This window comes from Chlamydotis macqueenii, chromosome 1, assembly GCF_036417535.1.
Source record: "Chlamydotis macqueenii isolate bChlMac1 chromosome 1, bChlMac1.mat, whole genome shotgun sequence".
NCBI classification, from domain to species: domain Eukaryota; kingdom Metazoa; phylum Chordata; class Aves; order Otidiformes; family Otididae; genus Chlamydotis; species Chlamydotis macqueenii.
Genome location: NC_141556.1, coordinates 108,896,544 through 109,040,722, shown reverse-complemented (window position 1 = coordinate 109,040,722; position 144,179 = coordinate 108,896,544). Strand labels below are relative to the sequence as shown.

At 39.1% G+C, this 144,179-nt stretch overlaps 1 protein-coding gene across 3 annotated transcripts; it reads right to left on the bottom strand.

Moving 5' to 3' along the window:
• Positions 1-45,591: 45,591 nt before the first annotated feature.
• On the bottom strand, positions 45,592-142,573 carry USP25 (ubiquitin specific peptidase 25). 3 transcript variants are annotated; one of them, XM_086763998.1, is made up of 26 exons: positions 142,415-142,573; positions 120,860-120,937; positions 119,756-119,900; positions 110,037-110,160; positions 103,660-103,822; positions 91,234-91,320; positions 86,364-86,501; positions 84,266-84,342; positions 83,468-83,541; positions 81,852-82,000; positions 77,930-78,057; positions 77,065-77,160; positions 76,599-76,760; positions 71,799-72,007; positions 71,020-71,090; positions 67,110-67,338; positions 65,573-65,770; positions 63,575-63,714; positions 60,731-60,844; positions 58,722-58,817; positions 55,039-55,217; positions 54,154-54,232; positions 52,210-52,289; positions 47,534-47,657; positions 46,648-46,843; positions 45,592-46,188 (listed from the first exon to the last, which is right to left on the bottom strand). In XM_086763998.1, the coding sequence occupies exons 1-26, from the start codon at positions 142,457-142,459 to the stop codon at positions 46,016-46,018; spliced, it is 3,354 nt and encodes a 1,117-aa protein (XP_086620124.1). In that variant the 5' UTR covers positions 142,460-142,573; the 3' UTR covers positions 45,592-46,015. The 3 variants fall into 3 exon arrangements, with proteins under 3 accessions (XP_086620124.1, XP_086620131.1, XP_086620138.1); XM_086764005.1 differs by lacking the exons at positions 58,722-58,817; positions 60,731-60,844; XM_086764012.1 differs by lacking the exons at positions 110,037-110,160; positions 120,860-120,937; positions 142,415-142,573 and having other exon boundaries at positions 119,756-119,881.
• Positions 142,574-144,179: the final 1,606 nt, after the last annotated feature.

Below are 144,179 nucleotides of genomic sequence, written 5' to 3'. Positions count from 1 at the left end.
GAACTCAGAGCAGCTGTAAGACTAAGATCTACTAGGAAGATCTAGAACTTTATCCATCTGCTCTTCACATAGCATACTGTTTATTTCTGAAAAACAACGTTCCTGTCAAATTGGAAAATATTTCATAGAATTTCTGTCTTTGAGCAATCACTGCTCTGATATTTAAATACACATATCTTCAGCAAGCCAAGAGAATGAAACTGACTTGTCTAACCAGACAAAAATCTGGGAGTTTGGTTTAAAAAAAAAAAAAAAAGAGTTAAGTTTAATCTCATTTAAAATAAACATTAAAAAAACAAAAAGGATTTTTTTTCCCAAAAATTTCTTAATCTAGTTAGAAACTAGCAGAGCTGAAAACTGACTCTATGAGTGAAAATTTTTAAAAACCACTCCATTTAACTCACTAATCATTTTAACTTACTAAAGGTGAGAAGCGTGACAATCTTTTTCTCTCAAATTATTTTTGGTAAATATTAAATATTTTCCTTTTCCTCACAAATTAGTACAGATTCATTCAAGGTACTGAAATGAACATGGAAAATTAAATTATTGTATACACAGGAAAAGACAACTTATTCCACTGTGTGACTAAAACCACTACATATTATGCCCTTAGTTCTCGAACTCACTTCATGAGAAAAGACAGAGAATAAAGCAAATGTCTGCGGAACTGATTGTATTGCCAGAGCCTATAGATACATTCCAAAAATAAAAACAGAATCAGTTTATTCTTTCAGGCTAGAAAGAGAACTGAAATTCTGCGCCACTTCCCTCAGAAACTGAAGGGAAGAAATTTCCAGAGAAACTGGAGCAGTTTTTCATCTCATGCCCATTTCAATGCCCAAGCACCAAGTTAGCATGGATGTTCTGACTGAGGTAAGGGATTTGGGGTCAAACTCCAATTTCACTGCAGAAGGATGAAGGTTGCCACATAAAGCAGAACAAGAAGAATCAGGGTCGTCATTTGAAATAAGTTGGAACCAGCTCAGGAAAAATATGAGTGCTGGTTGGTTGATTTGTTTGAGACCCTGTTTGAGTGTGTATGTGGATACTGTAAATTGATTTCTATGTTGATTAAAAGGAGTAAAACTGGAAACAATTTTGAAGTTTCTCTCAGCTCTGCTACATACAAAAAACTATTAAGACATTTAATTGTAAAAAAATAAGTAAAAATGCTATCAATACAAAGCCCATGTTTTGAAAGAGCCCGCACTTTCCCCCTGGAGTAGCATGCAATTCCTATAAGGAATCAAGTGTAATGCTTTTCTCAAGGGCCTTTTGAGTGGATTATTTATTGCTGTTTCCTGTTCAAGTTTTTATGGGCAGGTCAAGTGCCAGAGTGTTGTTCTGCTCTGTCTGCCAAGAATTATAAAAGCTAGACTAGAGTTTGACAACAGGACCATATCTAATTATTAAAGCAAGCAGTGCGTGGATTGCAGAGGGGTCTCCCCACCAACCCACTCACCCTTGATTTTACTAATTTAACAGACACAATCTTCATGCAACAGTATACAGCAAGACCAACAGTAATGTCAATTTCTAAGAGATTCTTTTCAAATTTCATTTTCAAAGTTTTCTTTTTCTTTTATTTTTCAAAAAGCAAATAAAATTTTAAAAGAATGTTTTCTTGTACATAGCTGCAATGGGGACTAAGGATCTCTTTCACAGCCATGAGCTAGTTGCAGTCATGCTGCTATATTTGAATCCCCCATGCTGTGCTGTCAGTGACCTCAGTGGTAACCTGAAGTAATGGTTATATTTCTTCTTTTTTTTTTTTTTCCTTAGGAGTAAGCTTTCCATCAGCTTCTGTATTCTAGGCATTAGTTCTGTGCTTCTAGTACTGAACAGAGACCAATCATTATACCAGTGGGCATTTATTATATCTTCTTACACAGTCAGATTTTCAACGCAAGTTCATTTGAAGATGTAGCCAACATACGTACAGCACATGATTTACCTAAGGTGTTACTGGCAGCAGGGATAAATTTATTTTCCTTGAGCGCTGCAGTGAAGCGGATCACTTCCTTCCCATTGTAATCAGTCCCACAGTTTGGAGACTTTTGAAGATGTTCTCTTACTAAATAAGAGCTTACTGGGAAGGACATCAACTATTCCAGACAACAGTTAGTTAGTCCCAAATTGTATCATGAAAATCGTCATACACCTCTGCATTTGCAGTGAAAACAAAGAAATGAGACATTAATACAAATAAAACAAAGCTAGAGCAAAATTAACAAGACTTCTGCATCTCAAAGTTTTGTTAACATCAGGGTTTTTTTCATTTCTGGGTTTTTCATCTCTCTGTGCTTCTTTTGGAAGCTCAGAAGAAAAATAAGCTAGAAATGTAGATGGTGTAAAACATCTAATGCTTCAAGTGGGATGAAAGCAAGAAGAGCTTCTGCAGATGTGTATGTTAATGAAGATTTAATTGGGAGGCAGGTGCACATAAATAAGGAACATATGGAATAGGGCAACAGTAAACACAATAGGACAGAACTCAACACAGATTTAAACACAACAGAATTTAATCTTTTTTATACTCATAAGATTTCCCACAAAAAAAAAGTACTCAACAAACATTCAAAGTTTAGGAGAAACAACTTCTATTTGTTGTCCAAACCACCATCTGAGAAGAGTAATAATCACTACATTCTTGTTATAAAAATATTGACACTTAACTTTTAAGTTTTTGGTTGTAAAATATTTGATGTATTAAATGAATTAAATTTGAAAGCAAACTGCACATAAGAAGAGACTACTGTTTCATGTATTCACTGCAGTATTTCACAAACAGAGAAAAAAAACTGTCTTTAGAAACACTTCAGTGGACGCTATTTGGATATCAGAGGTCAAAAAGGTGAGCGCTTTGAGGATCTGAAAAGGTCATGTTCCGAATTACAGATAACAGATCTGGGCAAAAAGCAGAACAGGATAGGAGCTGAGCCTGTCCTCCTGATGCTCTGTGCCATTTTCAATTTAAATTTCAAACAACAAACCACTACTAGTAAGAATGTAAAGTTTCTTACCTCTTTGCAAAGGAATCAGAAAAAGTGAAGCTTGTGGTAAAAAGTTACATATGCAATAAAGACCAGGTCTAAATCAGATCTTTGCACTTAAATTGGAAGCCAAACAGTGCTGAGTTACTACTCGACAATAACTATAATTATGGTAGGCCTTTTCCTCAGGATAGCACATTTCTAAAACACTACCTTGGAAAACAGGTACTGTTTTGTATTGCGGAAATAAGTGGGTATTTTTTTCCAGAATGAAGCAGCTGACTTTTACAAATATTTTTGTGGTTTATTTATTTAATATCTTCTCTGCTAATAGTGTTAACTTTGTGCTTTGACCAGGAAGGAAGATATATACTTTGACTTTATCCTTTTTATACATTCCAAACAATGAGCTAGAACTAGCTGTTTTCTACCTACTAGAATGAAAGAACCAAAAACCCAACCAACAACAAAAAAAGCCACCAACAACTTTTCTCATTTTTTTTTGACAAAGCAGATATAATAGACATAATAAGACTCAAGAAGAGATGAGAATTTGGTCAGCAAGATTAGAAGTTGGCAAAGTGGAAATGGATATCCTTCCTCCTCACTTGTCTGCTAGGTACTGCAGAGATGTGTATGACATCAGTGAAAATTGAAAATCTTTTAGCAGGAGTATTATAAGAGATCAAGATCTTCCACTGGTGAAGCTTGCGTGACAGCTTTATAGTTAGACAAAGGACAATGAACTCGAGCATAGCAGAAGGCAGCTAGTCAGGAAAATAAATGTGAGGAGGACTCAAGTATTGGTACCCAATTTGACACAGTACTGGTAGCCATCAGTGTTGCCTTGCTCCGATCCAGCTGGGTCTTGGGTAAGACAGGATGAGTGCCATTGTGCAAGACCATCTGGAAGTGTGTCATTTATGGGAAAGATGAATTAAAGTTGGGCCAGTGACAGAAAATTATAAGAATCACTATGAGGAAAGAGACCTCCTTTTTTGTAAGAAAATCTAACCTCCTAAAATACAAGGTGACCTTGTCATTTGTAAACTATCCTTGCCTACTATGATAAATTATGGAGCATACAATGCAAGAGAGCATTGCTTTATTTCATTTGCAGTCATCTCGGTCCAGAACTGCTTGATTTCATAGTATCCCTGTTTCCAACAAAAAGACAAAATATCTACATGGGCATAAAATAATTCCTAAAACAGGAGAGATAAAGCATGATATTTATTTTGTCACAATAAATAAAACAAGAAAGGCAAACTGAGCTACCTCATATGTCTCACTGAACTTTCTGATTCATTCCCTATAAGCATTCAAAGGGGTTTTTCCAGTCTAGCTATTAATGGCACTGGCAATATGAACTTTCACCACTTCCCCTTGGAAAGTACGCCATAGTCTGATAAAGCCCTTATTGTAAAGATAATTCAGAACAGACATCAGGAAAAGCAGATTTTATTTCATTTTCAACTTACTGCACCTCACTCTCAGTTGTTTATCTTCCTCCACAACATTTTATGTACTCAGAGAGGGTGAACATCATCACTCCATTTAGGTAACCAAGTTGCATCTTGGGGCCTGAATTTTACATGCATTTTGTAGTTGGTTCCTACCAAAAGCAGAGTAAGCCATTTTGTAGCTAGTCTAAGGGGCAGTAAACCACAGCCTGTTACAGCTCTTTTTGAACACAGATGCTGAAATGTCTCTGAATAATAGTGTGATGACATGAGCGTGCCAGGAGATGATGCTCACTGAAAGTTTGTTTGCAAGAGTTGAGTCATATACACACCCAGAGAAGAATAACACATATTGCTGCAAAAGAGCTTTGTGTGTGCACACGTGTAAATTGCTGACATACCACTAAATGGTGCGCCGGTAAGAATGTAGAGTCTGAATGTCACAACTTTGTAGTCGCAACAAGACATGTAATATCCCACTTCTTGTGTGTAGTGTGTCTACTTGAGATCTTAACGCAAAATAAGTCTTAAAATAGAAACATATACTCCAATATCAGCCACCATGGGATTGTGCAAAAGAAATGAAGTGAGGCATTCTGTGATCTGCCTGGGTATATGTACCAGCAGATCCACTGTTAGGTGAGAGCACCAGCACACAAAGCTACACATACTTTGTGGTTCTGCATTACAGAATCTGCCACAAATCTATCCATCAGAGAACTATGTGTTCTCTAGCTCCTTTTTATCACCATGACAGCTTAGATAGTCCTTATCACCTGAGCAGACCAAGGCATTGTGTTGATATGTTTATTTGCATGGTTATGCTGCAAAATTGATCAAGTAATTGGTGTGGCTGGAAAAAAAAAAAAAAATTCCGCACTTGCAGAACATTACTTCTTCAGCCAGATTTGTTCTTTTACTTAAGCGAAAACACAGCAGCTACGATGACAAAGCAGAAACGAGTGGCCAAAGCATAGGCTGTTTGAGTATTGCTGCAGCATATGCAGAGCACAGTCTTAGATAAAAATATATGCATGCACATGTATATATATGTATGTCTGTGTGTAGGTACATCTATGTGCTATGCATATATATGTGTACAGACATGTATGTACATGTACACTTACATACACATATTTGATATAAAGAATTAAAACAATTCTAAATTGATTTCCCAGGCCCCCTAGTCCTAACATATGCAGTGTATCAGACCTTTACCTCAACAGCAGCATTAATTCTTCAGGGTCATCTGCTTCTCACTGTTTTTCCTCTATTCCTAACCTTCATGGTTTCTCAAGAAATTCGACACATTTGCCATCAAACTTTACAAAGTTGTTGATGAAATCCAAGGGAAACAAAAATAATTATACAATGCTTTATCTACATATTAAAAAGTAAAACAAACAAAACCCACCTAAACGTTCTGTCTGTGATAATAAGCAAAGTGTTGGAAGGTTCCTATTCAGGCCGACACGATTACAAAATATCTGACAATGTTATCCTGACCTCTTCTGGAAACTCTAAGCACCTGCAGGCTGAAATCGTGAAACATCAGCAAACCCAGAGCAAATAATCATTTAGAGATGTAACAAGTATTTCCCAGCATCTTTTCAATATTAGTTACGAGACTCATCAGGGAATAGTAGTGGAGAGTTGCAATACTACCAGCAACTAAAGAGGATATTAAAAAAACATATTTTTGCAATGTTCCAGTATGTTCACTTCTATGGCTATGTATAGGGTTATAACTTCTACGGCTATATCTAGGGTTTAGCAGATGCACTCACTTTTAAGCTGATCATCTATCTGTACTAATTTTTGCATGTCCATTAAAGTAATGGAAATTTAAGGGACTAGGAGTTAAGAATCACAATAGGTACAAACATTTATATCATGTAATGAGCTCCTAAAGCCCTTAGTATTTAGAAGCTTAATCTGAAATTCAAAGCAACATTCAGAAAAAGGCAAGAAAATTACCTTCTGCTAAAGTCTCAGGTGCTGATAAAGGAATGATTAAGCCTTACAAGTTTGTACTAGAAATCACAAATGCCATACAATTCAGCTATGAGAAATCCTGGAAGAGGTTAGAAAATTTACAGCCTGGAAAACGCAACTGAAATTTGTAGTTCTGCATTTCAACCCAACCATTTCATTTACTAACACATTAGAAGTGACATCGAACCTCCTAGAATGGTTCATCACTTTTCTCAGTACATAAAAGTTACATAATAAGCCTGCAAGAGGCTCATAAAACTGTTCAATGTTTTGAGCAATTTTGGTGATTGCTACTGCAGTTGCTAAAGATGAGAAAAATTTAGAACTGTTATACTCTGCTTATATCAGATAAATGGAAAGCCAGAGCTCGCCATCCCCACTGTGACTTCTCTTGCAAAATCAGTATATGCTAGGGGGACATGTCTCTGGAGACATGTATGAGAAGACATACTCTCCTCTACATCTAGCTCTTATGGTTTTGCATTTAGCAACCACCCTTGTCTCCGCTGAATTCACACAGCTTTTGGGGATAAAAAGACAAAGGAACTTTATTTAGTAAGTGTTGCTTAAGACATCATTCTGCTTGGGACCACTTACAGTGGCCTCCCAGACAATATCCTCCTTTAAATCTCTGCCCTGAACACAAAGGTAGATAAATGTGAGGAACAGCGAAAGAAAGATTCAGTAGGACTGAAACACATACTGAGCAGCTGAAATCAGTGTCCCAGACTACACAGGGAAGTGTGTATTCCACATACTGTTAATAATCAAAGCCATCTCGACTACGCAACAACACAAAGTCTTGATATAGTGAAGCACATAGAGTTGTCAGAAAAACTAGAATTTGGCCCAGTGCATGAAACTGAAGAAACCAAAGCTTCAGCAGAAAGCAAGTCATCTTACTGAATAAGGGCATTTGGCAAGAATAGCATTCAAAACAGCATTATTTTAATAGAACAGAAAGTCTGGATGTAACCTAGCATTTCAATGGCACATGCTTGGAAGAGCTCGTATTGGTGCATACCCAAACACTGCATTTTCCTCTAAAGGCAAACATAAAACTATGAAGGCTTAACTAGGGGGCTGGGGGATACCCTTCCTGCTGTTACAAGTTATGGAGCACCTCATATAACCGTAACTTAAGGTGATAAATCTGCTTGACATAAATCAGTTATGGAAGAATACAAGCTTACTAAATGCAGGATTCTCCCTCAGTACTAGATCAAAAGCTCAAGTTGTATGTAAGCTCTAATGAAAAGCAGTCTTATTAATTGGTGGCTGGGGCATAAGGCCAAGAAAGCTTCTGTGTTCCACCTCTGTAGCACGCTGAATACTTCACAGTTTTGGACAAGTCTGTGACTCCATTTCTCCATCACATAAACAGGGACTATAGTATTTGGTTACCTCATAATGGCCTTAGGAGAATACACACAGTTCTTCCAACATGGGTAAATTGTGCCTGACAAATTTGGTGGCCTACTATGATGGGGTTATAGTGTTGGTAGATAAGGGAAGAGGAACTGACGTCATCTACCTGGACTTGTGCAAAGCTTTTGACACTGTCCCACACAACATCCTTGTCTCTAAACTAGAAAGACATGGATTTGATGGATGGACCACTCGGCGGATAAGGAATTGGCTGGATGGTCACACTCAGAGAATCGTGGTCAGTGGCTCAATGTCCGAGTGGAGATTGGTGATGAGTGGCATTCCTCAGGGGTCAGTATTGGGCCCAGCCCTGTTCAACATCTTTGTCTACGATATGGACAGTGGAATAGAGTGCACCCTCAGCAAGTTCGTCGACAACACCAAGCTGTGTGGTGTGGTTAACATGCTGGAGGGAAGGGATACCATCCAGAGGGACCCTGACAGGCTGGAGAGGTAGGCCTGTGCCAACCTCATGAAGTTCAACCAGGCCAAGTGCAAGGTCCTGTACATCGGTCGGGGCAATCCCAGGCACAAATACGGTCTGGGTGGAGAATGGATCGAGAGCAGTCCTGAGGAGAAAGACTTGGGGATGTTGGTGGACAAGAAGCGCAACATGAGCCTCCGATGTGCACTTGCATCCCAGAAAATCAACCACATCCCGGGCTGCATCAAAACAAGTGTGATCAGCAGGTCGAGGGAGGTGATTCTCCCCCTCTATTCTGCTCTCGTGAGACTCCATCTGGAAGACTAACTGCAGTTCAGGAGCCCCCAACATAAGGACATGGACCAGGTGTAGTGAGTCCAGAGGAGGGCGACAAAGATGATTAGAGGCATGGGCACCACTCCTGTGAAGAAAGGCTGAGAGAGTTGGGGCTGTTCAGCTTAGAGAAGAGAAGGCTTTGGGGAGACCTTATAGTGGCCTTCCAGTACCTAAAGGGGGCCTACAAGACAGCTGCGAGGGACTTTTGACAAGGGCATGTAGTGATAGGACAAGGGCTAATGGCTTTAAACTGGAAGAGGGTAGATTTAGGTTAGATACAGGGAAGAAATTCTTTACTGTGAAGGTGGTGAGACACCACAGCAGGTTGCCCAGAGAAGCTGCGGACCCTGGAAGTCTTTAAGGCCAGGTTGGATGGGGCTTTGAGCAACCTGGTCTAGTGGAAGATGTCCCTGCCCAGGGCAGGAAACTAGATGATCTTTAAGGTTTCTTTCCAAGCCAAACCATTCTATTACTCTATTATTCTATGTTATATTTAATAAACTTCTACTCTACAGGATCTATAAGCTAAATATAAAATATTTTAGATCTAATTGAAAAGAAAGCATAGGAAAAGACGTGAAATAGAAAAATTAAGCTATTATTACATTTGAATAATACAATTTCAGCTTTGAAGGGTTATTATAAGAAATCAGAAAGGGAGAGTTAAAAAGACTCTTGTTTCTCTGAAAGGCACATTGTTTAGCAATGGGAGGAAACCAAACAGTATTCCAAATGGCAAGCAACTGTAAAAAAGTCACCCTTGATTCTTTCTATATTTGCTAGTTTCACCCACAGCAGCTATTTCTTACATCAAACTATGCCTCCAGCAACCCACATACAGCCCAGTACCACCGAGGATATAACTTAGTCTGCATGCCTCTCCCTCTTGTGCTCCAGGAGGAGCAATTCCTGTAGGAACCCACTTGGAAACAACAATAAAGCAAATATTTGCCTGTGAGGGAAGTGGCAGGGACACCATGTCTGCAGTTCTCCACAGAGCTAGCAGCCACTCCAGATGCCACAATGAGCATGTATTACAGCTGCAAGGAGGAGGATACTTTGGAAGCATCTCCATGCACTGCACCACAGGCTCTAGTGACAGACACCTAATATTCAGCTCATATGCATCCATGGACCTACATCCAGCATCCCTGTGGTGCGTATGTACACACACTGTCTCCACTCCCAAAAGCAAGAAAGCCTCAAGGCAAAAACACAAGCACTGGCATAGTCTCATTCCTCTCAACCTGCTGTCAACCCAGGCAAGAAGAGAGACTTTTCATCCTATGCTAAATACCAGGTGACTTGGAGCATGGCGTGACTTTCTCAAAGGACTCACCTGGTGATGTGTTAAGGACATACCTGGCAGGTGGAGAGGAGGGACATCTGGGAGGCACATACAGTGTAAGCCAACCACACAAGTGTTACGTGCAGGCACAAGATTTCTGATGGAGTATAAGCACTAAATCCATGTGGTTTTTCAATAACAAACATGCTTACAGTGGTGTCTTTCACACTTTATTAGTTGAAGTCTATCCAAGCACCCACATGACTGACATCCCAGTATCATCATAAAGAGAGGGATGACCTGTTACAGCAAAGTGTTAATGAGCCTTTTCAGGCTTTGTGAGTTGAAGATTCTCAAGAACCTACACACAGTGAAGTCTTACTGGGTGCAGCATGGCAAGAGAAGAAAGAAAAAAAAAGTTTCACTTTCAAGTCTTAGACTGAATTTGTAGTATTTACGTTTTGGAAAATAAAACACCTTTTCCCCCACACTTGATTCATTTTTATGCTCAATGCCACTTCATAGTCACATTTTCTGGAATAGAAAATGAGGGAAGGCTCGGACTTTTTTAAAGAGACCTCAAACTTGCTGCAGCGTGTATGAACTCAGTTCTTTAGCTGTCATCTGGAAAGTAGATGTATTTTCACAAAATCTCAGTGACATAAAATAGAAGTGACCTGGTAGAATAAGGGGAGATTTTGAGTTTCAGCAGATGTAAGCTCTTTTGAACCTACTTCAGAGCAGGTGTACAGAGAAAGCACTGTTGCATATCTAGATTCATAAGTCCTAGCATGAACTACAATATCTGATTTTATTAAGTAAATCATAAAAACTTTGGAATACAGAAAAAGAAAGTTAAAGTCATTCACATCTTAGGTTTTGACTCTTTTTACCTTTAAGATTATAATGTGAGACACTTTAACAAGTTTGACAAACCTGCAGAATCTTGAGTGAATCTTCCACCAAAAAAAAAAAAAACAAACCAAAAAAAACCAAGAACCAAACGCAACTATTTCTTGAATTGCAACAGTTTCTCCACTGCAAAACAGCAAGAGGGTTTCTAAAGAAGATGTAAATACTGGATTCTCTTGCAAGTCATTGTTGCTAACAGGCACAAAGTTTCAAAATATGGACATTTGTGTTGTCTGTCACTTACAAGTGAAAATTAACTGGTAGTTTGAAAGGTGCTTGACCAACAGTGCATTCAATCTGTACTTACTTTAGACTACTGATATTTAAGATCTGAGGAAAAACATGCAATGAAGACAGCATGCACTATAGTTTAGAAAAATCTTGGTTTTAGGACTATTCTAATCTTCAAAATTGCTTACCCTCAAAACTATTTTCAACTTTATCTTAATTCTATTTCTGAAAATTTACAAATCCCATGGGAGTGTTTTGTAAGTAGTAAGTGATAAGAAGGAAAAGAAATGATGGCCAAAGGTCACATTACTAGACAGAAGCTCCAGAGATTCACAGACTGTGTTTCATGAGTCTCTATTTATAAATATGATGCAACCAACTTGTTTGCACAAGGGTATTGTGAAGAAAAGATTCTCGCAGCCTGCAAGATAAAAATTCTGCAGAAATGAAGGGCATAAGAGTGAATATACAAGGAAAAGAAAATATTATTAGGAGATAATGCATTTCTTTTTGTCTATACAGAACACAATAAAATTCCTGGTAGTAATTATGATTTTGGCATGAAAGTTGTTCCTGCTTTAGCACCAAAATTTATATTGAATGGCAAAGATATTAATACAAAGACTTTTGAGGCCTAACAAGTGTTTCATTCAAAGTCATGCCTTTTATTTCCAAGGGTGGAGTTTTTTGCTGGTTGGTTTGTTTTTATGTTTTTCCTTTGTGATAGTAAGATTTGGGCAAGGTACAGATAAACTTCCTAAGCCAGATCAGCTTAATGAAACAGAGCTATTTATACTTTAAGCACAAGTGATAAACAACTTTTGGAGAAAAAAAAAAAGAATAGCATATCATATTTAAATACCAAAAGTTTCTTTCAAGTTAAAACAATGAGATTCAAAGGTGGAAATCAAACCACAGTTCTTTATATATCAGGTGCTAAAGCAAGATTAGAGTTAGAGTGGTCAGTGAACCAGGAGCAGATTTCCCAATATCCAGAACTCAAAATCCTCAGCCTATATCTTCAAAATTGTTGAGTATCCATTTGGTGAGTGAAATACAGTCATCCATAGGCAGCCTTCTGCCATGAGGACACTTAAGGTTTGATTGTTCAGCACCTGAAACTGTAAGTTTTTAAACATCTAAACTGCTTATGTTGAGGTAATGAAAATTTGATCCCTAATTTTTTTTTTGTGCTTCACTTAGCCCTCTCTGCAAAACAAACAATACTACTTTCTTATCAAAGAAAGTCTTGTGTAATTAGATCATAAGAGGCTCAAGTTTTGTCTCTTTTCACACATTTTCTCACAGAAAGTGAGACAGCAGAATCATAATTCCGGCTGGAGTTTTTAAGCATAACTACAATCAAAATAACCCTCCAGTCCTTCCTATGTATTACTATCTCTTAAGAGATAGGTACTAGATATGAAGTAAATTATGTAAGGCATATAATAAAACAGAATGTTTTGACAGTGAAAATTGATAAATTGTTTCAGTCTCAGCACAAAAGATAAACTAGATAGACTAAACTAGTTACAGAATATATGCTATAGACAAAAGTGTTCTCTATACATTTAACTACATTTCAGAGGGGAAGAGGCTTTCTAAATACAGCTATTTACTCGTTTAGAAAGTTATACTATTTGTCAATTGTGACCTGGTGATGAAAAGCTACATGTTAATGACTGTCTATGTTGTTGAGACTAGAAAAAAAAACAGAACCTCTGAGCTTGCAAAGCATTACTTGGCCAAAGGATATACACGAGCAAGTTCAGACCTCCAGCCTGGTAACACATTTCGGGCAAGCCTGAAATGCTGTGAGGCTTTCAAAGCCATTGACTTTGCAAGCTGGTTTAGACCACTTTTGTAGCTCTAATTTACACACTCAAGGTCAATAGGTTCAATCATGAAACCAGTGTGAACTTCGGTATAGATCACAGTACAAAGCCTATAATTAGCTGTAAGGACATTCAAGGTAAGCATAAAATGGTCCTAAGAGCAAAACTGTGGGCAACTTAAAGCTGAAAATGCTTACAGTTTCAAGTGGACAGACTTGCCTATTGTTTCTATACAATGCTATTACACACCACACTAGTCACTCTTTCCTGATCTATTATATTTACACATGCGCTATTTTATTTAGAGCATCTGTTTCCTCCTCAGGAGGATTTAGAACAGGGAGCTTCTACAGAAATGCAGTTCTAATTGTTGAACTAGACTAAAGGAAAGTTATCCAACCTTTCTAAGCTTTGCATAAAACTAAAAAAAAAAAAATAATCATATGTCAAAATCATAGTCATATCTTACTTCAAATTATGCAATTATTTAAAAAAAAAAATCAGGTGTAGCATTACTGATACTTTTTCTTGTTTCATTTTAATCCCTAAGGCTGTATCTCCTTCTCACAGCTTCCCACATGATTCCCATAAAAGCAGTAGATTCATTTTTACTTCATTGTTATTATCCTTCCTACAGTAACTTTACTCAAGGAAAAATCAATCAAGATAGTACCTTTCAAAACACATTTCCATGACTGAATTTACATGTTCTGTAATACTCAGAAGAAGAGATCTCTCAAAAATGAATCCTTAATATGTACACATAATTCCAAGCAGTGAAACTATCATCAAATCTGAAATTACAAGCAAGCTCTAGGAGAAAGCAATCTTTCCCGGGTCGTTTTGACCACTCAGATACATCAGTTTGCAGACCATTCTGATCATCTTCCAGAGGTTCTGCACATGTTGGCTCATGAGCATTATCGAGTTGGACCTTACGGCATTTTCAATGGGGTTGAAAGTACACAGGAAGCAAACACACCAGAGAGCACTGTACAGAGAATGTTAAGAGGGTAAATTGCATTCATGTCACAAAGCATTTTCACTTTTTCAAAGGATCTAAGCTGTAGGCATTTTGCTGTCACTAAAATACAAGATGTTTTCCTGAACTTCAAATCTGAAGGACACAATGTTTAAAAAGTACATTAAAAAATAGCGTCAGCAGCCACTACAATTTTTTTTTAATCTGAGAGAAAGGGGTAAGACTGTCTATTAGAGATCACACAAACCATATGACAAAAAACCCCAACTTATATCACCAGACAGGGAGTTTATTCAATAAAATTCACATGTACATGCCGAGATAAGCCTTATTTAAATTGTGTGGAGTCGCAGAAGCAAGTCTAGGTTTGATAAATTAAAGTTGGATCTCACTGCTGTGCAGCTTGTGCTACTCCCTCCTTTCCCACTTGCCCCTTTGGTCCTTGGACAACAGAATGAACTCATTTTATTTAGAGTATAAATTGTCCTCCTACTGAGAAGGACAACACTGCACCTCTCAGCAGAGCAAGTTCAGTACATTATTTATAGTCCAATTTTAATTATTTAATTTTTCATAACCCACTGAGAAAAAATTAACTAAAAAGACAAGCAACTTAATTGTCCCAATTTTTCCTTCTGCAAACTCAGGAGGGAGATTACCAGGGGTTTACTGCCTCAGGAACAAAAAGCTAATGCTGCCCCCAAAGAAAAGAGCATGTGTGAAGGCTATCTTGAGAGTACGATGATATAATCCCCATAAGACATAGATATTCTCAACACTCTCTGAATTGTTAAGGAAAAAAATAAAACTTCACCCAGGTAGCTCTAAAATATGTGCACATACCTTTTAGACAGAGGATAACTTCTATGTAACTAAATCAAATCCTGAGTCAATCATCCACAAAGAGAAACTAAAATCCCTTCTCCAATCTCTAGAAGTAACATTTTCATTTTTTAATTTTTTTTTAGTTTTTCAATAGGTCACGGTGTCTTTTTCTGTGTAACAGAGGAGTAATACTAAACGTTCTGTTTTATTCATAATACAAAAGCTCCAAAATAAATCTATTGAAGCTTGCACTGAAATGTTTGTCTTAATCTTTGTGAAACAGTAATTTAAAATAACATGAACTAAAAACTGCTGAGCACCACTTTAGGAAGCAAAGAAATGCCAGAGAAACTTCCAGTATGTGATCCAGGAATCAAACAATTAACCAGTTTATCTACATTTAAACCAAAATAACCTTCCCTTCCTTTATGTCTCTGCTTTAGTTACAGCTCTAGTTTTGAAATCAAATGGAGCATTTAAAGCAACACTAAAACACACCTGATTTATGAAACACTGTTTAAACTACATAATCTTGAACAGGTCAGCATTAAAAGATCTAGTGGTGATTGGTTCAGGTCATTTACATTTTCCCCTCTGAGGGGAACAGAGATTTACAGGGTTTCGTTTGAGTACTAACTTTGAATACAGAAACAAAGTGGCTTAAGTAGCTTATTGTGAATGAACAAAAACTGAAACCCTTTCAACACAACAATGCTGGTCACAAAGGCTTGCAGTATATACTACAGTTACGATTAGTAATGACTAATTATGTACTAATTAAACATAAGTGGTATTGCAGCCTAACCAATAGCTGTATTTGGATATCACAACATGTCTTTATTCTAAGTAATTACTGAAAGACATAACATAAGACTAGATCTACAAACAATACACAAAATCCAGAGCTGCTTATAAGGGCACAAGGCTTTCTCACCAGAGTTAAGCACTTCAGCATAAAATTCAAGACAACCACCTTATTGAGGAGATAAAGTTTGAATATTGACACGTAACTACCTACAGCTAGGTAATAGGAAATACTGAGAACGAAGAAAAAAACCCCAACAGCTTTCCAGTCAAGTCTCACTTGGACATTAAACATTTTAATCAGAATTTCAAGAAAGCACCTATATGCACTGGGGACTCAAAGTTGAAAAGAAAAATTATGTCCACACTTTCTCCTGAATCTTTTCTTGTGGCTTGAGACTTTCTGGCTAATTGATCCTTAAGATAAAATATTTTGGTTTATTACTTCTCAAGCATAAATTGAATTCTTCATAGGAACTTAGTATTTCTCTATTCTCAAAAAGCATAGTGAAGGCAGATATTAAAAAAAGGGCTCAGGCACCTTTACAACTTTCCTTCCCACATCATAACATAGCACAGTAGTGATGTGATCATGGAGGTATGGGATGGGAGACACAGTCAACCACGACACAGCCTGGACACAGAAGGCTAAAAAAGCTTAAGGAAGAATGGAAAATAAGGTAAATGACATTCATTGTTGAACTTCATCAAAATAAACCACTTCCCTTTTTGAATCTTGTATAAAAATTGGAGTATTTGATTACAGAAGAGAATGCCAAGTGAAATAATTATTCTAATCATTGAATCAATTATTTCAAATAAAACTTTTTTTTTAATTGCATGGTATGAAATCCTGATCTTTGATCTATTCTTCTAATAATAAGAGAGTTACTCTCAGAAGAGAGTTCTAACTCATGAAGTTCAACAAGGCCAAGTACAAGGTCCTGAACACAGGTCAGGGCAATCCCAGGCACAAATACAGGCGGAGTGGAGAATGGATTGAGAGCAGTCCTGAGGAGAAGGAGTGTTGACTGATGAGAAGCTCAACATGAGGTGGCAATGCGCGCTTGCAGCCCAGAAAGTCAATCACATTCTGTGCTGCATCAAAATAAGTGCGGCCGGCATGTCAAGGGAGGTGATTCTGCCCCTCCATTCTGCTCTCATGAGACCTCACCTGGAGTACCGTGTCCAGCTCTGGAGCCCCCAGCATAAGACGAACATAGACCTGTTGAAGCGAGTTCAGAGGAGGGTCACATAGATGATCAGAGGGCTGGAGCACCTCTCCTATGAAGAAAGGCTGAGCAATTTGGAGTTGTTCAGCTTAGAGAAGAGAAGGCTTTGGGGAGACCTTATAGTGGCCTTCCAGTACCTAAAGGGGGCCTACAAGAAAGCTGGAGAGGGACTTCTGACAAGGGCATGTAGTGATAGGACAAGGGCTAATGGCTTTAAACTGGAAGAGGGTAGATTTAGGTTAGATACAGGGAAGAAATTCTTTACTGTGAAGGTGGTGAGACACCAGAGCAGGTTGCCCAGAGAAGTTGCGGATGCCCCATCCCTGAAAGCATTTATGACCAGGTTGGATGGGGCTTTGAGCAGCCTGGTCTAGTGGAAGGTGTCACTGTCCATGGCAAAGAGTGCTGGAACTAGATGATCTTTAAGGTCTCTTCCAACTCAAACCTTTCTAAGAACAAGTCGGGCAAAAAGGCCAGGAGGCCGGCATGGATGAGCAAGGAGCTCCTGGACCAACTGAAAGTGAAAAAGGAGGCCTATAGAGGGTGGAAGTGGGGACAGGTAGCCTGGGAGGACTACAAAGAGGCTGCGCGAGTGGCCAGGGATAAGGTAAGGAAGGCCAAAGCCCTGGCAGAACTGAATCTGGCCAGGGATATAAAATGTAACAGGAAGAGCTTTTATAGGTACGTAGGAGACAAAAGAAAGTCCAGGGAAAATGTAGGCCCCCTCCGGAAGGGAACTGGTATCCTGGTTACCCAGGACATGGAGAAGGCTGAGGTTCTCAATGACTTTTTTGCCTCAGTCTTCACCGACAAGAGTTCTTGTCCCACCACCCAAGCTATAGAAGGTGCAAGCAGGGACTGCGAGGATGAAGAACCGCCCACTCGAAGAGCAGGTTCGGGATCATCTGAGGAACTTGAAGGTGCACAAGTCCATGGGACCTGACGAGATCCATCCACGGGTCCTGAGGGAACTGGCGGATGAAGTTGCCAAGCCACTGGCTATCATATTTGAGAGGTCGTAGCGGTCGGGTGAGGTCCCCGATGACTGGAAGAGAGGGAACGTAACCCCAATTTTTAAAAAGGGGAATAAGGAAGACCCGGGTTACTACAGGCCGGTCAGCCTCACCTCTGTGCCTGGCAAGGTCATGGAGCAGATTCTCCTGGAAACCATGCTAAGGCACATGGAGAGCAAGGAGGTGGTTGGTGACAGCCAACATGGCTTCACCAAGGGCAGATCGTGCTTGACCAATTTGGTGGCATTCTATGACGGGGTGACAGCATCGGTGGACAAGGGACGAGCACCGGATATCATCTACCTGGACTTGTGCGAAGCCTTTGACACTGTCCTGCATGACATCCTTCTCTCTAAAATAGAGAGACATGGGTTTGATGGACGGACCACTCGGTGGATAAGGAGTTGGCTGGACGGCCGCACTCAGAGAGTGGTGGTCAACGGCTCAACGTCCATGTGGAGACCGGTCATGAGTGGCGTCCCTCAGGGGTCCGTGCTGGGCCCGGCCCTGTTCAACATCTTTGTCGGCGACATGGACAGTGGGATAGAGTGCACCCTCAGCAAGTTCGCCAATGACACCAAGTTGTGTGGTGCCGTCGACACGCTGGAAGGGAGGGATGCCATCCAGAGGGACCTTGACAGGCTGGAGAGGTGGGCCCGTGCCAACCTCATGAAGTTCAACCAGGCCAAGTGCAAGGTCCTGCACCTGGGTCATGGCAATCCCAGGCACAAATACAGGCTGGGCGGGGAATGGATTGAGAGCAGCCCTGAGGAGAAGGACTTGGGAGTGCTGGTGGACAAGAAGCTTCACATGAGCCAGCAATGCGCCCTTGCGGCCCAGAAGGCTAACCGCATCCTGGGCTGCATCAAGAGGAGTGTGGCCAGCAGGTCGAGGGAGGTGATTCTCCCCCTCTACTCTGCCCTGGTGAGACCCCACCTGGAGTACTGTGTCCAGTTCTGGAGCCCCCAGCACAAGAAGGACATGGACCAGTTGGAGAAGGTCCAGAGGAGGGCCATGAAGACGATAAAAGGGCTGGAGCACCTCTCTTATAAGGACAGGCTGAGAGAGTTGGGGCTGTTCAGCCTGGAGAAAAGGAGGCTCCGGGGAGACCTGATAGCGGTCTTCCAGTACCTCAAGGGGGCCTATAAGAAAGATGGGGAGAGGCTGTTTAGTAGGGCCTGTTGCAATAGGACAAGGAGTAATGGTTTTAAAATAGTGGGGGGTAGATTTAGATTGGAAATTAGGAAAAAATTTTTTACAATGCAAGTTATAGAACACTGGAACAGGTTGCCCAGAGAAGTGGTGGAAGCCCCATCCCTGGAAACGTTCAAGGCCAGGCTGGATGAGGCTCTGAGCAACCTGATCTAGTCAGGGATGTCCCTGCTCCTTGCAGGGGGGTTGGACTAGATGACCTTTGAAGGTCCCTTCCAACCCTAACCATTCTATGATTCTATGATTCTCAAATTCTGAGCTGCAGCTATTTAGCTTTTTGAACTCTTCCCTCATCTACTCTCCCTCATATGAACTGTGAAAAGATCTCTTGCCCATATTAGCAACAACTTCATACTTTGATGGAGTTTTGATTCAATTCCTTGTTTCTTCTACATAAGGGCAAATAACTTTAAAAATAAGTATTCCTTCGGCAAAATTACATTAAAGCACAACACACTCAACTGTTTCTCTCTTAAGTGATGGAAAAATTTACAAGAAAAGGGAGGAGAGAATGAGATGAAGAAAAATGAGATAAAAGAAAAGAACAGCTTAAAGAAGGGAAAGCTATAGTTTCCTAGACGTACAAGAAAAGTAAGTGTCTATGTAAATAGCAGAAACTATACATGAAAAAGGGAATGCAAGAGGTAGAAAGGAGTAGGTTTGTTTTGCTTGTAAAATAAACTTTGATTTTTTTTTTTGCCTGGAATGATATTCTAGGCTCACTGGTAATTAATTCTGGTAGGTTTACATGTTGCTTTCTACTGTCTATTTTAACACACAAAACTCAAAACGCCATTGCAGTTCCAACTCCGCCTAATATGCCAAGATCTTGTCACTAGTCAGTTCAAAAAAATTCTCTATAGCATATAAAAATAAATATGTATGTCTTTTTGTACCAAATCTGGTTTATGTCATGCTATAGTTTAGCTATGAACATGACTCCGAGAGGATTAATGCAACAGCAAGTTTCCTAACTTACAAAATATCCTACATTTTACACTGGGGTTACACAAAAAGTCTCTTCTAAAACAGATACTGACAGAGACTAATAGTAGATGCTGTAACTTAATCTCGGAACCCTGATGATGTCAAACCTCTTGAGCATCATATATAGTTTATGGTATGGTATCATCACAATCTTTCAATGGAATTACAGTTTTGCAACTGATCTCTCCCTATCAGTTACACTACACAGAAACTGTGAAGTCCAAATACAAAGAGACCATAGGTGTGAATGATTGCACTTGATTCTTTTCCCCCAACCATATTTCTAAGCCTGAGAGTGATAAATGGCACACCAGTTATAAACGGGCAATAGGGTCAGTGGAACTAAAAGCTGAGAGTTCAAAGAAAAGTCACAATTCCTAAGAGTTCAGGAAAAGGCCAGAGACTGATGTTGCAATGCGTACTGATAAATGGCCAGGGTTGTTATACTCCAGTTAGAGAAGATAGTTGATTGGCAAATAACTGTGGCAATGTGAATGCTACAGACTTAGACCATCCTAATCACTTTACTAGCCTACAAGTGTTATAGTTTTCCCATATCAGTCTAAAATTTTGCCTTGACAGAAACTGAATAGCGACAAACAAAATAGCCACAAGAGGTTGTTGCAATAAGGAAATTAATCATATGAATTAAAAATAAATCAGTCACATCTACTCTAGTCCATATGATGACACTAAAGTCTGAGAGAAGAGGGCCTTTGTAACTGTATCTATAGACAAGATTTATCATGGCAGACTGGAGGCTAAATCTACTGACAATTTCGGTGGTACCTAAACTGGGAAGAACTCAGGAATTACAATTTAGGCATACAAGTTCAAAAGGCTGACCCAGGGAGCAGCTTAACTGAACAAATCCGCACAGACACCTGAAGTTCTGCCTGAGCAACTCAGAAGTGGATGAAGAAGCTGACAGCATCTTTCTTTCGTAGAAAGGGGGCATAATGTTTAGACCATTTTCTCAGGCACTGAAAAAAATTGGGTTCTCACAATCCAGGTGAACACCCTCCACACCAGGAACCCTTTCCATCCTGCCCTAGTATACAATCAGGAGATGAAAATTGATGGATCTGGAAAGAGCACCGGCAGGAGGGAACTTGAGGATCCTGCCTTTTGCCATTCTCATGCAGGAGGGAAAGATAAGATGGTTCCTCATTTCAACTCCAATATTACTTCTACTTTTAAGACAACAGACTAATGTAAAAAATAATCACCGTGGTGAGGCCTGGAACAAATCTCCTTCCTGCTAGAGAAGATCCAGACTCTAGATAAGCTAAACTGGAGAGATATCCAGACATCTGTGGAAAAAATTTGCTGATGAGGCTTTCCTAGGCTGCATTTACAGGGTTTATTCAGAGCCGGAGGCACCAGATCCCCAGAATCTTCTTATGTCATGATCTTAGATGCTTGAATTTGCAGGATCAGGGTCTAAAATTGTATATCAAAAGTGATCATGTACTGTAACATACAGAAAGATTTGCTTTAGGATCTATTACATGTATTTTCTAAATCCTCCTCTCCAAAACAAGCAAACTTAAGCTTTGCTTATTGTTTTTTAAGGCATCTCTGCAATAATAACAACAACAAAAAATAGTTGTCAAATATTTTTACATAAAATTTTAAACAGTAATGAACTAAAAATAAATATATACTTGCCACACAAGTTTCTCAGAGACAGAATATAAGGAAGTTTTACATTCACGCTACCTGAAAATATTCTCCAGAGATGTATATTAGCACCTACAACAAAATTACATAACAGAAAAATATTTGGCCATTCTCACTTTCATATTATAGACTTATACGATGGATTAAATGTCCTACTAATGCTAAAATAATTCACCTATAAAATGAATGACAAGACCAAAACATTTAAAATTATCTTTAAAGGTAATTACCTTTAAAGACTAGAGTTGCAATGGGAATAAGAAACACTGTTCACAACATCCAGAACATTGCTTAATGTTGTTTTAAATATCACTGTTCAAGTTCCCCTATCAAATTACTCCTTACCATGGGACTCTCCCCTTGTTTTCAGAACTTAACTAAGAAATAGTATAAACATTCTTAAGTAAAACATTCATAAGGCAGGAAATGGGGAAATTAATTCCCCATCTCCCTCACTTGTATATACAGACTGAACACAGAGTCTTTATGTGCTCATATAACATTTGCTAAAGCATTCACTCCCTCATTACAAATACTAAATGGGTCACTATTCAGTTTTTCACTGCAAAGTCACTACCTTTGGTTCATAAAGTTCCTGAGCTACAAATTGATGAAGGTTAGGAAAACATTCTTAGGAAGCATCACCATATGCTGATATATTACACATTCTTCCTTAAGCATCCACTACTGGCAGTTGTCAGAGATGTAATGCTAGGCTACGTGGAGTTGTGTTACAACCGCACAGGGTCACACGAATAATACTGGGACTGGTTACGGTCCTGGTGTCACAAACACTACACATACACTTAACACTGCTTCCTTTATTCTCATATGTCAGAGAACTATATTTACTGTATTTGTCTTTTTCCAATAGGCTTTGGAAGACACGCTCAGCTGAGTGTAAGGGACATGCTTTTATCCAGTTGTATATTTTGACATCTAACAGTATTTAGAGGTAACTTTTCTAACCGAGACTAACTTAGCAAGCAAGCCTGACTGGCCTGCAAATTCTCTGCAATTTAAAATGCAATTATGTAATTTAATTTTGTTCCAGTCACTGCCTCCCCTTCTGAAGCATGCCAGTACCTGAGCACTCACCTGAGCACAGCATGGACAAATCTTGTTTAGTCTGATTCCCCCACTGTTTCACAGCCAGCAGCACGGGCAGGACAGACAGGGAGGCAAGGAGCAAGTGGAGCAGTTTGATGAGAGGCCTGAGGTGGACAGTGAGGGAATAAACCAAGGAGGGGGAAATTATGAAAGACAAGAGACCAAGGCTGAAGTTACGGGAATGTCTCCAAACAGATTGATCTAAAACAGGACAGTGGTTCCCATTAAGAGAATGAAAAACACTGAAATAAGAATCAATTTACAGAAATCCACTACTGGGCAGCCATCCCTTCCTTTGCTAACCATTTTGTATCTCATTTAGTGGAGACTACAGTTATTTTGTAGAAGAATGTATTTTTAATACACTGTACCTGCAGTATCATATAACTTGTCTGTAATTCATTGCCTCCTTTTGCACTTCCCTCCTTTTCCAGTTCCCTCCCTCATTATCTACATACCCTCCACAGCGAAGCTGGGATCTCAGACAGCCTGACTTGCTACACAACCCTAATTCACTCCTTGCAGGTGATCTGAGCAACACATGGAATTTGGTAAGTATTCTGCAAGTGGTAGAAGGTAAGGGAGAGGCATATGGTCATATGTCCATTTGACCCTGTCAATAATACACATATGGTATTATTACAGACTGCTGTAGAAAACTAACAAAGAAATCCTGCAGAAGATCAAGATTTAGACAACAACAAAAGTCACAACAGGACAGAAACTGAGAGCTCTCAAAGTTTGCCATTCATTCACCATTATGAACCTAGGTTCATTTCTGAATACCCTTGCTCTCAGGGCACACCCCGCATGTGAGATACGGACTCACACCTGTGATTTGCTTGAAGTGGGATTTTACACAGCAGAGAAACTTCTGTGCTCAAGTTGTTGCAACAAGGAATTCTTCTTGGCAATTCAGGAAGGGAGTTTGAACTTTGGTCTCCAAGATCCCAAAGCTGTAATTTGATTTCCAGCTATTTTGGAGAAAGTACCTCTAGCTTTGCTGGAATTATTCCACTTTGTATAAACAGAGCAAGAAACTCTGCCTGGACAGCTGGTGGCTGAGGGACACCCTCTGGTCGTGCAAGAGAGACAGCAATCTCAGTCTGATCCTCAGCTCCTGGTAGGAGTTTCATAACAGCGTTACTTGCTATTTGACAGCAGAACCTTTCTCTCTCCTCTTCTCTTCCACCCACCCAAAGGCTGGTCAGGAAGATTTCTTAGAAATCAGAATTAGACCAGATTTTTTTAACTAGAATATTCCAAATCAGCTCCATTCATACAAGGCAGGCACAGGGCAAACAAATAGCTGGTCAGGCATCCTGACAATTCCTACCTAGAAGCAGTCTGTCAGAATGAAACCCAGAATTCAACTTTAGGGAGGTCTGGTTTCTCCCCGCCAATTTCAACCTCTGAGACAAAATTAGCAATTTTGAGAGCAAAGATCAACTTTGCTCCTGAGTCCAGATATCAGAAGCTGTCAATTGTTACAAGGCAAACACTGAACTTTGAAGTCCTGCGCTTTCATTTAGTACAGCAAAAGTCCTTATCATTCACACTGAAAGCACAGTGGCTCTTCTCCAAAGTGCAGATTGCACTGAAGCTCTCTTGCAAAAGACTCTGAACTTTATCTTCCGTTTTGAGAATACTGCTTGAAAAAACACAATTTCTCACTTCAAAAGAGACATTTGACTTGTCCTTGTCTCAAATGATTGCCCCTTACAGCTCTTCAGCAACTGCAGCTTTGGGAGCATTTCAAAGAGAACGACTCTAGCACCATGTTCATTTAGTATCACAGAAAGCAGTTAGTCTGAGCTACTGTAATAACCATTATCATCTTCTTTGCAAACGTACTACTGCTTAGCGAGACATACAGTTTAAATTTGCTTTTTCTCAGTCTCCTTTTTCAGCTGCAGTATCTAACACGGCTGATACTTAAGATGCAAAAAAGGTGTTTCAATATATTTCTTTTCATTAATCTGAAGAAAGTAATAGCTGCAGCCATTTGGGGCAGTAATAGCTGAAAAACATCATTAAATTCTTAAAGCTTGTGTTAAAATGTAATCTGTTATTCTTAAGAAAACAATCATGTCCTCTCCCAGCTTCTTGTGAAAATTAACTCTGTCCTAGCTGGAACCAGGACACATCTCAACGAAATATAATGTGTGCACACACATACCTACGTATGTGAAGGTACACAGATACAAAATTTTGTTTTTCAAAATTTAAGTGACAGCATGCAAAAACAAACATGTTTTGGTGTACATATACTTATGCTCTAAAATAATTTGCCATCTTTGGAAAAAAAAAAACAATCAAACACAAAACAACACAAAAAAAACCAACCCCAAAACCAGAATTACCAGTATTTTCTGCATTTCATTTAAAACACTTTGTTATCCATACTGCCTTCTATTAGGTCCTCAAATATGCTTCATCTGATTTACAACCTTGCAGCAAGGTTACCAAGAGGAACAGAATCAGGTCAGCAATTAAACTAGATTTTTTTTCTTTTTTTAATAACATCGGCTCCCAGGCAAATCTTCAGATTTTACATGTTATTTACAAGGACATTAAGAAGGTCTTGTTCTTTCTACCTCTGTGATTTATTCTTCCCACATGCAGATGTGGTAATTCTTTAGATGCTGGTTAATTGTATGTTCTCATAATAACAACAGGATCTTAACAGAATAATTTTGATTTACCAACCTTATAAAAAGCCTGCCTTACCTTTCAGAATCTGATTTTGCTATGGGGTGTGCTAAATTAGGATAAGAATTCTTAAAATAAATTAACTAAACAAGTCTGTGTCCGATACCCCAAGATACAGCTAAAAATACAGCAAATGCTTTTACATAAATATTTGACAATTTGTTGAAAAATATTTACAAAAAGAATTTGTTAATATCAGAAGTATAAAAAGTTAAGCTATTATTAGAAAGGATTTGGTAATAAGAGATGCTTTTAAACAAACATCTGCTAGTTTTGTCAAATATACTTTGGAGTACACTCCCACACAAAGTTTTCTTAAGAGATGGGGGAAAACAAGATTTTCATTCAGTTGGGTTTTTTTTTTTGTTAACTAGTATGTATTTTGCATTCAAAATAGGACTATTTTTTTTTTCTAAACCCTGATAAGCTTAGCCTCAACTATGAGGATTCACTATTAGGGCGCAAATATCAACTTTCGGAGGTTCTTCTATTCAGATATTTTACACACTGGGATGATGTGGACTCTATTCATAACCCTGACTTGATACAAACCACAGAACATCTGGAACCACATGTGTTTTGCTGGCTTGCTTCATGCTATATTTAAATATTTGAGAGGTCACTCATCACCTTGGCTGTTCACCTTCAGAGTCGCAGACTGGTGGCCAGAGCTCTGTCAAGTTCTTTCTCCTGATCAGGAAACAGCTGAACATCTTCTGCCTTATCTTTCTGCTTGCAGAAGCTTGCACCCAGGTATCCACCCATTCTTATTTCGAACAACTGCATGTAGATCACACAACCTGCGGACTAAGACACTGAGCCTGCAAACACATACTTGCTTAAGATCTCACAAGTGAGTAGCCTCAAGGAATTCAGTCTCATTATAAAGGTAAGTAACAGGACCAGTACACAGGACATGATATAACACATTATTACCACCAGAAAAAAAAAAAAATCATCTGAAGGCATCTCCCGTATCCTGCCTGCCCTTTCCAGTATTCTTCCCCACATCCTCTCTGCTGAACAAGACCTTGATTCACTAGGACTACTAAACCTTAGACGCAGTGCTATTGGGTGGGAACTAGATGATTGCCCTCTTGTAGAAAGTTGCAGGTTCTTTCTAAGAATGTTTTCAGTAATTATTCTTCTTTTGTATCAAAAATAACTGATAGATCTGCAGTAGTTACACAAATGTACCCAGTTTATTGTTAGAGGCAATAGTGTTACAGCTTTAAGTAGTTAATTCCACAGGAGAATTTATTGCTTACAAAAGCTTTTAGAAGAGAAGAATTTCCACAGAAAGGATCTCAGTAACATCAGATTTACATGAAGTGAATTTGCAAATGGCAAATACACCAATGCGTGCTGAAAGACAATTAGATAAAAACAGTAGCATCTTTTTTTTGGGACGCTATTTCCTAAGAACGTGCTATTTGTGTATGTAGGTATTCAGTTAGGCCCAGTGAAAAACTCCAAACTATCTAAACTGTAACTGTGTGCAATTAAGGAATATTTTCTATAGCAAAGATGCTAATATTTATTTCCTTAAATGTCAAAAGTTGTAAGGTTTCACATTAGAAATGTCACACCAGTAGTCAGTCATACATATAGTTGTTTTTTTATATATCAGCTTTATCATCAGACTGGCAGTAACCAGAATGCAAGTACCAGGGTCCTGCAAGATAATGACAACAAATAAATCCCGCCACTCCCACTGCTACCTAAAAGTGTTCAGCAGCTTGCACTACTGGACACCAATCATAAGACCAAACCGAAACAGATTCTTCCCTAGGCTGCTTTTCTTTACATTTAGGAAAAAAAAAAATCTGTTCTTTAGTTACTTGAAGTTACATAGCTCAACAAAAAATATTTAATGTTCTTCCTCTAGAACTTGATAGTACATTCATATCAAAGATGCTGTTAGCTTGGCTGGAAAAATCCCTTCGGAAAACTCTTACCTTATGTGGAGGAGACAAATTAAACCTAAGTTTGCAGTCTGAGACTTTTTTTCTTGTAAGGATGAATTTATCTCTTTTCAGTTCAGTACCTCTCTGCTCCCTTCTGACCTAATTTTGTCTGTGATAAATGCCAGAGTTCCAGTGGAGTCACTTCAGCCCCTGTAAGAAAAGAACTGAAGTAAAAAATGAATGCTCTCAACATTCCTGCTCTGACAGATTGCTTGTCAGGACACTAAAAGCCTTGCAAGGCTATAGGTGAGGTAAAGCCCCAGAACTGCCATTCTTTAGACAAAATTGCATTTTGGTTTTCTACTAATTATTCTGTACTAACATAATGAAGTTAAAGCTCATTCAGACTAAACAGGTCTACAATTTGTACAGGCCTGATACAGACTGTTTTACAGGATTCATTCCCAGGGGTATTGCATGGCTAGAAGACATTCAAATTAAATTTCAGCCTTGGTTTAGACAGGACAAAGACAACAAACGCCTTCTACTGAGAGGTACTGCAAAGCACAGCTGGCCAAAGAAGTTTGTCAATTTAACTGCTTTCTATTCTTTCCCTACCCAAGCACCTTACAAGGAATGTTTTTCACTTGCTGATAGAGGGTCAGCTAATAGCATGAAAGACTGCATACAGCTGCATCTGCTCTTGTGGAAATGGGCAGAAAATGACTACAGAAGGTGCAGGGTGGCTCCTCATCCCAATCCTTCTGGATGGATCCCAAGGTGTGGTGGAGGACCTGTCACCAAAGCCCATGTAGCAGAATGAGGCAGGGAGGAAAGCCCAGACTCATCGGGTAATAAAAACATAAAAAGGGCTGCACAGGGCAGGGCCAAAAGCTCTTCCAGCCCCATATCCTCCCCCTGCTGCTATCCAGTAACGAATCCTAGGGGAAATACTGAGGCAAGCACATCAGGATTTTTCCTCCTCTATATGCTCCCCAGCTTCTGACACTCTGCAGCCTTGGGGCTTGCTGAATCAGTAGGTGTTTCTTTCCAAGGCCACCAGCAACATAAGGGCTCACTGCTCACCCATGCTAAAAGTCCTCTTGGATTTATAGGACTCATTTAGCTCTACCTCAACAAGAGAATAGTCCCTCACAGAGCAAAGACCTCCGCTGGACGGGAAAACTGAAAAAAAGTAGATCAGATAATCTCATAGTCACACAATACATCTAAGGAAGAAGAGTCTTTCCCTAAGAACTGTCCCAAAGTACGTGACAGCACCTTACAGGACAGTTGGTGAGGGGCCAACAATTAAACAGTATCTGACTACATGATATACAATCTTAAGTCTTAAGATAATTTAATGAAACCATTATTAAAGGATTGTTTACAGTAGAAACTGCACCAAATTGTGCTATTTTAATACCACAATCAGGTTCACTGATCCACTGCAAACACTCCAAAGTAGTTTTAACTTACCAGAAAACATGCAAGTACATGACTATTCTTCTGAGGTTTCAGTCTGCTGAACAAACATTTTTTTAGTTAGGAGCAAGAAAAGAATGCCCAGTTCCATCTCTATTAGCAAAAAAAAAAAATCCCATATCTTACCTGAAGCACACAAGAACAAAAGTTGGCTGCTTACGCTGTTAACAAACACTCATTTAATACGAGATCAGCAAGAAAATACTTTCATCAGAAGAGCAAGTTATCCTCTGTTAGAACAGCTCTGTTCTTCCTAGTGTGTCCCCTCAATCCTCTGAAAATACAAAAATAAATTCAAATATAACCTTTTATTAAGGAATAGGATTATCAGATTTTTGAACTAGTAGTAAAACGCAGTATTGTAAACATGTTAAGCGTACAGTGCTTCCCAAGCCTATATGATAAAATTCCTCAAGGTCTTAAAAGATTGACTGAGACTTTGAAAAGTCAATATTTAACAATACTTTTCAAGTCTGACTTTCAGATGCCAAAGCGATTCTTTATTTTAAAAAAAATAATAAAATATTATTTAAGACAGTACAGCTACAGCTCCTCTTCATTAGTGCTAGAAAGATGGGCAAATTCACATGACTACTGCAAACCAGTGCATACACATTGCTTAGGTATCATCAAAACTTGCAAACCTACATAAGAGGAACACATTTGTGGAAGTTTTTATAGTTCACATTCTTGTTTTTGAAGGAAGAGCAGATAGCTTTCATGTATCCTATGGCTTAAACATTTCTTCACCTCCTAGAAAGTATTTGGATTTTCAAAGAAGATTTAAGGAAACTAAGTGTTGTCCCCCAGTGTCAATGACACTAAGGTGTTTACTGTAGTACTGTCTCTTTTGAAAGTTCACTGTAAATTAAAAAGAAAATGTAAGAGGCATAGAAGTATTAATTTTTAGTATTTTCGCTTGCACCATGCTTCCCCATTTTTTTAACGGTACCTAACTACCAAAGCCAAACAAAAGCACCCTGATCACATAGAACTTCCTAAGAGGCAATAAGCTTAAAAATAAATAAATAAATAAATAAACAAACAAACAAAAGGCATTACTTGGGCACCCTAGAATCTTTTGCAGCAATGAGATTTAAAGACCTCAGTGCTTCATTCATTTCTGATGTCAGAATAATAGTATTTATTTTCTAATGCTACTTTCTTAAAATAAATGATACTATTACATATACAACATCCAAACAGTATCAGAATACCAGTTACGGAAAACACAGCAGCAATATATTAAAAGCTTCATATTGCTGCTGTTACATGTTTTCCTAGTTTTGGCATTCCTTTTATAAACACTTTTAAACTTGTACTTAACTCTTCCGGCCCTTAAAACTTTTCCTCAAATTGCTGAATAGGACTTCAGAAAAAGCAGTTGGGACTGCAGTGGAGAAAGGAAAAGAAAAACATGTTTTACATATGTCTTGTATTGCTCTTTGCCTTCCATGATTATAGAGATGACAGGTTTTCCGAAACTGGGATTCAAAACTGCACATTTCCTCCACTTCAAAATGAAGAAGGGTCTCAAATTACCTCTGAGAATTGGAGGAGGAAATTACAGGAATATATTCAGCACTAGTTTGTAAAGTAAAATACTAACAGAGAGGTGGTGGTTGTTGTTGTTATTTTTAAAAGAGCACCAGAAGCACTTAGCACTAGAAACTAACAGGGCTGAAGACAGCTAAGCCTCTCCTTCCTTACACGTCAGTACCACAACAGGAGTCCTAGTAAGGCAACAGGCTCGGGAGCTCAGGGTGCAACAGGCTCAGGGTGCTACCTAGCAATTTCGTAGCCCAGTACTGAAGATTTTTGCAAGGAAGCATCAACTGCTTGAAAACAACTGCTGTGAATCTGCCTGGTTTCTGCAGCACCACCAGTAAGGTAGCAGTGACTCTAGATTCAGTTCTCTTTCTCCTAAACATTTCAGGGATCGCTGAGAAGGAGTTGTCTCTGTGCATTTATGCCACTTACTCCCAAGAGGAGTTTGCACAGCGGTCTGATCTGCTACGACTCAGAGGACTGGAAAGCAGCTAATTCTGACACAAGTGACGAGAACGAACTTTTTTTTTTTCCTTCCCCTCCTTCAGAAGGAGAGAAGTACAACTAAATAAGGACTAAAAGCTGAATCCTAGGACCAGCTACCACTAAATGGTCATTTCAGCAAGGTTGTTTTGCATTGGTATCCAAGTTGCTGCTGCTGTTTATGCAAACAGTGACCCATGGTAGCCATGCAAAAGCCATACACAGAACATTTCTGATCTCTGGAATCTTACAGTTTGCTTGGGATACAAAGACTCCAACAGACTAAAAAATGCACAAACTAGAAGCTGAAAATGACAGTTTAAGTCTCACTTTTACCTTTAGTATCTACGCCCTCCAAAAAAAAGCTTGTCTGAAGTTCCATTTAGCACAGAAATAGCTACCAGCTGAAAAATTCCCTATGGTGCACATGCTCCAACAGTTTTAACATCAGCATATTAAAACTGAATTTTAATTGACTTTGACATTATTCTAAAATGAGTGTTATTCTGCTTTCAACTATGTTGCAAATAACATTTTATTTCATATTACCTATAAAGTGACAATATTATTCAAGAGAAGAAACAGAGATTACACTCAGAGTGTGAATATATCAGATACTGAGGGATAACTAACATTCTGAAAAGTGTGTTTGTTCCACATAGCACTCCAAAACCTTCATATTTGTATCTGACCTATTATCTTGATAGATTTGTCAGTTTTCTTTGTACTTCTTATGTGCTTTATTACTTTTGAAAGTGACTTTTTAAATTAATAATATTTCAAATATCAAAACAACCACAACAAAAATCTTTAAATCACTTTTAAGGTTGCATACTTGCAGATGTGTGAATAGCTTTCAACAAAAATATTGATTATCAGCTTTCAAGATGGAATCACCGAGCCCTTGCAAACAAATCTGCTCGCACGGCAACCTACACTCATCCAGAACTCCTTAAAATGTGAATCTGAAGGTTTTTGTCCTTTTCTGAACATACAGTATATTGCATTTTCTCCTTTGTGGAGGAAGAATGAGAATACACACACACACACTTACGCCAATCCCAGACTACAGTCAGCAACCATTCTGTCTAATCTATAGGAGGAACAGACAAAAACTGGCTTGATGGTACACAATCAAGACATGTTTTTAACATATCTGAGGCTTTCTTGAGTAGGAAAGAAGGGGCATTGAACCAGTTTCTCTAGAAGCTCACGGTTCTAGCAGTAAGACTCAACACCTCAATCAGAAAAGTAGTCCTCAAACACATGCCTTCACTTCCCTTCATTTCTGCCCAGCTTCCTTTCCATACACTGGGGAGGACGTATCTTTCTCCACTCTGTCTTTTAAAATTAAAAGTGAGTGATTTTAGTACACTAACAGCAGAACTTTTCTCTCAGCTGGGGTTTCAAGAATATAGGCTAACACAAACCAGAAGGTGATGATGAGACTACACATCTCCAAGTTTTGTGCTCCTCCCTGCCCCAAGTGAGCGTCAGGTCCAATTGCTGAAGGTCTGTATTTGCTCAGGGATACTGGCTCGTAGTCCATGACGGACAATACTTGGTTCCCAAAACCGAAAGCATGTTTCCAAGAAGCATATAATCAATCTTTCAGAGGAGGAATAGGGCAGGAATCTATTTTTCGTACTTTTATAACCCCTCATTAAAACATATCACATTAAGATTTTTTCCAAGCCTGCGTCATTTCAGACCGTACAGGTTACAACTACGTATTCCCACTGAACGTTTCCATTACAGCATAAACTTTGCTGAATGAACCACAGAGAAGACTTACAAGCCTTGATACATGAAAAGGGGATAGTGCTGGACTCTATTAGTTTTAACACACAGGACAGTGAATCAGTTCAGAAATCTCCCATTATAGTCTAGAAAGAGCTCAACAGCAGCAAAAACAAAGACTATAATGACAAAAAACAATTTACTGCACTTTCATTCTGCAACAAGGCACGCATATAGCTGGTAATAATGTAAAGCCAGGTAAAAGTACAGCTTGTTCGAAGATTATGGACAAAAAGAAATGCTGTTTCATTTTAGTTCTCTCACTACTGTAGGTACTCCATTAAGAAAAATCCTGTATTTCAGTCTGGCATTCCACAGCTACAGGTTGCTTGCTCCAGGCCGAGCCCAGCAAACTTGCACAAAAAGAACAAAGATCCATGTTATTACTGCATGCACTAACTTCAGCCTTGACTTTTGGCAAACCTGCTCTCTGAATATTTTGTAATGAGCAACTAAAGAAAGTTACTGCTACTTTTCAGCAAAGTATTTGGAAGTGGAACTATAGAAAAAGCTCAGCACCAGAAGCATGACATATTTCCTTCTATTCAGTGCCAGGATTTTGATAGAGCAGGCTGGCAGCTGAGGACTGCTTTCAGCCCTCGAGCTCTCCATTTGCAAAGTGACAGAAGTCTATTGTCACCAGGCTGACATCCGTAAGACATGCTGCCAGCAATCCGCAGCGTGACACGGTCAGGACAGTAAGGCTGAGATCCGTGTAGCAGGTAGAATATCATCTTCGGTCAAGAAAACAGGAAGGAAAGCAGTAAGCACAGAGCAGCTACTGTCTTAATGAAATCTATCAAATACCAGCTCCAACATCCCACAGGCCTAGTGCTGGCCTCGGTTCTCCAGCTCCCACAGAGTGCTATAATTTACAAGCAGTGGAAAAGTGTTCATTTCAGTGACAAAGAGAAATACAACAGGTCTTAAGAGGTGGGGGTTTTAAACTTCTTGTTGATATATATGAAAACTGAATATAATAGATTTTGTGCTGTAAATTTGGCTTGTATTTAATAGGTCAAGTTTGAATAAATAAATGTGTGTCTTCTTTCTTGCCTGTATGACTTCATATACCATTAGTCTGTTAAGGAGAGAAAGAAAATTTCAGAATTCCTAAAGCACATTGGGCCAGAAGAAATATTTGCAGGAAAGGTCTTGTAGATATGCTACAGAAGACCCAAATTCCACCCATCTTTATGATTTTGATCATTAATATATCTAAATATCTCAGGTTCTCTCTGACATTTTCATAGTGCTATTTTGGCCTTGCATGTGTGGGACTGAGTGGCATAGAGAAGCAAACATTGAGCACCACTTAAATTCATCAAGACTGAAAAAGTTGCCAGCAGTCCTGGTCCAAAAATTGTAAAAGAATAACCACACCTTCCAATATGTCTAGCAAATAATATTACGCTGCTTTGCAGCTTTTGTCCACACAAAGACTTTGGCCAGTCAGTTTTGGTACTCTGTCACGTGCATCTCAGGGTTTTGTGTAGGAGGAACTCCTCCTGGAGAGGAGGAACTCCTCTTCATCCTTGTAGGATGGAGAAGTGTTGTAATACATGCCACAGAAAAGGCAAATGCAAAGGCAAGACAGAGTCAAAGGAGAGAAAAACTCTCTTTGTGAAGAGTTTTCTTTCTTCATTCAGCCTCCTGGTAAAAATCCAGTTAATTCCATTGGTGGTAATTGATGCAGAAGGCAAAAAGCTATTTGGCCACGCACCCAGCCCAGCATTACACACTGAGAACCTGCACTTGTGCGCAAGCTGCCAGAGCACCACCTTCCTCTCCTGCGCCTCTGTAGAGCAGAGCCCCAGACATTTTCCTGCCCTTCCTTCACTGAGGAGCGACCCGAGCCCTGCCTGCCCTCCACCTGCCAGCCCTGCAAGAGGAACCAATAGCTAGCTGAAAATTGGCTCAGCACATGCTGACAGACCACTCTGGAAAGCCTAGTTAAAAGGTTAATAACTTTAAAAATCCAATTAGAGAGTCTAATTAGCTAAAGTAAACTTTGGTCTGCCTACTAAATCTCAAATTAGGTGAATGCAGTAAAGACTAATGTCCTCTTTGTTTTTTCTTAGGCGCCAAATGGAATGCTGGAGACCGCCAATCACCTCTATGTTCAGGTAGGCACTGCAATGTTGCCTTCTGAGCAAGTTCAAATACAGCACAAAAGCTCAGGCCACAGACCTTGCATACCAGCGTCAGGACTGAAGAATCATGGTGCTGATACTTTAATCCTGACAAGCAGGTAAGGGACACCACCATGCATGCTAAAATAGAGACAAAACCGGCATTTTTTGGAGCAGCAAGTGCAGCACATTGAGTCAAAATTACCTGATTTGCTAGGAACAGTAGCAGTTAAAACACAGTGCCCAAAATTATGACAGCAATTTTATTTTTTCACTCAAGTATCTCTGTGGAATTTTTCCCCTGTGGCTGTGACCAAGTCAAGTCATCTTGTTTTCACTATTGCCTCTTCACATGTATGCATTTCCAAACAGGCAAGAAACTTCTTAGTTACTAACCCACTAACTAGTTTGTAAGGAACTGGCTCTAGGCATCCAAACAAAATTCCACTCCATCATTTCATAAACTATTCTTTCTCCTCCCTGCTAGGCATCAAGAGCAGCCACTAAAAAAAAAAAAATACAATAAAAAAACCCACCAAAAAAACCCAAACAAAAAACCACACCACCGAACTCACCAAACTGAAATAACTGATTTCCCAGAAACAAAAACTCCATCCTGGAAAATTCCAGCATACGGCTATCCCGAACCTGTCACCTAACCTCAAGGTATAAAGATTAAATTCACAATACATCAGACAATTTTAAAATGTCTTCTAACAAACTGCTCTTGCTTCTCTTGTCCACAGGCCCTCCAGAGTCTCAGAAAGCCCCACCAACAAACGCTTCCTGGGAGCCGGTACATCCTGCCAAAGGTAGGTGATCGGCACCCATCAAAAAGTGAATTTCAGAGTAACAAGACAAGACCAGGCGCTAAAACCGTCGCTCTATCAATCACCGGCCATTTTAAATTCAGAAGCTGTTCAGTATGAACAGCAACACTAACCGCAGTGATTGGAACAAACCACTGACCGCGGCTGCCTACCCTAACGAAATACCTCCGCTTCAGGCTTTATTTGGCGAGACCTACACCTGCTTGCCAGCCCAAGGAAAGAAGAAATTGTTCCGCTTCACACAAAACCATCAGCCAAAAGTGTCAAATTATATTCCCTTGCTGCAGCCAGATGCAGGTATTAAATACCATGGGCTCAAATAACGCCCAAGGGGCTTCTAACGTGCCTTTCTGCCCAGCAAGCGCAGCCTCAACCGCTGGAAAGGCGAAGGCGTTTCAGAGCAGCCCGAGCTCCCCAGCGCCTCTAACGGCTCCGGTGCTGACTCAGGCACGCTGCAGGGAGGAAGTCCGCACAAAGCCCCCTCCGCGCACCCAGCTAAAAGCGGGAAGGGGCGAGCGGCTCCCACCGCTCCACCCGTCTCAGACGCCGAGAAAAGCGGAAAACGACAGCAGACAAAAAGCCACCGAACCGCCCGTCGCCCGGCCCCTCCCTGACGGCGTGCGGCCGCCAGGGGGCGCTCCCGCCCCGCGGAGGGGCTGCGGCCAGCGGGCGGACCCCGCGCCAGCCCGGTAGCCCGGCCCTCGCCGGTGCCAATCAGGGCGCGGGGCGGCCGCCGGCTCCTTGGGGCTGCGGCCTAGAGGCGGTGTCCGGGCGCGGAGCGGTTCCGCTGGCGGGAAACGGGCCCGGCGGCGTGGGCAGTGAGGCCCTCTGCTTACCTGTGAGGGGCAGAGGGCCTCCCAGGGAGCCCTCGGGGGCAGGCGGAAGCCCGTCCCGAGCGCCAGCAACGCCCTGCAGCTGCTGGTCTGCGGTTTCTCAGCACCCCAAGCCAGAAATCTATATAGACAGAAGAAACTTAAAATATTTCAGAATCCTCTTCCCCTGGGGAATAAACCCCCCCGAGCCTTCCCAGATAAGCAGCAGTCGCAGAGGGTGGCGTTTCAAGGCTTGGGACACGCTTCAGGCTTTGTTCTCTGCGACCAGAGCTCATCCGGGAGTGGGGAGTGATCCCGTGCACCATTAGGCTCCCTAGAAAACACAAGCACAGCGGGCATACAAACAAACCAAACCCAGCCCAGACCAAACCCACAGGCACTGTAAAATCTGCAATGTAAAAACATTGTCAATAATGCATATGTTTTATACACTTGAAGAACGGCTGGCCACATGAAGGCATTCGTTTTAAATGACATCCTGTGTAGGCCAGCTGAAAAGCTCAACAGGAAAGTTTTAAAAAAAAAAGTATAGATTGTCACTGAGCACTCCGGTGAAAACTTCCCGATTCCTAGCTTAGGGAGATAGAAATAAAAACTTTTAAAATACTGTAATACAGTAGGTAACATCTTGGTCAAAACTGAACAAATAGGAACCTTCAAATACGTTATCTGTATCCCCCACCGTTAGGCTGTCGCCATGTAAGATTTTTCAGAAAACAAAAGGTTCACATTTCAACATATCTGTGTTCATTTGCAGTCTGTCTTATGTTGTTTTAACCTGAGTGTCTTTCTCTGGTGTAGGAAACCTCCCATTAATGCTGAAATTTTTAACTTGAGGACTTAACCTGCAGAAGTAGAACGTCCCATATGCAACCTGATAATCTCCTACACGCAACCTGATAATCTCCTACACAACCCGTCTGCATATACTGTTGGGACGTATGCTTACTCTGGAGAACCGCAAAAACTATTTCATGACAGAACACCACGTCAAAGTCTATTGCCAAGTCTAACTGAACCAAGTGGTACAGGTTGGTCCGTCATTAGCTACGCGGAGAGACAACAGACCTCCCAACAGAGGAGCTATCCCATCACAGCCTCATGGCTCTTGACGCTGCCTACGATGGCTGTAAACCCAAAATTTGATGTTTTATTCCAAAGAAGTTTCTGTGGAGTCATGACATACAGGTTTCTCATTACTGGGAACCACATTCCAGGGGAAGTGTTACTAGCGAAGAGAGGGGAAGGAGTCAGGTCCTGCAAAGATCTCTTAATCAGGGAGCTGAAATGTAAGCAGTAACTGATGAAATCTGAAAATGCTGTAAAATTTGCCGTGAGTCAGTCAATTACAGTGTAGCTGAGACTACTCAGTGAACTGGATTCAGTTGAATGCAGGTTTAATTTAGGATCCTCCACTGTTTAGGAAGCAAGAACATCACTTCACTTATCCAACAGGGCTTGTACCCTAGAAAGGAGAGGCTCAGAAAGGACTTAAAGAAAAATGAGGTTGCAGGCTTGACACTAAACAGGAGAGTGGCAAAGCAGGAACTCTGCCAATGAAGCAGGCTGCTGGTGGACAGACTTGTCAGCTCTGTGCCCACTCCGCTGATGCAGGAGCCTGGAGTTGCAGTCCTGACAATGACAAGGGGAAGGAGAAGAACAGCCAGTGTGCGGACAGTGACTCCTATGGACAAGAGGGGCTTCCCCCCCGAACTGTTGTCATCCTTCCTGCTTGTAGTCTGGCTCCCTAGAGCTCCTGTCCAAAATGCACCCATTTCCTCTCCCTCTTCTACAGCAGAAGGGAGCCTTGCTCCTTCGCCTCTCATAGCCAGATTCAGCTTTGCCTACATTGCTGAGAAGCCTTGAGTCTCCTCTGGGCAAAGAGCCTGTGGTTGATCAAAGGCAAAATGAGGAAACGCAGCAGCCTGCACTCTCCCGCTCTGCAGAAATCCTGAAGGAATATCTCTGTTTGTTCATATATCTGAGTGTTCCTGAAGTTGGTAACACCTCTCATTTCTTTTCTGATCTCTCTTGTGATCAAACCTCACAATACTTTCACTCTGGAAAGAGGTGTTCCACTACAGTACTTAAGAGCCCTCAACGTTTACTCACAGTCCCAGCACTTCCCTTTAGACATTCTTTGTACAGCACCCTTTTATAGAGGGCTTGTAAACAGCATTTATAACACTTGACACACCACTTAAAACTAAATTATTCAGTCTTAATAGCAGACTGAGTCCACTGTTTAGTTTCAAAAGTGTTTTGGTTGGTGGGGGGAATTAGCCAGTTTCACAGCTGCACTGAACTTCTCATAGAAAACAGCCATCTGAACTCATCATATTTCCTCACAACCAAAAATTGACATTATGCATTTACAAAACATGTCTCTCTAAAGCAAACATATATAAAGCAAAATACCCATAAAATTATTACAGAGCAGATAAAAACCCATCATAAATACTTTTGAGTCAATACTTTCAGCTGTATATATACTCCAAGAACAAAGACAGGAGAACAAACAAGCTATCCATGCAAGTGCCCTCCCTAAGGGATTATGACCAGCTTTAACACTTGCCAGATTATACCTAGAGGCTTCTGTTTTCTTAGAAAGGATACTCAGCTTTGCAAATCTTGTGGGGTACTGCATCAAGGGAGAAATTATTTAATTTTACTTTTTCACTGATCAGAAACCACCATTACGGCTCTTCTCTGTCAACTACAACCAGCAACTCCATCACTTTCCATTTCAGTTAAACAATTCCAGAGCAGAAAGCACTATAAAATCTCTTAAGAAGCCCAGATAACACAGAGATCTCACTCTCTTCAGTGGAAAAGATTGCAAACAATCAGTACTGTTTTACCTTGCCCACTGCTAGGCATTTGAATAACAGGATTAAACTGGACCAAGAAAAGGGGAAGAGGGGTAAATTCTTAAATCACAGCAGTGTAAATCTTCGTATGCGAAGTATATTGATGACTCCATCCTACAGATGGATTCTGAAGAGAGCAATCTTCTGTTCAAGCACTTTGCAACAACCACAGAATTAAAATCACTGTCAGCTGAGAGTGGAACAAGCATCTGTGCCAAATACCATGACAGGTCTTAATCTCATGTTCGAAGGTACTGGAGACAGCAAACTTTCCTTCAGAATTTCAAAGGGAAACTGTATGTATTCAAAAAACAGAATGTACTTGTTCAAAATTGACTGAGAGCATGGAAGGGAAGAGATAAATCTTTTTAGTATCCGAACTCAGCTTGGACTTTTCAGAACAATATTATCTCCCTCAAGAAATGGGGGGTTTGTTATTTGATTTAGTGGGGAGGAGTAGTTTGCTTGGGTTGTGGGTTTTTAAAAAAAATTTTAAGAATCTGCTTCATGAGATGCAAAACTTAATCTTTCCAAACAAAAGAGCCTCATAAACAGACTACAGGAAGGTATTACCTTGAGATATTAAAAGTTACAAGATTTTCAGTTCCATAGATCACAGTTCGTCTCAAAGGCTTAACTCTCCAATCTCTTCCCTAAGAAAGCACGAGGCATTTATTTTCAAATTGCATTACTTCACATTGAATTTTTTTTGCTTAAAACTTCATGTGAAAAAAATGATTATTTTTTTTCCCAATCCATATAAAACTTAACTGTTTATGTAGTAATTCCCTCCACCTTATAATTCCATATTATCTGTGCTCACAGCCCAAGTGGCCAATTGTATCCTGGGCTGCATCAAAAGTATGGCCAGCAGGTCAAGGGAGGTGATTCTCCTCCCCCTGCTCTGCTCTCATACGACCCCACCTGTTGTACTGCATCCAGCTCTGGAGTCCCCAGCATAAGAAGGACATGGACCAGTTGGAGAGGGTCCAGAGGAGGACCACGAAGATGATAAGAGGGCTGGAGCACCTCTCCTATGAGGACAGGCTGAGAGAGTTGGGGCTGTTCAGCCTGGAGAAAAGGAGGCTCTGGAGAGACCTTATAGTGGCCTTCCAGTACTTAAAGGGGGCCTATAAGAAAGATGGGGACAAACTTTTTAGCAGGGACTCTAGCAACAGGACAAGGGGTCATGGTTTTAAACTAAAAGAGGGTAGATTTAGACTAGACATAAGGAAGAAACTTTTTTTACAATAAGGGTGGTAAAGCACTGGAACAGGTTGCTCAGAAAGGTGGTGGATGCCCCACCCTTGGAGAGATTCAAGGCCAGGTTGGACGGGCTCTGAGGAACCTGATCTGGTTGTAGATGTCCCTGCTCACTGCAGGGGGGTTGGACTAGATGACCTTTAAAGGTCCCTTCCAACCTAAACCATTCTATGATTCTATGATAAAAAAACCAGCCTCCCTCAAGGAGGAGCCCTTAATCCACAGTTCAATTAAAAGTTTCAGTGTCACAGCTTAAGGTCACAGACAAAATATAAGTTTTATATCTTGAAGGAAATCTACAGGAATTATTGTGCTCTCCCTGTTGACTGCATGTCCATGAAGTACAAATATGTTCAGAGAACTTTAACACAAAAACCAAAGAAGATACAGTCCCACAAAGTGATAAGAAATTTCTAAATACAGAACACAGACACAGGCAGGGACTGCACAGATACCAGCTTAAACCAGAACAGCAACACATAGCTACTTTTTGCCAAAGTTTCTATTTGACTGCAGTTTTAAGAATTCAAGACAAAGCATGAGGATCACGGTAAACTGAAACAAAGATTATTCAACATCAGGAACAGCCTCTACAGTCTTCATAAACCTGGAGAGATAGTGCTGAGATACAGTGCACGAGACAGCCCTCACACTTCTGAAGTGCTCAGTTAAGTCAGTCTCCAACAATTTTTTTTTTTTAATGTGCCAAGAGACTATACAGAAAATGTCTAGCAGTTTGAACTAGCTATCCATTCCTATTTCAGGCTCTCCAGTGCTGAGTTACCAGACAGCATGTGTGTGGAGAGTGTTATTTGAGCCACAGATCCTGCACAGGCACACACACCAGAGCAGTTCCAAGAAAAGCACTCAGGAGTCTCTGGATACGAAAACTGAAGCCCACGCTAATCAGATGGAAGCAGAAGAATCCTGGTTCCATATCAGTAGCTATACCTGGTAGTGAAGGCATGGCAGTTAGACCAGCTGATGGTAAAGCAAAAACTAAACAAACTAGAAAGCCTGTAAAGTGGATAGTCGAGTGACTCAAATGGGGAACAACAGGGCAGGGGGAAAATAAAAATAAAAAGAGTGAATGAAAGAACCATGGAGCCCAAACCTTTATCTGACAGGTACTTCAGCTAAGATATGAAGGGAAAGCTGAAAGATGACCATATCCTTAATCATTCATGAGGAATCCATCCAGTTAACACCATTCTGAAAATAAGCCTTTCTTGCTATAGATTTCCCAGCCTGTGAGAAAGGGATTTGGGTTGATCCTAACCACCAGAAAAAAAAGTCAAGCTGTTCTTTCAAAGTACTGCCTCAAGATGCTGTTTTCTGAGAAGTGTGAATCTCTTCCTGCTACTTACAGTGATGATTGGAAATTCATGATGAAGAAAATTTTGTAGCCAAGTCCAAGATTTTAAGGACGCGACAGTAAAGTTGGAGCACACATGTGTATGGTAGCGATTGCTGGAGCTATAAGAAATACAGGTATCTGCAAAAGTTTTGTGGCATCACTCCCATAAGGATCAAAACTGAAACAGAAGAGATGAACCAAGCAGGAATATTCTGCCGATGGAAACTCAAATAGGGGAATACGGATACCATTAGCTTGCCTACAAAGAAAGATGCTCCTTAGGAATTAAGAGTGTTTTCAGTAAATATCTTATCCATCAAGCCCAAGATTTCAAGAGATCTTCAAGGCCTCAGTAAGTAAAGAAAAACTGGGTATCAATCATATGAAAAATAATTGTTTCACTGGAGAGAATCACTCTTCCTTTGAATTCTACCTACTGCATTTTGCTAAAATACCTCTCTGGAGAACAGCTTTTTTTATATCTGCATTAACATGCTCTCCAGAAGCAAGTAATGGAAAGATGCAACCACTTTCCTCTCAATGCCATGACAGATATCCATTTTTCTTGCATCTAGACACAAAACTAGAATATATTTGTAAAAAAATTAATGTACATATTTATGTTGGAAAATGATACATAGATGAGGTGATTTATCACATACTTAAGAGTGGTGCATTTTTTAATCAACACTCTTATCTTATGTTTATATAAAGCCTCCCACAGACATCTGGACTCACTGGATTTTGAGAAAAGGAAACAGCACAAAATAAAGAATGTAAACAACAACCATTGTCTCTCTTCATGGACCTTTACATTTATCGGACAAATCAGACTGTTTCCTATGTGCTACTGTTTATGTCGGGTACCTTTCTGGAGCTGCAGTCTTCACATGCATATTGGAGTAGCCTAAAAATAATCTGAAAGATATTTAATACAGACATTATCAGATTTTTGTTTTTTTAACGCTTGAACATGACGCATATGCTTTTGACTATGCTCATACTTCACATTTTCTAAAGCAAATCTGTTCACTGCATCAGTCATTCACTGCAGTTAAAGTACAGACTGTCCACAAAGCAGGTGACTCAATAATGAAGGTCTAGTCTACCCCCTTGTATCTGGTGGGATTTCAAATATCACACCATCTAAGAAGTACAAATTGACTCCATAAATTCTCTTGGTTTTTTTCAGATTAATTCTGCTGCTGCTGCTCATGGTCTTCCGCTAGGCTGGAACTAACATCTGCTATGGCAGCTTTAACTAGAAACAACAGGATTTTTAATACTACCAAAGTATCAGTTCAAGTGCAGCAATATGATAGGTCAGCTAAAAAGACACATGAGGCAGAGGTGTGGGAAGAGGGCACATACAACTGCAGTGCCTCCAGAGTCCTCCACAGGATGAACCAACATCTGGAAAAAACCCAACCCTTGCATTTACTTGATGGTGCAGGTGATTTAGTAAATTAGTTTGGGTTAAATTCCCTTAATCTTTTTGTGTTCTATAAACTGGAAAAGAAGCCTGATAAAAATCTCTTAATTCCCATACTGAAGAGAAATTTCTACTTACGTAATTCAGTCAGAGATTATTAGGCAGCCAAATGAACTGCATGCTTTACTACCTTACACAGTTACTTGTATAGGTTTTGTGCTAGACATCGTGAATCCAAGCTATAAGCTATCTTATTGCTGTGAAAAAAGCAAGGGTTTTAAGATAAAACAGTACCGTAATGATCTAGCTAAAGGTTTAAATTAACGTAAGACATTTAAAAATATTAGAATAGTAAAATACATATTTATTTACTTCTACTCTACTAGAAAGACCTCCTCAATTCAACTCAAAAATTCAAGTTACTGCAAATAAATACATGTTTATCCTCAGTACTACAAACTACAATGGATTCTTTTATACTTTAGGAAACTGAAAAAAAAAATTGAAACAAAAAGAACAAATGATCTTGTCCTTGTTTTCTTCAAGTATCTTAGATATTCTTTCTTCCCATATGAAATACTTTCTCCCTGTATTTACCTTAGAAAGAGCGTCTTTCCCCTGTGTTTGTCACGGAAGATTACACAGATGATGAGGGTAACTGGCTCCTGCAGGATTAGAGGGGAGCTTTGCTTAAAAGTTTTCACAAACATTCAAATTCAACACCTGTTAGCAATAAAGAAATAAAATTGCTCTTTCACTTTTAATTGTTTTTACCATTATTGAAAAAGGCAAATGAGAAGTCTAAGCTGTTCAAAACCTTGTTTAAAAATACACAGCGCTAAGCAGGCATATTCTTGAGTTTCAAATCAAAGTGCAACAGATGCAAAATGTAAAATCTTTTAAAATGTATCTTGACTCTTTTCATAATATGCATGATCTTTTACCTTAAAAAAGTGATATTTCGCACATCAATAGTTTCAGACCTAAAAAAGGCTCCTTAGTACTGCACTTGTAAGAGTTCAATATTATTAAAAAAAAAAAATTGATAAAAATAAATTAATAGTTTGACAAAGTATGAAGCACTCTAATGTTGAAAACCAAAGAGGAAAACACCCCTAAAAAGATTCTGAATTGAAGGCCAGATTCTATTCATTGTATATTGTGATCCAGTATCTCTCAAGAGTGAAGAACTTTGAAAACTGACAGAACTCTGCCTCTTCTTGCATATGAGATGCCTATATTTATGCCCACTACATTTCTGAATTAATCTGAACTTAATCACTCCTTCCCTCCCTCTGTGTTCTTTTAGCAGTAGATATTTGAATAAACACCACTTGAAAGCCTGAAATGAAAAGTTGAGTGCCGCTCCAATAAAAACATACAAACAAAGAGTCACATATTTTACTGTTCTAACACAAGATGTTTTCTGTGAAGAGTAGGAATCAAAATAGTGTTAGGTAACAGGATTACCTAAAGACGCATTAAATTTCTTTTTCCACAAAATAATTAAGTTTCTTCATTAAAATCAGACAGCATTTCAGTTCTACAAAACAAGCCCTACAGATATTTTCTTTCACTTCCAATAGAAATTTAATTAGGACAGATAAAAGATTTCTGGAGATATTTTGTTGCAACAATAGCAACACATTTCAAGTAAGGAATTAATGTAAGGTTTTATTTCTGATCACTTATGTGACTAAAACACCAGTTTTTAAAAATGAATTAGTTCTTGAGCTTCAGAAATTCTATTTTTTTAAAAAAACCTTCATTTCCTCCACTTAAATCAGTTTCTATAAGCTTTGCTCAAAAGGTGTAATATATTTCTACTGAAAATATTTTTAATTTTTTTTTTCTACGAATAGAAGGAAGGTGCCATTACTGTTTTGCTTCAGAAGCCAGTCCCTCCTATCAGAAAAGACTTGGCATGGCCACACACACAAAAGTGTTCAGGTGCAGTATCATACAGATCAGTAAAGACTATACAAAAAAACATAGTGTATAATACTGTGACAGTTTTTCAATATATTCACATACAGTAATCTCCCACTATCTGTAACTAAACTGGCCATAAATCCTGAAGAACCTTGTCTATAAAATTGAGTCACCCATCAATATACTGTATCTCTTCAAAAATACCCGTATTTTACACTAATATACAAGGTATCTGCTTGCAAACACAGAAGTAGCCATAAATAAAACTTTATTCTTTCATTTCATTTACAAGCTACCAAGTACCATGTATTTACACAGCACTGGACACTTAAAGTAGTTGCAGTCACAAAATGATCCAGACAGCTGTTGATAAAGTAAAGGATCTTAAGATAAAAGCAAAGTAATACTGTAACAGATAAGTGGCAAAAAAAGCAGTTTTGCCATAATGATCAGACTTGCATGTTGCATCAATTCTGGTTGAAACGACTGAGCGCCATGCGATTCTCAGCTTTAATTGTTTGCAGTCTGGCTAAAGTTTGTACAGTCATTTCTCTTTTGCAGTTATTAAAATAAAAAAGTTAAAAACTATAGCAGCAACAAGCAAACCCTGTGACAGGAAGGCAAGGTTTAAGAACTAAAAAAGTTTATACAATGTGCTTAGGAAGGCTGCAGACTTTATCTTCCATCGGCTGGAGTTCGACTGAGTGACAACATGATTCGGGCGTATCTTTCACACAGTTCGTGTGTGGAGTAGGAGGGTAACTTTGGTGGGTCATTGAAACCTTTGATCTCTGTAGAACAATCTAGTAGTTTTGGCAGGAAGTCTGTCAGCTTTTCTTGTAAGTTAGCTGCAAATAAAACAAGAAAAACAAACATAAGCATTTACCTCTGCGTGTGGAGTTCTCCTTTTTCTGCCCAGCAATGACTTTTTTTTTTTTTTAAATTTAATTTATTTTGTGGGAAGAGGAGGAGTTTCACTTGGAATAATCCACCTTCTCCAGGTCTGACAGGAATAACTAGGACATACCAATTCCTAGTAAGAGGTCAACATAAATGCCGCTTCAGATGGTCTAACACCCCAAGTGTTTTCTCATTCAAAAAGCATGTTTCCTTTAAGGCCTAATATCCCAGTGCAATAAATGGAAAAACTGTTTATTTAAATGTGTATGGGATTATTCAAGAGTCAAGGTAGCTCAAAATATATTACCAAGGCACAAAAGACAGAGGCTCAATTCAAGACATTTAAAACATCACATTTATTAAAAAGGTGCACAAGGGCCTTTTACCTTAATGAATAAATGACTTACGTTCCATTTCTTGTCCAAGATAGGAACACCAACGGTTTCTCATATCTTCCACGGCAACAATATCTTTTTCTTCCATTTCATCCACCAGTAGTAATGGCAAACACGGGACAATAAGCTCATTCATAATGATCAAGCCATTATTTACTTCCTGATCATCTCCCGATTCAAACAGTGCCGCAGCATGTTCATTTAGTTTCTTCATAAACCACCACAAAAAAAGGAAAGCCTTTAAGTATACAGCATTTCACATTCTGCCATGCATCAGTTTCTGTTTATTTTAAAGCACAGTCTTCCTACAAGGCTACCTGGTAATTTGTATTAACCACAGTTGCACTTTAACATTTACAGCAATGATGCACATACTCCATTAAACCACTTGATCTCATGCTACTCCTCAAGCCACTTCAATTGATACCTGCCAACTCAATCTTTGCAGCTGTTCTTTTTAAAATTGCAGTCCTATCACCTGCTTTTGTTTTCTTACTATTGCTAAAAATGACATAATCAAGGAAAAAAAACCCCTTGTTTCCTGATGATGCCTTTTCCAATATTTGTCTCCTCATCAAACTGAGGAAACAGGATGAGTGTGCTCAGCAACACTGTCAACTGCTGTTCCTACCTAGTCCTGACATGATGGCAGTGAGCACACTATCTGCAATCATAAAGATGATAATTGATTATTAAGAAGAAAAAAAATGTGAATAATGTTTTTCTTCTTACTTTTGCTTTTTTCCTGACACAAGTCTAAGTATTAGCTTGTTATGAAAGGGGGTTTTGGTTGGTGTTGGTTTTATTTTACATGATGGCAACACTTTTCTACTAATTAATTTTCTTAAAGCTAGGCAGCAAGTTCAACTTTTTGAAACATACTTCACTCTTCACTTACTAGCAAACATTCTCGTCTGTAGTGAGATATGAGCTCTTCATCATGCCCTCTGTATGGGCCTTTGGACAAGAGTTCTTTGTTATTCTGGTAAGCATAGATAAGGTAGAGCAAGGCTTCCATGTAGCTGAAGTAAAGTAAAGAAACAAAAACATTAGATGCAACATCCAGGTACCACCTGTTTCAGGGTAACTACTGTGCTCTTCAAAAGATGGGAAACTCTACTTGCTTGTTTGACTAAGTCCATCCCTCCCCACCAATCTCTTCATAATGTTTTTTGTACCCACACAATTTGGTCTTTAAAGCACATTAAAACAATTTGTTCTATTATCAAGTTAGATCACTTGCACATGAAGTCTGATCCAAAGCTTACTGAAACCAATCAATATAATTTCACTTACTTCAAAAATAGGTTTGGATTAGCCTTGAGTAGACACAAAAATGTAATTTTTCCCATGTGCATTTATGCCATATTAAGTTTATCTTCTGTTGCAATATATATCTTAATAGCATTCTACACCTTAGCAAATAAGATTTAAAATTGTCACTTTTTTTTTTCTAAAAAATAAACAGTGAATTTTTTAGCCTCACTAACTGTAAGTTCTGCCAAACTATTGAAGTCTGAAGTGATAGAAGAAGCCACAATAACATTTGAAAAGCAGAAGTGCTGCTAGAGTATTGATATTTCTGTCTTTAATCTAAATGTAGAAGAGAAATACAAGCCTAACTGGTAAAGAACAAGTAACAGAGGACCTAAGAACCTAACATTTCATAATCAACAGAGATCCCTTCATGCACAGATTAACAATCTCCCCTCACACTGCTGCATACTGTTTCCAGCAAACACCTTAAATTGTTAATTCTTCACCTTACAGAAGCCCAGTTATGACAGACAGACATTAAAAGCACTTCAGGCAGCTACCCTAAAAACAAGCAGTCAGAAATCTCATTTTTCTTCAAATTAAAAAAAAAAAAAAAAAACAACCAACCAACCAAACAAACAAAAAAACTAGGAAGAGAAATTTCCTAACGGAGTGGTTAGAGAAACAGTACATTGTGCACTCACTCACTTCTAGTGAGAACAGGAGGTCATGGTTAAACTACCAAAATCAAACCACCAAACTACTAAAAACAACTAAGAATTATGTGTGAGCACACAGGGCATACCTGAAAAATACATGTTAGAGTTTTCCAAAGTAGGCAAACTCAAGACTTACAGTAATATCTCCCAATAAGACAACATAAAAAGAAGGGAAAAGGCTACTTGAAATAGCAATGGTTCCTTAAAGCTTTACCTTCTAATATCCTTGTTTAGAAGAACAAGATTAATCCCAACACTGAAGTTTCAGAATCTACTGTGAAGTCATTTCTTCCGCCATGCGATCTGCTCATAGTCCCTTGCAACCTTAAATATTTATTGCTTAAGTAATATAAGTACAGTCATTGTTCTTCAACTTTTAGTCTCAAAATACAAAGCTGTGCTTTCATTAAAGTAAGGATTCCTATTACCCTCTCCTCAAGTCCATTTCTCCTACCCATGAAAACTCTTCACACCACTGATCAGCAATACAACTGACCAGACAACAGAAAAATTAACGTAGGAGGAAAGGGGAGAAGATGATTGCAAGGAACTGGAATTGCTGCTTATAAAGCCAAAGGAGCAGGACTTTCTCTCCCTTTCCAATCTTAGTTCAGTTATTTGTGAAACTGAAGGTTGAAATTACAGCATCAACAACTCAGCTGATCCAAATTAAAAACTTGCTGCTGGTAGTGGCCTTATTCCCAGTCCCTCTCTTCCTGCTCCTTCCCTCAGTTTTGTGAGCTTTCCCTGAAAAAAAAACATAGTGCCATCTAACAGCAAGGTAAGCTATTTTAAATCACTGTGACTGTACATCAAAGCTTGGAGTCCTTATAAATCTTGAGAGTCTGAGGAATACAACTACAATGTAAATCAGCAAACAGATTCTGCCTTTTCACCCCTGAAGTGCATACAAGCTCCAGCCTATGAAGCTGTAGCCTAAAATCACTGAAGCTGTTCCAGAACTGTGGAGCTCACTGGGTCTAGGCTTTGGAAAAGATGCAGAAAGTAAAGGAAGGCTAAATTTTAGCACTGCTTTGAAAAGGGCATTTCAGTCAAAACTGAAAAACTGTATTGGCTTTTCAAGAAACTTACAAAGGCAACTACTAAGGTTTACCATTTGTTCACTTTTCAGTTGCTACCAGAAGAGCGAGCTGCAGGTAAAACTCCTGCTGAGGTTCATTAGCTCGCTGCGTTCATCTCACCCATAGCGGGTTCCTACTCTACAGTACAGTCAGAGATGATGTGCCTGAAAGACCCTTTCATTCTCTACCTGCAGTGAAAAGGTGGCATTGTCAACCCCCATAAAGGATCATGAGTGAACTCTGAAAGTAAGCATGAAAAAGATACAACTACTTTTTAATGTTGATTTTGTGTTTGTTCAACGTGGTACAATTATTTAAGGAAATCAGACAGCACCTGGAAAAAGGCCAATTTTTGGCTCTCTCTAGAGCCTGTGTGCTGCTAGGTATCAATTAGTGTTATTAAAACTAAGAAAAGGTAGTTGACTGAAGGAGATAGGTTTCTGACAAAAAGCCTCAAAACAGTCCTGCTAATGAAGGTCATATTTCAAAGTCTATGTTTTTATAAATATTTTTAAAATTACATTTTATTATTTCAGTGTTAATAAGGGAATTGAAAGATTTCACCAATTTAGTCTCGTTTTCAGAATAAGGATGGTAGCACTGCCCTCTAGAGTGTACAAGAGGTGAACCTCAGTAAATATCTCAGTCCTTTGGGAACCTGTCGCGGAAACATGAGTGCGTAATTGCAATATACGTCTTTAGTGCAGGTCAATGGATACCCAGATCCTCACCCATCCTCTAAACATGCTTAACTCTAGTCTTACTGTCTTTGTATTAAATACCTCTTGAAGCATTTATGAAATTGCATTTCTTCCCAAAAGGCACAAATGCTACACTTCTTAGGATGTCAGATGCGCCTAATAATACCGTATTTTTTTTTCTGACCAATATCAGAGTATAAAACTGGTCATTATAGGCTTCTTTTCTAAATTAGGAGATGTTTGGTAACAAATGCCTCACCCTAACTCTGCAAATTAATGTAAATAATGGAAAACTATACCCAAACCACTGTTCAGCACAGAACAGAAACCTGTGCTTCCCTCCTTCCCCCTGGCATAATTGGAATATATCATGGCAGGAAGCAGATTAGTGAAAACACTGGTATTTTACACTTGAAGGTGCCGTCCTGGAGTCCCAGTGCCATCTTGTGTTCCTGCCTGCATGCTTAAAATGTGCATGAAGTCCAGGGGTAGCAAGGAAGTTCCTACATACCACACCGATGACAGTGACATTTTTGCCTCCTTAAGGGATCAAGCAATACCAGAGTGTTTATTTTTCAAGTAAGTCAGGCAATATTCTGACCAACTTATGTATATAAGCTGTTTAAGACTGACAAACAGCATATTGCAATTTAGATCATTAATGAATGTATTATTTATTACATGCTAGCAACCAGAAGACAAAGCAAGACTATGGACTCATTGTGTAAGCTACTATACAAAACCACAGCTCATCACAAAGACAAGGCAGTGTCTTTTCCAATCAATTTCCCTGTTTTGTTTGGGGCCTTTCTTTTTTGGGAGCATACAAGACAAGAAAGAGAAATATGAAGCAATTTCCTACACAACATACAGACAAAAATAAATTTTATTCTTATTTTAATTTCCCTGCCTCCTGTGTTATACATGGAAGATGAGTGATTGACTACAGAATTGTTTTCACAATCAAAAATTTGTATCATGTGATAGCTCAATTTTCACACCACAGATGTCAACCACTGGGCTAATCATTTCATTCCTTTGGCTGAGAATGGGAGGTACTTTTGAACAATCCTGTTTCAAAGACTCTTCTGCAGAATGTTTTGAAGCATTTATACTGTAATCACCATCCCTGTTGCACGTGTAGATCAGAGAATAAATTTTAGCTATAGTGCATTAAGTATATCGATGTCACCAATTTTATATAGCCACAATTCCTGACTTGGTTCAAAAAGAGAAGGGAATGAATCACCGTTGCCTCATGGAGCTAAGAAGAATCAGCTACAACTATGATCGTTACGCATGACAGTTTTCCTCAAATATGTTCTTTTTTTTTCCGACCTTTAAAGCTCATCACAGGTAGAATTTTGGCTGAGACAAATGCAGAAGACAAAACTTTGCTTCTGTGGGAAGACCCAATGAAAAAACAGGTGAGATGGGGACTTGACTAATTGTCATTGCTGATGACAGCAGATAAATATACGTGCACATGTGGTGCCAGAGAGGAAATATTTTTATGGCTGGGGGATACCCAGAGCACATAGAGTAGGAGAGAAGGAGGAATATGAGTTCACGTGGAGGATGCTTTGAAAAGAGTCCATGTCTTGATACGACATTGGAAATGGAGATTAAGAACAGGAAGTTGTGGGAAACATTGAGGTAGATAGAAGACTAAAGGCATTAATGGATCAAATAAATGCTTAACTAAAATGAAGAACACATTAAACAATTCTTAATTTTAAAAATAGCTTTGCTTATCAATATTATATTTTACCTTCAAATTGCTCTACTACATTTGAGTTCTATACTACCACTTACCTCTTTTTTTGGAAAAACTCCAATCCTACCATGAGAAACATGGTTGTTTCCCTGAAATTTCTATAGTCTTGATGCCATCTCTGCATATAAGAAAGGGTATATAGAATTTCATCCACAAACATGAAATACATTTATGTATTTATTTATTTTTACACACACACATACACTTTACTTAGTGCTGAATAATCACAGTAAGTGCTAGGGATCCCTAGTTAGCTTGCACATGTGAAAAGTTCTCCCGAATCTGCCCTCAATAAAAAGAAGATTCTTAAATATCTAAAATATTTCCAGATGAGATTATTTTTACAGAATGTATTACCATTTGAAAGGAACACAGAACATCTTGGAGAACCAGTCAGAACTATGACATCCTCTTTTTCTTCTCCAAAAGAGCTGAGAGGCTAGTAGCCTTTTTTTCCTTCCCTACATTACACTTAGTTATTTACTCAAAGTGTTAGAAAGCTTTTTCATACACTATATGAAGCTTAACTTTCAATATGAGAACGACATAGAAAAAGCCTGAACACTTTACATGGGAAGTGACAAAAAAAAAAAAAAAAAAAAAAAAAAAAACCCGAAACACAACAAATGCAATTCAGACTGTGGAGATGTTTATATTGGTGCAGAACATTTCCCTTACTGCATCACCATTTATACAAAGGGACTAAGGGACTACTGGTACACTTTACAGGTAAATGCTCTAAGTGAGAAAGGCGCTTTTACTGCAGTTGGTTAGTAGCCAACTTTCAATTGCTCATTATAGATAAAATAGGGGATAGCAAACCATAATACATAGCCTCCTACAGATTCAACAGAAAGAGTATGAAAAAGGGTCCATGAAATGCCAGCTCACTCTATAGGATAAATACTGATACAATCTTTGAAGAAACCACCAACTATCTGCCTCAGGAGCTTAAAAAGTGACACATATATGCAGGGAAAAAGAAGACACTCCCACTCCCTCACTCTTAAAGCTAAGGCCAGAAGTGTTTATTCTACCTATGCAATGCCATTCAGAAAATGTAACATATTGAGCCTTGTACAGCCTAAAAAAACCGAACAGAAATCCCACTATGAGAGTCCTTTCCCTCCATAGTCTAGGGAGGGCTCATTGTAATGTAGTAGCATCTACTGTAGGTCCTGAAGCCAGCAGGGAGAAACGACAAGTTAAATATTTTTCATTTGTTTATTGAGGGAAAGATTACTCCCACAGTCCTCCTGAACAAGCTGTCTGGACCTAATAGTACAACAATGAGGTATAAGTGTTGCACTGGAATCTGCCAAGCACATAAATATCCACTGTTACAGTGCCTTAATGAACAGTATTATGCAGAGTTGAAACTGATGCTGTAAAACCAGCAACAGACTTAGCTTTTAATATGAGATTAACTATTTTGCAAATCTTAGTCATGATTATTTAATGTCTGAGATTTGCTCTTTTTTCTTTCCAAGTTTTTCTAAATAGCACAAGAGGAAAAATTAAATGCATAAACTGGTTATGTATGGTCTCGGCAAACAAAAGAATCTGATGAGCATCAGAAAATGGGAATGGCTGCAGAGACAGTTGGGAGGAAAAGCACAAATGTGACTGTGTGTGTGACCCAGTTCTCAAGATGCTCAAGGCTGGGCTTAGATCACTCTCACTCCTTCACTGCTAGCTGGTTCTGACTAGAGAAAGTCACTTGGCTCATATGGTTATAAATTACAAAATACTGTTAGTGACATTGTGACAACTTAAGTAGTAAGGACAGACTCAAACTTGACATTTATTTATGGGTCAGCTTTAGATCAACCGATCAGAGCAGCCTTCCTACAAATAAATGGTCTTTCAGTAACCAGTTTTAAATTCTCCATCTAAAACAAGAAGAAATTTGTGAATATAAAATCCAGCTTACTGATAAGTATTTCACATTACTACTTAATTTAAGCATAAAAAATACTGACCTCATATTCCTCCATGTTTACTTCATCTGGCTTTATCATTTCAAGTTTAGCTTGAGCAATCTTCATTATGTTACGGCACCTTAAAAAGCAACAAGAAATCATGGAATATTACTGGAAATTCATAAAGGATATTAACCACACAAAGACAGCAGCCTCAAACAGTATAAGCTACAGCTTTATGCAAAACAGTATGAAAACACTGTGGAAAATGTGTTTTTTATTACGCATGCTACAATCAGCAAGAAATGGCATACTTTTGAAGTACATGTGATAGAGGCCTGTGCTATTGAAGAATTACTACTTGTTTTATTTTGCTAAATTGCCACATGGCCCAGTCTTTCTTTCTAATTTAAAGTTCAGATGACTTGAAACTCCCCGATACTCACTTTGCAAAAGTAACATTAGTGGATTATTCACTACACAGAAATCAGACTAATGTTGTCTACCTTTCAAATTATTTATTTTTTTAAATAAGTAAATATATGAATTTTGAGTGGAAAAGTGACATTGTCTTGCTTTCAAGTAAATTACTCATCTAGCTTTTAAGGCTTTGCTTCAGGGCAGGGAAGAAATACAAATTACACAGCCTTACACAGTGTTTTGAAAGAAGGTACAGAAATCTACACACAGAATTACGAACAACACTGAGTATTTCTCCTTATTCTATACCAAAAGAAACTTAACTTTGTTTACTCTTTTTAGAGAGATTTTTATAAAGGTGATATTTTTTAAAAATATACTTGCAAGCTATTAACTAGCAGAAAAAGCCAAACAAACACATTAGCCTTCCCTCTATTAAACACAATATCTGAATATGAAAGGGGCGTCTCTACACATCAGAGAACATTCGTGAGCACAGGAAATGAGACATGCAGATCTTATTACCTTTCATCAAAGCTAAGATTGTGATCTCCAAACTGTTCCAGTAATGTTCTCTCAATTATTTTCTTTGGTGCCTGGTTTTGGATGAAGTAAACAATTGCATGACGCAAACGGTAATCACATTCAGGTGGTGGATCTTCCTGGGCTAATTTTAGCAAACGTGTGTATTCCAATTTAATTGCCTAAACAATTTTTAAAAATATGCATTATTCTTTCTGGCTTTTAACTCTTAAACATTACAGACAGTAACAGGATAATTCACATCCCATGGCCTTTTGCTTACAAAATGATTTTTTTAACAATTCCATAGTCTACAATTCTAACAAGCCTGAACACATTAAAAAAAAAAAAAAAAAAAACAAAACGAAAAAAAAAACTGCCACCAGACAAATGGTAAAGTTGTTCCTGTCTCTCCACAACTAAGCCTGCCAAAATCCCAGGTAAAGCTTTACTTCAAAAGCAGTCCCAATCCTGTGCTACATCTCCCTGAGAGAAGGTTTATCCAGTCCCTAGAGAGGCTTCTTTAAGGATTTACAGTCCAAAAGCAGTGTAAGATTTCAGACACTTTAGTTCAGGGAATCTTCTAAAATCTCATCAGGTAAAAAAGGTCTCTCTAATACATGGTCAAAATACAAATACACGAATAAAACAAATTCTACAGAAAGTTCAGTGAACATGTATGATTTTGGAAACACTAAGTGAGAATGGAAAATGTCTTTCAGCAGAAATCAAATCGTAGGATTTCTAAAGAAAATAATACTTCAATACGAATAGTATTAGTATCCTACAGAGCAGGACAGAGTCCTCAGTATTTTAGATCGCCTTTAGAGGTCTTCAGAAGCATTTACTTTTCCACATTTGCCAGCACATTAGATTTTAATGAAAATCATTAGATTTTATTTATTGGAACTATACAGCATGAACAAGAGCAACAAGAAAAAAGTATTAGAAAAATGGTGACAAATGTTAAATATGTTCCATAATTTATCTCTCAAAATAGGGAGGTGATCAGATTGTTTGCTAACAATAAATGTCAACTTGAAACAAATGACTTAACACAGTAGCTTCACAAATTAGCAAAGTTTCAATATAGCATATGCAAAAAATAAAGCTCCAAAACAGGCAGAAAAATACCCTCTGCAATATTTCAAATTCCTTTATGCTGAAATACCTGGCAGTAGCAGGTAACATCTTTAAAGTTTAACTTTCAGAAATTTGGGCTCCCATCCTCTACTAATATGTATTTTGTTTCAGGACTAAACACGCGGGTAGGATTAGTCATAGAAGTTTAAACACACAGCATGTGGAGAACTTGAAAACTTAAGAGAATGTTCTGCATCAATATTTTAAAATACTAATCATATGCAATGTCATTAAAATGGAAGTTTGTGAGAACCGATTATAAATATCAAAAGCCGCAGACAGAGTTTCTATTATCTTACATCAGAAGAAGTTCTACTGTTAGAAAACCAACATGGATAACTATGCAATTAAACCCTGTTTATTGGGGTAGGCCAGAAACAAAAAGCAATTGCTATTAGACATTTAATTTTTCAGAATTACTTAGAAGTAGGAAAAAATGCAACACAAAACCTGTATTTTTATATACTTATTTTAAAAAACTGGTATACTACAGATTCAGAAATCCTATGTACAATGAAAAAATAACACTATTTCTTTACACAGAACACAGGAAAAAGGGACGGTAGAAAAAAGTATTACACGCTTTCATTTTCTCACTGAGAGTGTTCTATAAGGATCTTAAGGCAAACATTCTGCAAGGAACTGTCTATAAAAGTTTAAAGAAGGAGGACTGGAAGAGGTCATTGATCAAGAAATATCTTGATAGGTTTGTATTAGTCACATCTCAAGCCTGAGATCTGAAGGGGAGTGAAACCTTGGCAGTAAGAATGACCCATGTCAAATGGGTTTTACCTGGGTTACACTAAAACAAAAGCATCATAGAAAAAAATGCTGCTTTTTTTTTCTGTAAACACTCATTTTATAGAAAACAAACACATGAAGAAACCCAGGGTATAAAAGCTTTTTAAAATATCATAGAAGCTTTTACAGTAAATTTATTGAGTAACATAAGATTTCATTTGATAGGTTTCAAAATATGAATTTTGTTACTAAGTAGGACCACTTCATCTGCATACGTTCATACTAATGTATTTCTCAAAAATGAAGCATGTTCCACCTCTAAGTTACTGCACGTGTGATTCAGAAGAAAATTAGTAATGAAAGTTTTCTACTCTCCAACAATTTACTGTCAGAACATTTTCTCACTCCAAGACAAAGTCTGTCCCCCTGAAGTGAAAACCTTTAAGCATTCAGAATTAAAGACCGAAAAACATTTCGGCTGAGCATTGTTTTAATAACTCTGAAGCACTAAATATAACTTCATTTTGGACTGCATTTCTGGTTTAAAATTATCAAAGCACCCTTCGTATTCAAAAAATAATTAGGTGTAATTTACTTTCTTGTAGAGAGTTTGATTCGATCAAATGAGGATTTTTTTTTCAACATAAAAAAAAAATTAAAATTTGAGATCTTTTCATTAAGTAATACATTTAAAAAAAAAAACAAAAAAAACCCACCCCACCAGCACTGAATCCCAACCAAAACCTATTTCACTAAACAAAGGCTATGGCAGGTGTTTCGCCATGCCCTGAGGGCAGGCATGGTTAAGAGAGGCAGGCCTGCAAACACGTTATGGGTGTTATGGTCATAACACTTCTCTAAGTATCCATTACAAAAACCCACACAAGCAGACAAACAAACCAACCCAAGAGGTTTCAATTTCCTTTCCAAGGGGTTGGAGAATTTTTTAGGTGTGGGGTGTGTGTTTGTTTGGTTTTTGTTTGGGGGTTTTTGTTTCCTTTTGTTTTTACAATTTATTCTAGTGCAACTACACCATAACAGTTAAGAAGAAAACAGATTGCTACGCAACAACAAGCAAGAAACTTCTTCCCCCTCTTCAAATCACTCTTGAGAAGATTTTACATCATGTCAAAGTAATTCCCTTTCTAATATCCTGAACATTCAAAAGAGCATGAGCTAAAAATGCTCAGAAGTTTGTGTATTTAAGACAACTAACACATTTTTAAATCTGGTATCATTGTGAAGAGTAATAACCACAAAAAGCCTAAAGTCTAATTTCTAGTAATAAAACACTGGATAAATAAATAGTACTGACATCCATGCAGTTACACTAAAGAAAGTAATTTAGATTTACTAAAAATCTTTTAAGGAGTACAAAACAAGAACATCTCTTTGAAATAAACAACTAATGACTAAACATTGATGTCCCTGGGTGAAAAAACTGGTGTCCCAAAAAATCTTATCAAAGGCATGGTTTTTGTTACTAATGGGGGAAAAAAAAAAAAAAAAAACAACAAAACAGTCTTATTGATGACACATCTAAGTTTCATGTTATTTGCTACTATTATTAGAAAGCTAAAATGCAGAAAAGTGTGTAAGCTACTGATATGAAGGCAGCGTACTGCTGAATCAACAGGGAAATAGTTAACAATTTTTCAAGGCAGAAATATCTAAATGGATGACTGATATAGAATAGAACGTATAAACACTGGAACAGTCTTAAAATGCATCGAAGGGTGAAGGCAGAAGGCATATCTAACAAGAAAAGTCAGATGAGGAAAAGTTGAAAATGTTAGTTGTACCTTAAAGAACCCTGCTTCTGGCCCACACCTGTCATAAACATTCCTGGCTTTACCTATAGCCATGATAATACCTTGCATGTTCGGGGTCAGCATGACCTGCCACAAGGGATTTAAGGTAAAAGTTTTGAATGATTAATATTTTTATGACTAAATTCAATACGCTTTTAGTCTCATGCAAGATAGAAAGCAACTTAATGCATGCATACATTGAAATGGCACATTTCAATACAGATCTGGTGTGCATATTCTGCAAATCAGTCATGGCATGTGTATATTTTTTTTACTGTAACAACATATGATTAAAGGAAGCTTACAAAAAAAGAAAAAAACCAAAACACTGAATAACTGTGTCAAATACAATTTAAAGTTACATGGTCAAAACTTCCCAGGAAAGGAACATGCATCATTCAGCATTAGTATCCATCAGAAACTGCACACTGCATAAGTGCTACCTAAAGACACTAAAAGATTTTTTTAAAAAAAAAGTTTCTAGTAGAAAAATCACCCAATTGTACTGTATATACAATATACTAAAAACAGTATCAGTTTACATATGCATTATATATGCATATATTATGCATATTTCAACAACAAAAATAAGGGACCCGTTGCTGCAAATGCAATTGGTCCCTGAAGCATTTGCAGACAAGTTCTTAAAAATCAAACCCAAAACATTTAACAAACACAAAGCCAAACATAAACCACACATCTCTCAGCTATTCACATCAGTGATATACAGTTTGATATATCTAGGTTACTCAGAAAAGCCTTTCTCCTTTGGTATCTGTGAGCAAAGAAAAATATGCCCTCTCTCCCTGCCCAAGGTATAACTAGCACAGCAACTGGCATAGCAAGAAAAGATGAAGAATCCTAAACTCTCCAGAAGAGTTTCCCACACATAAGAACAACATTTTAAAAAAAAGTGAATACACTTACAAAAGGAACATGGAAATAGGGAAGAAAGTTATCATCTTCTATAAAGATAATGGCATGGGGGCAACAGTGAAAAAAAAAAAAAACAGAAAAATAAAACCCACAAAAAAAGCAAGTCATTAGGTGAGGCTAAATCCTCATGTTTTTAAAAGGTGGAGACTACACATCTGTGAGAAGCTAAACTCAGTGTGACATCAATTAAATAATTTCACTCCCCATCCCATACTCCCAGTTACAACTAATAACAATTACAGGACAGAATGGCCTGAAATATCCATTTGCCTACGGAAGCAAAAGCTTCCCATAGCCCACCAAGAACACATGCTCAGATACTGAGAATACGGGCTGCACCAACGTTACCCTCAACCAAAACAAACATGGAGTAAGCCGTGTCAAGGCAGGACAGACTGATAACCTGGCAGTGTTGCTTTCTGCTGCTAAAATAGGGTAGCAGAAATTAATGTCTCTGGGGATAATATGAGCCTCTCATCTCTTCCTCAAGTAGTACCAGGTACATGCACCACCCTAGGTCTGAATTGGGAAAAATTAGGTTTTTTTATTATTTTTTTTTCTTAAGCTTTGGAAGAGTCAGTTCCATCAACCGTATCAGTTTCAGGTTATTTCCATGGATAATTTAATCCTTGAAGTCTGAAAAGCCTAACCTCGGCAAATAAGGGACTGGACTTGAACATTAGCTTTATTGAACTGACAAGAAAGTACAAACATGAAGAACATTACTCACTATTCTGTCACTTTTTAAATAATGTAGTAGTCTGCAGTTCATCACCAGCATTTCAAAGCCTATCTGGCCCAACACATTCGACTTCCACAGCTAAAAAGACAAATATACCTCCCGTGTAAACGGTACCATGCAAAGCGTGCCCAATTAGAGTAGCTAGTGCTTTCCTTTCTTATTTCATTACAGATTAAGACATTGTAAGGTTATAAATCGCTAAGCATTTAGTTTTGCAGGAATCTGTTAGGTGTCACGATGTGCAAACATGCCAAAAATTCTCATCAGGCAGCACAAGAAAGCACCGAGGAGGAGCGGTGCACACAACTGCAATCAAATGTACCTCATCGTCATAACCCCCCTCCTCTGACTCAATCACAAAAGTCCCTACATCAGGAATCGCCACCTCTACAACTCGCTGGTTAGGAGCTGGTTGAGCTGGGGCATTATCAGAGCTCTGCAGAAGAAAACCATTATCAGTATGTATGTGGGGGGGTAAAAAAAAAAAATTCAGATAATAGAGAAAATAACAGATAGATGCAAACTGACAAGGCTGATCAAGTAAAATGATGTGCACTACTGAAGTCCTGAAAAAATTATAAATATTACTTACATTCGCTAATTACTTACAGTTTCTTAAATTTTTAAAGCAGTACATTTTAAAATTAAGCCATAATTACTAAAAAAAAAAATCCATTTGTCCTTTATTCACTAATGACATCTTTACAGGTTACTATACCAGTATTGCAACTCTAACATCCATTACAAATTTAAGGCAGTTGTTAAAGGATGAGCCTAAGAACCACCACTTTTTAAATACATTTCACCAAAAAATTATGAAATATATCTGAAGGATCTGATGAATTCACACTAAAGGATGGCAACAAGCCAAAGGCTAACATCTCCTGATGCTCTGGGGAAAAAAAAGGAAAAAAAAAAAAAACAAAACCAGAAAAGCATCTAGCAATCCAGACACTTGAAAGAATATTTGAAGGTGTGTTACATAAAACAGGTTTATTTTTTTAGAAGACTAATTAGAAAATCAGAGGAAGATTATGCTAGTCACTGAAACTCTTGCTAAGTTTTAAACAACAATGGAGACAAATCTCAGGTCCTATCGTCTGTCATTGTAAAATAGCCAGTTTACAACATTTGCAGACCTTGAACTTGGACTCTAACCTAAGCAATCACAGAGTACCATGCTACTTGTTCTTCAGCTATTACAGTAGTCTCATTTTTTAACAAAGATTCCAGAAAAACACATGGTACCTATTTACACCCAGCACTGTATAAATACAAAGGAAGACTGCTATCAGAGGGAAGAAAAAAGGACAAAAGGCAGAAAATGGATACAAATGATCGTGTGGTGACTAACCTACAATCCTGTTTGTTGCATGATCTCATGTTGGCCTTCCTTCTTTTAAAATGGACAAATAAAAAGTGGAAGAAAAGAATATATGCCTGCATATCAGAATGCATATGAAAGTAGAATAATTAAAAAGCATGCTGATACACTGAGAAGGAAGCACAATTCTGCCTAAGTTAAATTTGGGTATAAAGAGAGCAGCTTTTAAACATTAACAGAGTACCTTCAGATTAGCTAGAAATTGGCTTTAGATTCTAAACGCTGAAATACATTTGCATGGTTGGGGATTTTTTGCTTTTATTTTTAAAGAGCCATCCACCCTGTTGCAGAACAATGCAGTGAAAATATTGGAATAAGACAATCTGCATCTGCCTCACTAAGCCTATCATGATGTTCCCTGTGTGTTTTCTCAACTAGAGTCTTGCAAAGTCCTAAGGCTGGTCACTCTGCAAAGTGTCATTAGCCTAAACTAAACCACTTGATCCATGGAATCAAATCTGTAAGATTCTTCCACATCCAATCACGATGGATGCCCACAGACCCTAGAAAAAGGACAGCACCATGCAAGACATTTTATCATGTGTTCAGTATCTTCATAGCTACTTCTTCAGCTGGAGGTAACTCATATTTAACAGTCTCCCCCTAAGCTCTTCTGAGAACTCAAAAAAGTCAGATATGCAATAGTCTAAAGCATTAGGGGTAGGACATCTTTTCATCCAGGGTTAGATTAGTTTCCCTGTTGGATTTTATTTCAGTTTAGCAGAGAAAGCATGCTTCTCTGCTCTCCTGACACAACAGGAGAGAGAGGAATGGAAAACATGTCAGGTGTAAGAGTCAAACCGTCACATAATTTTCAACGGCTTTAAGATGACTTTCCTGTTGGCCCGAAAGATATCTGGGGCTAGACTGCTTTTGTTTAACAAGGATTCATACCTGAACTTAGGAAGCATGCTTCAAATTTTACACAGATCTAAATTGTTCATATCTCTAGTGGTTACTAGGGGTGCCTATGGAAGCTGTACTGTACATTTTGTATGCTTTACCCTTACGGACACAGTTTCAAGACTGTATCATGCCTATAATGCTTTAAAGGCACTTGCTTTTGTGGCAAATACATTGGTCTTCTATCTATGCACTTCTAGGGAAGCAAAAAAATATTTGCTGAAAGAAAAAACTGCTAACTGTTAGTTTCATTAATAACTCATTAAGTAGTTAATTTCCAATTCCTTTTTGTATTGTTTGTATGAAGTGAAAACAGAATCACCCACCACTAATTCTTATAATCATTTTAATTAATACATGCATCTCATGAATCACAGAATAATTTTCATCAAGTTGTGAATTTGCATTGAAGCTACAGAATAGTTAAAAAAACCCTTATTTTTTTAAAGCTACTTTAACCTCCATAGGTCTTTCAAGGGAAATCAATTATAATACTGTATTTCTCAAATAAAGACCTGAGTTTTTAAAGTAGTATTTTTCAAGTCTTTTATGTGGAATGTCAATGTTTACTCCTCAAAAATCGGTGGAATCATCTAACATTTTGAAAAGATGGTGGGCACAAGCATATGATTGTCATTTGAACAACATCCTGTCCTCTTGACAAGTAGTCACATACAGGACATCTTAGTATTCTTCTTCTACACCACTCATTACTGTAGTACACACTTTCTGGATGCACTTCAGTGTTGGACAGTCCCTGAAGAAATAGGAATTTCCAGTTCAAAGGTCCCACACACATCCCCTTTTATGAGCTATTATATCCTTTCCACTTGCAAAATAAAAGCAAAAGAAGTATTTCAAACTTCAAAATATCCTTACCGTATCCATTATAGCTTCTGGACCTCTATCTTCTTGTTCAGCTAAAGCTTTATTGATTGCTTGTACAGAATCTTCTTTTAAGTGCTTTGAAATATCAGTTCTTGATGGCTGCTCTAAATACTCTGGTTCTCCTGCTTGAACTTAGTGACAGAAATAAGATAATAATTTTGTGTGTTAATATAAGCATGAATTTTGAATTGACTAGTTTTATTTGGATCATTGCCCCATAGATAAGGAAACCCATACAGAAAATGCAGGGTAAGTCACACCATTCACCAATACAACTTTACACTGTCTCTCAGGTCTTTCTGAACACTTTTGTATGAAAGAACCTAAGATTTTACATCAGGAACAACAGATCTGTCCTGTCTATAGGCCCATAAAGGTTCTTGAGTGAAGGGTGTTCATCAGTCACACAGGGGATGACTGAGAACAAAGATAAGAATCTACGTGGACTTTCTGTGGGATGAAGACCCAATATATGGCATGAACTGCAACTACTTGAGTGCCAGATGTATTTTTACTTCACAAAATAATCAACAGATTATATGCTTCTGAATTAAGGGAAATCTCAAAGTCTCTCCCACTCGAGCACAATAAAATTGATTAGCATAGATAGTGTCTTATATTCCTTACACGATAAAAGCAAATTTTGGCAGACAAATGAAGAAGAGGAGGCTCCGGGGAGACCTTATAGCAACCTCCCAGCACCTCAAGGGGGCCTACAGGAAAGATGGGAAGAGACTGTTCAGTAGGGCCTGTTGTGACAGGACTAGGGGTAATGGTTTCAAAATAGAGGGAGGTAGATTAGATATTAGGAAAAATTTTTTTACACTGAGGGTGGTAGAACACTGGCACAGGTTGCCCAGAGAGGTGGTGGATGCCCCATCCCTGGAAACGTTCAAGGCCAGGCTGGATGAGGCTCTGAGCAACCTGATCTAGTTGGGGATGTCCCTGCTCCTTGCAGGGGTGTTGGACTAGATGACCTTTGAAGGTCCCTTCCAACCCTAACCATTCTATGATTCTATGCAATAAAACATTTGTTTAATACTTTCCATTACTAACAAAAGAACTAAAACCAGTCTCAAAGTGTTTGTGAAGTCAAAACATATAGAAGATGAAGTTACTCTCCAGAGAGTTTGCAAAAAGAGAAATGTCATTAAATCACTGCACTTTTTACATTCAGTTTGTAGTCATAGATAGTTATGAGAAATATATGCTCAGTCTTAATGACCCAAATAGAATAGTAAGAACATCTGGACAGCAGTCTCACTGCACAAATCCATCATGTTATCTTTCCCATAATGTACATGCAGCTTTCTGCAATGGAGCAAAAGGTGGATGTAACCTAAAACCTGACCGGTTTTTCTGTCAAAGCAGGCATCTGTTTTATAGTCAGATTGCCAGAGGTCCTTATGAGCTACGTTCCTATCAGCATTGGCCTCACTGTTGCTCTTCAGAGTATTTTCCACCGTTTTAACACCCTTGTTTTTACATAGTAATTTCCTAAGTGGGCCCTGCTATTGCTAACTCTATTCAATATAGCACACCAAATAAATTATTCTTCTCTTCAAATCTAAATTGTGTCCTAATTTAAAATGAGGAGGTAGATCTTGTTTATGCTTCTGTTCAGAGTACATCACTTATGTATGGACTAATAAATTCTCAAAACAGACTAGTGAGATTTGTTAATATTTACCTATCTTAAAAGGCCAAAGCTTCTACAGAAAAAAAAAATAATAATAATTTACTAAAAGCTAAGCATAACTGGGAAGGAAAAGGCAGATGAGCCGATTTTTTTTTCCTTTTTAAATAAAAAATAACATGCAAAAACCCCCAGACTAAACTTCAAGTACAGTGACCTTGGCCAAGTAAAGAATTATAATTTGAGATTAAACAAATTAACGTTTTCTTCCTTTCTTAAGCAGAAAAATAATATATACAAAACCCAGTGATTTTTCGTTCTACTTCTATTACAAACAGGTAGAAGCAGCTAACCTGGAGCAGGTGAGGGTGCTGGTGCCCTGGGTATCTGAGATAACAGCTTCTCCTGCTGTGCTTTCTGAGCAAGTTCTGCATCCCATTCTTCGAGTTCTTTTTCAAAACGTTTATTGTCTTCCTTGACGTAATCTCTTAGATCAGAAGGTAGCGTGTCCATTCCAACAAGGATCTGTCCTGTTTCTTTGTTAAACTCCTCTGCGTTAACATGAAACACAGATTTCAGAAAAAAAAAGACAGGGGAAAAGACAGTATGTTCAACAAATTTCCTCAAGTGAATTACTGGAAACAAAGCAGTACAGCACCAAAAGCCCAAAACCATATTACTTTTATCTGCTTTTATTATCTGTCAGGCACTCCTCTGCTACTGAGACATGTATGGCTACTGCTCTTGCGATCTTTGGATTATATGTTCTTGGGCACCATCAGATTGTCATTTTGAAAGGTGAGCCTTTTGGGCCATGAGCACTGTGTTACTGTGAACATTCAGCAAAAAAAAAAAAAGTCACAAAAAAACCACCATAGCTTGATTGCATTACTTCCTTATGGAACTGGACATAACACAACTTCCTAGCAGAAAAGGGGAAGGAGAGCGGGCCTACAGGAATTTGGAAAGTCAATTGGTAAGAACATCGGCTACACTGAATACCCTTCCTTTCTGCTTCGTGCATGGTCTCTGCAAGAGCATCCCAGATGCTAGGGCATCAATCAGCTGTAACTGTCTCCCAGCAAGCAGGCCTCAGACTTAATTGGAGTGGCACAGCCACCCTACAGAGCTGATAAACCCAATGGCTGCAAGTCCACTACTAATCTGGCAATCTAGAAATGTCAAGGTTAATATCGGTTCTCATTTAAAAACTGAACAAATGTGTACTCTAGCTTTCTGCCCTATGAAAGGACAGGAACACGAAAATTTTCCACCACCTGTTATTGAATCTCTGGCCATTTTCAGTCAGCTCCCTAGCCACCATTCGCAGGCCCCACAAAAATCATACTAGGGGATCTTTGCCCTCTCTCCAAACACTTCTGTACAAGCTTTATAGTTAAATACTACTACATGACCTGAAAAAAAAATTCCCAATCCACATGTTATCTTGGTTTACTGTGTGGTTGGTAGGGCTAAGTTATTCACATTTCCATATACCACATAAAGCTTCAAGTTTCCATGCCCCAGTAAAGTTTAGAGTTCTGAAGCTTACCAAAAAAAAAGCTGCATGAGGATTTTAATGTCAAGAGGCTCTTTTCTGTATTTCCACATTTCTGTTCTAATCTTCAATGAGATAACATCTCCAAAATTCTGAACATGTGATCACTGGGCCAAAATGTTTACAAATTAGCAAACATTTTTGGTCTCTTAATAATGCTGGCATTACCTTTATTAATCTGAAAGTTGAAGAGCAATTGTTCCACCCACAAAAAAAACCTCTAAGTTATGAGCATAAACAGAACTTTCAATAATTACTAAAACAATTTCAAAAAGCTTGATCAATGTATTCAGCTATTCTGTAACATGCAGAAAACATACCCATAACATTACCTTGTATCAAGTACTGTTCCTTATCATTGATATACATTAAACAATATGCACTGGCATTCCTGTAACCACCAAAAGAGTCTCGTTCCAACTCTTCCCAAGTTGACTTTGTCACAGATATATCATTGTATTTCATCCATCTGTTCTGGTGGTGATCATAAATATATGCCCAGTAGTGTCCTGCATTAGCTTGACCTTCATGAACTAGCACAGCATGCAACCTGTAAGGAACCTTAAAAAAAAAAAAACAAACCAAAATATCAAACTCTCCTTGCCAGCATTTAGTTCCTACTACCTGCCAACAATAATAGCTACATTAAATAAAACTAACAAAAATAAACAGGATCAAAACACAACACAGAGCAAAACCAAAAAGGTAAAACTAGTAACCCACTAAGCAAATTATTTTACCTATCACTTCTAGTTACAAAAGATCTTAAAAGATCAGGGAGTCTATAGCATAGATGTCTACTCTGTTGTCTTTATTGCCAGGTATCCTCTTTTCTTAATTCCATAACATTCCAACTTTCCTTGTATCTACAGAAAATACCCCTCAAATATGTCAGCCTTCAGTGTCTACAATTTGCTCCAGTTCTGAGCTGGTAAACTTGTCCTGAAGTCTGGAAAGGCATACACAAATTCAAGGTAATAAACTGTGTTTTCTGTGTGCCAGTAAGAGTTGTTTTAAAGGAATATTTGGGAGTTGAATATTTCCATTACCCAAAGGTAAAATTCTGACAGTTGAACAGGAATACAACTGTTTGCCAGTACTTTAAACGTATTAGTAAAAGCATTGCTAAAAGAAGCATGGAATACAGTAAAAGCCCTCTCCTCCTCCTGAGGCAGAGAAAGAAGAGCAGTTTCTAGGATCAACGTAAAAAGTATCACAGGTTACATGTGTTCATCAACAAGTAGGAAGAATGGGAAACTTAGTTTCTACATAAGGAGTTGGAAACCTGAAGGAGAGAGAAGCAGAATGAATGAGTGCTTCCTTACTTACAAGTCTGTAAAAAGCAGCTTAGTGATCGGCTCATTTTAACCTGCTGAAACAGCACATGCAACATAAAAGGGAAACTGATCTTCCCTGCTATGCACAGTATGCCTGAATGACAACAGCTCAGCTAGGATGAAAAACCTGAAACCATCTTTTAGTGGTGTCACAGTCCGAACTGTAGATAAATGGTCTATTTAACATAACATGTACTAAGTGTTTGTGCAAATATCATTTGAGCACCACAACAATCAGTAACCATAAATATATGTGTAACTATGACTTGAGAAACTCCTTGAAGTTATTTTTAACCTGATCATTCTCTTCCTGGCTATATGCAAGTGCTGAAGATTTTGCAACCTCTTTTGAGCTGTAAAGCTGACTGACTGCACAGCAGCCGGAATCAAAGTCTGTCATCCCTGAGACCAAACTCGCACTGTAAATCTCCCAAACACAAGAAGTATACACAGAATTAATCCTAGCAAGTTCATAAATCTCAATGCTCTGGGGTTTTTAACATCTGTTATCAAACCAGTCAGAAAGGCTTCTTAAAATGATGGCAAGTCCATGCATATGCACATAAATATATGCAGATCCTGATTTTTTTAAAAAAAGGTAAGTGAAGTCTCTTTAAACTTCAACAACAAAATTTCCTCACCCTAAAACAGGGCATTATAGTCTCAAGTGAATTTAAATAATTTTACTTAAAACCATGCTAAGTGGGTCAGCTTGAGAGCCTCTACCCTTTCCTCCAGCACTGAAGAACCAGCTGTCAGTCATCCATGCTGAGCTTCTAGGAAGCTTCTCCACAGAAGACTGTGACTGGGGGACAGGCGAGTTCAGTGCTGACAGGCATCGCTTGTGCTAAGCCATTATATCAACAGTAATTAACAGTACAGGGCAACACAACAAGTAAATAGTTGCATTAAACGTTTTAGCTTACATAAACTTCTTAGCTTACACTTACTACTCGTGAAACAGAAATGGAGCTTCACCAGTCTCATCACATGTAGCTACAGAATAGATACATCAAAGCTGATATATCAAAGATGAATTCCCACAAGAAAAACAGGTATGTCTTATTTCCCCACAGCAAGTTTACAGGAGGGAAATAATCAAATAAGCAGCTGATGAAATCTGTTTATTCAGGAGGACGAGACAAAATAAGAATTTTGGGAATATATTTCATATGACAATTTGACATGGGTTTTTACAGACAACTTCAGTTTCCTTAGATTCAAAGAGGACACACGGAGAAGATGAAAAGCTTCTTAAATAGTTCATACAAACACTAGGAAGTGTCCTGCAAATATTTTCCTTCAAATGTCTTTACTTATCAACTCACAAAAGGAAAGCTTCCAGTTCTGCAATTCTATCATTCAGAGGAAAACATCAATACTGTGAAACTGCTCCCAGAGAACGGGGCAATACTAAGCTATCAATTGCCCCGCTGCAGAGGTAGGCAGCTCTATGCACCTGCCTCCTTCCTGTAGTGCCAAAACACTCACAGGGACAAAACCAGCTGAGCTGCATTTGCCTCCAGCCTGTGATTTCAGATGGGTTTAGTACCCATCTTGTTCCCGAACAATTGCTTAATAAACACAACTACTTTCAGGCATGACACAGGAACCCCCTCTACAAATCTATAGACCATCTTCATCCTCTTCTGTTTCTGGACAAAGCAAAAAAATCTAGTCTACGTTATACAAATCTGCACGAGGACAAAGAGTTTTATTAAGTATTCTCCTTTTTCCATTGTAATGATTGCTGACATAATATAGTAATACATTATATAGACAGAAGATATTATATCTTTGCCACCCAGAGGTACTTCCTCCTGTAACACCTAAGCCAACACAACTAGGCTATGTGGAAGTGACATCACCAAATTACTTCATTTTACTGTTAGATGCCATGTAGCCTGTAGCCCTCCTGTTATAACACAAGTATTAAGGAAGAAAAAAAAAAAAAAATGCCTGCCAGTAGCAAGCTTAAAGAAAGCCATCTAGGCAAGTCTGCCTGAAATCCTTACCATCAGGAGTTCAACTGCCAGGAACTATAACAAGCCATGTACAAAATGAAAACGTACTTCAAGGAAAAGTGTTCAGCTTATAGATCTTACTTGGAAGGAAAATAGTTATTTTTACTAACAGAACGCAACAGAAGAACTAATCCTTAACCTTAAAACCTGTCAAAGTGAGCGAGCATGAGTATGTGAACATAAGAATAGCAGCGGAGCCATGACTCCGTACTAAAGCATTCTAAAAATGCTGTTCAGATAACACAGCATGAGAATCTCCCTGAAAGGCAGCTTAGACTAATAGTCAAGGTTGAGACTGATGCTAAATCTACACTGAGTTTAAAAAAAAAAAAAAAAAAAAAACCACAACCAAAAAAACAAAAAAAAACCAACAAAAAACTAAAACACCACCACCAAAACCACCCACTGAGATTATTAACTACTTGAATTTCCAAGTATGAGTACAGAAGTAGCAATATACAATGGCAATAAATATCGCAGTAAAAATATAATAGTTTCTTGTGTTTAATGCTTTGCCACCTTAAAGCCATAAGATTACCTAGTAATATGGTCAAACTGGGGTGAGAAAATGTTATTGTCTTATACAAAAACCAAAGTTCTGCATTCAAGTAAAGAAAGTGGATCAGAGAGAATATATCTGGGCTTTTCATCACAAAGTTGCTTAAACTTAAGTATGCCACCTGTGAAATACTGTAACAGTCTTTCATCTGACTGTGCCTAATTAGAAGGCTTGCAAAACCCATTATGACTTTCCAACGAAATTTCCCAAACCGCTATATACAATTGTTGTGTACTTGCTCTATTTTCAAGCATCTAACAACTTTAATAAAAGTGACAAAAAGGATCTAATTTTAATTATCTTATGCAGAAAATGTACTTACTTGGACCATTGTTTTGTCAGAGTACATCAATTCAATTGTCCGATGTATTCTAGATATACTTTCTTGTAAATCTAAAAGAAAAATAAAAAAAAGAAGCTCTCTTCCATGAGGCTGCATAATTGCACATGGCTACATCTTTATTTTACCTCATTAAAAGCCAAACAAGTGTACGTCTCACATTTGGTGCATCTGTTTCTCTATCTACATGCCAGACACTAAACCTTCTCAGAGGATAAAGCTGAGAGAGTGATTCATGATATGCCACTGCTTGTTTCCAAGAGCTCAACCAAGCTCACCCCTGCTGGAAAACTACTTCCCATGTTTGCATCAGAGCAACAGAACAGACCATAAGCTCTACCCACTCTGAAAAGCATTTGCTCAGAAATTTGCTGAATTTTCCCTTATGGAAGGGGTCCCTCTACCCTAAACTCCCCTGCAGAGCAGCAAGTCACAGCACGGGCCCAGCCACTATCGGACTGACAGCTCAGACACATCTGCAGAGATGTTCTTCAGCATGAATCCCACCTCTGTTTCACTCCACTCCCCCCAACACCATGCACATAGATACTTCTGTTGAAACACTTGTGTACACTTCACTCAACATCTAGTTTGCATCTTCAGTTTATATACCTCTAGTCTACTACAATGTCAGACTGGTTAGAGATAAGTTTAGAAGGACAAAACAAGCAACTTAAAACACACATGGACATTAAGGGAGCTTCCTCCCATTTCACAAATCCTTTCTAACAGCAAATGCATTCCCCAGCTTGTGGCATTACCTCTAGTGTCGTTCTCTACTTCAGTCCTCCAGCGATGTAAACAGCCTTCTAGGACAGACAGCTCTTCCTCAGTGATGTGCCTTGGTGCCGGATGCATTGGTAGATCAGGAGGAATTCGTGATTGTGTGAATGGTTTATGTATTACTGATCTTTGTACAGGAGATGTGCTTGGAACATCTGAAGATGAAGGCCCCTGCTGCTCTATTGTGCTGCATTCATTCAAAACACGAAATACAAAAATTGAATCATCACATATATAAACTAGAAGCTACACCACAACGTTAGCTTTTCATCTGAAAACAGAAATTTTAAAGGTAGTAATTTCCTACAGTGCAATCCAGGAAAGGTATCTACAATATCAATATGGAATTAGTATGTAAATTCAGAAAACTTTGTGGTGTACTACATGTTAGCACAATAACAACTCTGGCTGCCATTACCAAAGATAAAGGAATCAGAATTGGATCGGTCAAGCCCTAGTTTGCTTTACTTGAAATGCTATTCAATACTTTCAAATAATGTCAAACAAGTAATTACTGTAGTTTGAAACATTTACTGCCAAACTGCAGAGAGAAAAATCACAGCAGCTTGTCTTACGGCCCATTGCCCATAAAATCCAATAAATGCAAGTTGTCTGTTTAATAACTTCTTTGTCTTATGTCTAGCCAGCTTTCTTTTTCCGATCGCCTACCTACAACTAATGTTAACTGAACAGCAACAATGAAGGAACCTCTGAAGTTGGGGGTGATGAATATCAGAAGCCCTGGGATTGAAAAATAAGGGACTTTCTAAGAGAAGCAAAAGCGAGGACACCTGGTGGTGGGAAAAAGATAAGGTGGTGGTTAGAGGAACTATCGATATAAAAGCATGGAAACAGTAAGAATAGTTGGCTCTCTGCCTAGCTTGCAGTAAGGTCTGAGACTTTGCTCTAACAATTGGACTACGCTCTAAACAACTATGCACCAACACTCTGGGTGCAACTTGACTCTGGGTCAAGATTAGAGGATGGGGACGGACTGGGGACGTCACGGTAGGGGTCTGTTACAGGCCGCCTGGCCAGGAGGATAGAGCAGACGAAGTGCTCTATAGGCAGATAGGAGCAGCCTCACGGTCACAGGCCCTGGTCCTCATGGGGGACTTCAACCACCCTGCCATCTGTTGGAGAGACAACACGGCAGGGCACAGGCAGTCCAGGAGGTTCCTGGAATGCGTGGATGACAACTTCCTCCTGCAGGCGACAGAGGAGCCGACAAGGAGGGGTGCCATGCTCGACCTTGTGCTCACCAACAGGGAGGGACTGGTCGGGGATGTGAAACTAAAGGACAGCCTTGGCTGCAGCGACCATGACATGGTGGAGTTCAAGATCCACGGGGCAGCAAGGAAAATACACGGCAAGCTCTCTGCCCTAGACTTCAGGAAGGCGGACTTCGGCCTCTTCAGGGACCTGATCGGCCAAGTGCCATGGGAGGCAGCCCTGGAGGGAAGAGGGGCCCAGGAAAGTTGGTCCAAATTCAAGGAGCACCTCCTCCAAGCTCAGCAAAGGTGCATCCTGATGAAAAACAAGTCTGGCAAAAAGGCCAGGAGGCCGGCGTGGATGAGCAAGGAGCTCCTGGACCAACTGAAAGTGAAAAAGGACGCCTATAGAGGGTGGAAGTGGGGACAGGTAGCCTGGGAGGACTACAAAGAGGCTGCGCGAGTGGCCAGGGATAAGGTAAGGAAGGCCAAAGCCCTGGCAGAACTGAATCTGGCCAGGGATATAAAATGTAACAGGAAGAGCTTTTATAGGTACGTAGGGGACAAAAGAAAGTCCAGGGTAAATGTAGGCCCCCTCCAGAAGGGAACTGGTGTCCTGGTTACCCAGGACATGGAGAAGGCTGAGGTTCTCAATGACTTTTTTGCCTCAGTCTTCACCGACAAGAGTTCCTGTCCCACCACCCAAGCTGTAGAAGGTGCAAGCAGGGACTGCGAGGATGAAGAACTGCCCATTGTACTCAAAGAGCAGGTTCGGGATCATCTAAGGAAACTGAAGGTGCACAAGTCCATGGGTCCTGATGAGATCCATCCGCAGGTCCTGAGGGAACTGGTGGATGAAGTTGCCAAGCCACTGGCCATCATATTTGAGAAGTTGTGGCGGTCTGGTGAGGTCCCCGATGACTGGAAGAGGGAGAACATAACCCCAATTTTTAAAAAGGGGAATAAGGAAGACCCAGGTAACTACAGGCCGGTCAGCCTCACCTCTGTGCCTGGCAAGGTCATGGAGCAGATTCTCCTGGAAACCATGCTAAGGCACATGGAGAGCAAAGAGGTGGTTGGTGACAGCCAACATGGCTTCACCAAGGGCAGATCGTGCTTGACCAATTTGGTGGCCTTCTATGACAGGGTGACGGCATCGGTGGACAAGGGACAAGCACCGGATATCATCTACCTGGACTTGTGCAAAGCTTTTGACACTGTCCTGCACGACATCCTTCTCTCTGAACTAGAGAGACATGGGTTTGATGGACGGACCACTCGGTGGATAAGGAGTTGGCTGGATGGCCGCACTCAGAGAGTGGTGGTCAACGGCTCAATGTCCATGTGGAGACCGGTCACGAGTGGTGTCCCTCAGGGGTCCGTGCTGGGCCCGGCCCTGTTCAACATCTTTGTCGGCAACATGGACAGTGGGATAGAGTGCACCCTCAGCAAGTTCGCCGATGACACCAAGTTGTGTGGTGCCGTCGACACGCTGGAAGGGAGGGATGCCATCCAGAGGGACCTGGACAGGCTGGAGAGTTGGGCCCGTGCCAACCTCATGAAGTTCAACCAGGCCAAGTGCAAGGTCCTGCACCTGGGTCATGGCAATCCCAGGCACAAATACAGGCTGGGCGGGGAATGGATTGAGAACGGCCCTGAGGAGAAGGACTTGGGAGTGCTGGTGGATGAGAAGCTTAACATGAGCAGGCAATGCGCCCTTGCGGCCCAGAAGGCCAACCGCATCCTGGGCTGCATCAAGAGGAGTGTGGCCAGCAGGTCAAGGGAGGTGATTCTCCCCCTCTACTCTGCTCTGGTGAGACCCCACCTGGAGTACTGTGTCCAGTTCTGGAGCCCCCAGCACAAGAAGGACATGGACCAGTTGGAGAAGGTCCAGAGGAGGGCCACGAAGATGATAAAAGGGCTGGAGCACCTCTCTTATGAGGACAGGCTGAGAGAGTTGGGGCTGATAGCGGTCTTCCAGTACCTCAAGGGGGCCTACAAGAAAGATGGGGAGAGGCTGTTTAGTAGGGCCTGTTGCGATAGGACGAGGGGTAATGGTTTTAAAATAGAGGGGGGTAGATTTAGATCAGAAATTAGGAAAAAATTTTTTACAATGCGAGTTATAGAACACTGGAACAGGTTGCCCAGGAAGGTGGTGGAGGCCCCATCCCTGGAAACGTTCAAGGCCAGGCTGGATGAGGCTCTGAGCAACCTGACCTAGTCAGGGATGTCCCTGCTCCTTGCAGGAGGGTTGGACTAGATGACCTTTGAAGGTCCCTTCCAACCCTAACCATTCTATGATTCTATGATATTTACGACATATATCATCACCGAACCATCTAAACTTGTTCCAAACAAGCCTTCTTAACTCAAACAGCAAAGTAGCCAGCTTAGGAGGATTCTACAAGAGCAGCGGAATATTCAAAATGAAAACCCATCATAGATTTTTCTATTTCCACCAACGAGACCACCTATAGGTACTTGTATGCATAAAGGGAATCTTAAAATCTTTCTAGCAAGCCGCTTTCAACTTTGTGTACAGCATCAGGAACTTGGATTCTTCAGTAGTTTAGGAAGTTCTGAGAACATTAGGAGCTGACAATGTCACTACACATAACATGCTGTTGTGTTCCTACAGATTGACAAAAGTCATAATACTTACATTTTTACAGAACAAAATTCCTATATAGGAGTTTGAACAAAGTATATTATTTTTATATTGTATTTAATGCAAGCAATGGTAGTTTTCAAAAGTTTGTCTTATCAATCATCATGATTTCTACTGGCATTAAATCAGTAAAACAACTGAATCTTTTAAGGGCTTTTTAGATTCATTTACTTTACTTCTCTGAACTAAAAGTTAACCATCTTGACTGGAACAGAACCTAGAAATCTACTTTCCAAATGCAATATAAAAGGCTCTGTCATAAACTGTTAGTGTCCACCTAGGTCCACCTAGCCAACTCCTATCTCTATTAACTGTGACTAGTATTTACTAGCTTCAGTAATGAGAAAAACTACATTACTGGACCTTTATCTCCCTGACATTCTGGATACTGTTTTGGATACTGTTAGGTTCCTGACAAACTCAGTGAGAAGTGTAAGCTGCAAAGCAGAAAAGGAGCTTAACTCCCACGCAAAAATTAACAGATGAGTTGTACACCAGAAACCTTGAAGCTCTGCAGCACATACATGCTGACCAAATTCAGATTTTTAAACAATACACCTGCGAAGCAGTGACCTCGCCAGATATTTTGTCTATTTGGTATTGTATGTGGGATTGTGCTTTGTTAGAAAATGGTTACTCTCCACCTCAAGACATTTTTATAAGCGCATGAGACAAACGCAGGTTATTAACATTTGGTTTATTTACTTAAGTCTGTCGCGCTGAAAAATACTTCTAGGAAGAGAGTAGATACTTTACCCTGTACCCCTCGGGAGATGCCTAGCTGTATTAACCCAGTGAACAAACAAATTAAACTTCCTCCCCCCTCTCTCTCAGCAGCCAGGTTTGTACTGAGGGGATGACTGGCCTCCCATCTTGGGAGAGCGGGAGGCAGCCCTTACCTGGGTGATGTCTGGGCTGGCAGCGTGCCACTGGCAGGGGCATTAGCACCCAGGTCATCAACTGGAGATGTGCACACCGGCTTGCTGGAGGCAAACTCCAAGGCATACTGCAGGACATCTACCAAGGGGAATCGTTTAGGACCAGAACCATAGCTTAAATATCTGTTAACCATAAAATATATTAATGCCATGACTCACATATACAAAAAAAAAAAAAAAAGAAAGAAAAAAAAAAGAATTTTTTTTTATTCTGGTTGATTGCAATTAAATAAAGCAAGCCTTTCCTAGCATGTTTCATGCATCAGAATTACCACATTTATACACAGTTTTCCAAGGAAAACAATAAAAGATGGGAGATACAGAAGGGAAATCTAGAGCAAATAAATACACACAAAGTGTACAGCTGAAAGGAGTTATTCTATGTAGCCTATAATATTATTTGCATTTACACAGTTATCTATAGTACCGTTCTAATCTTTGTTGTAAAACTGTGAGGTACTCTTTGAGTCTCTTGATTTCATCTCGTTTAATTCTTGTTATTTCTCTGTTTTTGTGCATATACCTGTAAAACATTAAATTTAGAAAGAGGTGTCAGCCCAGAGTATCCCAACATTGAAAATGAAGTGTGTACCATCAGACATACCACTTAGTGCTAATAAAAACTCATGCTCTCTAGAACCTACCACATATTAAGCAGTAAAACTGAACTGGGAAGAAAACAATAAACCTATTAAGCCTTTCCTCCCACAACTTCCAGAAGATGGTTCTTCCTCAGTGTCAAAAGCTTTGTTCATGCCATGGATGACAAATATGTATAAGAAAGCTTCTAAATTAAGTGATTTAAGTAGCAACCATGCAGCGATACTCCTGTTTCATTATTTAAGCTCACAAATAACATTCAGCATCTAACTGAAAGCCATCATGGTGTTTCACCTCTACACATGAACAGCATGCACTGATGCTGAGAATCCTCTCCAAACCATGCAGTCTGTCTGAAACACCATGAAATATTTGGCTTCTCACCCTCTTTCCCAAATGGACCCATAAATAGTGTGATTTTTTCAGAGTATTTTACCCGTGTACACAACTACCTAGCAATACATTAAAGACTGAAGTGCAAGCAGGTTTGGCACAAAGCAGCAGTACATCTTAAAATATTATCTATGTGTATTTTCTGAAATAGATATAACTCATGAAAATTTTACCTTGTCTAGCTAGAACATAATTTTACCGTGATTTAAGTGAATGTAAGATGCACCGGCAATTTTATGAAACTCATGAGATTTAATTTGTATTCATACTAGGACTTTGTTGATAATATTATACTGTACCTGTCCAGATACAAAACTGGAGGAAATTCTAATTTGTTGTGTATCTTCTCTGGTCTCCCCAAAGCCTGATTAAACTCAAATCTTGACAGCTCAAAAGTTAAGACAGGAGGAAGCTCAGTGAACCAGTGCTGAACAAAAGAAACACAGAAAACCCCACAATGAATGTCTTCCAATAGCAGAACTTTAGTAATAATGGTACAATACCTGCAGATTGACATAGTTATGGGAGAAATTGGTTTTAGAGGGTGGATTGGCATAAGCTTTCTGAAGTTCACATCCTTCCCCTTCACTGTAAACAGAGACCATTTGTTACTCATGTTGCACCAGAGCTTTAACTCATCAATCGCTGTCTGCTTTAAAGCAGAGTAGGCAGGAAGGCTTCTTCCTTTCATATTTGTCTCGCTCGTACTAAAAGTAGTCTACGCTTGAACCTACCTGCCTTGCCAACTGACCTCTTCTCTTTTAACTCTCCAAGGCCACCGAAAGAGTTGTTTACGCTGTATCAGGTGCTCTTCCCGCTAGTTCCCTCAGACTCAAGTTTCTGATCCTTTCATTCACCTGCTTTCACACAAAGTTTCTAATGACCTTCTGGTGAAGAAGGATCAGCAAGTACTCAGGGCTGGGTTAGACAAGCTCCCTCAGCTTGTCCCTCAGTAAAACTGATACTTTTTCTTGAAATCTTCCCCTATACTAACAACTTCTCCCAAAGTTTCTGCTTCTGTGTCTAATCACTGATAATTGTCCATGGACCAACCCATGTTGTCATCACCTTATCCCAGGTTTGGTTTTTTTTTTGGGTATTCAGTAGAGGTCTATCCTTAGTACTCATTTCTTTCTTTACATATTTCATTTATCAACTACAAGACATATTCAGCTCCAATTCCAGCATTAGAGTTCCTTTTTTCCCCCTACTCTACAACATAAAAAACTCAGTCTATCCATTTAATATGTGTTGGATGTCTAACCATCAACTCAAGCTTCCCTGATTGCTGTGGACATCGTTGCCACATATTTCTGACTTCAACATCCATAATCCAGACGTAGCATTTGACTTGCAGCTCGCTTCAAGTTCTATCCAGCCAAGTGTCTTGAATAATCTTTTCATGCAATACCTCCAAGACAGCTTTTTCTTCCTGTGGTCATGGCTAAAATTCAGATTTAGGTTCTCATCACTCCACACCTCAGTGCAATGTTTCTTCTCGTCTCCCCTTGCCCAGCCTTGACACACACACAGCCTTGTCACACAAACAGATTTCCAAGATGTTGCTGAATTTTCCTAGTTCGTTGCCTTCAGCATCACTCCTCTCATCTGTTTACATGCAAAGTGAGCTGCCTTCCCTTTTCTTGCCTATATTAGCCTCCATTAATCACCTTTTCAGTTTTAAAGGAGACAATCACGACTTCTCTCTGGTTGCAACTTCACACAGCAGTAAACTTCAATGCTAAAGACAGCCAAGCCCCATCACAACCCTGCCCCCTAAAGCCCTTTTCTTGCAAGGCCCCCAAACCACTTAACAATGACTAAGCTGCTGATATAGTGAAGATCATCAACCATGATGCTGACAAATGTTACCTAATTTTCCCAACACTTCTAACTCCAAGTATGTGCACTGACCTCTTGAATTTGGATTTAAGCTCCTTGGGACAGGGAATGTCTCTTTTTCCTGTTCATGCCTTAGCCTACTTGCTGACATCCTACTCCATGGCTGAGGACTTTAGGTACCATGATAATAATAGTAATAACAATAATGAACAACAAGCTAAATACCCCATTACAGGCAATGGTGGGAACAAGGGAAAAAAAAAGAAAACAGAACAATACTTTCAGGATCTTGCAACACATGTGACTACTGCATTAATATTATTCTCTTTAAGCTTCGATATCTACCAGCTTGGATGAACACCACTTGAAGTCTTTGTTCAGCGGGGACAGACTTCATTAAAACTACATGAAATTCAGCTTCCTTCAGTACTTCCAACTGCTAACAGCAGCAACCACTATATATAAATTACTTCAGTTCAGGGAAGTGTAACCAATTTACTTGGCCCTGGTATTAATGCAGTAATGTTTTTCTAGGTTAGGACTTCATACATTAACTTTCCTCTTTTGCCACTGTTGTCAATCTGTCATATCACTGTTTCACTTCCATTTCCACATGCCAAGAAGCCAAGCTTGATTAAAAACCTGACAGTTTCACAGAACTCAAAATTTAACACTCTAGACCTGTCCATGACTACCCCGTTCCCCACAGTTTCCTGACATTACATGTTAAAAAAACCCTTTAAAACAGAACAACAGCAACAAAAAAAAAAACCCACTCAAGTCTGACATTTCTAGTCAAGCATTTATAACTGAACTGACATTTTATGCATGAATGCACACAGGTTTTAACTGCAAGACAACCTTCAGTCCATAAGGTGAACAATCCGGCTCTTGCAGTAGGTACACACAAGATTTTACCTTGCATAAAGAAATTGAACTTTGGATTGTACCAAGATATTTATGAGATTTTTTTTATTTCTGATTATATTTCAGAAAACAATAATTGTAAGAAGACATTTCTACAAGTGCTGGAATGAAAAAAAATTGAAACACTCTTCTGTGAAAGAAAGAAGAACACATCCAGTAAGATGTGTAAATACATGTGAAAATGCTCGTTAACATCTAATTTGGTTGATCAATATTTGATCAACAATAGCTGACCAGAAAAAAGGGACCGCAAAAGGGATGCTATAAAACTTCTGTGCTAATAAAGTTGGAAGTAGAACTTCAGACTGGAGGATGATTTCAGTTTGTTTCACTAGGCTTAGTAATTAAACCCTGGGTGTATGTTGATCTGATTAAAGGAAGCAAAAATTCATCACTGCAAAAGACTTGACATCAAAGAAGAAACTATACCTGAACTTTTTACTTAAGTAGAAGAAACCTCCTCAGATTCACATCTTTAAAATAACTGTGATGAAGTATGAACAACTGTGTAAAGAGAAATTAGCTCTGCCTTTAGAAGTTATCGGGATTCCCGTATTTCCACATCAATAATACAGGCTACTAGAGAGCGCTCTGCCAGAGAAAAATGCTGGGCATATACACACATGGTAACAATAAAAGGGGACATTACAGAGCACACTCTCTTGATTCTACAACCACCACTGGTCCAACTACTTCTTTTCCCTAGCCTGTGACTTCTGCGCAAGAAATCTCATTCGTCACCTCATCCCAACACCACACACTGCATATCCCACTTCTTAGTGGGACTCCATCTGAATCCCTCCACTCATGCTTCCAGCATGTTCAGATGTTTAGCAGCCTCCTGCTCCAGCAAGGGCCCTCCTGGGAAGAACACCAGCCCATAGAGTAAGTGCTGCCTGTCCACCATCTTGAGCAAAGAGGAGAATTGCCCACCATAGGGGGCAAAGAGGAGGATGCTGGGAAATGTTGGTAAAAAGGGGAGGGGGGAAGAAGGTTATGGTGCTGAAGAATTACAAGACAGAGGCACAGAGGAATAACAACAATGCTCTGAAGCAATGGTCAAATGCACAGCTCATGGTTGCTGTTTACAGCATGGCACAGGGCGGCAACTCAGTCAGAGCAGTGGTCAGCTCCTACAGGACATTATACCCATGACCTCTCTGGAGATCAAATGTCAGCAACAGGTGGGAACTAGCCGTGCCAAATCACTGTAAGCACTTAATTGTGCCAGCTTTTAAAAAAGCATGAACTTCTTATCTTACAAAAAATAGAAGATGATGATAGTCTGGGTACTCCAAAAGAGATACAAACCCCCCAGATTAGCAATCCAATTATGCCAGAGATCAGAATCTGCACAGCAGTAGGTCACATAAAAAACAACCATGAACCCCAGTTAAAAAATACAGAGCACTACAACAACACCCTGAAAGAAGCACTACAACAACACCTCACCTCCTGACCAGATTTCGCAGAGTTTTCTGAATGGAGAGATTCAATTTCCCCTTCAATCATTGCAGCTTCTAGGCACTCGTGCAGGTCTTTAAAGCCATTAACCTGGAGCGGATACTGGCCAAACATTTCTGTGTTTTCAAATTTTTTACCTTTACATAAGAAATTAAACAGTTAACATTTTAGAAACAAATGTTTACCTTTAAAAAAACCTAACAATCCTAAGTCACTTCACCTAGTCTACTGAACAATACTCATTTTCTCATCGAATAATTGTTATATGTAGGAAAACAAGTTACTTGAAGAAGTCGCTTGAACGTATTGAAAATTACTGTATTTTTCTCTTCAGCCCATTTTTAATAGTGTATTGACATCTATTGTTAATAAGCAAAACTCAAAATGTCTTGACACCACAGATATATGGTAAGTTTTACATATAAAATTCAAAGCCCTCCTCCCACAAATAGCAGCTCAGTAATACAACCCTACATCATACCAGCAAAGTCAGTGCAATTGTTGGTACGAAACAGCCCTTTGTACAAGTACATTCTGCAAAAATAAGCCACTAAAGAGAACATTCATGATTTCTGTCTTGAAAACAAGATCATCATTTGGAAACAGTGTATAAAGATGTAAGCTCAAACATGAGCAGAGATATGCGTGACAAGTGATTTTGATCTACAATTTCAGTTTCTTTCATCCTAAAGTCTGTAACAAGTCTTCTTACATTCGCCAGTTTCTTTTCATTGGTTTGGTTTTTACGTATCTCCTCAGTTAAGATGAGAAGGTAAGAGATGAAAGTAGCTGGACACAAAGGAACAAGAATACTAGCTAGTAGCAAGAAATTTGCAGAATGGTTTTGAAATCCGACAACAAATCATTTGATACAATGTTCCAGGCCGAGAAACAACCTGGAAACCTCTTTAAAAATTATAGCTGCTTCATTCAAATACATCTAAGGAGTCATTCACTCTTGGGAAGGGGGACAGAATCATCAACATTAAAAATACTTTCACAACTGCTGGCCTCCTGGAAATAGAGAACACTAATTCTGCAGATCTACTAATTATATGCAGATAAGATAAAGGGGAGCTTGTTGTACAGTCTCTTCCTCCACAGTACTCTTTCCAACACTGAGCAGTTTTCCACTGACTTGCTTTCAGCAAATTGTACTTTAAAGAGGGCGAGTTATCCATTCCAGAAATTGTGCTGAAGAAAATGCAAAAGTTAAAATTTTAAATTGCATTAAATGAAGCAGAGAGAGTGCAAAAGAGTAGCTCAATGAAATACAGTAATTTACCTTCTGTATACCATTAGTAAGTGGCAAAAATGCCCGGATAACAATTTCTTGCAAGCATTTTCACTCAATATCTCACCCTAACTTCTACTGCACTCAAGTACATACAGTCAGCTCCTGAACACGATCAAAATAGTTCTTCTGGATCACTGCAGCTCACTACATTTACCTTCAGACTCATATGCTCAGGACAAACCTTTTGTCACCAACTAAACATGTATTCTCCAAGTATACTTCTGCAGAAGCAGCTAAAATGCTACAACTGCATCATTCACCTGTGCACTTAGACAAGCACGAAGTCCAAGTAAATTCAGAAGCATACCTTCAAGTACACCTACTGCTAGAAATCGTCCATAAAATAATTCCACCATTGGGTTCTTCGGTTTCTCTCCATCTCTGAAAACAGAAAGTGTGTTAGTGCAAAAAAATCAAACACAAAGCTATGAACTTTTATAAACCTATGAGCAGAATGTTCTGAATTAATTATAGAAATGCTGCCTATTTTACTCAGGTACTGTTCATTTAGTTTTGTACTTTCCTTTAATGACAATAACAATGATTCACATATTTGCAATGATAAGTATACTCTAAAAATTCAGTTTCACAAGCGCTTCATTCTAGGAAAATTTATGTAAATCAGATTCAATTCGTGAGTGGTTAATTTCTACAAAACCCTCGTAAAAACTATTTCCTGCAACCCTTTAGATACAATTATGCATTCAGAAGACAATTTACAGATGTTCACTTACACAAAGGATGAGTATTTACTTCTGAAAAGAGAAACAGGAGCAAGGTTTTGAAGTATTTAAACTATAGGATTGAAAAGCAAAACTGCATTCAAATAAGAAAAAGCCTAATTGATTATGTACAAAATACGTCACTACTCTTTATATACTTTGGACTTCATTCAGCAAGATTTCTAACATTAAATAAGAAGGTAAAAAAAGACAACTCATAGAAAATTGAAGGTATTGGCATGTATGGAAGAAACACACTTGAACTAAAACAAGCTATAGAGTTGGATCTTTTTCAACCATACAGTGAGAAGTGGATTTTTGGGTGTTTGGTTTGCTTTTTCTCATCAAAATGTTCAATATCCAGAGCTAGAAAAAAAGCTTACCTCTCTTCTTCAGCTTTAATTTGGAAGGCATCTTCCAACCAATCTAACAATTTGTGTGTAAATTCACTAACATCTTGCTGTTGAAAAATACAAAACTATTAGTACACGTTCACATATGTAACAGAACACAATGAACTGTCACCTTACAAGATCAGTATAGCAGTGTTCCCCTCCACAAAAGCTTCAAAAATCATGCTATGTCTAAGATTATGCCACAATTGTTCTTTTACGGGTGGCTCTTAGAGCACACTAAGGCTCTGGTGTGCCTCTGACATTACACTGTCCTGTGATCCTTATTACTTGGGCTCAGCTTTCATACCATGCTAGTCCAAAGGCATCTTATGAATCCCACTGTTCAAACCCTTCGGTATCTAACAAGTGGTGACTAATATTACTTTCATCGATGTTCTGGTTTTGTTTAGTGAGGGGGGGCCTAAGGTGGTAGCTTCTGTAGGAAACTGCTAGAAGTCGCTCCCCTTTGTTCGGTGGACTCAGCCGGGCCTAGGGCGGACCTACTGCTGGCCAAGGCCGAGCCAATTGGTAGCAGAATGTTCTGTGATAACGCCTCTGCGATAACATATTTAAGAAGGGGAAAACAGAAAAAAAAAAAAGGAGAAGATGTGAAGCAGCTGAGCGGAGGCAGAGAGGGGGAGGTGCAGGCCTCATGGGCCTTGCAGGCCTCACCCTCTGGCCTCCTGACTAGGCCCAACTTGGCCCGGCCTGGCCGCAAGAAGTGGAGAGGAGATGAGAAGTGAATAAGATGTAAAAAGGATCCTGAGAGACATCTGCCAGCCTGTTGTGAGGAACGGCTGCAGACACTAAGGTCAGTGAAGAAGGAGGGGGAGGAGTAATGCTGCTCCTGGCCAAGATTCCCCTGCAGCCTGTGGCGACAACCATGGTGGAGCAGGCTGTCCCCCTGCAGCCCATGGAGGTCCACAGAGGGGCAGAGATCCACCTGCAGGCCGTGGAGGACCCCACGCCGAAGCAGGTGGAGGCCTGAAGGAGGCTGTGGCCCACGGAGGGCCCGCTGGGACAGCTGTTCTAGAGGGACTGCACCCCGTGGAAGAGATAACCCACGCCAGAGCAGTTCTACAAAGGACTGTGGCCCGTGGGAGGGACCCCACGCTGGAGCAGAGGAGGAATGCGAGGAGTTCTTCCACCGATGATGACACAGCGGCGTAAAACAACGCGTGATGAACTGACCGCGACCCCCATTCCCTCTTCCTGCCTGTGCCGCTCGGTGGGGGGGAGAAGGTAGTAGAGATAATGTTAAGCCCGGGAAGAGGGAGGGGTGGGGGGAGGTTATCTTGTTCCCTGTCTCATTCTCCTGCTAGTTTTAGAAATAAATGAGTGTTTTTCCCCAAGTCGAGTCTGTCTTGCCCCTAACGGTAACTTTAAGGATTTCTCTCCGTCCTTATCTCAAACCTTGAGCCGTTTTTCTTATATCACCTCCCCCTATTTTCTTGGAGGATGGGGGGAGCGAGAGAGACTGCGTAGTCTGGTCCCAATTGGGGCTGAACTACAACAATCGAGCACTAAATTCAGCATGCTGTTGTAATTGAACACCTTAGCCACATAAGCTCATGTGGGAAAAAGAAAGCATCTGAAGAAACAAAGCGTTTCTCAGAAAAGCAAAACATACCCATTATGATTTAGGCAAGAATCCCAAATATGAATAGTAGGACCCTCCAAACCAATACCTACACAGATGAATAGGGTACTAGGACTGTATCAGCCCTGGATGTACTGTTAGATCAGAAGAATAAAGCTCTTTCAAAAAATCAGACTGAGAAGCTAAACTAAACCCTAAAAGCAAAAATGCGGATCTATTAGTTTCTAAAATAATAGGAAGAAAGTATACTGAATAAAGCAGTCATGCTGTCTGGAATATTTTTATTACTATTACTATTTTTTTTTTTTTTAAATAAAAGTGACTAGTGATCACATAATACCAAAGACAAAGCCCAAATACTGTGATAATTAGAAGTTTCTTTTCTGCGGACATTTTGAATTTTTGTTGTCCATTTTAAGTATTTCCTGTTGCCAGATGACTATATGAAAACATGTATAAGCTTGAATGAAAATACATAGAAATTACCTGTTGGGAATCATTTGATTTAAAAGCATCTTTAAGGATTTCAACCGCTCTTGATGGGTCAACATATTTTCTCTTTGAACCAACTAGAAGTGCAAACAGGTACCTCAATTCACGCATGAAAGGCAGATTCCTATGTTCCTGTATTGAAGAAGAATTAAACATATTTAACAGAGTGGTAACAAAAATCTACTTTACAGAAGTGTTATCCAATGAACTAAGCATTTATCCAGCCAGTTATCATAATAATATATAACACCTGTAGTACTAGAAAGGTAGTGTTGCATGCCTTTTACCTGTCAGTTTTACAAAATAATATAGTTCTCTGGTAAGAAAACTACATTTCAGAAACTGAAAGCTCCCTGAAACCACATCTAGATGTAGCTGTTTGCCTTGAAATGGAGCTGAACGGACAAGTGGACAAGCTGAGCTGCATTTCAGACAGAACTGTTATTTCTGAGAATCACAAAGCCTTGAGTAACACACTGGAACAATATGCATAAATTTTACCAAAATTAGTATTCCTCTATACCTCTAGCAGAATTTCTTGTGAGTCTACACACTGCCTAGTACCTTTTTAAGCTTTTTTTTTTGTTACTGAAGACTAAATGCATAAGGTCTATTAATAAATAATTTTTATTTCTCTTGACAGAAGTAAGAGAAATAGCCTGCTCTCCTTTCTGTCTATTTTTAAAGTATAGTTCATGGGGAATATAGAGGTCTTTTTCTAGTTTCTAGGAGAGAAGTAGAAGAAATACTTTCTGCCCGATGAAGATAATGAAACGCAAGTAAACAAACGCAAATCCGTTATACCATAGATTAAACCACAGGTTACAAATGCTGTGGAGACTGGATATCACTCATACTCCTGAGCAGATAGTTGACAAATACTTGTGAAATTAAAAACCATGTAATATCCACTTGTATTTAGAACAAAGCATCATTCAAAGCCAGCACAGATGTCAGATGCTGGTTAAACTGGAATTACTAGCTGACAAACTATTTCACATGATCATCAAACAGCAGAGTTGTTTGGTTACTCTTATGTCAACCCAGTATGCATAAAGCTTTTTCCACATAAAGTCTGTTTTATTTCAGCTTTTAAAACTGCTCATAGTGGATTAGAATATGCTCTGCACAATACTTAAAAAATACTTTGTCACATAAATTCCCAAGTTGTATTTGCTCTTCTAGTCCACCTTACGAAACACCTGCCAATTATAAACAATGCTCACAGAAAAGGCTGAAGACTTCATCAAATGCCACTCTAATTCAGCATTAAATCATCATAATTTAAGAATAAAATCAGTCTCCTGTTTACCTATTTAAAACACTTCATAACAACAAAACAAGGGAACAAAAATTGGGAAAGTGATCTTTTTACTATTTTCATAAAGTGATCTCTTAAAAATGAATAGAATTTCATGTCTTAGATATAGATCTATTTTATCAAGATGCTTCAATACCAGTGGTAATTCGTACGTATAATATAGATAATTGACCACAGAATACTCTAGATCTCATCTTCCTTTTGCTACATCTGAAGTACACAGGCAATGACTTACTATTGCACTACTTTCCCAAATTTACACTACTAATTTGGCTGTGTTTTAAGCATACTTGTAGCTTGACATTGAATGACTGGCTAGTGATGTCAGTAGGATTACTCAGAACAAATAGCTCTGTAAAGCCTACAAAACTTCTCTAAAACTAGGAAACTCCTTGGTTTTTGAGAAAGCTCGATTTAATACATTATGCATGATCCTTGACCAGATTATATAGGCATTACCACAACAAACAGCGATTCTGACTAAGCAAAGCCTAAAATCTTGAAAAGGATGCAAGCCAGTCCCCAAGACAAGGTACACAGTTCTACAAAGGACTTGCACATTAAAACAAAAGAACTAATAACGTGATCACAGCCCAGAATACAGCTCTAATTTTACATGTATCAACAACAACAACAAAAAAGGATTAAATCAATTTATAAACAAAAACTGTATGAAAAGTTCACAATCCAAAACATTCTCTATTTTACCACCTATCCTGCCTGCATAAATAATTTCTTATTACTCTAATGTTGGAATAATTTACGATTAAGAAATGTTTCTAAAGCAATCTACATGTTGAAAACATAGCAAACATTCATTATTGGCAATCAGTATGCCAGGACACCAGCATAATCAGTGTTGAAACAGGGGGAAGGATGGGCTAACCTGCAGCACAGTAACCCACTTCCTCTAATAATAAAACATTTCCTGAAGATATCACCGAGGCCAAGTATTTAGCTGGCCTCACTGCATACAGCAAAAAAGATTTGTTCATATGAGAGCAAGATGTAAGAGAACTGGGAGAGCAAAGAAGCTGCAGTAACTACAGAGAACCATATCTGTTCTACAGAAGGAAGCTGAGGAACACACCAAGGAAGAAAAATGAATTTCAAATGGAAAAGAATAAAAACAGACTGGGGATTTTAAGTGCATGCCCAAGTTTAAACTCCAGAAAAACAAAGTTCAATTAGCTGAGGCAAACAGGGTGGGGCTGTTGTTTGTTTTGTGTGTTTCGTTTTTTTTAAAGTCAAAATTTATACTAATGACTTCTGGAATAAAAATCTTACATGTTAAGTTATAATAGCATTTGGATTCAATATATTAACAGGAAAGAACAAAAACACTATTCCCTGAAGTACAACCACATGCTTTAATTCTAAATCAAAAGATTGTCATGACCCTAGCATTAAACCCTACTTTCCACCAACTGGCAGAACAACTGGATGTAAACCAAAGTCTTGAAAACTGGGATTATTAAAACTTGGTCTTTATTAGCACGGAAATTTGATCCTAGGGAATGTTGGTTACATACAGTACTTAACACTAGCTTTAAAAAAAATAATAATAATCAAAACAAAACTAAGCTGAGACAGTTTTATTTAATTCTGGAATGTAAGTTAACAAAAGAGAGGGTAAAAACTACTAGCAGAGATTCTTACTAGCAGGCTTCCAGAAAGCAAGGTTTCTGCACAAATCCATATACTTGCCTGGCGTCACACTGTTTCACACAGCCTTAATATTGTCTGTCATGGTCAGAATTTCTAAGAAATAGCACTTTGGAATTGCTAAAGGCATTCGGCTGCTAGTGTCAATGCTTGGGCAAGATTTTTTCAAACGTAACAGCTTGTTATTATCTATTTCATACCACCTCTTAGTTGCCAACTGCTTCTTATGCTCTGAAAAATGAAGGTAAAGAACTCTGAGTCCTAGAGGATATTACTAAAACAAATTATATGCTGAATAATGAAATATCAGATAGAAAGTCAATCTTAAAATAAAAAATAAAAAAAAAAAAGTATTTCAGTACAACTCCTGAGTAAAGCATGACTTTATCCTGTCTTTCTTAGTAAAATATGCCGTCCCATCACCTGCTTGTGATATATTCCCAGTACTACCCTTGCTGTATTTGCACTTCAGCTCATGACCTAATGCAACCTTTTTTTCCTTAAAAAAAAAACAGCTGAACAAAACAAAACAAAAACAAACAAACAAACAAACTCACCAAGTAACAACTTGCTCTGTGATTTAGGTGGGTGGGAACTGGAGGGGGGCAGCAGGGCAGGGGAAAATAATATACAGTTCTGACTAAACATTCAACTTCCCATTTATGGTACATATCTAGAGGTTTAGAAAACGGACACTATCTTCTCTACGTCTGTTTTATTTTGCTTAATTGCAGCTCTTGCTTTTAATAGTGAACATTCCTGACAAGCCTGAAGTGCCAAAGAACTAAGGACAGGCTGACAACACACTTCCTTTTTAAAATCAGAAAGAAAGGGGCAAAAAGCAATAGTAACTTCTAGCTATGCAAAAATTCACTGTTCTGTAAGTCCTTGCTAAAAATCAGGGCATTGAGTGCCTTTACGCTTCATACAGCCACTTCCTCTTCTCATTTCTTCCCTCTCTATTTCATAACATAGAAACCAAGGCGCCCCCACGTATCTCTCCTCAGAGGGCATTCATAAAGGAAGAACACTGGCACAGGTTGCCCAGAGAGGTGGTGGATGCCCCAGTCCCTGGAAACATTCAAGGCCAGGTTGGATGGGGCTCCGAGCAACCTGATCTGGTTGGAGATGTCCCTGCTCCTTGCAGGGGGGTTGGACGAGATGACCTTTAAAGGTCCCTTCCAACCCAAACTATTCTAGGATTGTAAAAATTGGTCTGTTTTGCCCCTCAGTCCATGACCATTCTCCCTCACTGATGTGACGTCAGAAGAAACCTAAGCCAAGCCCACCCCTCCTCCCCCCGCCAATCCCATATTAGCACCAGAATAAATATGGGAAAATTTAAGCTTACAATCACCTCATGAGAAGGCCAGAAGAGGCAAGCTAAAAACCAAAAGCTTAATCTCAGATCATGAGTTACAAGTAATCAACATCCCCAAAAAAACAATGAAGTGGCCAGGCCAACACTAACAATGCTGCTGGCAAAGCTACACAGATCAAAAACGTGCGGGCAATGAAAAAACACGCCCGTAGCATGAGGAAACTCAAATCAAATATGTTTGCTAACACAAGCTGTGTCCACGTTAGAAATGCTCACCCACTGGCGGCAGTGCTGCTACAGCTGTATCAGCGAAGCCCTTCCACTGAAACTGGTCCAAGCAGCTGGACGCCAAGCAAACTTTGCCTCTCTCAACACCCTGCACCGTACTCTACTGTGAGGCTAACATATTTTATGTAAGATTCATCATATGAAGCTCCGAGAAACATTAACTGGCACCTAGAAAATCTGTGAATTTGAGCTGGAGACCAGTGCAAAATTCAGTTACAAGAGAGAAATGCCCTTATCAGTCACCAGAGAAAGTTAGCTTCTAATTTTACCTTTTGGTTTCGGGGCAAGTCTTGAGCATTTGCAGGAGGACTGAAATTCAAAACTAGTCTTCGAAACTCCAGTAGGTTAAATAATGACTGAAAAGGAAAAAAAAAAAAAAGAAATGTTTAACCACTTCTACAAAACAATACAAAATTATTTCAAATGTGCCTTGGTAAAATAAATTAAACATATTCAATTCTAAGGTTTCATTTCAGAAGCTAGATTATTTCACTTAACTTCACTAAACATTTTCACCAGAAGACAATTATTTTTGCTAAGAAAATAGCATAATAAAAAAAAAAACTTTTATAGTTAATCACATAAATGGAACAGTAATTTTAGACGATAGGCAAATTAGTTTTTACAATAATTTTTTTAATTGTATAACTGACAGTTTTCAAATTGAAATTAAAGTCTGTTCAGTCATCTAAAATTCATCTTGCAGCCCCTTTATCATCTACCTCCTCAGTGCAGAGAGAGTACATCTTTGTATATGCAATTTAAATCCACTTGCAATTATCTGTACTTTTTGCATTCTGTCCACTCCACCTATTATTACAGGATCTGAATAATGTACATTACAGTAAGGAAAGTGGGTTACACATCTTTGCAGGTAAGAAACTGATAACGTTCTCCTTTTACAGACAATAAAGCATGAAAACAGGTGTCTACAGGAACACCCATAAAGAACCCCATAGTGTAACACGGAGCCTGGAGCAAAAAGAGTATGAGAACAAGACAACTCCAGGTTGCAAAAATAAAAGTTCAGAGCACTGGCTGAGAATTGAAGTCCTCAGCACTTGCATAACTGCATCACTGCTTTTCTGTACAGGCAGAAAGCACGTTAACTAAAGTTCACTTTATTACCACAAACTAGCACTTTCATGAAGAAAGGGTAATAGAAAAGGTCTAAAGTATTTTAACCATGTTCATCAGCAAAGCACAGGAAAGATTTGCCCTCCTATACATACCCTTTGGTTTTACAATTTACAATTAACTTCCCCTCCGCCTCCCAACTCCAACCATATATTAGCTATTTATTTTGGAAAGACAGAGCCTGTCTACCCCAGCAACAGAGTTTGATCCTGCAACTTGTCCTACACAGGTAAAGACCTAAGTCACAGACCACAGCACGCTGAATAGGATTTCAACCCCACAGTGCCAAGAAAGTGAAATTCAAATTGTGAAGAAGCATTGCACTTATTCTAATAATTTAGAACATGTTGGAAGGAAAAAAAAGATGAGTTTGTGAAAAGTTGCAATGCTCCTGACTTTCCTCATGAAAAAGCCTGTACTGAGTTCAACCTCCCCCCATATCCCACAGTAAACAGCATTTCTAGCAAAATGAAAAAGGCTAAAGTAATCTTTCCTAACATTTTTAGATTTAAAAATAAAATAATTAAAAAGAAAAAATAAAAAACACCAACAAAAAAGATCTTTCTGACCTTGCTAAATCAACACAGACAATTAAGTAGTCAAGCTCTTTTTTTTTTTTCCTGTTTTGTTGTCCAAAATACAGGTTCCCCTTTTATCTGTCCTTACAGAGAAGGGAGATTAAAACACAGAGTTCTTTGTTTACTTACTCAAAGCACAGAAAATGTTAATATTTAATTCAAGTGTCATTCTAGAAGCTGACACTAATTGAAGATATGTCTCATGATGTAACAGCATTCCACTGGTGGGCTCTTCATCAAGCAAAACATAGCAATGTCTAATGTACAAAATAAACCAGCTGCTGAAATACAATGTCCAAAGACTTACTTCTCTCCATGACTAATCCAAGTGCCACCAAAGTGACAAGCAGCTGAGCTGGCCAATTTCATAATACGCACACATAAGTACAGAAAACTGTACTTAAGTTTAGAATTTTTGCCTGGCATTCAATCCACAAGTTTTTCACAAAAACTGTACTTTTTAAATCCAGAACTCTAAACTGTGAACACGTAACTCCATGCTTTACTAAGCTGAATGAACCTATTTCTGCAAGCTGCAGAGAATTATTAAGAGGATTGTTTGGTATGTTATTTCCTTCTTTGGCTTTGCTCTACTCAGATTTTCTTGGTCAAGATATTTAGTTAATAGACTTTTCTTCAGAACAGTTTACACTGTGTATGGTTGAACCGAGATGCAGCAGAATGCTCAGTTCATCTACTGCCAACACCACTAATGCTAACAGGATAGTATCATGTTGTAGCTCGTCCATACTGAGCTAAATCAACTTCAGGAAACTTACTTCTATCTTCTTTAAAAAAAAAGAACATAATTTCCCAGTGTAAGTGCAATTAAGTATACAATAAGTGTGTACAATTTTTGTGCCTGAGGTACTTCAAGGAGAGACCTACAGTTCTCCCCAAGGTAAGGACATACAAACAAGTTCACCAAAGCCCTCACTGCAGCAGAGACCTCCCATGGCCAACCACCCCAGTGCTTCAGAAAGGGGATAGGCAACTCAATTCCCAGTTTGTTGAGCCCTCTGTTGACTAGGGTTCCTATACCCAGCCTGAGACGACGCCATCTAGCAGAAGCTGTTCTTCCGCAGCCACCAAAAGATATACAGGCGAGAGTGCCCCTGGCCTAAGTGCCACTGGCTGGCCCCAGGCCAAAGCACTGGCCTTCCAAACACACTGCATGGAGCAGGACTTCACCTCTCACCCGCTTGGCTTCAGCTACAGAAAGGTGTCGGGAATCCCAGTGTAAGAAAACAGGCTGGATCTAAAAGGTGGACACTTAATATCTACTGGCCTTGATCAAACATTACATTACAGCTCACCTATGCAAACTATGCTAAACTTACACATGCAAGAAAAATTCTTTAAAGTTGTGAGGTTTTTTTCCAGTGTATTTAAACCTATTTAAATGCTGTAATCTGGAAACTTGACCAAGCTAAGGCTAAGATAAATCATATCAATGCAAATTATCATAAAAAAATCAAGAGATTTTTAGAGTATCTGCCTCTCAGTATGTCAGTTTGGGGGCTGAACAAGAGAGTAAAAGAAAATGAGAATAAAAAACAACAAAAATCCAGTGTCACTTAGGGCGTACAAACTAACCGTATGGCATGACAACTGACATACTGTGATTCTCCCCTGCTATAGGCAGTGATAACGTAAACGCATTTTCTGTCATGCCAGAGACCTATGCAGAGTTGTAGATTCAAGACTACAATATATTAAAAACATTCACTCTTCTGAGTAATGTCTATCCATGCTATGTAGAGTCCAAACACAATGTCAGATTATAAACTGCCTTGGTTTCACCTAGAACACCCTGCCTATCCCTTTTCCCCCTCTTAATGTCTAGGATTATTAAATATAAGAATCTTGGCAGAATTTAGGTTGCCTGAATAAAGGATTATTTCTTATCACTCAAGTACTGTGATGCTGCATTAATATTGGAAGAATAAGAATTAGTCAGCATATTAAATACATAAAAGCTTGGCATGCAACACCGATCGTTAAGAGCAGCCAGCAGAGCCCTAAAATAGTAAAGGTACTGACATCAACAATACTTGGAGAGTAGAAAAACAGTACTTCTGCATCTAGATTAAAGATGACCTATCAAGTTGCTGCACAGAGCTTAATACAGGCTCTCTGATGGATTCTTCCAAGTTCTGTAAACACCGACCACTAGAAGCAGCAATTTCAGCAGCAAATATATGAAAACCTTTTGTTTTCTTTGACTAGTAATTTTGTATTTGTTTCCACTGCTGAGAGGAAAAAAAAAAAAAAAAAAGAAAAAAATTGTGCAAGAACTAGGGAATTTTTCATATTGATCATCTTTCTGCAAGTTTACACAAAAATCATAGTTTCATAATACTGCTAATATAGCCATCTTTCCATTCAATTCGTAAGGATTAAGCTTGGAAGGAAGGAAGGACTTTCAAATTGATCTGTGAAATTCTCATTAAAGCAATTCAGACTACTAATTCTAAACCAGTCAGCAAGATGCCAAAAATAGTCTAATTTAGCCAAAAATCATATAGGATGCTGAAGTAGAATGAACATGTTTGACCAGTGCTGTAATGGCGGCAAAAAAACTAAACTTCTCCTATGGTGATAAGTTTAAAAAAAAATAAATAAATAAATAGATAAATCGCTGTTACTAATGAAATAGGACATCTCTACTGGCAGACAGCTGGAACACCACCAGCATATTGTGAAATGTGGTCATCATTCAGGTTTCTCTTAGAACAGCCCCAAGAAAAGTTGTGCAATTTCCATTCTTGTGGCAGGCCAAAGGGAAAGGGATTAACAACAGGAGAGGACACCACAACTAGTGTAAGCGTGCATAATGATACCTATGTGTCAGCAACAAACACTGTCTAGGAATTTGTCCAAACTAGTGCCAAGGCTTGAGATTTAACAGGAAAAATACAAAGATGAACTTGAACTTCGGCAAAGAAAATTTAGGAAGTAACCAAAAACTAAATATATCTTATTAGTACAGCTTGAAAAGCAACTTTTCAGCAGGGGGAAAGAAAAGCATGTATTCGTACAGAGCTCCTAAATGAATTGCTTCAAGTAGTGGCATTTACCTAAAACATGATCTTGTGTAAACTGGAAGCCTATATATGCACTAACACATCGCAACATCTGTTTGTCTCATGTAGTCATGTTGAGCCTTTTATTAATTTCCAGTTTTAAATTTCTTCAGATTTTAAGGTTGCAAAGCAGAGACCATATCTACCTTCATTTTGTAGAGCAAGCAGACAGTAATCTTAAAAAATGAATACATTATTATTGCACTAAAAATAAAAAGCAAAAATAGACCTCTATGTCATTAAATATATTATTTGTAATACTTTGTCAACACGACAAATAAGACTTATGTTCTCACTTCACTTAATAAACAATTCCAGTGGTTTACTGTATATAGAGCTAGTTTTAGGGGGGTAGATCGGCCATTGTTAGGGTTAACTTTTTATTCATGCCAATAACCTAAATCAAAGAAAATGCAGAAGTATAGGAAATGTATGCTCCCACCTGCATGCATTACCATATGTTCCTTCCAATAACATTAAGAATCTTAAAAATAAAAGTACTCCTTAATACTGCACTTAGGCTTATTAGTGACTGAACACTCCTGCATGCCTCAGATTGAATATTAGTGTCCAACAAAGCTCCATATTCCAAAAACATTAGCAACTTCACTGGCAACTAAGCCCGCTTCTCTCCAGCTTTCAAGTCTTTTGGACTCTATACCACTAATCTGGGAGAATCACTTCTCCCTCCTCTTTAAGGCCTTCTCAACTTTTTCTCTTTATTGATCTATTTTACCATTTGGTTTGTACTCTAGAACCTACTTCTCTCACAACTAAGTCCATGACGTGGCTGCTTGTTGCCACTGCACTGGCTGCTCTGCTCCTGCGCTATGCTCCTTTCCACCCAGCACCTCCTTATAACTCACATGGGGCTGTCTCCTTCTCCATTTGTACATGTCCTAATCATGTAAGTGGTAAATCCTGTTTTCAGAACTTAGACTAATGACAGGCATTAAGTGTAGTCATCAGGCCCGTATTTGAGCCTATGCCTGCATTCCATAGCTGTAGAAGTCAAGCAAGCATTAACACATGCAAATTAATTTAAATACATTTTACTTACAATGTAGAAAATAATTATTGTAACAAGACTACAGAGAATTTTAAATATATTTTCTCTTAAGCACACAGTAGTCCTGTGTACTGTCTTTCATCTTTCACAGAAAAAAGAATACTTAAGAAAATGAGGAAGTCACTCAAAACATATTCCTGATACCGCTTCTTTCCATACACTGAGAATCTGGCATAGTCAAAAGCCTTCCTGAAAATCCTCACATTCTTTAGAAAACTGCGTGCAAGGAAAGAAAAAAAGCTTGAAAGCTAGGACCTGAGCAGGTTCTTGTTCAAACTTAGCTGTGAAAGTATAGGAAGAGGAGTTTTTCCTCTCTCCCTCTCTGAAACAAAACTCCTACCAACAGATATGACACTATCCCATGGCTGAACTTCAGCAGAACAACCCCACGTGTACAGCAGCAGCAGCCAGGAAAACATTTGGCATTTTCAAAGTCACAGAGAGATTCAATCGCAGGTCTTAAAAGCTTTGGAAAGTATCTCAAAAAGGACATTTTTATTTATAAACAGTCAACCAATCAGCATTTCAAACTGCTGAAAACCAAGATATAAAATGCAGTTTTAAGCTTCCATGTTTTGCTTTTCCAAAAGGCTGAGGTGTAACATGGAAGAAGATGGAAAGCAGCTTTCATATTGTTTGATCTAGAAAGTCAAACTAACTTAAGACCTCTAGCAGACTTGGGTTAAGTCAACATTTTAAACAAACAGCTCAGCATGGTATTACCAGCCTGCACGTAGAGAACATTTACTTGTTTATAGCAACAAACTCAACTGCAATTCAGAAGACTGGTAAGTATGATATGTGTCCCGAAGAATTCACTTTATACTTTTGTCTTGGCACATAATAAAAAATGCCATTCAACCACTCCTCTATTACATGTTCAAAACAATAAAAAAAAAAAATTCTGTTAGGACATAAAATAACTGCAAACATTTCCTTACATGGTTACAGTTTTCAACTTCTTGCCTAAATGCACAATAACAAGAAATAAGTTTGTGGTATAACTTTAAACATCACACCTAAGCAATGCAATGGCTTTATGTCTTTCGATACCTAAGAATTCCCCATAGGATCACAACTTAACACTCATTCTGTATCCTTTATTTTCCTTAAACAAACAACTATTTGTGAGTCAAAGCTAAAGCCATCATCTGTTAAAGCTTTCCAACCCTTCAGAACAGAAATTTTGCAACATCGTATACCACTAAATATAAGGTAAGAGTTTGAAAAAAATCACACAAGCAACTCAAGAGAACTAGAGACCATAAAGAACAAAAAGCAGGGAAAGGAATATCCTGTCAGCAAATATCAAGGGATGACTGAACTTGGAAGTGACAGGTTGATCTTTACTCAATAGGGGAACAGAGGGAGTGACAGAGGGAAAGCAAGAAACTATAGTTCCAGCATCGTTACTCTTCTGCCTATGAAACCCTATAGAACAGTTTATATCATATTCCACCTCCCCAGCCTTGCCCTAGGCTGTTCCGCAGTGGATCCGCGGAAGGAAAATATTCCAACAATGACCATTTTAACTCAAACTGTGGTTGTACACTGAATGTTCTTCAGCATGCAATCTTCCATCGCATGCCCAGGGAAGCAAGGGAGACGCGTACTAGATGCAACTATATGTACATATACGCAGCTCTTTTATATAATAGTAGACTTTTTAGTATTAATGCACTAGCACCACTTCCACCACAATCCCTTCCATTCAACGTGACAAATAGGAAAAACAAAACAATGCAAAAGTTAGATACTTGTGGTAGGTTAGATACTTTGTGCTTCAAAGACGGTAAGAAGAACAGTCAAGCCACCAACTGGGAAGAAAATGCTTGATTTTAACCCATCAAGTTGACTTACTTCTTTCCAGAACTAGAAGCTTAGGATCAAATGAGATCCTAACCTTAAATACAGTGACATCAGGAAAGCAAGAAAGTTGCTCCTAAACACAATGCAACAAAGTAAAATGCCAGAAGTGATGTCAGGGATCCTGAAAACAAAAGTTAAAGAGCAGTCATGGCGATTTATGCTTGCAATACTGCAGCTTGTTCATTCTTTGTTCTGCAAGCTACACACTTTCTGGGGAAAAAAAAAAAGTCTCATTTTTGAATTACTGACCAGACTCTCACAGACTCCTGGAGAAAAGAGTGTGGAAATGCCTCAAGCCCCAGCTGTCATCGCAAGGGAGTTGAACTAGATGACCTTTAAAGGTCCCTTCCAACCCAAACCATTCAATGATTCTATAACCCATTTGGTAAAGGAAGGAGCTACAATTCTGATAGGCACTCAGCAAGTCATGAGACTCAGAAAAACGCTGCACCTAGTACTTTAGATACGGGACTGAGGGGGAGGGGAAACAGAGCAGCAGTTATGGTACAATTTTAGTGTGATCCCTCACACACTTTCTTCCTTCCATTAGAAATTTGTCTTAGTGCACTGAGTGGATGACTTTCACTACACTACCAACTACTTGGTATCTCCCACAACACCTTTTTCACGCGGCAAGTACTGCCAGGGCACTACTTCTCACACGTGACTGAAACCCTGCTTGGATCTCCGAAAGATAAAGTTACTCCTGTGCAACGTCTTAAAGCAAAACACTTGGCGACAACTTGCACAGGCAGCAAGCCTACAGACACGATTCCAATAGTGCATTCATGTCTTGTGAGTTATCTGCATTCTGCGTCTTACATTCTGCAAACACTTAACTTGTGCTCAGCATGACACAAAGGAGCTCTTTCACAGCTCAGTAAATGTATTATTTATAAGCCATTTTCAGATTATAAACTCTTAAAACCAAGAAAAATTGTGAAGTTACCTTTTTACAAGGGAGTTCCTGAAATTTACTGCAAAAAAGGAAGTAAAAACATGTAGTAGTATATTCGCAGTTTGTTTCTGTAAAGAACTTGATATCTTAAGTTCTATTTCAAGAGCAGACACATGCAGTTACAACAATGAGAATTTAAAAAAAAAAAAAAATCTACATAAACAACCTTCCAGAAATATTGTAAAACTCAAGATTTAGGGATCCTTCTATAAAAGTTAATCAAACTGAACAGTAGCAAAAGCATGTATGGGAGAACTGTAAAAAATACAGGTTTATTACAAGTTCAAGAGGAGGTGGGAAAATCATTGAGGGACTTGATTCATTTCTTGGCAGGTAAGGAAAAAGCAAACATGCTTCAATACAGTTTTGTTTTGACATATTTTCTTGGAGACTCAGTTTTAAATTCAAGTTATTATCAAGTCAAAAGTCTTCAACAGCAGGACAGATTTTCAGATGTTACACTATGGAAAAAAATATGACTGTTCATTCTAATGACGCTGAACGTAACTGTTAAAAGCAAAACTCTGTTTTGCAGCTATGTGGACAGAGATTCCCCTCTTCCCCCACAGAAGAGAATGACTTCCACATGTGCGTACTTCTCTAACGCACAAATGTTTGAATCTTGTTAGGGTTTGCTGTCACTCACTGCAAACATATCATAAGGAATTTCATGCTCTTAATGTATATACAACAAATCATTGATGACTACATTTGACTAAGTCAGCTAACTGGTGACTATAAAAATAACATACATTGCGTAAGAAAACTGTCAAAACATCAAAACTTTTTTTTTCCCTTAACAAGCATCCCTTAAATAGAAAGAAAAAGATTTGTCTTTCTTTGCAACTTAGTTTTAGATTACATTACACAATATATCATTGTGACTGACAGTAGTTAACATTTAGATATTGTTGACTTATGTGACGGGTCAGGTTTCAAGAGACTCCTAAAGAAAGCTTGAAAATACTTCTACATAGTCAATGCAACCCAAGGAGTCAGTCTGCCCTGTGGATAAATAAATAAGGTATTAGCTAATGCTCTAAATTAACATGCATTAAATTTCATGGGACGGTTGTTTGAAACATAAGTCTTCCTGGCTGGCAGACAATATTAATAACTTAAATTTGCAACCAACTGAAGTTATAAATCTTTCAATGGTTTACTTGAATTACATTCTAGAGACCTAAACATGGAAGTTTAACTATCTTTTAGGATCAAACCGTTATAATTCCAAATGCCACAGATTTTCACATAATATGGGTGATTACCATAAGAACTAGCTAGCCTTCTTTATAATCTGTTTTCAAGGTATAAAGTTGCACATTGGGTATAAATAACATGAGATCATAGGTCTAGCATAGGTTTTTTACATTCTCCAGCCTCTCTTCTTATCTCTGCGGTTAATGAATTAGAATTCAAGTTTCCTTGAAAACATTTATTTAAGCATGTGCAGTTTCCTACATATAAATATTTCTTTTACAGAAATGCACATACACATAAGTCATTTTGAGATTGGAGACTACTATGGAATGTAAAATCTGATTACACAACAGAGAGGTAAAACACTAAGTCATATCAGCTCCACAAAGAGCTTTATGGAAATAATGGTTCTCTATATTAGCACCAAGACAACATTTCAGTTATTAGAAAAGGAGCTACGCATGTGAAGGAATAAGGAAAAGAGGATAGATGAATAAGTGAAACATCAAAAGATCTCAGGAAAACGGAAAATTAAAACACTTGATAGATTACTAGCTGCTGAAAGGAAAGAGGCCTTAGAACATAAAAATTTCGGTGCGAAAGGAGGGAGTAGAACAAATAAATAAGTCTTTCTGTTTCATTATCTCCAGCATTACCCAAGTATTACCTGCAGGTAAGTAAAACATGCCCATTCTTTCATTTCAGGGAACAGCAGATTCAGCTGTGCATCACCCCTGATGATGGCACATCAGTACTTATATCAAGAAGTTGTCCCTGATACTCTCCATAAATCTGGTTTGCTTGTGTCCTGCTGTATTGGACTTGCAACAGGCATTAGGAATGTCCCCCATGGGAACCAGAGGCCATGATCCAGAGACTTCCTTGCCTTTAAAGAAAGCTTTATCCACATCCTCATCCTGAGGAGGGTGGTCTATAACAGACCAACCAGAGTAGTACCTTTACCAGCATCTCCTCTGATCCTGACCACAAACTCTCATCTTAAACTGTCATCTTGTCCCACACAAGTATTACATACATTTGAGCTGCTCCTTTGCAAGGAAGGCAACATCTTCCCTTGTCATCCCTACTCATCTCTCCTGAAGAGTCTGTATCAGTCCATCATACCATCTCATAAATTCATAGCCCACTCGCACCTTGAGAACATTCCTAGACCCCCAACTAAAATGCTACTAGAGCTAGAACTAAGATCTGGAGAACAGCAACAAGGTAGACCAGAGGTTAGAACAGATTCTATATGGGCAACAACTCAGCAGTCAGTTTGGAAAAAGAGACCATCAACCTGTTGAAAGAGAGTATGACAGCAGTCCACAGAACTGTAATGGCCTGTAACTGAACTTCTAACAGTCTTGTCCACCAGGAGACATGGAGGCCACCAGACGAAGCTAGTGGGAGTCAGGTTCAAAAAAACTGAACAAAAATGAGGTGGTTCTTCACGCAATACGGAGCACAACCATGGAACTCATACCCAAAGGACCCTACGGGTGCAAGAAATTTGCAAGATTCAAGGGAAACAAGTACATAAGAGAGAGATCCACTAGGGATTACCAACTAAACTGCAAAGGATCAAGAAAATCCCCCAAGATGAAGGCAGCTGGATACTTGGGAGTGTTTTAACAGAGCTGTACCATGTGTACTGTTTGTACTCCCCTGCGAGCATTCTTTTGAAGCAATTGCTAGGCAGAACATTGATCTAAATGGACTCAGATTGAAGTACAACAGCCATCACTATGAAAGTAAAAATATTCGTTCTTCTCAAGTGGTTCACCCTGAGAGTAATTTGTTAAAAATGGGTATTAAATATTTAATTTGCTTCCTCTCAAAATGTCAGACTATGAAAAGTTACAAGTGCTGAATTTGCTTCTTGTAGACTACAAATAAATTCCTCTCTATGGTATTCCAGTTTCACCCACAGTTTTCTATGGGGTTAGACGCTTTTGTATATATCTACAGATTATTTACAGAAATATATACAGATTTAGCACTTCTAAAAAAACTCTTAAAAGACAGATTTATAAAGTTTATGTACAATGAATTACTGATATTAGAACAATAGATTTCACTAGACAAGTTGCAGTATCTGTACTCATTTCCCTATTGACCCTACCTTTTAAAGAAAAAAAAAAAAGAACCTTTTAATGCAGCTACATATACACAAAAGCAGACTAAGAGCACACATACTGGCTCTATTAGGTAAAACAACCCAAAACAGACAGAATTGCATCCATATCAGACCTTCCCTTTTCTCATTCTCAAGTTTCCTTCTCTATCAGTTATTCCTTCTTTTACCCTACTCCGCTATTTCCTTGTACTATTCTAGTAAGCACTCCATGACTGAGAGTGTCTCATTTCCTCTACCTACCTCCATTGTCAGCCACCCCCTTTCAGTCATTTGCACGCGTTCCTTTTAATATGAAAAGTCTGTTCCTCATCTGTAATCCAATTTTCACATGTTTTAAGCATCCATAATTGTCACTGATGTCAGCATGAGCTGCAGTCAGGATCTTCATAGACTCAACTCTTTGTCTTCAACAACTTTTTAATAAGAGACAGTTTGAAGCTTCACTTAGTTATCCTACAGTACTTTCTCCACTTCAGTCAGACTTACAGATGAACATGTTAAGAGATGCAATAAATAAATAATGCTCAAAAACATCTCATGCAGTGGCCTTAACTTCCCAGGAAAACAGGTATCTTAAGTTATCCGCTTGAAGTAAGATAAATCACCTCACATTAAGTACAATGAAGAGAATACACAGCTAATCAAATAGGTTGCTTACCTGAATGACAGCACTAAACCAGCATGTGTTGCCAACATTCTTTAACCCTACTGGACAGTTGTCTTGCCGCTTTCGATCATAAGGGTTTGGAGAATCACTCCATACCTCTGGATGCGTCCTCTTTAAACTTGCTTTATTTTCTGCAATACTGGCTTCTAGAACTCTTTGGGAACAGAAAGGAGAGAAAAATGTGAGAAAAAGCAAAAAAAAAAAGAAAAAAGGACATAGTAAAACACCTTCAGTTACTAATATAGACATCTTTATTACAAAATTTGCTAACTTATTGCTGCTGAACTTGGTTTTTAATTTATATGCAATAATATATCATCAAAAGTAAGATGCTATTTTACTTTTAGATATGTTACAATAATTCAATTACATTTTGGAAAATGGTATTAGCAAGTGAGTGAATCTCCTGTGAGAGGTCTACATTCAAGAGCCATGTCTGTAAGTCATTAATTATTTAAGAATTAGATTCAAAGAGGATGGACAATAAGACATTTTAGGCAGCACTGTTACTGTAGTGCTTTTATCTACAAATGCTTTTATAGGTATGCAAAGCACAAAGTCACCAATATTTACTTTACTGGCAGGGAATCAAAGCTAGCTGGGCAACTTTCAAACGTGGAAGACTCTTAGTTTCCATTTTTGCAACGTATGCAACTGTATTTATTGCTTTACATACCAAATAATTACTTTGTGAGCCATGGAAAGACATCTCCTCACTTTTTTCAAATGCCAGCCAACAAGTTAATTGTATGCTTCAATGACCACACTCTTTGCAGGAAACCATTCCTATGTCATTTATGCTGAATGTCTGTATTTCACATGACAATAAGATCTGATGTGTGTTATGCTCCCAGACTCAAGCTTCACTCAACACAGTATTTTTATATCAGCATATACCCCTAGCCTGGTGACAAAGAACACCTTAAAGGTAATTTGTGGCAGCCACATACTCTAAATAGAAAGACAGAGATGGATACATTCAGGTCATATAACAATGGCTCTAAGTAATAAACAAAGTTGCCCGGCATGGGCACTACTGACACAGTTACTATTCCCAACCATCTCATCCGAATATCATACAAAAGGCTGAGCTGCTACGGAACTACTACATTTGTCAAGCACAAGATTTCAGGAGCTGCATGACAAGCATCAAAGAAGTCTGCAGCCTGAAGGGATATCCTCTTTGGTTCTAGTTTCTCTAAACATCAAAGAAAGGAACGTCTAGGCTGGTCTGTAAATTGAGTTATTAAAGGATGAAGTTTGAACACCTTAGAAAAAAAATAAGAAATGGGGCAAAAAACCCACAAAAAACCTCACGACATAACCCCTCAACTTCCTAACTGTAAATTTTTGTTTCAAGCTATGCTCTTGTCAAAGTAAGAAAAGGTATCTTATAAGATATGCAAGAACTATGAAGCATTATATTAATTTACTGTGAATAACTGCTTTGGGGGACATACTAATTTGTTATTGCTTATTTTGAAAAAAAAAAAAAAAAAATAGAAGCATTCAGAATTTGAAAGCCTATGTATAGAATTTGAGAGCCTGAGATGTATCAATACATCTCACGAAGAGCCTAAAACTTTCAATTTCCTAAGGATTAATCCATTTCTGACATTCACTTTTTGACACATAACCTTATAAACAGCACATCTTTTTTTCCAAAAGACACTGGAAGGAGAGGTATACAATACTCTAAGACTTTCTGCTCTAACATCTCTTCAAACAATTCATTGGGATGGAACCTGATTCTTCAGTAAAAAAAAAAAAACCTCTTACACTAGCAATGATAACATTACCTCCTAAGCAAACCCCAAAATGTAAAGAAAGTCAAATTCATTTCCCTTCTCAGTTATATATCCTTCAAAAGTGTTAGACCAGTGTAGCTCTGCATTGAGAGTAGAAGTTATTTGATGGGAACACTAAAAATTAATTCAAAACAAATGTCATACATATTTTAAATAATTTCTCATTCAGGTAGAATTATCTAAAGTCGTTTAAACTAAATTGAAGAGACCTTTAAAACTGATGGGAAGACTCTGACAGACTGGTATAAATTTAGAATGATGTAACAGGACTACCATACCTACTCCGTATCACTTCTGTTTCAGGGAAATAATCAAACTCCTCGTCCCCAAGTTCAAGAATATATCAAGGTATTTCAAGACTAAAGTTCTGAAAAATACATACTCTCAAACTGAAACAGTTCCCTGGCCCCAACTGTACTACTGTTTACCAGCTTAATTACCTACTAAAATTTCTTCCTGTTTTTTTATTGTTGTTTTGTATTTGGTTTTGTATTATTTCAGCAGGTGAGGGATTTCTTCATCTCTCGCTCCACCTCAAAGGTGTTTCCATGTCTTAACAAAGTATTTGATTCTCAAAGCTTCATGATATTTTTCCTTATTTTTACTTACAATATTACCTGTCCTCAAAAAGCTTATGCAATAGCTGCACACCCTATGTATCAAATTCATTTTCAGCCATAATGATAGCTGTGATGCTATCATTAAAAGCAAGCACTGTAAACAGGAAGCTAATAATCAGCTCAAAAGCTACAGAAATAAATGTATTCACCAGTATAGCGAGTATATCTCTTATACTATAATGTTCACTGTGCTATATTCACACAGTCCTGATCTGGGAGACTACTTTGACAAAGAATCTTACTTGCACATTGCTCTCCACAAAACAAGCATCCTTCCAGAAAGTCAGTACCAGGATTTAGCAATTCTGATTACGCAGCTGAAACATCCTTTGTGACCCTTGGAGACCACAGCAGCAGTTGCTAGCAGCAGAACCATAAGCTACGTGCAGGGTATGGCATTTCTCTGGCCTCACAGGACCAAAGGCTTCCCCATCTCCAAGTGCTGGAATCTCATTTGGAGGGAAACTCTGGAGTGAGGGTTAGTTCATGCCAGGCTCGGCATGGGACTTGAAAGCAGTGTTTTACCTCTCTCTGTAACAAGCTGGGCATATCCAAACAGCTTTGCGGAGCTGCTTGCATGGGGCTAACCAGACAATGCAATAAGCCTCAGGCAAAGTGAGTCCACAGCACAAAAGTTCAGCCAAATCATTTTGAGGAAGCCCACTAAACATGCTGCAGAAAAGCCCACTCCAGCAGGCTACTCAGCAAAAAGAACAAGGAAAGGTCTTTGTACTGGGACTGTCTTATAGCTGGATATCCAGGAATACCCCTAACCCTGTATCACTCCCCAATTTCACCTCTGATCTATACACACAACGCTTAGCCGCAGTGCAGAGTCCCAGCAGTTTCAATTACCATGTTAAAAAAAGAAAAGAAAAAGAAAGAAATGTCTAGGGGTTGTGCACATCCTTATGCACTTATATTATGGGCTCTTATTTTAATATGGGTACTACCCTAGGCATAACACAGGCCAGTTAGTTTCTTCTTTCAGTCATATCTCACTAGCTTCCCCAGCAAAGCCCTGTCTGGCCAGTCTCATTCTCCTTCAATCCATGAAAAGCACTATAAACAGAAGAAACTTTTTTGTATTAGGAAATACACCGATCACGCACATTTCTCCGGGAGATTTAAAGAGAGAATAGTAAAAAACTTTACACGCGCCATGTACAAGATGTTCAGCTTGGACACTTGGACATTTCAGCTGCACTTCTCTCAACACCTACGTAGCAATCAGACCTGTTCTCATTAAGTACCACAACGCAATTACATCCAGAAAGACAAAATTCTATGTGCATTACAACATTAATTACAGAACTCAAGAAATTCCATTAATGTTCCCTTGGAAACCTCAACAAAATCAGTGCAAACTAGATTCCAAATCACTATGAATGCCTTTGGAAAAAAAATATCCTCCACAAAGACTATTTAAACATGTACACATCCTACCTTATTAAAAATGAGAGATTCCCATAGATTTCCATAGTTGGCTTATTATTGACTTCCTATTTAATTTCTGCTTCTTATTTAACTTAGAAAAACAAAAGTAAATAGCTGCAGCTTGACTTGTTTACAACCACAGTGTTTGACTTTTTGTTTTGAGAAGTCTTGCACAGATACTGTGTTTTCTATTGGAATGCCAACATTTTTCTGTGGGGTGTTAACTACAAAGTTATTTTTCTGGGTTTTTTTTTTTTTTAAAAAAAAAAAAAAAAAAAAAAAACAACCAAACAAAAAAAACCCAACACATTCTGAAGTCCTATCCTTAAGGAAACTGACTGAACAGTTCAGCTCAAGAATTCTGAGCTTCCTGTATTTGTACAACTCTGACATAATTTGCCATCAACTCACTCAGGGTGTGTATCTTGGTATGCAACTGACTTGATCTAATACCCCAATGCTGCCAAAACCCTCAGGATACTCACTCTTCTCTGCTTCCATTCATGAGCTAAGTCCCATTTCCCTTTCTTGTCCCATGATACGCTCTGTATCTTTTCATTAATATTTTTGTACACATTTGGGAGAAAAATTCATACAACAAATGCTCCCAAGAATACTCAATAAGCATAGAAGATGTGGTATGGTGCACAGTTCGCATTCCCCTTGGTGGCCGCAAGCTCTTAATTTGGCACATGCTATTTGTGTGTCATTTTGCCATCAAATATACATCCCTCTTTCACCATAAGACCAACATTTTTTTCTGTATCTGATTGTCTACATGCCTTTGTACATATGGGGAAAAAACTGGCACACTTTGTTACTTTCTGGAACCAGGAAAAAATACACCATCATTTAAGTAGAAAGTATTTATAATCCTTAGTTATGGGTTAAGCAGGTAAGACCAAAAAGGGCTTTTTAGTCTGAGAAGTAAAAAACAAAGCCTACAGGAAAAAAATCTAAAACTTCCAGGCTTCCAAAAAGCAAGTACAGCAGAAGCAGTCAAAGCTTGGGAAAGGAAATAAATGGAGAAAAAGATTGCCATATCTAGGAATAGGTCCATCTTCCTGTGTGCCTGCTTAAGCCACAACTCTGTAACTGTGAAAATTTTGACCTTCAAAAAGGAGCATGCAAGAGCTGAACTTCTGAATTAGAACTGGACAGAACTTCCAGCATAATCTTGTATAAATGCACATACTGAAGTCTTAGGAAAAAAAAAAAACTACCCCTCAAAATCTTCTTCTAATTATTAATGAGAATATAAAACCCTCTCATCCCACTTTTCTCTCCTAAAATATGCTCTCTTAAAATCATGTAACAAGATGGCTTCTATCACCATCTTTTTGTTAGAGGGAGCAGTATGTTTATTCTCACAATTAGTATATTTATTTTTCAAAAGGAAAATGAAAATTACTGTGGATAATGTAAAACTCACCATATTCTCAGAGTTGGACTTTTCTGATAAGCCATTTAGTTTGTCAAACACAGTGAAATGAGGAAAAGAATTACTGTGGTGAATCGTCCCCATCTAAATCAATTTTTTTCTAAAATTAGTCTGTTATAAGGAGATAGTACTTAATCTTCTAACACAAGGATCAAACCATTGCCTTTTTCCTCTAGAAAAAGGCCAGCCACAGATGTAAAAAAAAAAAAAAAAAAACAAACCAAAACAAAACAAAACCATCCCTCCCAAGGCCTGCCACAGATGAAAAAAACCAAACAACCCTCCCACACAATCATACACTCGGTCTTAGTTCAAGTCCCAGATATTTCATAATTATATCTATATTTACATATAAACATGTGGTACAGAAAGTTATTGTAAAATCTGATCAAAAGTTAACTTATCATGCCCAAGCTAAGAAACTTAGCAAGACTCTCATCATGCCCAAGTTGAGAAAGTTAAGTTCATAAAACTTTAAACCAAGAAGTTAATTTCACTCAAAGCTTATAAATCTTGGTTGTTAAATAGGTTAATAACATACTTTATCAGCTAAAATACAGAAGCTGCTCTTAGTATACTCAAGTCATAGCATTACTACCCCCTCACTCAATCTCAGCCTTAGCACAGGGGTAAGAAAATGTTATTGTAAAGTGAACACTGCAAAAAAAAAAAAAAAAAAAAAAAAAAAAAAAAGGACAAAGAATTTATTATCATCTTAATTATATTTTTTTCATTGCTTTTAAGCTGATACACAAAATACATTTTTAGTTTTAGATCCTATTTAAATATGACCGTATTTCCTCTATCTCCATCCACTTCCTCAATATTTAAACAAACACATCAACATGAAACACACTGTTAAATCCTAGCCCACACATAACAGACTATATTCCAGTGTAGAACATACAATACATTACAGCAACATCCTGTAGCCAGGCATATCAGTAGCACAAGTGAAAGTAAATAAGTTATTCTTTGTTAAATTAAAAGTTAAAAAAAGCAATACAGGCCAATCTCCATCTCTTAAATTTAATTTCTGCTTTATATAAGTTATTTGTTTACCTGCTAATGGCTTGTTCCTCATCTGTTATTCCAGTCTCCCTGAATGCCCTGTTTGATTCCTCCAAACTCAAGGCAATTGCCCTCTGAAGATCATCTTTATCATCTCCAGTGAGATCAATCACATCTGAAAAGCAAAACTATCTTTCTCAAAATTAAAAGTGAAACAGAATGAAAGGCAAGTCTTACTGTAGAGGAGAGAGAGCCCACGTGGATTGCTGAGCACCATTCCAGTCCATCCCTCCTGTGCCCTACACACTTCCAACCACTAACCTTGCTAATGGCTCCCTTCTGCCTCCAAGTCAGATAAAAACCTCAACAGCTTGCTCTTGCTAACATATGACGGGCAATAGTCTTCCTTCCCCTTAATGATCTTCAAGTTTCACAAAGCTATGGGACAAATTTAGGAATCCATGGTTTTTGAAAGCCCTCTTAGAGCAATACACTGAAATGTTATTACGTCCACCACCGTAATCAGTTGCTTCCAGGGAACACATGATGAAAACAACCTTCTCTTAAAAAGGATACCTTAACTGAACATAGTTGGTTTTACGTCCTCGTGGAGGAACACGTGCGGAGTTTTCCCAATACAGCCTCAAATTCTACAAGTATTTCTGCGCACTGGTGAGCCAAATACTTTCACATGGTTTCATAACATGGGGGAGAGTTCCTTACTTAACCTAATTCTTTTCTATCCATGTCAGTGCATTCCTTTTCTGAACATATTTAAATCCAACTTCTGTCTACTAGAAGTATCCCAGCTCAACAGAAGAATTAAGAAAACAAATACTGAAGTCAAAACAAGGATGCGTACTTGGACACGTGGAGAACGCTGGATAGGCTACTGACTGAGTAATGAAGATGAAAACGACTATTTCTGCCTTCCTCTCCAGCTCCCATTATCTAAAGAGCAAGATACTAATGTCCCCTGTAAACCTCCCTGTTTCCTGAAGGTAGCACCAGCACTCCCCCTCCTGATTAAGGATAAATTTCACCACCCACATCACACCATGACACCAATCATTCCCCTATTGGGCACAGATACACTTTCAGAGCAGCCAGGGCCATCAGGAATGTTCATCAACTGCACAAGACCTTCAGAAAAGACAAGGTCATTGGTTATCATGATTTCAAGGGCCAAACATCTAATTTTTCAAGTCAGCCAGACAGAAAGAGAGGAAAAAGTACAAAAGAGACTTTTATGTGCAGTATCAGACAGACACGAACACAGAGTTAGCTGGTTTCAGTCTCCCTCCTCCAAGGCCAAAGTTTATCCAAAGAGATAACTCCAAAGGGACTTGAGTCTGGGGTTTGGACAGTAGAAGCTAAAATACTGTGGAAGAAAGAGATACAGGTTCAAAATTGATGATCGCTAACAGCAAGAGGTGAGCAGCTTGTCTGCGTTTCTCCTTCCACGGGCCAGCTCAATTATTCATACCCAAAGAGCTTCTCCAGCTAGCTTCTGACTTTTCTCCTGGATAGGCTGACTCACTATAGACACAGCTTCCCCTATTTCCCTGGGCTTACTTGTCTCTGACATTTCTCATTGGATCAAAACAAAACACTGAATTTACAATACAAAAATAGTTGTCATAGCTGTGTATGAACAGAAAATGGGATGACTTGTCCTTACAGAAAGCTGAAATGGAAAATAAGTTGTAAAAGAAACTTTTCTGTTAACACAAGCATCTGCAAAAATTACTTTTCGATTTAGGCCTTTCTCCCCCCAAATAAAGATGGATGAAATTCTATTTTATTTAGTGAGCCTTTAAAGGAAGCACTCTTACCTGCAAAGTAAACTGGACAATCTGTCATGATCTGGAAGTACAGAAAAATGCTATGACCACAAAAACACCACTTCCTAATTTTATTGTTATGTCTTTTATAGTCAGCTCAGATCTTCCAGCATATCAGAAGGATATTTCAACTCAGATGTCTGAAATTCTCCTTCACAAGTACTAAAGCAATTAAAAACCATCAGCAGAAGTCCAACCCAGAGGAGTTTTGATACATGAGCTGCCATGCCAAGAACAATGTAATTTGGGCTAAAATAATACCTCAACCTTGGTCACACACAAGCATGGCTCTGTTCTACAGCCTGAGAGCAGAAGCAAGGCTAGAAAGATTGATGGCGATGAGAGGAACTTGTGACCACACACACACACTATCTATTACACCCTAAAATGTGATGCTTATGTTCTAGTTTCTACCCCTTTGCAGGTAGTCGCACCCAAGCTCCTTATCTCTCCTGGAGATGAGCTGTTTTTCTGAAAGTACTAGCAGTGGTCACAACCAAAAATGGAGTAAGCCTCAACCCAGCAGCCACACATGTTGATGGAGACATATGAGATTACTCTGATCACTTATTTACAGAATATTCCTTTAGTTAGTGTCTAGTCGGGTAAGAGTGATGAAATTCTTATATAACAGTAAAGAAGAAAATTAAGATTAGGAAGTAAGGTCCTTTACATGGGGAGTATTTTTCAGAGAAGAACTCATAACCCAGCTGAAAATTATGTAGTTATCAAAAGCACCCACTGTTATTTAAAAAAAAATAAAAATAATCTATCAAGGTTAACTCCAGCACACACTTTCATTAAGTCAAACAACTTCTTTGCACCTCCCTAGCTCCTTAAGCATTATTAATCTATACCACCACTCTATGTGTTCAGAAGTTTACTACTATTCATATTACCAGTTATTAAAATCCCAAATCCTTGACTTCCGCTTGCTTTCAGAAAGCAGATCAACACAGTTTCCTTTGCCATCAAGGATTTTGAAGCAGACAATAAGACAATACAGGATTCTCTTCAGAAAGAGTTTTCACATATATGTTGTTGCTGAACTGCATGAAAACAGACAACACAGTGAAGATCTGCTGCCAGATACTACCCTGCATGCCAGTGGCACAATCAATTTATGTCACAGAAGCTTAACCTACCATAACTTATGTCAGAAAAATACATTTCTAAATATCAGCTGATCCATGGTAACCTACTCCATGCAAGCTTTTAGTTTGTAGCAAACGTAAAATAAAAATATTTGAAAATTTAAGCTAATGCATTTTAGCTCATGTTTGCTATACTTGGAGCAGGTCCAAGGTCTCCTTCAGCATCTCAGCTGAACACAGTAACTCATTAAGCTGCAACAGCTCATGTATGACTTGAATCCTAAATCACAGGACTATAAAGAGGAGATCTCAATAGAAGTCATAACAGAAGGGGAACAGTCTGAGACTAAACTCCTCTTTCTTTACAAAAAAAAAAATATATATATTTATCAGCTTGTCTGCACAGTTTGCATTCCTAACAGTTGGTTCTAGATTATGGAAATGTAGATACACTACATGAAATTCATTAAGGGTTTTTTTTTTGGTTGTTGTTTGCCTTAAAATATCTTCATGTTTTTGTAAATTCTTACACAGGGATTTTTCTTTTTTATTTTCAGTTAAGATGTCCAATTTCTACAAGTATAGCTTTTGTACTTGCCCTTCTCTCATAATCATTAATAAATTCAACATTAACCTAGTTTTAAAATACTTATTTCACTTCAGTTTTATAGTGTTAATGCAAACCTGTAACTATTTATTTTATAGCAATTCGTAGTGGAACTCATTCATTAAAGTGATCTACTGAAGTTTCTAAGTGACCAATTGATTCCTGTGTTCAAGGTCTGAGTTTGAAGAAAAAACAATAAGCTGACTTTTACCCAAAGTATTTATCAGACACACATTAACTTCCTGTGAGAGGCTGAAGGATGCATTTCATAAAGGTATTAAGAATAATGCCACTTCTTCACACTTCTAGCTACCTGACTTTAATTTACATATGCCCATTTTGTAATACTCCTCTCATTTAGGCCAAAAACACTTTAGTTCTCACTGGCTCATCCTCATAAAAGTACTTCTTATATACCACGTAGCCTTAGAAAATGCAAACATTCTTAACTAATGACTACTAAACAAAAAAGCTTGCTTCTGAAAAAAATCTTTATGAATGAAGAAATTGCTCATTAAAACAGTCTGGCTCAGTGCATTCATGATGTTTATTCAGCTAAAATTAATCTGCAGAATTAATTAACTAGGAAATACATTTTTTGTTTACAACATTATTAAATAATAATGTGCGCTTCTGGTACATACCATCCAGAGAGTATGACATCATTTGTAATTCTATAAAGCAATTTTAAGTTGTATATTGAAATTTCTGACAAATATATTAGGATATATATAGTAAATGCATACACTATATCTATCTATCCCCATATATCTTCATTCTTTCCTAAAACAACTTCTTATCAATCTGCTTACTTAGGAAGTTTCTATCATCATTAAATAAATAATTCTTACTTGGTAATTGCCTATGTCATTAAAATAATTACTGTGTTATTGACCTGTTACTTATACCAGGAGGAGGCAGAGAACAAGATCTTTACGCTTAAGAAGGCTGGGAAACTCAGCATGAGGGACAGATCTGAAGTGGCAACTGAACCCAGGGACAGGCAATAAATAACCAGTGATGCAACCGCTGGCACAGGGAGACAAATATGAAGGGGCAGGCCTGATGGATTCAATGGGCAGGTGCCAAGTATGGAAATCCAGCAGCAAGACTCCAATTTCAACACATCAATAACAAAACAAAAAAAAAAAAAAAAAGTTGCAGCTACATCAGTTTTGTTTATTACAAGCAGAGCTAAGCAAGATCCTATATTCTACAATCTATTCTGTGATGTTAAATATCATGAAGGTCTTCAGCTCCTATGTGAACATTTAAAGGAATTTAATTGGCTGTATATGCCAGCTTTGGTTAAAGCTACATGATGAAAAAAACACACAGCATCCTAGCAGCTGCTTAGCCAACCCAGACAGCTGTGTTGACGAAAGAGCCAGCAAATGCTAGCCACCACTATCTTACAGGAATTTCCTTATCTCAGCTGCATTTACGTTGTCCTAGCATGCTAACACCTTAAACTGACAATTCTCACACTGACAGAGATGGGAAGGAGAGAGGTAGCCACAGTGTAAAGGAACAAGTGAACCTGTAAGATGAAAGGAGGACCTCAAGGTACAAGACTCTTGACATTTTGAAGGAGGGACCCTGCCATACCAAGCTGGAGACATTCCCAGGAACCTGGATGAAGATGACACAAATAACCCCTGAAATAGAAGGAAATGCCATGAAGACACAGACATATCAAAGGTAGGTAAGGTAACAGAAGAAACTAGTGCCAAATCCTACTCACAGAAACAATAAAATGCACAGCTATAGAGCGAGGACTGACTAGGCCTTGTGCCAAGAAGGATCTACAAGCTACAGCTGATTCATATTCAACCTGCAATTCACATCATCATAGTGTTGAAGAAAATATGAAGTATTACACTGAGGTATCTTGTCAAAGTACTACATGGACATTTATAGAAATGAACTCATTTTTCTGAATAACTCAGCTGAAGTCTCGGTTATCGAGTGCCACAGTTTACAAAAAATGCAGAACCATTAGAGAAAAAAAAATTGACAACAGGCAGAGAAAATACATCCAAAGACTTCGAAAGAGTTTGGGCTGTTTAGTTTCGATCTGAGAAAAGTCTGAGGGGGCATTATGATAGACCATCTTCGAGCATGCAACACTTCACCTGAGATAAAAAAGGAATGAAGCATACTATAATCTCCACAGGGCATGGCACAAAGAATAAAGGACTTAACCTGAAGCAAGAGGGATTTACGCAAGACATTAGGAGTCTGAAAGTAAGGACAGTGAAGCACGAAAACAAACTACTCTATAAACTTTTCAGAGTCTCTAGAATGGAAGAGGTTTTAAGAAATGTTATATAAACATCACTTTGGGAAGTCAGTTAATCTTACCTCACTGGAAAGGGCTGACTGAATTAGTTCTGAAACCTAAGCAAAGGCTCAAACTCTAGGAACAGAAAGATACAAAAAGCCAGGTCCTCAGAAGCAATGAAGTCTACAACCCTAAAGTTGGTGTGTGTGGCATTTTATAGTTATATTGTACTATATCTTTTGTTTCAGCTGTAGAATGTGCAATTCCAAAGACTAATAATTCAGTTCTTCTGAAAAATAATTTAGAGTTTTCAAAAGAAGGGAGGGAGAGAGTTTGTCTTCACAGCTATTTCATTTGACGACAATACAACTTCTAAAATACATGTCTTCTCTTCATTCTGCTGCTTTCTTTAACCCTAGGTTCTTCTGCAAGTTTCTCAAACAATACAAAGGAAATAGAGATATGCTTAGCAATGCAACAGTTCTGTTGTGCAGCCATAGATAGAAGTACACTGAATTACTCTGAATGGAAAAAAAAAAAAAAAAAAAAAAGATGTCTAGAGAAACCAATAAAGTGAAAATATTGGAAAGTACTACTTTTTTTTTTTTTGAGTGCCACAGTTTACAAAAAATGCAGAACCATTAAAGAAAAAAATTGACAATAGGCATAGAAAATACATCCAAAGACTTGGAAAGAGTTTGGGCTGTTTAGTTTTTTTTTTTTTTTTTAAAAAAAACCAACTTATTTTGTTTTGCTTTAAGTGCAGTGCCTAGGATTTATACTACTAAGCAGAACATTAAAGTGATTTTAGATTAAAAGGTGTTCATTTGTACATTGCGATCCTACTGCTTAAGCACCTTCTGCTTGCTAACACAGTGCAGGAGGAAAAAAAATCCAAGAGTAACACCACCTATGCAAAGGGATCAGATAAAGCATGCATCAGTCGATGTGAAAAAGCTATGCTTGCTGGTGCTTGCATATGCCACTTTGAACAGGCAAAAAGGCAAGCATCATGAATAACACTGACTGTGCAAGTCAGCCTTTGCTTTTAAAGGTAGAGTAAATTTTATGCAAACTCATTAATATTTTTGCAGCTGCTGAAATGTTGCATTTGTTATTAAAAGAAATCAAGTTTCCGTATACCTCCTAACATATGAAATGCAACTCTCAAACAGCTGAATGACCACTGCCAGTTTTGGAAGAGCCAGTGTACAATCCAGGCTAACTGCTGATTGTTAAGACACACACACACATTTTTATTATACCCCTTAAGTAAGTAACCATTTCAAAGAAATGTAGTCAAGCTCACAGAATATATTTGATATACCTTTATGCAAGACATACATTTAAAAGTCTGTGTAAGTGGTGGCTGGAGGTTTTCTGTGGCATAAAAGACAGTTCTGATATTTATCTGTAATGCTTTCCAGTTTGGATGACTTAACTTGGTGGGACCACGAAGCTCTGACTCATAACACTAAGTTTCAAATGCACAGAGGTAGTTAAACAGTAAGGAACAGTAAGGGTGAGTATAATTTTCTTCATGTAATTATATCTACATAGAAGAGTAAAAGGGAGTCAAATTTGACAAGATATTGTCAGCACCTCACGATAGTTATTAAGAGGTGTTAATAGTGTTCTTCGCAGAAGGGAGTGTTGATGAGCTATCATTGCTAAATGTTTTCCATCTATGCCCACCCTTCCATTCTCTCCTCCCAAGTCACCCGCAGTCTTTCACCATATTCCCTTCCGTGACAGTACTTGGTAACACAGGACGCTGAAACTTGTCCATTTTTAGTGTACTACATTTTAAAAATTAATTATTTTTGTTATTACAGGCAAGCAGATCACAACAGAAGAACTGTAGGTTTCTGCCAGAAGCTTTCACTAGATCTCTGTGGGGTGGTGAGGCTACATGATCAGACTGCTTTAGACTTTTGTTCTGCACTAGGTGTTTAGTTATCGCCCTATGCGTCCTCCAAAGTGAAGAAAAGTTGGCCAAGATCCTTTACCTCATAACATGTTTTCAGTCTAAAACAGCAAAGGCTAGCAAAGGGCTCTCATGTTTGTTGCCAAGTAAGGACCTGACCAGACACCGAAGATGTAAAAATAATAATAATAATAATAATAATAATAATAATAATAATAATAATAATAATCCTTTTGCTTTTCCCATAGCAGTTGACACTTCTTGTCTTCAGCCCTCCAGGAAAAAAAAAAAAAAAAAAAAAAGGAAAAAAAAAAAGAAGAGAATTCTGAAATTCAGCTTGGAACATGCAACTCAAGACTTACGTTCTTCAGTTTGACCATCAGTCATGGATAATGTAGGCTCTGCAGGCCTGCCTTTTCCCTCTCATATTCCTTGTCACCTCATATCTTCAATAAGGTTGCATAGCACAGTAAGTGACAACAAAACTAAATACTTGTATTAATGGGATTGCTGATAAATCTAATTAAACACAAGCTGCAAGAAAATCCAGCTTACTATTCCACTGCCATAGCAGAACTTCAGTACTAGAGACTGCGACAATAGTGCTAAGTTTGTTAAAAATAGTCTCCATTTCCTCAATGTTAATTTTCTGACAATGAAAATTAAATACATGTGGGGTTTTATGTGTGTTTTCTTTCCAAAGGAGGGAAAAGAAAAAGGGGAAAAAAACAAAACAAACAAACCTAAAAAAAAAAACAAACCACAAAAAAAAACCAAACAAACCAACACCTACAACTTAGTGGGGGGGGATAATACAGCTACCTATAAAGCACTCAGGGCATTCTATACAGGGTTGCTAGTGATACCAAGGATTAAAATGCAGTTTCAGATCTGAGATTCTGAGAATAAATTCATCTCTAATTTAAAAAAAAATTAAAAGTTTAGTGTTTTAAAATAAATAAATAAACAATTTATGTCACGTGCCAGAGACAAAAAGATAATTGTACAACTGACAAGGAGATCTAACTAAACTTCTTTACAATGGTGCCACCGTAGCTACTCCAATATTAGTGAAACAAAGAGGGGAAAAGAAAAAAATCCTACTGTGGGTGATGTGAAATAACTCTACTAATCTAATAAAAGCTACATAGATGTACTATATATATATATATATATCATTCAAGAATCAATATATAATTAAAATGTTCTACATCTGTGTTTAGAATGTTGGAATGTAAATACAGTATCAAGAAACTCAGATTTTAAGTAACTCAGATTTTACAGAAATCAATCCCACTACAAAACTTCCTTTGACTTTTTCTTCCTTGTTATTTCCCATATTTATTTGCAGAAGATATTTAATATGTTTAGCACATTTAACACATTTTTTCCTTCATGAAAATAACTATGCACTTAAGCAAAGCAATAGAACCTGCAAGGCTCAGAGAAATACAGGCTGTGGGACCTTCTGTAACAACTAAATAAAATTGTTTAAAATTAGGTATATTTAACATTAGTTTCACATAAAAAAAAAACACCTACTCTTCTACTACAAAATGCACACCTAACCTCTTGCTTCTTGCTTCTTTCCCTTTGGGAAAGTCATCCCTGTCAGGGAGAAGCTCCTCTTAATATGCTTAAGATAGACATTCACAGACTCTTCTTCAATTTTATTTTATTTTGACAGAAGTGCACCCAGCTTTTGCCTTTAATTATTTACTGCAGGACCCCAAAATAAGTCCTATAATAAGGGGGAAAAAAATTAAAAGACGACTGAAAACCCAATTATTCACCCTCTGATCAATACCATACATAATGTAAAGGTAACACTAAAGGATAGGTCAAATAAAAAAAAAAATTTAAAAAAAAAGTACACTGAAATAAAGAAAGAAAGAATACATAATAATCTAAAAATTGTTAAGTAAGAATTATCAGGAGATTAACAGGCATCTCATAGGCAATTTTTTAGATTCCTTCTCTTTAAACTAAATTTACGAAAAGAAAAAATACCTACTGGTGTCTGCCTGGCTGCCCACACTGATGTATCTGTCATTTCCAGGAAGGGCTGTTTGGTAGTAAGTTGCTTCCTCTAGCTGGGGAACCTTGGCATTCTTCGCAGTGAGGAAAGCCACAGCCAACTCCAGATTACCATTGCTGTCCTTTAAGCACCAACAAAACAGGAAGTGAGAGTCCTCTCACTCTTTTTTAATTTTTCCTAACAGCAAAGGACAACATTACAAGCAACTCGCAAGATCAATAACACATTATATTTTCAGGTGAAATACTGATTAGAAAAGAAAGATTCCAAACTTGACATATTCTGCATACTTCACTATATTTAACTAAAATAAAGATAAAACATCTTATAAAAGTTTACTATTTCAGAAAAATTTAAAGTTCTTGTAGCGTCGGTCAGCCCTCCGACAAGCATAACCAGCACACTGTCAGACTTCAACAGCAGTTATCTGAGTTCTTCTGAAAATCTAACATTTCATTTTTAAAGCCAGAAATACAGGGGCATTTGCGTACATGATTAATGCTGAATTTGAAGCAACAACTATATATTTTTTTTAATTTATTTGGGGAAATAGAACAGAGAGATTTGCCATTCTTTACTTCCATCAAAGAACTTCTTTGTGCTGTGAAAAAATTTACAATGGTTGAAAAAACAGTAAAACTTTGCTAACAGTAAATTAGTAAAGGGTGGCAAGTTCAAGAAGCGTTCTTCATTCTACACACTGAGCAGGACTTGTTGATAATAGAAAACTTAACTACACCTTGAAAGGAAAACAACACTTAACTCATCAGGAGTTGACTAGCTGTAGTAGCACCAAGATAACTCAAAACACTTCAGCCAAAGCTTAAAGGCAAGTCACACCATACCTGCCTTTTCATTTTGAACACTAGATTAATTTTTATGTCAGTATCAAAACTTCTGAAGTGGACAAGCCATCATTTTTAGCTTTTTTTTTCCACCTGAAATAAATATAAAATGTATTCAAGCAGGGAATGAAAGGGAAGGAAGAGAAGAGGACAGTAAGAAAAGGCAGGGTTTATGGGTTTCACAGGCAGTTAAAGATGTACAGATTCAGCTACAAGTCAGACACACCCATCTTACCTTTAGTGCCTGTTGTAGTACCTGGATGTCATTGATACCAGTGATCTCCCTCAGCTGATTTAAAAATGTTTGCTGGTGCTAAAAACAAAAACAGATCATCAAAATAAGGTAAGAGTCAAATAACAGCAAAACCAATTACTTACAAGTATATGCTTTTCCACAAACATTTAAAGTATCTCCATTTAAGCTTTATGCACCACAAAGAGACAGAGATTTGGTTATTCAAGTTTGTCTTAGTTTCAGCAAGTTAGGCACTTTTAGTTCTCAAATGTAATGTTTTTGTTTGGTTGGTTTTGGTTTGGTTTGGGTTTTTTGTTTTGTTTTTTTAAAAAAAGATGATGAGTGAGTTTATGCAACATGGGTTTAAGGAGCCTACAATAAAACCACAATTGGCCCTCCTAAACAAATAAAACTTCATAGCTAGCTCTACAAAGGCAGCGGGGGAAGTAGCTGACTGGACTCCCAGCAAAATCAATTTCTTTAACTCCCAATTACTCTCAGTCCCACGATTTCTTTAACATACACAATTCCCAGCTGTTCTAACCTCAAAACTAATAAATTAAAATACCTAAACGATCAGTAAAGATTAAGAGAAATACTACTAAAATATCCACACACACACAAAAAAAAAAAAGTTTTTCAAGCCTAAAGCAAAACCATAGGAATCCATCTTAACCGCCTTCCTAGACCAGTTGAATCCAACTCTCCCAAATCACAACAGCCGTCAGCGTCCATGACTGAGTTTCACGTAACATTTGGAGTCAGAAAAGAATAAGAGGTTCCGTGTTTCTTAAATACTCAATTAATATGAATTTAGAGGCTTTTTTTTTTTTTAATAAAAATCTGGTCCCGCTCCTGTTCAGAGCCAACAGATGAAGGAGACGGACCTGTTGGAGCAAGTCCAGAGGAGGCCACAAAGATGAGAGGGCTGGAACATGTCTCCTATGAAGACAGGCTGAGAGAGTTGGGGCTGTTCAGCCTGGAGAAGAGAAGGCTCCGGGAAGACCTTATAGCAGTACCTAAGGGGGCTTATAGAAAGACGAGGAGAAACTCTCTAGCATGGCCTGTTGGGATAGGAGAAGGGGTAATGGTTTTAAAATAGAGGGAGGTAGATTCAAACTAGACATCAGGAAAATATTTTTTACAATGAGGGTGGTAAGGCACTGAAACAGGTTGCCCAGAGAGGTGGTGGATGCCCCATCCCTGGAAACGTTCAAGGCCAGGCTGGACAGGGCTCTGAGCAACCTGATCTAGTCGGGGACATCCCTGCTCCTTGCAGGGGGGTTGGACTAGATGACCTTTGAAGGTCCCTTCCAACCCAAACCATCCTATGATTCTATTATTCCCTCCCCTCATGCTCAGATACCACATCACAGAAGCAAAAAGCAGGCACTACGCTGGAACAATCCTTGAATCCCAGTTAACCATTGAAACCATGAAAATACAGTATGGAACAATGGTCAGTATTCTAACAAATTCCATTCTTCCTTTGGCAGATGGGAAAAGGAGAAAAGCTTGGTGGTATTTGCAAGTGGTTTTTCTTTTTTATTGTTTGCCTACCACATCCTGAACTCAAAATAATTTAATCTATAAAAGAGACAATTTTGTAAAGTACAGGGTCTTGTTTGCTAGACAAAAAGGGTATTTCCTATCAGTGACAAAGAAACATTCTTAGGTTACTCTCCAAACTCAATTAAAAAAACCCCACAACTATAACTGTCTTGCGGCTACTTCTAAAATACTTTCCTTTAAAACAAATTATTTGGAATCAAATATTCAAATACTCTTATTCTCTCCTTATCACAGCTTTGTACAGAGGAGGAAATTAAGAGCTGCGTGACTTGTGAATTCCCCAGTGTGAAATTAACCTGGCAGGCACTACTTCATGCCGTAAAAGCTGAAATAGAAGGCATATAGTCCAGGATGTTTATGAATTACATACACAATCTTCCCTTCATTTATGATCTTAAGGGACACTGCTAACAATCCAATTTGCCTTTTTTTCTTCTCTTGTCTTTTTAAAAACCCTGCTATTGGCACAAGAAAAGATGCAGGAAAACAAACTCCCACTCCATCCCCATCCCTCACCCCTTCATTTGTTTACTCTGTGCATTTCATCGCACTGTACAAAGGCAAGACTTGTTTCCCCTATAAAGCTGCTTTCCTGCCCCTAGGTCTGGCAAGAAGGAAAGAAAAGAAATAGAGTATTTGGGAAACGTAATTACAACAGCATTAAAACTGGCAGGAGCAACTCAAGGGCAGTGCATGGCAACAAAATGGACTTATTTTCGTATTTGCTGTCAACGTGATGGTTAATAAAATCTTCCACAATATACACAACACTTGGAAAGGCTAACTGGAGGGTATTTATTTGTTCACAGAGACTGGGAAAAGACAGAAGAGACATAGTTTACCAACAAACAACCTCTTAGCAGTTCAAAATATTGCTGTTAATTTATGAGCACAGCTGTGACTTATAAACCTAGACATCTGTAGTTTACATCCAGATCTCAGTGTTCCAGTGTAAAGCTGTCGTTCGAGGCCCCCTTCCCAAGGACATACACATTTAACAGATCAGAACCAGACCCAGAGAATGCTCCTTCCTCATTAAGAGATTATTTAAATACCTAAATATATATATATATATATTTATTAAGGCCAAAAGCTTAAGGCACTCAGTTCCAAAATTTCTAACTGGTAATTAAGTGAACACCACAGAGAATCCATAAGCATCCTAGTTACAAGTCACAGAAATTAAGAGGAAAATTAACAGTTATTCTGAATAATGTAAACGGAGCTGAACTGCTTTGGGGCCACAACCACCTGATTTAGATATGACTGGCTTTTCAGGTAAATGTGGACAAGCTGCCATTAACTTCTCATTCAGCTATTTCAAATCACACAGAAGTTAAAGAATGAGGATACACTTCCCTTCACAGAAGCGGGAAGGAAAAAGATAAAAACAAAGCAATAAAAAAAAGTACAATTTGTTTCCACCTGATCAATGTGTTCTCTTAATACCTGCTAATAGACTAACAGGTCTTCAGAAACAATTCTGAAACCGCATAAGGCAGCTAAAAACTCCTTAACCTGGCACTAGACTGGTGGCCTTCCCTTCCACAAATTCACTGCTCTCCCCTCATCCTCTCAAATCTGACATAACTGCATCATCTGCACTGCATACAGATCTTTCTTGCGACTGCAAGTTTAACTTTGCCACCATTCTGTACTGTCATACTGACAATATATTATCACCCATGAAACTGTATTAATACAGGTAATTCTTTGTCTTTTCATTACAAATGACAGTGCAGGCAGTTACTACCCGTTTGCTCGTTCATTAATCAGAGAGCAAGATCAAATTTTCTTTCAGTTTTTCTTTTCACTTAAGAAGTTTAAGAAGCACAATTACGCTCACATTCAGAGAGCTGAGACTACTTCATTCTTGATGTAACTTTAATTTAGCGCATCTGCACTAGACTGCCGAAGTCAAAATGGGTGAAGCTTATTTGTTTTGAATTATATTCCTTTAGTACATGCTATTGTGGCATAGAGGATGATTTTCTAAAAATATTTTATTTTACTGTTACCCATGACTGAAGTGTGGAGATCAATTTCTAACAAAACTGCTAAACGATTAAGTCTCTTCTGTACTGTAACTCATATTTAATGGAATACTTAGGACAGTCTTCTACACACAAAACAAGCCACCCTCCTTACTCCTATCAATGCTCCACCCAATTACATACACCCTAGAAGCTCTTCCTGGAGCTTGGGCTATCTCGAATTGAAGTGACTGTAGCATATAGGCCCTTAAATGTCCATGAACACTGACACAGACATTCTAAACAATTACGATCATAATTCACTCAAAGGCTTACCAAATACACCCCAAAAAGCTCTCACTATGCTAAAGTAAAGCTAAAAAATGAAGAAAGCAGCCTACAAGTATGTACAAACGTCTGAAGCATCTACATTAATGTACATTAATGAAATCAGGTCAGCAAGGGAGATTCAAATCACAACCAGCAGTCTTAACATAAACAAGCTTTTTCCTTGTTTCAACACAGCTCTTCCCCAATTCCCTATTTTTTCCAGCCTTGCATTAGTAGAGCTTCAGGTTCTGAATTATAACTCACTGCACTTTCGATCCATTTAACAAGTAAACTCTCTCTTCAAATGCAGATCCAAAGAGGTTATTCCACCGAACCAGGTGCAATTACTGGTGCAAAGAAACCTATTTGAGTTCTTCCAGAGCTTATTTGCCTGTACCCACTTCTGTTTGCTATCCTTGCCTCAAATTTACATGACAGATTCTACAGTTCATCTATAGCACAGATCCTCCAGTTTATTGAGTCAATACTCCACGTATTATCTGCAGCGTACATGCACCACCAAATGTGTTGCATTACACAAGCACACATATACATAACACAGATACACACATCATCCATGTAGCTTGAATTGCATTTGATTCAACTCTAAAAAGCCTCCAGGACTTGGCCTACAGCAGCAGACTCTGCTGCAAGTGCTGCAGAGGAACCCAAATCCCTGGCCAGGCGAAGGAGATGGTCCGCTGATGCTATAGCTGCCCTGAGATCCAGCTGCTCGCACTCTGGAGTCCCATCACATCACATAGCAATCGGTTCCCCAGGGCTTTCATGCACAAGCTATTCCCAGCCTTCCCCCTTCCTCTGGCTCCCCGACGTACATGGTATGCATCTCCAGGCTTTCAGCTCTTGGAAGATTTTAACTAACAGGAAATTCTCCCGTTTTCCTGGACGGAAGCCAAATTTGTGTATTAGGAATGCATGCCCTTATTTCCAATTCTTTCCTTTTTCAGCCATCCCTCCCTTCCTCCCAGGAAATGCCCAATTAAGATTATCTGGTTTATAGCCTCACACAATAGCATACTCAGTGGCTGTGCCAGGGCTAGTGAAGCAAAAAAGGACCCACACTGTTATCTGCTTAGGGAGATACTGTGCCCAAATTAGTTCCACGAAGTACGGTAAACTCTGATAACTTATCAAAATCAGAGCAAAAAGCTAAATCACATAAATGCTTTTTTGGACAAGGTGAATCTCATAAATTGACTAATTCTGAATTATACTCCAGATAAATTTGAGGGGAAAAAAGACAGCCACCTTTTTATCTGTTTATTTTGTCATCTCTGTAGCTTCTGAAGAAGCACATGTAAGCTTTAGCTTTATTCATGGCAACATCCAAATATTTGTATTTGCAACAAAAGCACTTTCAAACTTGGAAGATAAACCAACCCTCTTCAGTTTCCAAGCACAGAAAAAGCCGTACATTTAGTAACAAATGAGACGGTCCAACCATTACCATGAGAAAACAGGGCCTACTGCCTCACTACACAGCTCATTTAAATAATATATAATGAAAATGAGCTATGGGAATCTCTTCCTTCTCAAGGAATGAATACTTGCACTAGAGACAAAAAGAAAGAGGGGGAAAAAATGCAAATGCTGAGAACAGCATCTTGACTCACTCCCTCTACACAAAACCCACTTACTTTACTTTCTGGTACAACACCAACTTATAAGAGCTATTTGTTGGAGAAAAACCCAAATGACACTGGACAAAATATTTTATATTTAATATAAATTAACACTTAATATTAAATACATTATTTATATTAATATTAAACAATTCTAACATAACCTGAGCTGCAGAGGACCTGCTAACGGTACATTTGCAGACAAGTAGCTGATAAGCTAGTTTCCTCATATGATGTTGCCATAATACACAGAATACTAGGAGTTTACAGGAATGTAATCCTCTATAAAAAGGCTTTAAGTTTCTGCCACAAACAAACAAACATAAAATAGTTAACGCACAAACAACAAGCATACTAAAGACTCTCAATTACTACTGTGAATGTCATTTTCTGCCACATTAATCATATCTCCCAGGAACAGTTAAAAGGCCTACATACACTGCTGAGCATCATGGCTTCCAGCAACACAAGATACATTGACCACCACCTAAATAAGCTATTGGACAAGTTCCAAACAGGCAAATAAAAACTAACTCCTTCCATGAAGATGCTAATTGAAACCCAGGGAAAACAGTCAGCTCCAGAAGCCTTTCTTGCATGTTTTTGCTCTCACCATCTCTGTCCTCAAGATTTTTCTCTGTGTGTGTGCAGAATAAACATAAATATATATGTAAAATATGTAAATTTGAAAGTGGGTATATGTATACCTATATTTTTAGAAGCAGTACTTTACTAGTGCAAAGACCAAGCTAATCTCTGCACTGGCTTTAAGGTGTTCATTCTTACAGGACCTCCTAAAGCATAGCAGAATTAGGTTCCCTTGCCTACTACCTGCTAACTGGGTTTCCTTTTGTTCAGCCACGAAAAGAGAAGCCTCTTACATGATAATGTATCCTCTGAGAAAGTAGGTAAAGATCTATTTTTATACACACACAAATGCAAAATGTATCTGGGCTTTGGCTTGGACAAAATCACCTGTGGAGAGCAAAGGATGCACATAAAGACTGCAGATTTTCAGTCCGGGACTGCTCTGTGCAGACTGACAAAATTTGGCAATTACAGCAGGAGCTTGCGCAAAGCGGACTGAGAGCAAACTTGAAGGCAGCAAAAGGACACACTGTATGGCAGTAACTCTCAGCCAATGACAGCCTGGACAAAATAAAAGTTTAACAGGGAGGAGGCTTGAGTGCATTACATACGTGCATACCGTCCTCCTTGAAAAACTGAAGGAAGCATTGTACTTAATCATAGCATTATATAATCTATATTCATCATAAGATGACACTCAGAATACTCTCACCATGTTTCTATGGTTTCCATGAACTGTAACAAAGCTGTGCTACTTCAACTGAAAAATGCTTTAAGAAGTGACTCTTCAATGAATTTCAAGATTTGATATTAAGGATTCTACAAAACACAAAAGTAAATTCATGTAAATTCTGAGCCTCATACATGGCATCTCCCAAAAAGTGTCTCATTTACTCTGAACATAAAACAGTTAAATTTCTAGACAATAGAGTAGTTATTATAAAGACAAAGCAAGAGCAAACACTAGGAAAGTAGCAAAGCCATTTACAGTAACTTACAAGAACATCATAATAAGAAGTGTGATCTATGACAACAGAAGCGTCAACTGGCTCAAAAACCTTGTCATATCCAAAGCAACGTGGTTTAAAACCAATTCTCCAAACCAAAAAAGGAACAAACAACTAAAGTTCTGCCTTAAAATTAATCTATTAACTGATTTATGAACACTGTCGCTTGAGAACTACTTAATTCCACATTTCTAGCTCTTATTGGTAACTATTCCTAAATGAGCTTCAGTGACAGGCTTATAATCAAGAAAGGACTTTAAGTCCTTAAGTCAGTATTTACTGAAAACATAAAAGTTGTCAGAAATCCAAAATTACTGAGAGCTTTGAGGTCAGTATGTTTTAAACCACCATCAAGATTTCTCACACCCTTCTCAGCACAATAGACATCTTCCCAATAGTAATGTCAACAGCTCTAACAATTAATTAACTATCGTGAAACCAATGAGATCTTTAGTTTCATTTAATTAGATGCAAATTAAATTTCAGGTTCTATTCACTGGAATGGCCATGGGAAAGTTTGCTTCACAAAAATAACTTTTGATTCTTACACACTCCAATAACTGACAGTAATTAGCAAAAACATCTCTGCTCTGATCCAAATCTGATGGTTGATTAGAATCATTGGTGGCAGAGAGGGGTCTTTCAAAGCACCAGCACACATTATCTGTAAACTATGTATAAAATTCAAAAGGACTCCTCTGAGAGTTTACCTGTGGACAACAGCTGGGCAGTGCCATGTCCCAGTGGCACTCGCCAGCCTTGATTCATGTCCCAGCCCCACCTCAATGCATTTGGACCCCAGCATCAAGAGAGCTGCCAACAGCATGCACAAGCCACAGCAAATTGAAACCACTGGACTCAACGGTAGGTGACATTACACAGACAGAATGGAGAAAGAGGCTGGAGGATGACAGATATACAGCTAAATAGACACACACATATTTTCCAATCACCTCTGGCTACTTTCCCTTGTAAAAGTTTCCTTCTTTTTTCTTCTGCTCATAGACATTTACCATCACATCTAAACATTAAATTTTACAGTGTCTGTCCAGGTAGTATCACCAAGAGACAGGCTTTCTCTTCACAGGAAAGACTGTTGCCCAGGATATTGTAATTTTACTGTAGCAGCTATTTAAAAAATGTCCTTTTGAATGCCTTTTAAACAATTCATGAAATATTGTCTTCTGAGGCCCAAAACAATGCTGCAAAGATCCACATTTTAACTTCCAGCTTTGAGATATTTTCCTTTGAATCTCAATCACAATTTAACCCATCACACCAAACACAAGCTGTTCTGGCTTATGTTTGAGGCTCTTCACAGTCCTTTGATCACTCATTTACTATCTGTCACTGAAAGGCTGAGACCTACCTCCCAACTCAAGAGGGCAGTCCCACTAGCCCATTCAAGTGTTTCCCTTTTTCTTTTTCTTAAATTTTTTTTTCCAACTAGCCATCATGATACTCTCACCAGGCTCTGCACAATATGGAAGCATTTCCAAGAAAACAACATCAAGAATAAACATTCGTTTATTCTTCTCGCTCTGCTATTAAAACAACGAGGACAACAACTCCAGGAGAAACCAAACTGACTCTGGATGCTGCAAGCATCCTCAAATGGGTGGGATCCCAGCCTCTGCAATACTTGCAAACAACAAAGTTTGAAGGGGCTGTCAGACAACAAGCTGTTCCTGACGAGTCAGCTGTCCTTCCCAGGCTGCAGCTCCTGCCAGTGCTGGCCAGCCTAGGCTGCTGTTACCAGATGCCACCCGCTCCAGCCACGAGCCACTCCTCCCTTTGAGCCAGCACTGCCACTTGCCTGAACCTCCAGCAAACCAGCCCAGGCTGCCAATAAACCATCAGAAAACCACTCTTTGCTTTTAATTGATTTCCTGCTGACTTAGTGAGAGTCAGGGGTAGGACAAGGGAGAGGACAAGACCAAGAGGATTAAACTGTTGTGGAGCAGCAGCCTTATGAGATTGAATTGTTTCTCTGTCTTTACTTTAATCTTACTTTTATCAAGTGAGAGAAACTGAGGGGAAAAAGCCTCCTGCAGTCCTCGTTCTACTTAGGACTATCACAGAAAATTTATTACAACAAGAGATTAATATAAAATTCATAGAGCAACAGTGCACTTGCAGGGATCTGATGCTCCTGGGGTGCCTTGCTGGTCAAAGCCACACATCACACAAGTGAATGCACACACTCAAGCCCACTCCTGCACAGGCTGAAATCACGTACTCTCTTCTCCGCTCCCTGCTTTAGGTGTTCACATCCAAAAATACTTAATTGACTGCAACTGTTAATGGCAAAGGTATCAAAGACCCATCTCACCTCAAATAATCCCGCTACATGCCCTAGGTAAGAAACACCAGGGAAGATTTCACAAACAATTTTTCCACAGAAAGTTCAGAATAGTACAGCATGAAAACTCAAAAAAAAAAAAGTTAAATTGCACTTTTCAAGACAGGTTTGCATTACAAAGAATCCATGGCATTCAATAACAGGGACAGATTTGGTCAAACAGCTCAGCTGTCTTTTTTGAACAGAAAGGAGAAAAAAAAAAAAAAAAAAAAAGACCCCCAAAAAACCAGAAAGCCTTTCATAAAAGCTTTTCCATTTTATCCAATTAAAAAAAATTACTAACCTGATTTCCTAAAGCAATGGCCCTTGTGATCACATAGCATGCACGTACCCAGGCATGCCTGCTCTTCTGTCTCTCAAGAGCAACAGCCCTGGCAACCCAAGGCCATCTCCAGCAGTTTGGCCCCAGCCCAGGGCTCCCTGGCACCCTCAGCAGCACCCCCGTGCTCCCCAGCAGCTCAGCCAGCCAACATGCAGCTCCCCATCGCACTGCCTGCTGCTGCCCACTTCCCAGGCCAAAAGAAATTAGGTGAGACAATGCAGGGGGCTAGGAAAGAGAAGTAGAGGGGAGCACCTCCACCCCACTACAGGAAGGTTTTCCGAAGGTGAACTCATCCTGCAGCCTCAATTAATCACCCCACCTCAGCAACTTTTAATCTAAGGTGCACTGCAAGATGAAATTCCACTAGAAAAGTCATGCACCAGTATTTGCAGCATTCAGTAAAATTATTTAATAGCCTATCCTGCCCCCTACTAATAATCTAAAAAGAAATTCTGCAAAGAGACATATATTGTTAGCTTGCGGAAGGAGAGGGCAAGAGGGGAATAAACAAATAAACTCTGCAGAAGAACAATACTACAGACAACATTAAGTCACCTAAAATCCAGGGCAGTATTTAACAGGTTGCCTGCAAGGTGACGGGTTTCTGACAGTAGCTCCAGCTTCTCCAGTGAGACAGTCAGGAAGCCGCTGGCACGTGCCACATCCGTGCAGAGCGGCCACTACCACACCATGGACTGACGGCCCGTGAAGGTCAGCGAGCACTTTCGTTTTCATTAGGTAATAACCTCAATGTATGCAGATGACATTAGAATTAAAATGAACCTCAAACACAACGGAGACACTATAGTATTTGAAGATGTGTTGAGATTTGTAATGAGAATTAGCATATAATTTTACTACCTCACAATTAAAGAAATAGTAAATTCAGCAATGCACTCTACAGATAGCAACTGACATTTTCTAGGCCGTTTTCTTTCAAAGAGAAAGAAGAAAGACAGTCTTGAAAAATCTTTTGGTTTTTTAAATGGATTTCAAATTACATTATACTGAAATGCACATTTGCCTCAGCTCCCACAGAAAACCAAATGTGTTATACTCTATTATGTTAGGGCACGGTCTCAAGAAACTTATGACAACTTCGGTTTATGACCACTATTTGTCATAATTTAGCCCTATCAGTCTTCCCTTTCTGCCATCCTTCATCATCACACCTAGCTGAAACTTCATGGGCTGATTTGAGTAAAAGGGGTATGAAAGACTCCTCTAAAGAGTTCACATTTTTGAAAAATAATTTGAAGCAAAAAATTAAAATTGTTTGCTGTCTTCCTAGCAACAGCATTATGCCGACACATTCCCCACCAAACAATAGAAATAAAACTCCAATAGCAAAATTTTCAACCCTTTTCTACTCAGTAAAGTCACAAACCACCAGAGTCCTCTGCATCTTTGCTGGGGTTAGCAGGCGACCGCAAACTCCTTCCCTGGTCTATAACAACGCAGCAGAGTCTGCACACGCACCCCCAGGCAGCACTCACAAGTAGGTGGCACATTCACCAGTCTTCTTTAAATCACTCCCAGAAAAAGATTCAAGGCAACACGCCAAGTTAGCAAGAGCTGGAACTGGGGATGATGGGGAAATCTGTCTTTACCATCAATCAATCCTCAGCAGCCCAGTCAGCTTCAGGCAAGGGGACAATTACGGTCCAGTCAAGGTTGCTACAAGAGACATTTTGCGGCTTTCAGTACCAAGTCCCATAAAGCACATCTAAGACTAGAAGGAACTTTTAAAAGCTGCCAGTAAGATGCTGATTATTTTTTAATTTCCAAACAAGCCAAGGAATACAGAGGGAAAGAGAAGACATAATTCTAGTACCCCACTAAAAAAAAAAAAAAAAAAAAAAAAAAAAAAAAAAAAAAAGTTATAAACTTAGGTGCCTGAATCAACAAAGCTTGCTGACTACTATCACTAATTAAAGGGTCACAATGTAAGAAGAGAAAATGGTAGTGGGAAAGTCTCTAAATGAAAAGAGCACGGTCCTCAAACAGGTGAGAAATTACATGAGACACACGAGCAGAATTTGAAGAAGCTGACAAACGGGAAGTAGGTAATGCCCCGAAGGGAAATGCAACTCTGCAAGCTATCCAAAAGCTATTTAGCTTTTTATTTTTTTTAAAAAAGAAAAAAAAAAAATCATATTTACAAGCTTAAAACCTCTCTTACATATTTTCCCATGATTCTGTACCAAAACAAAGCAAAAGCTAAGATCTGCAAAATGCAGAAATGTCATAACATAAGATTTCTGGGATACAATGAAATACAGATTCAGTCCTCTAACCAGGCCATTTATACCTGTGCACTTTGGAAACTGTTTTACAAAGTGTATTTTCAACAGCTGTGGTCCCAGGAGAAATTTCTTTTTCAAAGCAGCTAACTTTCAGAGGCATAAAATGAACACAAGGGAAAAGTAGAGTAGGAGTCTGTTCTTGCTATCTCCTCCTGTTCTGAAAAGAACGAAGAATGCCACATGCCTGTGCATATCCAGCCTTTTCCAGTTGCTTATTTTAAAGCGCTCTCGAAGCATACACCTGAACGTAAGTGAATACTATTTTCAGCTTCCAGTAGCACTTCTTTTATTCTGGCCTAATCTCAGAAAGAACACAGCTAAATTCATCTCAAAATGATTTTTTTTAATTGCTATTTCACTGAAATTCAGAGAGTCTCATTTTTTGTTGAGAATGAGAACAGAAATTTTCAGCACAGGTATCTGACTTTTCTTGAAGTCAGCTGTGAAAAGAACAGCTATCACAAAAACCATCTGCGAACTCAAATCTAGCATTTACTACTCACACAAAGTAAAATGCATTAAATATAGCTACACAATTTAATATCCAAAACTTTTACATCTAAGACTGCAACATCAAGTGAACATCCTGTTTTAATTAAAGGGAGTCCTGTAGATTATGGGGTACGACACGAGTGAAACGATGACACAGCAATTGGTAGGCAGGAGCCATAATGGCACACAATAATATTTTATCATGTGCATCAATTTCCACAAATTCTGTCTAGACCAAGGTAAGACACAAGGGTCAATTAAATTTAAATAGCTATGGATCATGCCTTCAAAACAGTAATGCCTTTCTGAAAAGCTTTTCTTAAATACATTATTCTGTCTACATGTGCTGACTGTAAAGCCTAAAAATATGGTTTCACCTGATGGCTAAAAAAAGCTTTAGTCAAGGATATTATAACCACAACCTGCATTTGCTTGACATCTAAACTTTTATAAGCTTGACTGTTGCCAATTAGTTTATAACCAGGACATTTTAAAAGAAATGTGGTGCGGGGTATAATTTTTTTCAACAAGAATCCATCAGTTAAACTAATTAAGAAACTTACTATAAAGAAAAGCATCAAGTCAAAGCTGTGCATTTCAGAATAAAAACTATTCGACTTTGCATACTACTATTTCTGCCGCTTAAAAAAAAAAAAAGTGTTTTACATATACAAATCTATGTCGGGATATGTTTGCAAAGTTAACTTAGTTGCACTCCAGCCTTCAAGCTCTTCCACATAGCATGTTCTTTGGATTCCACATCTGTAACATCCTTACTTCAGAGAGCTACATTAAAACCATGGACACTCAGTGTTGCCACCTGTCTGTTGCTGTTTCTGTCAAATTCTCATAATCAGGTATAATCAGGTTTCAGGAAAAGTCACATGCTGATGGCTTTCAACACGGTCCTGAATTTCACCCATTACGACACAGAAAAGCAAAAGTATGTAGCTAACGACGTTTTCAAAAGCATGAAAGCTATGAAACCTAACTGAAAAAAAAATCATCACTGCTGTCTTAAATTGCAAGAGTCTATGGCTGAATAGCTTTCATATTTTCATCGTGACTTTCAAATGCTTGGAATTAACAAAGTTCCTACATAAATGGAAAACTAGTCCATAATTAAACAGACAAGAACTCGTAAAGACTGCCACAAATGACTGAAGTCACCACAGTGTCCTGCGCACATTTTGTGTCAATCTGTCCTTTACACCATCTTAGGACCTAATTCTTCCTTTCTTTCTTCATAGCACTTCACAGGAATCTCAATATTGACTCAAAGTGTTGCTTAACATCTCATTCCTGTTAAAGCCTAAAATCACAGATCCTGCACCACATTCACCAGGAAAACTATTATGTAGTTCACTATGTTAAAACCACCCCTCTACTAGAAGATCTAGCCTTGCAGCTATCAGCAGAAGGCAGCCTAACACCTCTGCCACTCCAGATCACAGACAAGTGTACTCACCCCAAATATCCAAGCAGGGAGGTGTAACCCGCTGCGGCAAAGAGACACACACATATTCCCTTTATCTACTCCTGAAAACTAGAAAGGTAAAATAGAGCAGAAAGGTGGTGTGGACAGGATTACTCAAAAATAAGTTTCACAAAAAATTTCCATTAATGGTCTGTAGACCCCTTAGTGTATTGCAAGTTTCTAAGTGCTAAAGAAATCTAGTGATAGTCCAAAGCCTGCAATACAATTAGAAAGCGCTAATTTTTCATGCTGTAAGAAAGCAACGTTTTAGATGGTGATTGTACTTAACCATGGCACACACTATGGCTGCCCTCTGTTCCACCTTCAAGTTTGGCTGGGGTGTGTCAGCACAATACAGCTTATGACAATATTTACATTCAGCACAGCATTAATGTACGGTAACATTAAAAAAAAATCTGACATGCACTTTTCAGAATGCATTGTTGCCAAACTGAAAGTTTTAAGTGTCCACAAAAAATATCAAAAGATGTCATCTGCCAACTTGATGCAAGAAACAGAAAAAAGTATTTCCTTTTATTTGGCTTCAAGCCCAAGTTTGCACCATTACGCAAGGCATGCCCCCGCTATCCTGTTAAGCAGTAAAGCATCTCAACACCTCATCTTTACTTCAGCCTCACAGCTTCGGATTACTTTGTCATTGCACTTGTCTCTTTTTTAAATAACAGAAAAAAGAAGAATTTATCAGAGAAGTTTTGACTTTGCAAGTAACTACTGTGATTCACAGTACTAGCTTTTCCTCTATTAATCATATTTGACCACCCATTAACCAGAACTTTTCAGATATCATAGTCCCAAAGTGAATGGAAGGAGTTACCACCCCACCCGTTGCACACTTATCTCTCTGGCAGAAGTCACATGTGAGTTATATTAGTTTCACTGAACAACTGAAACTGAACTAACCTTCACTCCAGTTGAATATTTTCTACTCTTCGCTGATACTGACTTCTTTAACAGCACCCCAACTGATGAAATATAATCCTCAGCTAACAGAACTGGTCTTTATTTCCTAATGGGAAAAAAAGACTGAAGTCTACCCTCAATTCATAAAATCATTTTGAAATACGTTGTCACAACAGCCTCTCCTACATTACTCATCTAATACTCTGCCTCGCTATTTGCATCGTGATGCTACACTGCTATGCCAGGCACGAGCCAACAGCCCCCTCGTGAGAAGCTGAATTCTCTCAAATTACAGGTGCCTATCTGCTGACTAAAGACCATCACACTGGTAACTTATACACTGGGTTTTGATGGGGAAGGGTTAACACATCCATCTAGGAAAAAAAATAAAAACAAACAAAACAAAAAAACAACTCAATACACAAAAATAAACCACCAAAAACCAAAATCCCCAAGAAAACAAAACCAAACACAAAAAACCCCAACACATACACACACCTTTGTTGTGATTCAACGCACCCTTCCCCACCCTTACATAATCACACTGGTTATCACAAGAGAACTAGAAAGTGAAAGCACTCAGGACACTTTCGTTTCCCAGAAAAGCTGTTCCCACACATGTGGCTTCCCCACTCAGGGAAAGCAGAAATCACTTTCCTGCCCTGGTCCAGGTCCTGGCAACATCCTCCAGCCCCCATCTCAGATTTTTAAGAGCTCTGTTCCATAGTAAGTACAATAAGTCAATAATAAAACAAACAACAACAACAAGTCAGGCTTTTAAAGGAATTTATCCCTACATGAACACACACAAGTGAAGACACTACTCTTCAGCTTTTTGTTTACTTTTCATGGTAAAGAAAATCAGGAATGCCACGTTTGGCTCTCGGCTTTTGCCAGATGACCAGCTGGGAATTGCAAATCAGCATCTTCACTAGAGAAACAGAAGAGCAATGAAACATAAAGGAAGCTTGAAAGCACCCCTGGGCACCTAGATAATAACCCTGTCACTGGCACCACCAGCAATGGCTGCAAGGGGGTGACTGATGCAGCACCCCAAACAATTCCCGGCACAGATGGCGCGTGAGGGTTAAAAACCTCCCAGCTCGTCCTGCAAAGATTTTGGCCCAGTCTGAAAAGTCTGAAAAGGCAACCTCCACATTAGCTGGGGCATCAGGTCGATTTAACAACTCAGCCACTGCACCTGTCCCCAGCATGCAGGGTGTCCCTCAAACCCACCATTCACATCCCCAAAGGTATGGAGCCAGCTTGTTGTGGACTGAATAATCTGACTGTCGACATTTGGGTGGGTTCTTCAGCCAGGAAGAAGAGAAGATTTCGCCAAAAAACAGAACAGAAATTGTATTTTTCATCCTCTCTTTCACTCAGCTTCAGTCAGAGAGGTCCATGAACACCGATTTCACAGGATTAGAGAGATGCTACTTCTTGCATTAAGGTAACTTTTCAGGCATAATAGTGCAAGAAAAGCAACTGTCCGATTATCCACCTAGTTATCTTAACAAAGCACTCTTAAAAATGTGAAATATTCTTCTCTTTGGAGACATGGGTATTTTACTTTTTGACCTTTTAATAGAATCTGATGGGGTTTTGTAATCTTTTGTAGCTGCTGCTCCTAGTAGTTGTAGATATACATTTCTTTTTAGCAAGTACTAAAGATATTTTAAAATAATATTACAAAAGGTACAGGAAAACATATAAACCTTACATTTCCAGACTCTGAAGTAGTTTTTCTATCAAGGTGTGGACCAAAAGACATTTAAAGACATAATTTCGGACACATGCTAATGATAGTACTATAGTTGCAAACTCCTGCTACCACAATCAAAATCATTACTGAACTTTTGTGAAGGGTTTTCTAGAATGCAACAGGTTTTAAATAGCTATCAAAGGTTTAAGAAAGGTGCAGATTCACAGCATATTGTAACAATTAAAAAATTCCAAGATTCTGCAGGATTGCATAGCTCTCAAAAAAAAAAAAAAAAGAACCACAAAAGAAAAACAACAAACCAAACACAAATCTAGCCCTTCCAACAAAATTCATTAGAACATTCACAAAATCAGAAGGCATTCAGCACATCAGTCTGACGAGAGCTTTCAAAGTTACTTTGAATCACTGACCTTTGCACCTTGCTCCAGCTTGCAGAAAATACAAACAGGAGCCTACATAGAAGGTGTAACTACGTGTGATATGAACTTTTTAAATTAACATTTAAAAAAAAAAATAACAAGATGTGTGTATCTAAAAGTGTGACTCTATAGCACTTCAAATAAGTCTTGCCAATTACTTAGTAGCTGGTGCAAATGCATCCGGTAAACCAGTCTGGTTATTCTGCTCTTCCTCACCAAAAGAGGTATAAAGCTTTAAATACCAGCAGCAGCAGGTATAACCCTCCATAGTCAAGCCCATCACACAAGCAGCCCGCCTGCCACACTGTCCAAACACATGCAGTCCACTTGTGGGGAGATATGTAATCCACCCCCAACTATGGGACCCTGGGTGCATTTCTGAGATAAGGCTGGACATCCGCGCGTTGGTCATGGGGAAGAGTGGCTCTGGCTGTGCGATGAGAGCAGGAGTCTGCAGCCTCTCGGATTCACCGGGCAAATGGTTGGTCAGGCAACCCTGAACTCAACTGACCAAAACACAAAGACTCTAAAGGTTGTATCTTTGGAAGGTTGCCACCCATCGAGATGAGAGGAGAGCCGAAAAAAAAAAAAAGCACAACTCCCAAAATACTTACTTTACATAGTAAAGGATATTCCATGCAATCACCTCCTGCCATTCGGGACTGCATGAACATCCCTATTTCGATTGTTGGAGACATACAAGTATCATCTTCCATATGAACTACCACAGTATTAAGAAGTTAGTGGCTATTACTTTCAGGAAAGAAAAACAGTTAGTACCACATCACCAGCTAAAATCTTTCAATAACATGTACATCAAACACGTGGGATGAGCAGAGCAGAAGCACACACACATGCTAGTATAATTTTCTCCTTACTACTTTGAAAAAGAGCAAAGGGAAGTAGTACGTAGTATCAAACCTTGCATAACACCATGCATTATTTGAAGTGGTAAATATCCTTAAAGGTTTGTGCTTCTTTAAAAAAAAAAAAAAAAAAAAAAAAGCTGAGCTGACACACCTAACTTTATTCTACTATTCCTGTGATTACACTGCCAATATGCTGCTGAATCACAGGTCTGAAATAACAGCGGGTGTGGGAAACCAAAGGACAGATAAACCAGGCTTTAAATGCCTGTTGGTATCAACCAACACTCGCTCTCTCTCCAAAAGCAGCAGAACTTGATAATACACATTGCTGAGAGGCCAGCTAAATATCACCCTTTAACACCCAGTTTCTTCAATCTGTTGTTCCGAGACGACCATCACAATAATTATTAGCTAGAGCTGATGCATGTTTCAGCAGGGCGTGATCTCTCCACATCATTTTTTTCCAATTACTAGAAAAATCATCATTCACCCACCCCTACCGCTGAACCTGCTGTGTAAAGGACACTGGCTGAGGGAAGGGTCTGCACAGCTCAAGGGGCAGCCTAGGATGGTCTTCCTCTGGTTGGGGGCGGTGGGGGGGAGCAATAATTCACATACATACGCACCAACGCAAGCTGCACCCGTAACATCTGTGCAGGGCTGCCTGGAGTACGGGGAATCCTGCAATACACATGTCTTAGCTCTTCAGCAGCAAAATGCCTAACAAAAATTATGTTACTGGACAGAAATACAGACAAGGCAAAACCAGAAGCTACTTTCTTTTTTTTTTAAACTTCCCAGGCCATTTACCTTCATTCACATGTTTTAGTCTTAATATGAACATCACAGGACACCAACAGACACCCAGCGACACTAGAGAAGCACACAAGAGCTACGAGCAACAAGAGTAACAGGATTAATTATTTGCTTCAGGAGACAAATTACAAGTTTTAACTATGAGTCAAGATGACCAGTAAACATGAAAGAAAAAAAATTCTTTTGACTCTATCCAGATGCTTTAATTACCCAACAAACTAAAGATAGCTTCTGTGGGAAACGGGCTGTTTGTAGTTACAGCATTTATTAATACAAACCTACTTCCCCAAGTACTGCTGAAGTTTGACATGCATTCCTCTATGACAGTAAGAAAGCATCCGAAGAACAATGCTGGGAACCACAGTTCTGAATAAGGTATGCTGATGACTCAGGCACCTCTGTTGGAAAGCCAACCTATTTCTGCTTCTATGTGGTTTCTTCACACTAACGGAAAACAATCGCAACAAACTTTGAGGTCTCCAGAACAAACTCTTTGTTATTCGTGGAGCATGGGATTTTCTGCTTTTCAGGGAAGACAACGAGTAAGTGGTATGGTAACCTCTACACCTTTCAACCATGCATCAGCCTACTGTACCTTCCCAATTTTTCTTCTCGCATGCAAATAAGCTGAACAATGTTAAAGACTGTCATCCAGTGACCTATTCATTAGTCTCATTAATGAATGAGATAATCACTCTAGAGTCAAGTAGTTGTTTGTTTTTTTTTTTTCAAAATATTCTCAAGATGGGCCTCTCTCCCCATCCCAGCATGCAATTAGGGATAAAGTAAGTAACAAGGAGTTTTGGATAATACAACAATCTGATGATTTAACACAAATAAAAACTAAAATCCCTGCCATGAGAATTAATGCCACTGTAATACAGTTTCTCTAGATACTTAGAGAAGTAATCATAGATTCCAATTACAACTTTAGAATTACTGCTAATTTCATTTTTAACCGCAGTATGGATAACCAGGTGATCTACCACAATCAGTCTCCAATCACCCTTTCAGCTTATCCTCGATTTGCAACTATAGTAATCTTGAACTACTGCTCTGCAGGCAGTAGTTCAGCTGAAAACTGTAGCATTTCTTCCTCAGTGTTATCTACAGAAAGTGCAAACAGGCAGCTCTGACCAGTCTCGACCTGGCACTACGTAACATAGTACCCCATAAAATAATTAAAGGATATTTAAGTTACCCATCAACAACAGGTTTTGTAAAAGATAACCTTGCTCACGAAAGCTGTCAGGTGCACAGCACCACCAAATGAAGTTGTTAAACACAGAAGACACACACATAGGACAGGGCCTGGCATCAAATCGCTGCTATGTTAGTCCTCTGGCACACCTCAACTTAAAACACTACTGACTGAGGAATTAAGAGACAAAATTACTCTGTTCAGCCCTCACCTGCCTGCTGAAGCAGCCAAAATCAGTGCTAACTACTTCACTCTACAATAGCAGTCTTTGGCATGCCTCTCCCTCCAAATGAGCTTCTTGAACGTAAGTTGTACCACTTTAACCAATTATACCTTAATCACCACATTCCCACTGTCCACTCTTAAGACTAGAGCCATTTAACTTCCACACTGACGATACCAAAGCAAATAAACTTCTATCCCCTTATAAAAAAGTATCACATGCCATTAAAAAAAAAAAAAAAAAAAAATCAGGGAAGAGGAGGCAGTCACATCACTAACCAGAACAGTTGCATTAACCAGCAAGTTACCTTGAAGAAAATAAAAAATAATTTTAAAAGCACTGTGATTTAATTTTAGGTTTCTTTTTCTCTTGACAGCTCAGTTCACTTCAAGCAAAGAAGAGCTGTAGAAGGTTTCCACCTTTTTTGGACAAAGATTTTCCAGCAGTTCCTGGGGTGCAGTAAAAGGTTCATAAACGCTGCCATTCACTTCACCCCATTTCATGATGCACACTAACACGAGTCCCTAAATCCAGCACTTCTTTTTATTTTTTTTTTTTTCCCACTCCAGCAAGAGCCCGTCACGGCCGGCCGTGTGTCAGACGCTGGAAATAGCGCGGACCTTTAGCGGGCGCGGACACAGGCTCAGCGGAGTCCCGCCGTGCATGGGCGGCATCGCCCTCCCGGCCCGCGGCGCCGGGGGCTCGGGCAGGGCCCCACCGCCCTCACCCACACGCTGCTCCCCGCCCTCCTCCTCTGCAAGTGCAACAGGCCCCGGCGCCGGCCCAGCCCGGGGAGCGGCGGGTCTCCCCCGGGCCGCTGGCGGGAGGCCCGGGCCCGGAGCGGGGCTGACCCGGGGCCGTGGTGACGGCAGCCCCAGCTGCCCGGCCGCGCCCCCCGGCCCCTCGGCGCCTTCGCGCTCGCCCCTACCCCGGCGCGGGGCTGAAGCAGCCGGGGCTGCGAGAGGCCGCGGCGCGGGGAAGGCCTGGCCCTCCCCGCCCTCGGCCGGGGGAAGCTTCCCACGGGCCCGGGAGGCGGCGGGGGGTCCGGGGAGGTGGCGCCCCCGTTGCAGGGGAGAAAAGTTGCCGGCGGGGCGGGGACCGAGCGCGGGGGCAGCCGCCAGAGCCGCGCAGGAAAGGAGCGGCGGCGGGAAGGGGTGGCGGCCAGGCCCGGGCGAGGCCAGCGGGCAGGGACGCGGCGAGGGGCGCGCAGCCGGCTGCCAGGCCGAGCCCTGGCGCAGCGGGCGGGTCCCCGCGGCGCAACGCAGGGCGGCGGGCCGGGCCGAGCCGAGCCGTGTGCCGGTGTCTCACCTTGGCGGCGCCGCCGGGCTGCAGCACGTTCTGCTCCACCGTCATGGCCCCCGCGCGGCTCCCGGCTGCGCCCCGGGCTCGGCGGGCGGCGGCGGCGGCGCCGTGCGGTAGCGGCTGGGCCGGGCCCGGGCTGGGCGAACGGAGCAGGAGGGGGCGGCAGCAGCGGAGGGGGAGGAGGAGGAGGGGCGGGAGGGGGAGCCCGAGTCACCGCCAGGCGGGCGGGCTGCCGAGGCGGGCGGCCGCCATGGGGCAGCGCGGATCCGCTCAGGCCCCGCTGTCACTCCCAGCGCGGCCGCCGCTGCCCGGAGCGCGGAGCGCGTCGCCGGCCCCGCCCTCGGCTCGGCCCGCGCCGTCGCCGCCGCCCGGCAGCGGTTCCTCGGCGGCGCCGCCCCGCGCACCTGCCCCGGGCGGGCGGAGCACAGCCCCTGCCACAGCCACGGCTGCCCCCGGCCCCCTCCGCGCTCCGCTGCCCTGCCCCTTCCCCGCGGTATTCGCACCGGCCGCCTCCATCTTGGCGGCGGCGCCTGCCCCCGCGGGATAGCGCGGGCCTGGCCCCGGCCCCAGGGGGAGCAGCCCGCCCCCCACCCCGAGCCGCTCTCTGCCCGGCGGGACCCCGCGTCCCCCGCCGGGTGTTGACGACCCTCCGCCCCTCATAGGGGCAGACCCGCGTCCCCAGCGACAGCGGAGTTTCCCGTCCGGTCGCGGGGGACCGTGGGCCGGCGGCAGGCTTCTCCCAGGGCGGGGGAGCCGAGGGTGCGCTGCCCCGGGGCCAGCCCAGCCCGACAGCCCTGGGCCTGCTTCGGCTTCAGGAGTCCGCCGCTTTCTAGGGAGTCGGGGGGTGGGGGGGTGCGGTTTCCAGGAAATTTCTGACCAATTCCAGCGCCGGCTGCTCGTACCGGCAAGAAACCTGAGCACCCTACGGCACTGAAAGCTGCAGCTCTTCCCCTCCCTACTGGGGTTGAGCCGGGGTGAGCTGTGAGGTGAGGGTGTTCGGCGTTCAAATTAAACGGGAATGTCCTTAACTGTTTCACCGTTGATGAAAATACGGGAAGGGTTTCAAGTCTCAGTGAATTTTGGCACCGCAGAGGAACGCTGCTAGGGAAGAGACTGTCCCTCTGCCGCTGCACCCTGTGGAGTCAAGGGCAAGGACTCGGCTCTGGGCATCGGCACAAGCAGGGAAAAGCCGGCCCTGGGCAGCCCTGATGTCCAAAATGCATTTGTACTGAAGCAGGTGAAGGACAGGAGAGGAACCCGCCCTCCCGTTTTGGAGGCCCGCACCACAAACAGTAGCTGCATCCCCGCTTATGTTTCTCAGGCGGGTCTGCAGGAGAAGCTGAGGAGGTCAGCACGGTCCTGACAGCCCCAAGGACCTAAAAATCACGAGCTGGGAGCCTAATGCAAAGAAATTAGTTGTGGCCGCTGCTCGTCTGTCGCACAGAGCCTCAGCATTTACGACTCTGTAATTCAATTCCCCCCGCTTCCCACAGTAGAGTATGACTCTTTTCAAAACTGAGATTATCAGGTAATAACATCACTGCAAGATCTTGGAGTTTTAAGTAAAACACCGATTTTTGCACAGCTCGTGACAACTTGCAAACGCGGCGTGATTTCACTGTAGCTTTCTGCACTGGAGATGTTGCAGTTTGATCAGTATTTGCTCTTCTAAGGTTTATTGCTCATAGACTGTATCAGTTTTAATGTTTTTGCCTTTTGTGCTGCAATATACAAGGCAATTTTTAAAATTAATATTCCCAAATAATTTATT

Excerpts from the sequence above, each read along its gene's own strand:
- USP25 (XM_086763998.1), bottom strand. The coding sequence starts at position 142,459 with ATGACGGTGGAGCAGAACGTGCTGCAGCCCGGCGGCGCCGCCAAG. Across the intron at positions 63,715-65,572 it reads AGCACCCTCACCTGCTCCAG|TTCAAGCAGGAGAACCAGAG; the intron begins GTTAGCTGCTTC and ends TCTGTCACTAAG. Across the intron at positions 60,845-63,574 it reads CAGAAGCTATAATGGATACG|AGCTCTGATAATGCCCCAGC; the intron begins GTAAGGATATTT and ends TTTCTTCTGCAG.